Genomic DNA, 144,179 nt, shown 5'->3' with positions numbered 1-144,179 from the left:
GTTGACTAAGGTGACACATTTTTCACCAATCAAGTCTTCCTACACAACAGCTTCTATAGCTAATGTCTTCATGTGTGACATTGTGAGATTACATGGTATTCCTCAAAAGATCATTTCTGATAGGGATCCTATTTTCACATCTGCATTCTGGACATCGCTACAACACGAGCTTGGAGTGCAATTGAATTTCAGTTCAACATATCACCCAGAGACAAATAGCCAAACAAAGAGGGTGAATCAAGTTTTGGAAGATATGTTAAGGATGTATGTGATGGATAGGTAGACACATTGGGAGGACTATCTCTACCTAGTCAAGTTTGCTTACAACAACGGGTATCATAGTTCTATTGGCATGGCGCTTTTTTAGGCTTTATATGGACATCCTTGTTGTACACGTTTGAGTTGGGATAGTCTGAAGGATCATATCTTGTTGGGTCCTGAGATGCTTGGTGATATGGAGCAACAGGTAGTGCATATCCGCGAGCACTTGACTACAAAACAAGATAGACAGAAAAACTATGCTGATGTTCATAGGTCAGATAAGCAGTTTGTTGTGGGAGATAAGGTTTTCTTGAGAGTGCATTCGTAGAAGAGTCTGATCCGATATGGAAAGGGTTCAAAGCTAGCACCTCGCTTTGTGGGACCATTTGAGATTCTTGAGAGGATTGACCCAATTGCTTACCACCTTGCTCTACTGCCCAGCCTAGCTCGCATTCATGATGTTTTCCATGTTTTAGTACTTAGGCAGTATATTCCTGATGTTGTGCATGTTCTTGATTGGAATGCATTGCAGGTAGAGGACGGGCAGCTGGCTTTGGAGCCGGTTCGTATTCTAGAGCAGCAGGAGTTGACCCTCAGGGGTCGAACCATAGAGCAGGTAAGGGTCCAATGGGACCCTACTAATGATTCTTCAACTACATGGGAGGATGTAGCTAGATTGCGGGATTTATATCCCTACCTGTTTGTAGGCTTCCAGGAGTAAGCCTAATCTAAAGGGGGGTGGATGTAGTGCCTGCCCTCGTTCACATCTTTTTGGACATGTTATTATTGTCGGACTATCTTAGACTAGTTTTATGTTGATGGTTAGTAGCATTGTTTTGAGATGATCAGATATTATGCTATGGATTCAGTTAATGTATGATGAGATTATTTAGACTCTACATTTCATGTATGCATGATGATTATTATATTATTTTCAGTTATTGATGATGATTAGTTAGATGGTTTATTATCTCATGTGTTTTATTATGGATACTTACCCCATATTTGCATGTGTATGGTGTGCGTGTTTGTTCTTATGTATGGCATTTCTAATGTGGTTAAGGAAGGGAGTCGTAGTCACCTACTAGTCGGGATCTACACGATGCACCACTTCCTGCCATTTTCTGTTTAGTTAGCATATATATATATATATTGTATGTACATGCATGGTTTTTATGCAGGTTGCAGGTACCGGGTATCGACTTCCCTGAATTGCCAGGATGAGCATACCCCATTACACTATCTCAATGACAAGAGAAGGGAGACAAATTCTCAAGTCCAAATCCCAAACCCTTAAACCATTTGTCCTAAAGAGATAGGACAAGTATCTAGATATTTTACTTTCTGAATGTGTCGGATGACATAATTCATGATTTTTAACCCTTTAGACTGATTTTGTATGGATTGTTCTATGATGGGTTTTCATGTTTTATCTTGGAGGTCTATGGTGAATTATCTATTAATTAAGTCTTAAATAAATAGATTTAATTAATAAAATTAATTATTTGGGAAAAATTAATATAATATCATGACCTTTAGATATTTTGATTTTAATTAATTAAATGGGAATTAATTAAGAAAAAGAATTAAATAAAAGAAATTAGAAAGTAAAAATAATAATAAAGTAATAAATAAATAATAATAATAAAAGTTATAAGAGAATTAAAATAAAAGTTATAAGTTTGCCTAGGAGTAAACGCACCTCTTGATTGCACATATGTCAACAACACAAGAGTTAGTGCACCAATTAAGCACATGGTGTCTACAACCTTATGACTCATCTAGAAGGTTGGAAAAGACTCATGCTTAGTTGTCAACACCTTCTAGTTGTTTCTAGAGACATTCTAGGTGCTTCCTGAGAGTTTTTTATATTCAGGCACTCCTAAAAGCTTAGGAGGAGCGTTTTGGAGGACTCGAGAACGTGGGAGAAGGAAGGAACTTGCTCTGCAGTTTCTGAGGAGAAGTGAATTAGCATCAGAATCTGGGTAGACTCTTGTGATTTTACTTATGTTATTTTCGCTTCTTGTACTTCCTGTCTTCTTCGTGTCTTCTGAATACTTTCTGAGGATTCTATCTATGAATGTTCCAATTATTTTAATCTTGTCTTGGATATTTAATTCTTATGTGAGAAAACTCCTCATGCGTAGATCCAAAAAAATTATGGGGCTAGGGTTAAAATTTATAATCAAACCTATTAGAAAAAATTATTGAGTAAATTTAGAGAACAATTATTTCAAAGGAAAATTCTTATGGTTTAGAAAGCCCTTTTTATTTTAAAAATTATTTATTTGTTCTCTTTTAAAAATTATGCAATTCTGTGTGTGTGTGTGTGTGTGTGTGTGTGTGTGTGTGTGTGTGTGTGTGTGTGTGTGTGTGTGTGTGTGTGTGTGTGTGTGTGTGTGTGTGTGTGTGTGTGTGTGAAAGAAAATCGTTGTTAAATCACAGTTGAAAAAAAAAATTAATTCGATTTCGCAAATCAAAATTTGTTTTGAAAGAATGATTTTAATATATATATATATGTAGAAGTGGGGGGGGGACAAAACCTGCGCCCCCATACCCATTGTCATAGTAGTGTACCCGCCACCGCAAGTATTGCGACGACAGGGGTACTCGGTACCCATTGACGTCGCAGGCCCTGGGTCCTTACGTATCGCGGGAGTATATATATACAGTGTTTGCTTTAAAATATGTGGGTTGCAGAAATCAGTTTTTATATTTCATTTTTTTTAATAATGTTTTAAAATGTTATTATTATGTTTATAATTATATACATATATATATAAGTATATATGTATATATGTTATTAATAATAAATAATTATTATATTGATAAATGATTTGTATTATTAGATCATTTCTTTTAATAACAAATTATTTTATAATATTATAGTTGAACAATATAGGTTCAATTTAATTATTTTAATTGACTTGTATTATAAGGAAAAGAGGATAATGAAAAGAACTGGTAAATTTTCATTTACTATTTAAATTTGATGGGGGTCATATAAACAAAATGTCATTTGAATATTTGGAAAATCGATTCTAGAGTTATGGAAAATTTTAATCAACATATGGGTTAGGAAAAATGTACAAAATATTTCTCCATTCAATATCTAAATTTGAAAACGAAAACTAACACCCCCACACATTTTATTCAACTATGAAATTTTAGCAAACCAAAACATGTGCTTGTATTGTGTCTTCTCTATGCTTCTTGCTTTGGGTTTTTGGGTTGACTAGTGTTGACTAGTTGTAGGACATCTACTAGAGGCTCGGGGGTTATGATTGTGATGTCATGATGAGGTCTTTTGATTCTGATCTTTATAAACCCAACCATGGTTATGTGATGGTATGCTCTATGAAATGTTGTATTTACTGATTGTTATTGCTTTCTAGTCTTCTTGTGTGAAGTTGAGATTCATATGTATGAGACATTTGACTTAACCATTTTGAGTCATCGATCAATTATACTTAGGTTTACTTTCCAGTCATTTGATGGAATTGAAATTGTTATCTTATCTTGATGATGTCATGTTGTGACATGTTTTGACTCAACCATTTTGGAGTCTTTGATCAGTATTATTTTGAGATACTTTTGGTTGCTTATTAAGAACAAATGATTATTGTGATTATCAAGGATACCTTCAGTTGCCAATAGAGAACTGTTGTGGTCGTGATTATCTATGGATGCCTTTTAGTTGCTCATGGAGATTTGATGTTTATATTGTAAGTTGTCTTAATAAGTGAAAACATTCACACTTAATACTAACTTAATGAACCCTAAAAGATAATTGTTTTGTTCTCGCTGATGCCTCGAGTGCTTGTACAGACTAGGATGGGAGTAGAGAGAACACTTGGTTGTGACCTTGCATTCCGTAGTATGCCTCGTCTGTATGAGAGGATATTAGTGGCCACACAGGGATCACTAGGGGGCCGGGGTCTATTGGGAGTCTACCAGGGTAACTCTAGTGTGAGTTGTGCGATGACACTTTCCCGCTTGCATAGGAGGTTTCCTACATGTGTTTGTGTGCCTCTGGGATTAGATGTCGGTTTGTGATTGGAACCCTTGAGTTAGTATACTTTTAGGATTCCTGGTCTTAGAGAGTATTTATGCTATGTGATTTTGATAACCTGTTTGGGACTTGAGATTATCTCTTCAGCGCGGTGGGAGTGGACCATTTAGGTTCCACGCAGTTAGGTGGTAGTGCTTTATCACTCTTATCATATGATATCCATTAAAGACACCGTGGCTGATGCATTATTTGATTATGATGGTGGACACGTATCCTTACATTGATGATTTGCACATTTTAGATGATGTTATCTTATGCTTTACTTTGCATGTTAGATTACTTTCTGCATATGATGTAGTATGTTTATAGGAGTGGCATTCCTACTATCTTAAAACCGATGATCTTTTCGATGATTTGGGATGTTACGCACGGAGGGATGGCTAGGACCCACAATGGTCTAATGATGCTATTTATGGTTGGAAGGAACTGTGCACTTAGATATTTATCTTTGATGATTTATGGTTATCTCTTATGATGATGTATCATGTATGATGTATGGTTTCATTTATGTTATTGCATCATGGATTAGATTTAGAATAATGATATACTTTATTTCACACATGTATATTCTTTTAAGCCTATCATATCCTGTGACATGTACAGTGGAGGATTGGGCATTCAAAAATGTAATTAATGAACATTGGACTTTTCATTATTATTTCATGTGGATGTTGTATTAGATGGATTCATTAATAGTTAATTTAGATGTGATTCAATGTTAAGGGATCCTTAAAGAATGTAACCTGTTATGTATGTTATGTTTACTTTCATTTAGATTGATGCTATTGATTTCGTTACTATGTAAATGGTTTTTACTTTCATGATTAAAAAAAAATGATCGCCAAAGTTAGTAAAACTTTAGGTTAATTCTTTGGATCCCTTGGCAAGGCATTACAGATGATGCCACAAATAGTTATTGCTCACAGCCTGCTTTAGTGCTAAAAACATTGGTGGACATCTATTCCCAACATAAGAACTGATAGGAAAAACATGTAGCCAATTTCTAAATCATCGACTCTTTATCCTCCCAATGCCAATTTAATTTCCACCATTACAAATATGTGGTACCAAACTGAAGAGTGATTTGATTTCTCCTCCCATTTATTATCGTTTTCTACCTTTTGATGACATAAGAAATGTGAGAATCCCATATTCCCTATGGTGAGGCAAGAAATGTGGCACATATTTGCTTGGCTTATTAGGAGTGAATCATATGAGATTTCAAAATAATATTCAACCCATAAAAATGGGAATAGTTAGAAAAGGAGGAAAAACTACCTTTTCACATGACCAACAATAGTTCAAACAATATTAACCAAAGGCTGGAGTAGAACAAGAGCAACAAGAGTAAGTTCCGTAAGGCCAACATACGTCACAACAATAGCAAGAGACGAAGAAGAATGCACATTTCCTGAGGAAGCCAAACCAACAACAAAAGGCTCAACATCATCTTGGGAATAAAAATCATCATTAGTTTGTGAAAAGCATTAGAAGAATTAGAAGCCTAAACAGTTCAAGTAATTACTAGTAGCATCCTTCCACCAAGTAATAATGCCTTTATGATGAGAGAGAAATACAAAGCTAAATTATCAATATTGAAACATCTACAACACTTAAAGGTAAGGCCCTCATAATTCAACTAAGTTTATAAAACCATGTCCTCAAGGAGAGGTGTAGATATGTTAACGTCAATTAAAATTTGAGGAATTGTAGAATAGCCCATGGAGGAAATAGTATCATCACCCTTAAAGATGTCGACAGTAGAGTTGCCAATGGTCTCATAACAAAACTTACCCTAAAATGAAGGGAATGATTGGGAAGACAAACCCATATAGAATATGCATTGATCAACACTAAGTCATAATTATCAAAAGAGGCAAATGAAGCAAAAAAAAAACCCTTAGTAGAAGGCCAAAGCTCTATGGTGCGAACAACCAAGGGCTTCTAAGAATCCAACAACCAGTGGTGCAAATCTAAGAGAGAATGCCAATGACCAAGAAATCTATACACCAGTGGGTTGTATTTGTAAAAAGCCACATTTTATACATCTTGGACATAGTATCATCACCCTTAAAGATGTTGATAGTAGAGTTGCCAATGGTCTCATAACAAAACTTACCCTAAAATGAAGGGAATGATTGGGAAGACAAACCCATACAAAATACGCATTGATCAACACTAAGTCATAATCATCAAAAGAGGCAAATGAAGCAATAAAAAAACCCTTAGTAGAAGGCCAAAACTCTATGGTGCCAACAACCAAGGGCTTCTAAGAATCCAACAACCAGTGGTGCAAATCTAAGAGAGAATGCTAATGACCAAGAAATATGTACACCAGCGAGTTGTATTTGTAAAAAGCCGCATTTTCTACATCTTGCCCCGAAACCACAAGGGAGTTCTTTGCACAAGAAAAACCATGAGATTTCTTCAATGAAGTTCTATAAAGAATGAGTAGCAACACAAACAAATCTCCCTCAACTGCTAGTAGGAGGGATCCCAAAATCCCCAACACTTGCCACAGGAGGGACAACAACACCCACGACAAGAGTAGAAAAGTCAATAGTTTTGGAAGCACCACTAGCATCCACCAATTCAACCAATCAAATAGGTAGCATTAAGGGTACAAAAACATCATGATCCACCAAGTTGAAAGAAGGTGCAAGAAATTTTAGTCAATTGGATGGGAGAGACTTTTTACGTGAAACCAATAACTTTATGTAAGGTAAACCTACCAATATAAAACGTTCACCATAATTTCTAATAAAATAATGGTACGTTGTTGTCAATTTAGTGAAACCATAGATGCTTATTATTTCCAATAAAATGTTGGTGATTTCAAGGCTAATACATCTTACAATTTTGCGGCTTCTTGTGAGTAACTCACATCAATCAAGAGCAACTCAACACAAATAAGCAGTTGCCATTAATTTTCTTTTTTATTGTTTCATATATATGCAACTAAACTATGGACAGTGGTAAAAGGAAAGAAATCTAAGTACTCAGTCCCTCCTCTAGATAAGAATTTGCGGTCCTACAAGGGAGGTTCTAAATCTAAATCTAAATCTTAAGCTCCCTTGTTTAGGATTGATGTCCGTTGTGGTGGGAATTTCTTGGTTATTCTCTATCTGTGTTTAGTGACTCACATTGTTGTATTTATGCCTTATATTGTTATATCTTTTGATTTGATGTACAAGGTTTCGGGTCCTTTCAAAACCTGTTTTTACGTAATTAGAACTATGATTGTATTCTTTAGAAGAAACAATACTCCAGCATTTGCCTCATTTTACTGAAGCAATGTAAAATCTCTTGGTCTTTTTCTTCAACAAAGGTCAAGGAAGAAATAGTGCCGAAACATATAGCATCTCGTCTGAGTTCAATTTTATAGTTGGGGCTTAAATGAAATATATGATGCACATTTACCCAAATTCATGCTCAAAGATAAGTTGGGAAGAATTGGGATCAAAGACCTTTAACATTAAAATACAAGAGAAAGATTGAAATATTATTTTTGTTTTATGATATTTTCTTTTGGGCAAAGAAATGTTTTGGTTTTATGCCATTTTTTTTGGACAAAGAAAGGAAATATGGGATGATGCTTTATTTTTTTTCACAACCCAAGTTATCCAGTTTTAGAGGATGCCTTGGTAGTGTATACTAAGTTGAACAGAAAGACTCCAAGGGTCTAATTTTGGGGCCTAGGGGCTGAACTATGACACATATCTGTGGGTGTGTTATAGACTAAAGTTCGCACACTATCAATGATTCAATGTCCACATGTCATTTGCATGAGAAAGATATGATATTCATCACAGCTTATGTATCCTCTATTTTTAGTGTCTTAAAATTTGGGGATTTAGATAATTGTATGTTTTGGGAGTTAAATATGTAAAATTTGGTTGACATCCATAAATGAAATCTACAATAAGGTAATGAGTATAGTGTTATGATCCATGTGTATTACACTTTAAAAAGAGCTAGGACCATTTCCTACAAAAAATACTATGTAAGAGGGAGAGAAATAGACTGAAGCAACATCTTGTGTAGGAAGATTGTAAAGTTAGGGAGAACAATGTATTACAGTGACTTGAGTTAAATGATATATGGTAGCACCGAGAGACTTCAAGTCCATGGATGAATATACAATTGTGGAATAGATATATCATGCACAAATTTCCTTAAGATAATAATTATACCTGGACAATGAGTAGATGAATGCATCAAAACAGAGTCCACTCGAATAAACAAGTGCGGTGATAACACCAATATCATTCCTTGTGTTACAAAGAATAAATACATAGCATCGAGCAAATACTTCAGAAGTACTTAGTTATCACCAGTTCCTATTTGGGATGAAAGAAAAGTATTAAGGAGTCTATTGTTCACACAAATTAGTCATAAACTTCTTATTTACTTTTTTCTGGCTTACTTTAATACAAAACTCTTGTTTTAAATAATATTCATTTATTGAACTATAATACTTTAAATAATCTATTAATTTATTATATAATCTATGGTATGATAACAATACTTATTTATATTTTGATAATACCTAGAATATCAAAATAAAGATATTCATGTAGATCTATAAACAAATGTATTGTTTACTAACATTCTACGGGACTATTTGATCATATTATTAAAGAATTGATTAATAAAGACAGTCAAATGTATATCCAAAATGCCAAAAAGAAGTTATCCAAAAGAAGACAACTTTTAAGACTAATTGACAAAGAGAATGATCAATGAATCTTGAATTTACTATACAATAGAAATAACATATTGATTAAATGAAATTCAAAATTATCTGATAAATAGATAGAACACAAACTTCAGACATACTACATAACAACAATAACATTAGCAACTGTTAGCAACATATAACAACTATTTCAAAAACAAAATGGCGAGCCAATAAACTTATATTAAATAAAGAAAATAGAAAAGAAGTTATCCAGGACTGGTATCGAAGCATATAATGCCTGTGGAAAATATAACACCTAAATATGAAATCCTGCCTGTCAAAAAATGTATCCATTGGATTAGAGTTCAGTATCTTAAATTGCAATTGAAGATGACAGTTTATTGGGTAAACTTACCTTAATTTGGCAATGTGAGAAATGGGGAATCTGCCTTGTTCAACATAGACTTTGGGATCCAACTCATGGAGCTCACTTGGACACATGGAGTCCAACCATAACCACAACCACCATATCCACTGCAATCCGACCGAATAGATTCCCTTTCTGAATTTTGCGCCTGTAAAATAGAGTCCCCACCAGAAATATCAAACTGATATGATCACTCCAGCTGTAGGGATTGCATATCCCACAGAAAACCTCACATTTTCTTGAATATATATGAGAAATGTCTGTGCAAAAGTGTTCCCAGAAAGGCACTGAACATCCACCAATTTAAGGAAGGAGACATTCTGAGCCCTTTCTTTTGGATCAAATTCATTCAGTTGATCTGTTCCAATGGTGGATATATTGGACTTTGTACCCCCAGTACCCAGGGATAGCATGCACAATGCAAAATAAAAATTTCCAACTTGGAAAGTGGATTCTTTCTCGCAATAGTCTGAATTCTTTGGGCATTCTAGTGATCTCATAAATGGCTATGAGACTGTCAATGTCAAGATACAAAAAAAGTTTATGACAATAGTCTGAATTCTTTGGGCATTCTTGTGATCTCATAAATGGCTATGAGACTGTCAATGTCAAGATACAATAAAAGTTTATGGCACTCCCTTAAATTAACCTTATACCATTACAAGAAATGCAAAAGTTATTGTCCTAAACAAGTTTCAGACACTTGCAGAATCAAAAGATACAAATTATTGTGTATGCACCGTACTAATCTACACATGCTCATATGAGAGCAGAGTAGTTGAGAGCCTTGATAAGGATCGAGACATATCTGCCTCAGTTTGAATGTAATTGTGATTGATTTCCTTCACTGAACAACATCCTGATAAAGACATTGTAAGTTTGAACTCGTCTTGTAGCATTTCCAAAACTTTTGTCACTCCTGCCTCTCCCTTGGCCGCCAAAGCATAAACTATAGGCCTGACAATCAAATGTATATCCAAAATGCCAAATAGAAGTTATCCAAAAACATACAACTTTTAAGACTTATTGACAAAGAGAATGATCAACGAATCTTGAATATACTATACAATAGCAATAACATATTGATTAAATGAAATTCAAAATTATCTCATAAATAGATAGAACACAAACTTCAAACATACTACATAATAGCAATAACATTAGCAATTGTTAGAAACATATAACAACTATTTCAAAAACAAAATGGCGAGCCAATAAACTTATACTAAGTAAAGAAAATAAAAAGAAGTTATCTAGGACTGGTATTGAAGCATATAATGCCTGTGGAAAATATAACACCTAAATCTGAAATCCTGCAGGTCAAAAAATGTATCCATTGGATTAGAGTTCAGTATCTTAAATTGCAATTGAAGATGACAATTTATTGGGTAAACTTACCTCAACTTGGCAGTGTGAGAAATGGGGAATCTGCCTTGTTCAACATACACTTTGAGATCCAACTCTTGGAGCTCACTTGGACCTGCAGCCACCATAACCAGTGCAATCCAATTGAATAGATTCCCTTTCTGAATTTTGTGCCTGTAAAATGGAGTCCCCACCAGAAATATCAAACTGATATGATCACTCCAGCTGTGGGGATTGCGCATATCCCACAGAAAACCCCACATTTTCTTGAATATATGAAAAATGTCCGTGCAAAAAGTGTTCCCCAAAAGGCACTGAACATCCGCCAATTTAAGGAAGGAGACATTCCGAGCCCTCTCTTTTCGGTCAAATTCATTCAATTGATCTGCTCCAATGGTAGATATATTAGGCTTTGTATCCCCAGTACCCAGAGACAGCACGTACAATGTAAAATAAAAATTTATAACTTGGAATGTGGATGCTTTCTTGCAATAGTCCGAATTCTTTGGGCATTCTGGTGATCTCAGAAATGACAATGACTGTCAATGTCAAGATAGAAATAAGTTTAGGACACTTTCTCCCTTAAAGTAACCTTATACCATTACAAGAAATTAAAAAATTATTGTCCTAACCAAGTTTCGGACACTTGCAGAATCAAAAGATACAGATTATTGCTTTTGCACTGCATTAATCTACGCATGCTTATATGAGAGCAGAGTAGTTGAGAGCGTTGATAAGGATCGAAACATATCTGCCTCAATTTGAATGCAATTGCAATTAATTTCCTTCACTGAACAACATCCTGATAAAGCTATTGTAAGTTTGAACTCCTCTTGTAGCATTTCCAAAACTTTTTTCACTCCTGCTTCTCCCTTAGCTGCAAAAGCATAAACTATAGGCCTGCCAATCTGCATCCCTAATACAAGAATATGTTATTAAATTCCTGATTCAAATAACATGAGACAAACCCCTCTTAGCACAAGACAAAGTCATACTAATGCAAAATATATCTCAATTTTTCTAGAGTGATAAAATGAGATCAGTTTGGTGTCAAGGTAATGGGCACACTCATAAGTGTGTTACAGGTTGAACTCTACTTTTCCATTAACTGCAGGCCATTACTTAAGAAAACATGTGGTGAAGCTATGACATATAAAACCTAGGCTATTATTTCAACATAAACCAACTTTATAAAGATGCATTCCAGCATGACCAAGTTAAATTGTGGGCACATTTTAGAATTTGGTTTAAGATCTAAGATCCAGATGTCATGGGAATGGAAAACTTGGAGGTTAAGTGTAATAGAATATTGGCATAATCTAAGAGTGAAGGTCATAAACAAACAGTAATCAAAGATAAAAAGAAATGGCAGAGGCAACAAGAACCAAGTCCTCATCAAAGTAGTGAGAAAAAGTTACAAACAAAAATACCAGAAGCTCCAAGGGCCAGTGCCTTGAATACATTTGTTCCTCGTCAAACTCCTCCATATGGAAACACAGGGAGTTGACCTTGTGCAGCTTTTACAACCTGCATTCAGCCTGAAAATCAGATCATAGTCTTGGCTACTCAAAGACTCTGGAATTTCTTCTCCATTTATGATATAAATTAGTTAAACAGGTGTTGAACCACTCACCTCTTCCAAACAGATTATTGTTGCTAAAACATAATCAAGTTGTCTGGCTCCATGGTTTGACACAATTATACCTGCTGCAACTACTTGGATGGCCAGCCTAGTTGCATAATATATAATAACAGATAATCACAATTATCAACTTGATTTACTAATGTCCTCCCTTTCAGCAGAACTCCTGCAGAGCCCTCCATGACTTCTCAGACAAAACCCTGAAACAAACAGTTGCAACAATGAATTGAATCCGTCAAATTAGACTAAAAACTGAATAAAGAGATATGTGGGCTGCAAAAATCATCTAGGAGAAAAATCAACAATAATATGAATAGATGGAATTATGACTTTTTTATAATGGCTTTGTTTAATTGTAGTTGAGACAGGTAGACCATCATACAAGTAATAATTAAATCATAAATGCCAAGTTTGTTGAGAATCTCGATAACATCTACCGATAACAGTCTCCAAGATTTTCATTTTTGGGCCTTTCATTGGGCTTTTTATTTTTAATTTAAGGCTCCAATTTTTGCCCCTTCCTTTATATTCGTGTATTCTCTTCCATAGAAAGCTGCAAAGCCGTTGATTTGGCCAATGAAAATCTGCTGCCAACCATATTGCTCAAGAAGCTGTTAAAGTTTGATCAACTCCAGCAAACAAATATTACAAAAAATTGTAACGATAAAAATGAGAGCAATATTATTGGTCGTAGAGGAAAAGTTTAATCACTGTTTAATTACTAGCCTTGGCAATAGTTCTCTGCCATGCAATGGCAGGAACTAATAAAGGTTTGCGATTACATCCAAAGCTTAGATAAACTTTGAAGTTATATCTTTTTCCTGTATAATTTGTTAGGACAATATTATAGAAATTTTGGATTTTTTTCTCAATCAACACCTTTAATATTTGATAAGTTTCGAATTCATTATTTTATGAAATATTAGTGCTGGAAGGGCCTTCCATGCTAAATCTAATAGGCTTCTAGGGTCCGTTTGTTTGCTGGAATTAAACTGGAATTGGTAGGAAGAAATTCTTTAAAAAATTAGTACTCAGTTTGGATGCATTGAACTGGAATTGGAATATGAGTTTTGAATTCGTATTTTGGTCCGAAATGAGGATTTGTCAATTCCACATCAAGAAGTGGAATCACCAATTGTAATTTGAATTGGAATTAATCGAATTTGAATTGCAGTTTTTCCACTCAACAAAACCAGCATCTGACAAATTCTGAATTAATAGATCCAACATCTGACATTCTGGATATAAGACAAATGAAGCATTTGCTAATGCCAGCAGCCAAACAGGTCTCTAAAGATTCACATGAAGCACTAGCAGAATAAAGTGTAACAAAGATGCAGAGGAGACTAGCAGACCATCAGCCAAACAGGTCCCTAAAGATTCACATGCAGCACTATCAGGATAAATTGTAACTATTACTCAATTTTCACACATGTTCAAACGGAGGAAAACATACATGCTTATCACTTTCAAGTAATACTCAGAAATGCATTAAAGGAAAACATTTTATTCATATTGAAATAAAATACAATGTTTGTATGATGGAAAGAAGATGCTGAAAGTAAATTTCTCCCACACATTTGACTGTGAGAGTAGTCCCTATGTGCTGATATACATCCGTACTCTACTGAAATCAGTAACATGAAAGAGGATTAAAAGGAGAAAAAGGTCATGGGCAACAGTCATTGCTTATAATGACTGGTGGAGTGGCATCCATCCGCATCCATCTTTTTGTTGTTCTGGATCTCGCCCTTTCCATGCTTCCAATTCTTGCATCCACAAAAGAGAATAGGTTAGATCCAATGGATCTAAGCAATACTGATAACTCACTTCATCTCACATTCATCATCCTACACGCTATTCATCTCAGAAAAATACAGACATACATCAGCAGATAGAGAAGCCAATCACGAAAAATAAAAGTATTAAAGGGACAATTCATTTTGATTTGAAACCTTTTACTTGTAATAACTGGTGAAAACAGGATAAGCGTAGCAACTGTGATTGTCATGCATACCAAGATCAGGAAAATGAAACATCAAAGGGACGAACTTTAAAGTTTGGAAACCTTTTGTTTCACATATGCAAAAATAATGAACGCTACAGTGGAAGTATGGCAAAATAATGCAGTGTGAGAAGACAAATTCAGCTATACTTATCAGGAAAAAGGTCAAATAGAACTTTTAGAGCAATAGGTTGCTTCTATGTTAAAGCATCAAAACTAAGTATGAGTACGCTATATACAAAATGAAGGAAATAATCATATCTATTTGTTTATTCTTTTCAAAGATGAACAACACTGGAAGATTGAAATATCAAATCTTGATTTCATTACAGCATGGAAATAACAGCAAATGAAACATTAAAGGGACGAAATTTTAAGTTTTGAAACCTTTTGTTTTGTAAATGCAAGAAGAATGAAAGCTACAGGAAGAAGTTATTTATCACAAAAAAATAACAATTTTCAGGCAGTGATAAAAATGCATCATAAAGGTAGCAGATGCAAGCCATAGCAATGACAGAAGCAAGATAATACTCATCAATATCAATAACAAAAATGAAATACAGCATTATACAAAGCTTTATGATTGAAATCTGAGTGTACAAAGATGGAGCAGCAAGTTCGAGATAGCAAAAGGATATTAAATACCAGTAAGATCACAACAGATATGAAGCTGAATATAAGGAAATCTGCAGAGCCTCTACCAAAAGTAGTTTTCTTTCAATTTACTTAGAAGGAAACTAAGAAAGACAAGTGAAATAGCTGTTTAGAATACTGTAATATTAGATGTACCCCAATGTTGAGGTGTTAAATCTACTGAAGAGATCTTTTCTCATGATTTTCCTTACCTCTACTGCAATTTTTAATCTGATATTTGCAATTTGTAAATATGTGATGCTTCTAGTGCCATCTTGGAACAAAGACTTCATTAAACAGCAAAACCCAATTTCTGAGATAGGGAGATGAGAATGCACAATATAAGGTAAATTTTCGAAAAGTGGGGTTCACCTCTACTAAATATTGAGGATTGAGATCTACTTTGGGCAATGGAAGTGGTAGTGTTAAGAAAGCTAGACGAGATCAGGAGAATTGAAGAGCAGAGGGGACAATCCACAGCCAACATTCAGAAGACAAATGAAGATAGAAAGGAGGGTTTCCAATAAAAGATTGAAGGAAAAACTAAAAGTGAAGCTACTCTATCCAAGCTACAGATCTGGCTTGGAGAGTATTATTAAAAGCATTGATAGCTTACCTGTTGAATTGATCTAGTCACTAATAATGGCAAGTTTAAAACACAGTCATATTTATGAGAGATGTTGCTCGGATGCTAAGCTTCACTTAAAGAGTAACACAAGCAAAGCCCAGCAAAGAGCCAAAAACTCACTTACAGCAAAAACCCTCATGATAAAATATGGCAGAGATGAATTTTTAGGCATCTGAACAAGCAGAGAATTGAAAAGAATAAGGTATAACGCCCAGAATATGACCACTTCCAAAGCAAAAAAATCACAATCTACAAACGTCCAAACAGGCAGAACCTAGCATGGAAGAAATACGGCATCTACATTATAACAGCAATTTATGTTAAAAAAACAGTACTTATTGTAGTATATATTTCATGCCACGATCTAGAGTGTCAGGCGTCCAAATATAGCAAAGGTGGGATTTAAATAGCATGAACCTATAACAAATGAAGAGATTTAAACATGGTGCCCATCATGTGACGTTTTCAGCAACGCAAATCAAGAAAATCCAGGCGTCTAAAAACCCCAGCATACTGTTAGAAATCCACAGCCAAAGAAAGAAGAAGAAATGGTGTTCATGGCTTGCAAAACCCAACAGAGGAAAAAGAACCCACGAAAATAGCAGATTTTGGCTTCAAACAGCAAAGAATAACCAGTCGGCACCCTTGGACGTTCTCCATTCTATCAGATATGCCATTTTCAAAGAGAGATGGATTTATATTTGGATCTTCATATACCCTTCTCAGCTGGGAGTGAACTTTGTTTCATTTTCAAACCCTGGATGGGTTTTGTTCTTCATTCTGTTGATTGCATTTCTCTTGCGAACAGTTTTCTATTTGAGTTTCGATTTACTTGAAATAAAAAGCCACCCTTTTTATGGTTTGTTCTAAGGAATTTTTTTTTGTTTGGTTATTCTATTTGATCCTCTTTAGCTCCTTGGCCTATTACTTGATAGATGATTGCCACTTGAGCACTGTAGCATCTAATATTTCTATAGAGTTGCTCTTGTTTATGAATCTTTGTTATGGATAAGCACTCTTGCTCTTAAGATATTCTTGTAGAAAGCTTTCATGTTATATTACAAAACAAAAGGTTTCAAGCTAAAAGAACTTGTCCCTTTAATGTCTTTATTATGACACAAAACTTGTTGTAGCTTTCTTCTGTTGCAAGAGTAAAAGGTTTTGTAGATGAACATATCCCTTTAATTATTCTTATTGTACTTTTGATCAGCTTCAATGATCCTATCTCTTATACGAACACTGGGCCCAACAACCCTCATGGGAGCCTACGGTTATATCCGCATACCTATAAGAGATAGGATGTTGCACAAGAAACAAAAATGTTAGAAAATAAATCAAGATCTTGGGATTATGGATGTAACTGCATATGTCGGGGATAGGATAGTGAGATTATTGGTCATTGCTTAGATCATTTTGATCTAACTCTCTTCTTTGCATTTGCAGGATTTGGAGCGGGAGCATGGAAAGGTGGACAGCGGGATCAAAGATGTGGACATCCAGCATTCCAGGCAATGGCTAGTACCCATGACCCATTTTACTTTCTTGTTGTTTACTTTTCCCATTTGAAGTTAGATACATAGATCAGAATTTTGGTTTATTTATATTGGTTAGTTTCACGGCCTATGTGAAACTTGATGAGCACTTAATGAATAAAGTTACATTTTGAAAAAATATTTTGGCATATATTTGCTCTTATGTGATGCCCTTTTACTTTTTGTCATAAAATGTAGTTTATATGCATGAGATATCAAGTGTTTATCATAACCAGATGCATGATCATAAGCATTCCATTTAGCAGTCAAACTAGCAATCATGGCTCTATCAATTTTGAGCCAATAGGTGAAAAATGACCAACAATTTTGGTGACATCTACTGTATATCTGCCTGCTAGACATCATAAAAGTAGTAGCTCTAATAATTCATTGGGCTAGGAATCAAATAGATATGCAAGAATAGGTGCTAGGTATCTTCAACTCAATTTTATTAGCATTGCTTGTGATGATGAGCTCTCACTCATCATGATGGGTAGTGTGTATGAAATTGGGGTGAAGGAATAAATTGCGTATTCTTGGATATCTAATACACATCAACATTGTAGGTGAGCAAAATGGAATGATGTTGAATGTGTCTATGTACCTTGGTTAGGTGACTATGCTGGTATGTATGCTTCATGAGAAAATTATTACTCTAAAAAAATGCAATCTTGTGAGCATAAGTACGAGCACGAGCAGGTAATCAAGGTATGTGCATATGTGAAGCAATTTTGTATTTTGCTCATCTTCTGAAAACAACTTTGAAATTGTTATTGAAAACAAGGAAAACACTAAGAAAACCTAGGAAAATTGTCCATAGAAGAAAAATTGTCCATAGAAGCACTTAAGGAAAGAAAAACTTCAAAAAAATAGTGTAACAACACTTTATTTGCAACCTATTTGTATATGTACAAAGAACTTTGTAGATTTTACCTCAAAACAATGTTTAAGGTAATTACCATTAATTGGTATAGGCAACACATCTCCCTCCATAGTTGACAATTAATACACATTGTCCTCCTTGCAATCTGAAATTACGAATGGACCTCCCCAAAAGGAATCAAACTTGGTATGCTTGTTTGGCCTACCTTTAAGTTCATCCCACTTGAGAACAACATCACCTACATCAAAACTTCTTACCCTCACTTTCCTATCAAAGATCCTCTCTACTTGCATTTGCTGATACTCCATCTCTTGCATTGACTTTGATCCCTTTTCCTCCAATTCCATTAGCTGGGCATAACGTACTTGCATAGGATACCCTTCTTCAAACAAAACCAGTTGACTAGTAAGGTCTAAGGTTGGCAGCTCTATTGAAATAGACAACTTAGCCTCTTTACCGTGGACTATAATATAAGGTGAATTTTTAATGATCTTCTTAGGAGTTATCCTATCAACCCATAGAGAAGCCTTCAACTTTGAGTGCCAATCACATTGATTTTCTTGCAAAATCCTCTTTAGTATTTGTTGTCAATTAGGATTGCACCAATAGCAAGATGCAAAATCTAGCTATGCTACTGAAACATGGAAACTCTCTGGGGTGGTGGGTTGTCCTAAAACGAGAGATGAATCTGCAAGAGCTAGGCCAGTTCCTCCATAGTGATCACCTAAAACTTTAATTGTATGCGGGAAAAGGAATGAGAAGTGACTGAAAAATTATGAATACTAAACCTAAATGAGGTCATATACAAATGATTTGTATGCAACTTCAATTTAATTAACACCAATTACCCAAGATACAAATGATTCACAATACCCAAACAAGCATGCAACTACAAAAGTGATTCTATGCAAGGCCCCAATATCTTTTGCTTTAAAAGGAAACCTAAGCTTTACCAATTTTCTACAAAAAGATAAGAACACAAACAAAAACCTGCAATTACAAGTATCGAGATACTAACATGCAATAAAGAATATAACTTGAACGAAGGACGAACACAACATAAAAGCAAAGAACCCGCAATATTGCAAACAAGAATCAGTGAGAAGGAATGGCTGAATCTATATAATCAATGCTGAAAAATCTCAGCTACAAAGTGCTCCTACAATCAACTCAAAAATTTTGTAATGTGCAAAATAATCTGAGTGAGAAAGAAGAGACCTCTTAATGAGGTGAATGTAGAATAAATAGAGCTCAAAGCCCTAACTCGGATATCAAAAATATGCATGGCAAAAATGCCTCAAAACTGCTCCAATCTGTGAAGAAACCCATCAAATATGCCCTCAAACACCTGCCCAATTGATAGCCAACTAAAAAGCTGCCTCTATCTCCCCAAAAGCATGCACAAAATCCTAGGTCGGATCTCAAAACCAACTAAAAAATATAGCTTGTCAAATTACTCAAAAATATGCAAAATATACATAAAAGAGGCTCCCAAAGTGAATTGCATGTAAAAATGGCCTGAACTGCCTCATAATTGGCCCAGAAGCTCATAATAATCCCTCTAGTAGTCCACTGTATCTGAAATAAAAATAAAATCCCCTCTCAATAGTTTGCATGCACGCATGAGAAACGAAATAGCCTCTATAGCACTATGAAATGAACTCCAATCTCCAATAAAAATCAAGCTCTCATTAAGCTCATGCAAAAGGCTCCATCTTCTTAGAATAAGACTCTATGTGCATCATGTAAAAGGACTCTCCCAAATAAACAAGAACTCAATGTTGAACTCCTAGCTTGCCTTATTTGGATATAAAGAAAATAACTATTATATAAGTGTTTTATATAATGATAACATTTTATCGATGTTATTTACAATAAATTTCATGCAAATTTTATATATAAGAGATCTCATTTTATTTATTTATTTATTATTATCATTTTAATTTAATATATATAAAATAACAAACAACATTATTTAATATATATTAAATTATATAACAAAATGTAATGATATTATATATAATTTTATTAATTAATCTTATATTTATCTATTATATGTTTTCCCTGTGGTAACTTCATAATAAATATAAGATCAATTAATAAAATTGTTAGTAAGAATGGGCCAAAAATATCACCAACAGAGGATGGGGTAAAAACCCTAAAACATTTTTCACTTTTCATTCTTTTCTAGAGGCTGCTCTAGTTTGTGAGGCAGCAGCAGGGTTTTGTGAATGGAACTTCCTTTAAGAAGTTTGTATGTTGTTCAAATGCTGACTGTGAGGAAATTTAGAATCTCAATTTGATTGGATTCTTTGCACAATCTGGGTAACTCTATTTATTATAGATTACAATATTCCTGTGTGGTGCCTTGGAAAGACTTTCAAGGCATAATTTTGCTTTGAATTGAATATTGTTGCTTATGCATAATTTTCTTGTATAAAATTACCTCTTTTCTAAAAGATGTTCAGATCAAGTGGAAACAATGAAACACCATTCTTACATTTTTCATATTTGCATTGTTATAGCAAAATATTTTATACAGGTTACTTGATTTATGTGGGTTCCATATTGAGGTTCTTTTGATTTTTCATGGTCTTTTTTAAAAAGTAATGACTTTATCCATTGGGCTGGTAGCTATTCTGCAGTTTTTCATCATTTATTTGCTTTAGAAACAAGAAAACTTCTCTTCCTTCTAATGAAAATATTTCATTCAGTCTTGAATGTCTTCTTTGATCATTAAATCTACATGTCTTCTAAGCACATTTTTGGCATTGTTCCCACGTGAAAGCAAGTTCACATCATTCTGCGCAAAACTCATATTTTGGATTTTCATGATTCTACTTTGTCTGTGCTAAAATGGCAACACAAGATGACCATCCATTTTTCTTTAGATACCTTATCAGCTTCGTTTTAATTGGGATTTGATAATGCTGTTATCAAATATGATCATTGTGATATTGTCCATTGGGAAGAAATCTGTAAATATATGAAATTATAAATATTTTGTTTTTATTTGTCTTTAAAAAGTTGTATTCCACATCTTTCCTTTCCCATGTGACCTTTGATATATACACTTTGAATACTGGAAATTGACTGTGATCATACATTCAAACCAGAAGCTATCCAAAGCAATAAAAAATTTGATTCTTTGAAACCTTAAAAAAACAAAAAAAAAACTTCTCCCATACTACTATCATTGGACCTTGTTGTGTGTTGAAACCGCTGGCTTGCTCTTTGTATAGATTTGGATATTCTCCTAGATTACTGGGGTAGATTATGCATGAACTTTGACTCTACCTTAAAAGCTGTGACTTTTCTCAGTCTTTCATCACATGGAATCTCTATTTAGAAGATAAGAATTTGAAAAGATTTCAAAACAAAAAATTGATATCAAATGCTCATGAAGGCTTGACATCCACACCACTATACATTTAAACCTTTTAAACCCTTTAAAAAAAATAGAATTCAAGGGCTATCTACAGATTTTCCACAGCTATCAGCTATTACTCATTATATACTTTTCTTTTTTTCTTTCTCAAAGTATATAAAGTCCATGTTTAATGTAGCTTTGAAATCCCATGGGAGCATTTTTGTATTTTTAGTCAACATTCAGAAAATGATTTTAGTTTTGATATTTGTTGCTTGAATAATGTCACTCCATTCCTTTCTATAAAAGATCTTTGTTTCTTTTTTATGCCTTGCTATATATATTGTAAAGTGTTCAAAAACCTCAGCTCTAGCTACTTTTGCATTTGTTAGATAAACTGAACCAACCACCTTTGAAACCTACATATAGTCTTCGCCTTTACTCCTTATGTTGTTTATGTGGGTACTATCTATTCACAAAATATTTGTCCATCTTTTGTGATAACAAATATTCCCTTAAAGTGAATGATACATGATTCATATCACTTGTTCTGAATAAAAATGATATGGCTACCATAATTTAGTTCTATTTAGTTTTTTCCCAAGAAAAATGACTATTACCATAAACACTGAATTCATGTAGCATCTTCGTAGGTACACTTCATTTGGCAAGTTGAATATTGCAATAATCACATTCTTTTACCTCTCTTGAAATGTTGAATAACCTTATCCTTCATTGATCAAACAAGTCTCCTTCAAACATATCCATTCTTCTTTTAATAACATTATTTATAGGTTTTCTTTTAATGTAACTTCGTGGGCATTGAATCCTTCATGTCTTGGGCTAAAAATCTTCCCGTGACTCGTTCATTTTACTAAAACTGATGAATGTTGGATGTGATGGAAGGTTTCATAAAACTGATGATATGCCCCTTCAACAACTATAGTTTAGTCTTCAAACAACTACATGATGAGGTCTAAAGGTTTCATACTTATCATGAGCATGTCCCTTCAAAGGCCCCTATCTTCAACCGGGTATATAGTTTAGCCAGAAGGTCCCTTAGTCTTCGCCTCTACATGAATTAGTCGAAAGGCTTCATGCACATATCTTATGCATGATCCTTCAACAACCTCAAACTTCATACCTATATCTGCACATGAAACAAACTTATTAGCATAAAAATTGTTGTTTTTTTTCCTTCTCACACTTTTCTCGCCTTTGCATCTTTTGATGCATTTATCTAAATAGTCATGTTGTAAGAACACTAAGTAGTGCAGAGATATTTGGAATGGTTTCCATTACTCAGTTCATATAAATTGATCCCCCTTTTACATTTTGTAGGTCTACTCAAAGATGAGGATGCGGGCTCAAATCTTCTTCAAAATTCAAATGAACGACCCTTCCATTCAGGCAATGGAGGCTTTTCTCCTTATCTCTCCAGTACTTTTCTATTTATGCAATTTGTTTATTCAAATAGTGTATTAGGAGCTGCCACAACTTGTGTGGTATTTGAATGCATTGTATCAAATACTATCTAAAATTTGAACATTTTGTACTTTATAAAAGAGTTCTGAAACATATTTCAATAGAAATGTATGGTTTTGGTACTTGTATGTAGTTTGAATAAAAATGATCAATTTCTCTTGTTTATTGATTTTTGTACTTCGCATTCTGTAATATGTATGACTAACAACTTAAAACACAATGCAGTATATAAGCACGTTTAACATAGCAATTTAAGAGGCAGGCTAAATTGATAACAGTATTCTAACCAAATTTTTGTTTGTGGATTCTACTAATCCATTGCCTTGCAGGTAATAGTTGGAACTATTGCTGAGATAAATGCCATGCTCAAGTGCCCATTCAATCACTCTCAATCCAATGAAAGCAAGTACATTATCAGAGATTACAGAATCAAGGTTTCCAAATCTATGGATGATATCATTATAAAAATTTAGAACAACAATTTCATTAGCATTCTTTAGTGCTACTTCTTCTATCCAGCAGGTGAAATAATCAGTTGTTGTGATTAGCCACTTACGTCCGCCACTAGAAGGAGGGTTGATAGGACCTGAAGTCAACTCCCCATTTTATGAATGGATGTTTTGTTTTAGTAGGTTGCAGAGGTAAAGCTGTGAGCCTTTATTTTCCTGAAAACAAAGTGCACTTAATACACTTTCTTGCATATGCATGGCTATCATTAAAAATCAGGCCGATAGTAACCAACCTTGAATGCAGTAATTCTAGGAGAGAAATGACCTCCCAAATGCCCATCATGAAACTCGTGCAATACTTCTCCAATTCAATTTGAATCAATACACCTGAGAAGTACACCACTATGATATTTGCGATACAAAATATTATTAATCAATACATATGGAATGGAATGGAATGATCTTTGCCTTATCCAAACCTAGTGGGCATTGACTTGTCTCGAGGAACTAGATCATATCCTTCAACCAACTTGTTGCTCTCTGTAAAATGTAGTACTAGGGTTGTTTCAATTTGCTTTACCCCTGAAATTTCTTCATCACTCAATTGTTCACAGAGCCCTTTACCCCTAACTAGCTTGGTAACTTTAATGCTCACATCATACTCCATGATTTAGTTATCCAACATGGTTTTTTCTCATTCAAATCCATGCTAAGAAGAAATTCTTTGACACTTGGATGGGCTACTCTAAAATGAATTTTATTATAGGACAACAAATGTCTTTTTCAAACCTTTAACAATAGAAAGGACATTCTTTTCAACAAAGTTGTTCCTTTGTTCATAATCCTCCTAGCCTTTGCTAAAGAAAGCAATTGGCTATTCCAATCCTTTTGAACTTTTTTGGACCGACACAACATATATAATTTCACTTCCCCCATAGGCATACAAGATAAAGTCTTTGTTGAAATATGGATTCATTAGAGTGGGAGTTGCTGCTAAAGCTTCCTTGATAGCTTGAAAGTTATTCTTTGCTTCTTTAATCCAACTAAAAACAACGTTTTTTATTAACATGGTTGTTAGTGGCTTTGATAAATCTACAATATCAGGCAGAAAATGCCTCACAAAATTAATCCTTCCAATGAAAGACTATAATCCCTTCTTGTGGTATGGTAAAGACAGCTCTATAATGGCAAATGGCTACTACTCTCTCAGGATCCACTGTGACATTAGAAGCAACTTACCCCAATAATTTACCTTCATGCACAACAAACACACACTTTTTAGCATTGAGAGATATTCCAAACTCCTTGCAGCGTTCAAAAATCTGCCTCAAAAGACTTAGATGATTTGTTGCCTTCTTTGAATAAACTGTGATGTCATCCAAATACACTAAGACAAACTGATACATAAGGTTGTTGAGTGCCATTTCTATTGCCTTTTGGAAGTCTACACCTGCATTAGAAAGACCAAAAGATATCTTTCAGTAGGCCATGGTTCCCCACTTAATTGTAAATGCAATTATGAATTGATCGTCCCCTTTGACAAGAATTTGGTTCTACCTTGAATAATCATCCAACAATCAATATCTCTCTTAACTGAAAACATACTGCACGATCTACTCCATAGAAGGTAATGAGTGATGGTCTTTCAGAGATGCCCTATTAAGATCTCTAAAATCTATACATAATCTCAAATCTCCATTCTTCTTGCTAACTGGGACAAGGTTAAACACCCAACTAGTGTTCTTAATAAGATATATAATACCACTCTCAATCAGCTTCATAACTTCTTTGTGCATAAGAGGCTCTAATTTGGGGTTAATTGGTCTTTTCTTTTATCTGATTGGTTTGGAGTTAGGTTCTAACTCTAGGGTATGATGAGCAAGTTTTAGGTTAAAGCCTTTCAGATCCTCATATTTCCAAGCAAATATATCACTAAACTCTTGAAATAACTCATCAAATGATCGTTTTTCAGAATCTAAAACTACTTTTCCAAACTTTCAAATCTTACTTGGCTCAACCTCCAAATCTGCATAGTGTTCTTGCTGAATCAGCAGGCTAGTTTTATTCTTTCTAGCTTAGTCATCTGTGTAATAGATGGATTCCAATGTAGTGAGTCCTTTGGGCAACTTGTTATTTTTCAGCTGCAGCACTTGATCTCCATATTACTCTTTTAGCCTATCTTGATTTGAGGCTAAAAAAACATCTTCTAGCAGAAATTGCAAAATTTGTTCATCACTCTCAAAAACTTGCCACTTTACATTATTGTCAGGAAATGGTGACCTAAAAATGATTTTAACATGATGTTGATTACATTCTTTTTTAACATTGTCAAGAATATCAAACTGAGGTCCTATATCAACCAATCAATCAGTATGCGGATTTAGTTTTCTAGGAATTGCAACAATATTGAATGCTGAAAAATCTTCAATAATATCCCACACTCTATGTTTACAGGCTTTCAAAGTATCATTTTTAACAGAAACCAATGCCCTCAACTTATTTACCAGTAGTTCACTATTGCCATGAACTTTTCAGAACCTTAATACCTCTCTTTCTGGCCCATTCCAGCCCACTAATTAGACCTTCATACTCTGTTGTATTGTTAGTGCTTGAAGAACCGAACCTAAAGGTTGCATAATACTTTACTCTATTAGGAGACACTAGCATTGTACCTCCACCAACACCATGCTTAGTCCTAGATTCGTCAAAAGACATTCCAAACCTCATTTTGTTGTTCAAAATCAACTGCCACTTTTACCAAATTTGGCATAAACAAACCAACTTCTTGAAACATGTAGTTACCCATTCATGATGAGTCATTTTCAGCATGATGAGTCATTTTCAGCATGATGAGTATAACTTTTAGCCCATTCATCTAAAAGTATATCAAGAATTTCAGTCGTAGATGTATGTGAAATAGGGGCAGCATGTTCATCTTGTTCAAATATGACATAGTTCGCATTCATGGCACTAGGCACATAAGGTTCTATATTATCTTTTGCAAGCAACTCAGATTTTATAGTTACTTTTGTTCCATACCTAGTGCGGAAAATCATTCTGGTATATTTTAGCAACAATGGGATCTGCATCTTTATGAAGCAAATTCTTAGTTGGTTGTGTTGAGGATTTTTGTGGGATATTTTAACCCTTTGTGAGTGACGGTCCAACAGTTGCAAGTTCTTTATCTTTACTGGCTGTTTGGTCTACTTCTAGGGCTCTTTTATTTAGTAGAGCATATATTATAATTGTTAGATCACCATTCACACCTGTAATAACCCCAACCAGTTATAACTTCAACAAACACCAAATTGGTTTATAATTCAGTTATTTGACATTTCGTCAAACACCTTGAAAGCAAGGTTTGATACCACTGTAATGAGCCTTGTTGGCTCTCAAACAATTTGTGATGAAGAATTGATTTCTTTGTTTTTGATGTTTTGCAATTTTTGATACAACAATATAGCAGCAAAAGAAAAGAAATTGCAATAATGATTTGAACTCAAATATTTGGAAATTATGTAGGGAATACATAGCTGAAAACTCCAGATTTTAATATCAATTTAGATATTAAATATTTTCACAAAATATCAACAACCCAGTTGATAAAATATCCCCTATTATTTAAACCAACAATACCCAGAAAAATTAGAAATTACAATCCATGAACTTACATGTAGACATGCCTTGAAGACTAATAGCAACAAAAGAATTCTCCAACAAATAAACGCAACTGCAGATATGTTGCTCCCAAAGTGCATATAGAAAATAATGCCCAACAACAAATATGAATGGTACTCCACCAACTCCAAATTAACCAAAAAACAATTTTATATAACAATTCCAACAAATCCCTTCACAAATTCAAGACCAAACTCTAGTAGCAATAAAAATTAAACTTCTCCTTAGGAACAGTTAATATAGTAGAAATGACAAATTGTATACCTCAGCACAATTTGCTAAAAAATCTCGTAATAATTCTCAAAATTGGATCTACAATACTTCAGCTGTAGATCCCAAACCCTTATACTTCAGCAAGGGCACAGAAAAATCAAAACTTCAGTAATGTCACAAAGACGACAAAGAAAAATAAGATTATCAAGTATGTAATGTCCCCATTTTAGCAGTTGACCAAGTGTGTGTGCGTTAGCCTTGTTCTACATGGTCCCGAGGGCTAACGAAGGGTATAATGGGATTAGGAGAATGCGAGGATACTATCATATCAACAGCCACTTCTGTGTCAATTGAACCATCCAACGAGGAGTTTGGCAGTCAGCATACGGTTGTAGATGTGTGCTTTGATGATAGTACACTTGTTATTGCTAATGAGGTGAGCAATATAGTGACAGAGTCATATTATACTATCGATCAACAAAGTGTTAATGTTCACTCTTGGGATAGTACTATGTTCAACATGGATACAACATTGTCTTATGACAATCTGATGTTTGAGGCTGATGTTGATCATTCACCTGAGCGGAGTTGGGCTCAGTTTTCACCATCTACAAAGATTTAGTTTTGTGTTGCAGTAGTTGGGAGGAAGAGGTTTCATAGATCTTCTATGGAGCCGCCTTCTGGTGACATTCAGACTTATACTTCATCAGCACAAGTTTTGGGAGCTAATTTGCAGGACATGTGGTTGATCTTAATGATGTTCATTTGTAGTTTGTTTAATGTCCATATGGATATCACACATTACTTCAATTGGGATCTAGGTGGAGGTTGAATATGAGAAGAAATTGGTGTGTGAGTTGCAGCTCCGTTCTTGGCATTTTAGGACGTCTATCCTCTCTTGTAACATTCTAGACGTCATTCCCTTGGGGTTTGGCCTTTGGAATTCTTTTTTATTGGCTTCATTATCAGGCAATTTAGTTGCATTTCCAGCTACAGGCAGATTTGGTATTTTGCTCATATCTACTTCACTACTTTTCCGACGCTTATGCCGCTTTGAGGGAATGATATTACGAAGGTAGTGGACTGATTGAAGGACAAAGCACTGTAGCAGCAAGGTCGAAAGCATGGGCTGGAGTATTATGTCAATACTGCTGAAGTAATTAGTGAGTTGATAAATCTGCCATGTATTTGGTTTTATGAATTCTGAAAATAATATTTTATTAGCAGAAGTTCATTTCCACTTTGCATATTATTGTAGTTTCTTTCTTGTTTATGTTGTATGATACCAATTCCATGCACAAAACACAACAAACAAATAAACGTTTGATTTCCGGAGTTATAAGGGGTTTAAAACATTAAACAGAGAAATAAGAGGTTGAATGCAAACTGTTTGACAAAATTCCTTTCAGCAAATTGGTTTAGTTTTTTGGGACATTCAGGGGTGCCCATTACAGTGGTATCAGAGCTATAAGTCCTACCATCCCGTGGAGATCTTCAACATTTATGTTTGAGCATGCGACAAGGGCTTTATAATTTTAGCAATACCAGAGCAAGACAAAGTAGGAGTTCAAACTCGCTTAACGAACGGGATAGTTCATTTGTGTAGAGGGACATACAATCCAATCATACAGACACAGAGGAGACATTCTTTGAACAAGACAACAACATGGGTGAGCAAGATGTGATGTTCAGAAAGTTATTGGGTACATTAGAGAAGGGGCAACGTATGCAACAGGAGTAGAATAGGATGCAACAGGAGCAGAATAGGAAAATGGATGTGATGTTGCAGCTTATGGCTAAACAGATGGGCATCAACATTGACGATTTGTATGTTGCTCCAGAGCAGAAGGTAGTTGATTCTTCAGATGGGATCAAGACACCACCGGGCTATGTTGTTGGTGATAGTCAGGAGTCCACATATGAAGCTTTGTCAGAGGATGGCGATGCAACAATAATGGGATTATTGTATCGGATGATTGTGAATTGCATTTGATAAGAGTTTGGATGTGTGAATCACATATCTTTCTTGGCATTAGAGGACGTTCATCCTCTCTTGTAACATTCTAGACGTCATTCCCTTAGGGTTTGGCCTTTGGAATACATCTCTTTGTACTTGATTGCAACATTTTTAGAATTAATATAATTTCAGCCTTGGTTCAGCTTTTGGGCATTCCTGGGTGTCCATTACAAAATAAATGGAGGCTTTACTCATCAAATGGGCTCATATTTATAATCTCCAAATGGCACAAAGTTTCTGAAATGAACTTCACTTAAGAAGCTTTCCATACACAACATTAAAATAAATAGTCATCAATATAATTTATTAATTGCTTTTGGCTCCAAAAATGACTTTTTCCACCGTAACTTAATATTTTGACATGCAAGGCCACTGTTTCTTATTCCCACGATTTAAAACTTTTCATCCCAATTCCAATGACTTATGATACTGATGTAATGGATACCCTCGAAATAGCTCTGATACCACTGTAATGACCCTCCTCAAATCTGCTCTCAAAAAATGCCGATGAAAGCTCAAAAAATTTCATCATACAATTCACATGCAAGGGACGTATGACTGATATAGTATTTCAGCTGGCTTTAAATGACTCTTTTTCAATTTGCATCAATGAGAATCTTGTGCTAGAAGACTCCAAATGGACTACACAATGGCCTAACATGAGTGTGCTACTAATTTTGACAATATTCAGTGGATATATGATCTAAGCATGAGAAATGAACACCTATAGCCAACTGGCATTTTTACAAACAGTTGGTGTGCAAACTAACTAACTGATAAATAATGATATTGAATTGCTTAAATGACACCAGCAACTATTATCTTCTTAATTTGTAATGAAATTTCTAATACAATGCTCATGAAATATGGCCAAGACTTTTGGCATTTACATGGATTACAAAATGATAATGCTGGTATAATGCACACTTACAGCTAAAACTTATAACACCCTAAAAAAACAATACTAATAAAGGAACCTGGTTGTAGATGGCTGTAATAATTTTCTTCAATGCTGCCCCTTTTGCTTTGCTTTTCCGATTTGCTTTTTCGAACTGCTTTTTCAGACTGCTTTGTCGGCTTGCTTTTTCGGTTCTGCTTTTTCGGACTGCTTTTTCGTATCTGCTTTTTTAGACTACTACCCTATTGTACAGCCTGAGTTGGCCTAGTGGTGGAGAACTTGTACTCTTGAAAGAGAGGTCACAAGTTCAAATCCCACTGGGGGGTAGGGTATGTACGCCTCGTTTGTGGCGCCAAGTGCCTCTCGAAAAAGAGTACGAGATAGTCCCATATCACTGTCACCATATGTAAACCCAAAAACTATAGCATAGTGTCGTGGACTATAAAACCACCTTACCTTTTTTTTTTTTATATCTTTCAATGGCGTCAAGATTTTCAACTTGAAGGGATTTCGTCCTTCAAACTATTGAGACATAATCTCCAAAAAAATTCTCAATTTCTTTGACATTTCCAAGCATACTTAAAAGAAGCTCTTCCATTTCTTTTATAGTGTTCTCACAAGGGCTCCATCCTTCGTTTTCTCAATGTGGAACAAAACATAACTCCCTTTATGTAACTTATGTCTCCAATGTGATATAAAATAAAGGGGACTCTTTTAATTTAAATATTTCCCACAAACTATAGTCTATGCATTAATAAAGTTAAATATTTAAATTTCACTTTATAAAATAGCTTTATCAATGCATAACAAATCTTATCAGTGATAAACAAGTCTTCTTGTCGATTTTAAACAATTGCCATCGACATACCATTGCCACTGGATGTCCGTCCATGCCCAAGATGACTTACCATAAATAGTAAGTATGCCCAAAGTTGCCTCAAAACCCCTCAAAAAGACCTGCAATTGAAACTATCTAGGCCAAATGGCCTCTAAGTCCCTTTAATGTCCTGGTTAGCCTACGAGACTGTGGGGAAATAGGCTAACGACGACATCATGCTATGAATGCTAAAAAAGGGACATTACAACTGAGGTGACCAACCAACAACACCAACAAAATAGCAACCTCGGTGTTTTTAGATGAATAATAATAATTCACCCATCTTGCAATAACAATGAATGAACTTGACAGGTGACTTACTATAAATAGACGCTCCCTCCAAGATTCTTGAAGCCCAAACTAGAAGCCTGAAAGAAAAACTAAGAACATCACACGTCTGCTCTAACTCAACTGAGCTCATCGGGACCAACAGTTTGACTTACTATAAATTGTAAGTGCCTCAAAATGGAGCCAAAACACACCATAAGCTACTGAAAAGCCTATAATCCCACAACTAAGACTCTCAAATCCCACTGTTAGCTCATGAGGGTCGCGATATGGTGCACTGACCAAGCCAATTGTAGGACCCTGCTAAAAATGGGGACATTGCAACACCACTTAACTCTTCACCTTCTCAATTCACAAATGTCATCTCATTGGAATGGACATCTTATTGGTGTTCACGTAGGTAGCAAATGTGTCTTGTTGTGAATTTGCAGCATTTTGGACATTGAGCTCTTGATTTATCACCCCATTTAAACAAGTTGCTTGATTATGTGCTTGATTGCACAAATAGTATTGTTCATAATCTGCTCCAAGATTATTTTGAGCTGGAACAATGTCTTTAATCAGGTTTGCTATCTTCAAAGTGCAGAGCACACGAATATACTAAGGGGGGGTGGGGGTGTAAATCAATATATAAATAAATTTTACCTTCTTAAACTTCTGTTCAAACAATTAACTTCAAATGCTAAAATGAACAATTATGCACATGAACACAATAACACAAAGATTTATGTGGAAACCCAATGGGGGAGAAAACCACGGCAAATAAATGCTTTTATATAAACTTGATCTTTAACAATATTTTGTAGGCTCCAACCTACAACAGGCTACGACCTCTATGTTTATGAGCACTAACTCACTAGAAGCTCTGACTCCCACACTTTGTAGGCTTCGACCTACAATAAGCTCCAACTTAATCTACTATCTTCATGAGCACAAACCCACTACATACAAACCTATATTCCACCTTGACAAGGTTGCTTACACAACTGGATGATGGATGCAATCTATTCTTCTATCTGAAGTTAGTCTTTCATTTATAAATGCATATATAACATGTAGCCCACTTCTTTATATATATCACTTTCTTTCTTTAATTCTGATATAATATATTCATCAAATATATTATCTAATTTTTATATCATGAATGTCTTTACTACTCTTCCTTATTGTTTGCCACTTACTTCACGCACATGTAATTCTTCATATTACTCTTCTCAATCTGCCTTTTTATATTCTGCTCTCTTACACCATTCGTATATTCTTTTCACGTCTTCTTTATTCAACTATGCCCTTCATCCTTGCATTAATAAATCTTTTATTTTGGAAAGATGCGACTTTTCAATAACAAAACCCATGACCCTTCAAAAAATAATTACACTTAACATAATCATAATTGCACCAGATTCTCCCTATTTGATCTTGCAATAGTCTATGTTATAAAAGAGTTCTATAATATCATACTTCAGTCTTTCAAATCTGAAAATTCAAACTTCTATACGCTGAGTGAGCTCTTCTATTCACAACAGCATAAGCCATCAAATCCTTTCTCTATACCAAACACTGATTTTGGTTTCTATTGTGTTACTCAAAACTCCTGTTTCTATAATCATGCTAGTCTGAAATTTGCAGCAACTTTGTGCGATAACTGAACTAATTGTCATCTGTAGAACTCCAACATCAATTCATTGCTCACAAGATATCAATGACGCCTATGATGTTCAATATATATTCAATGTGTTGAATCGGACATATATCTGATTTTGCTATAAAACTTCATCTAGTTTCAATGTTGCTGCATATATTGTCCTTTTTTTATTTTATGGAATTCTCTCCGTCCCATTTCCTTATCGTTTCTTCCTCATAATGGAGTGGTGTTCTTCAAAACTGATGATGCATTAACCTGTGGTGTTTTATCATCTTCCTATCGGGATTCTACAACAAACTTTATTCAAAATGAATATTCACCGAACCCCTTTATGTTTTACTTCTTACTGATTGCTTGTCGCCTGTGAATGATGTGGCAGAGTTTTTCATTCTCTACAATACATATCATCTGCCCCAAACTTCGTTAAGTGCATTGTCGTCATCACATATGGATTTTCCATAGAAACTTCAACATATCTTCTCTCTTCCATTGCCAGGCATGCATGTTTGATCTTATATATATACCAAATTCGCAGCTTTGGTGTGTTCTGAATTTCGACAGTCAATAGGTAATCACGTAGCTACATGAATGATCTTTGTATGTTTCCTCGTAAATTTTTAGATATTTTTCGTGCTTCACATATGCCAGTATCTATACTCATTGGAGTGGAAATCCATTCGTTGTTTTTATTGCGAAGTAGATATGTTTTAAATGATAGTCACTCCACTATTATTTCTCCTATTTACATAGTGAAGCATATGCATATATGATTTCCGCTTACATATGGTTTGATATGCTTTATATATCTCTGTATACATATTCTTTAATTTTTCTTTACAAACCTTCTTTTCTTCCACATTCTTTTTATTACACAATATTATATAAATTATGATTCTAATGTATATACTATATACATTAGATTAATAGATCTTATTATATGCATATATGATTTCTGCTTACACATGGTTTGATATGCCTTATATATCTCTATATAAATATTCTTTCGTTTTTCTTTACAAACTTCCTTTTCTTCCACATATATCCTTTAATTTTCCTTTACAAACTTTTTTTCCTTCCACATATTCTTTTCATTACACAACACTATATAAATTATGATTCTTATGTATATACATTAGATTAATAGATCTTGTTATATACTTTCTTATCTTGAGTTGGAGATTGTTCCTAATAACCTCATCATAGGAAAAGGATTTGTACTAAATTTGGAACAGAGTCATTTGTAGTGTTTGAGATACCTAAGTCTTTTAGTTGCAACATTTTGCTCACACTTATTGCTCTAAGTTCTTAGAAAATTCTCAAGGTGAGGTTGGAATTAGTGAAAATTATAAACCTACTTCAAGGTGAGGTTGGAATTAATGAAAATAATACACCTACTTCAAGGTGAGGTTGGAATTAGTGAAAATATCAAGGTGAGGTTGTGTTGCTTATAGGCAAAAATGGGATTTGAAAAGGGAAAGAGAAAGTCGTATTGAAAAAATTAGAAGGGAGAAAAAAAACAAGGCACTTTGGCTTTGGGTGTGCGAATAAATCTACTATTGCTATAAAAATAATCACTAAAGGTAGACCAATGTTCGTGGTGAAATCACAACAATAACCTTGTCAAGGCTATGAACGCCTGGCTGGCAGCGAGGCTCTATCCACGTTGCTTTTTGAGTATGGTTATAAAAATAGCCAAGTCCAATGGACCTAAGATTTTTTCAACGTTCTTGTTGAACGAGGAATGAATGTACTAGCACACACGTAGGTAACTAAAGATTAAGGTGCCTAGCTCACTTTGTGGTCTTATGTCCATTTTGAGTGCATTTCCTAGTCATTTGATAGGTGAAAAAGAAATTAATTGAAGATTCTTGACTCCAAACAAATTATATTCTTGAAATGTTCAGGAAGATTTCTTTGGGTGGGTGCTAGATGTTGTGAGGTTTTCATACCATCACCTCATTGCAAAGCAAATGGGGAAACCCTCTTTTTGCTCATAGTTGTTAGGCTAGTTAGGTTTTAGCAGTGAGTTTGGCAATTTAGAGCTTTAAAACAGAGGGGTAATGCAGAAAACCAAATTCCCATGTTGTGATTTTAAAATGGGAACATTAAAATTGAAGTTTGTTGGGATCATGTAATAATGGGTTAAACATAAAATCCTGTGTTTAAATTTTGGCTAGTCAATTAGTCCAAAATTTAATATAAAGGCATATTTCATGCACAAGGACCTTAAAATCCTTATATAAATTGATTTTCCACACTTAAAATGACTCAAATCCTAAAGAAAATCAATTTTTCTTTAAAATAACACACAAAATCCGGACTATACATGAATTTCCCTCCATACATGAAAATCATGACTTCTCTTGTCATGACAATAAGTTTTGTCCTGGGTCAAATGCATTCATGCTCCTATGAGAACTCACATGCATTGATTGGATTATGTTGAGATTAATGTCCAAGCCCATCTAACACTAATTTTCAGACTTGACCATGGATTGGCTTCAGGAAAATCAGAACTTTGCTGAGGTCTGATTGTATTATTCTAAGTGATGGATTATTATTCTAACTGATGGATAAGCAAAAACTCGGGTTCCAACCTTAATTTCTATTATTTGTGCATGGTTTGGATCAGTTACAAGTCATTTTCAGACTTGTCCTCAGAAAAATTTTGGTTGGTTTTGGATCATGAACTTGATTTTAATGCTTGGTCTTTTTGTCCAATCTTCACTAATGACTCCATGATTACTCCATGATTAGAGAATTTTCTTAATTTGGAATGCTGGGATCATCATAAGAGGAATTAAAATAAAATTGCAGACTTGTCTTCAGAATTTTGACGCATTCCAAATAACTAGTTCGTTGTCATTATTGGATTGTTGTTCGTTTCCAAGGTTTTGTATGCATCTTAGGTCATGATTTGGAGTTAATTCGAGAAGTTAGGAAACTGATTTGAAATCAGAATTCATAAGTTTGTCCAAGTATTACAGATCTTTGCTCTTTTGGTATTCTTGCTTGCATTTTGATTGTTGCTTCCCTTGGATTAATTGATTAAAAATGTGTGAAATTAATTGTTTCATCCATGGATACATTCAAGTAGTTTGATGATATAGACTGAATATTTTCATAAGTCTGTATTCCTTACTAACTTTGAGCTTTGTACTAGGAATCATGTTCATGCCAAGAGCAGGGATAGTCACAAAGAAGTGAAAAAAAGATGTTGGAAGACAAATTCAAGCTCAAGCCTAGGATAGCGATGGAAACTAGTCTCAAAGCAATTGAGTTCGAAGGACAACACTTCAAGATAATGCACTTTGTAATGTCCCCATTTTTGGCCAATCTGTGTAATTGATTGAGTTAGCTCATCATAGCGATCCTCGTGAGCTAACAGGGTGTTTTGGGGGTCTTTGTTAATTACTTACTATTTTTAGTAAGTCTATTATGGGCAGTTGTTATTTTTAGTAGAGCAGTGGATGGCTTGGCAGTTGGTTATCACCTACAGTTGATAAAGTTTAAAATTACATGAACTCTTATTTAAAATTACATTAACTACACTCGGTTTCCTACATTACCGTGGATAGTCAAAAATCACTCATTGTGCCCAGTCAATGTTCACGTGAGCAGACCAAGCACGACATTTAGATTAAATGGGACCAGTCACGTGTCTGCAACAACTCCTTGCACATTAACTACACTCTATTTCCTAGATTACCAAAGATAGTCAAAGATCACTCATGATGCCCAATCAATGTTCACATGAGCAGACCAAGCACGACATTTAGATTAAAAGGGACCTGCAGTTTGTTGAGGTGTTACGAGATGAAGGATGTAGATCAGTTTCTAGTTCAGATCATTTGCACTTAATTATTAGAGCCCTTGGCATGAATGTGGAGCTGATGGAAGCCAAATTCCATTCCAAAATCTTACTCCAGCATTGTGCAATTCTGAGAATTATGACCAAGTTCTTTAATTTTCTCTTCTGATTATGTAAGCACAATTAATAAATAAGTGGTAATTCAATTACTTTGGGTGGTAAATGCTGGTCATTTCTTTACAATTTCTTGCATCCAAAATTCAAACAAAAGAACTATAAGACAATATTTATATTCCACCTCTCATTATTACTACTGCAATTTGTGGGTTGTGAAGAATAAAAGACATAAGTCTAGCTGGAATTATAAACCATTTCCAATATTGGATATAATAAGTATAGAGTTGATTTGCGTTAGTTACATTAGGACTAGTTGCATACATGCCAAGGCTTAGTAAAATGTCAAACCATCCAAATGATATAAGAAATTGGTGAATTAGGAAATTGTTCATGTTATAGCCAAGTTCGGGTTTTTACACACTTCAAAACTAGAACAAAGGAAAGAAACTTCAGGGATCAAGCTAGAGGAAGTATCAAAACTTCAAACTATAAGAATTTGGTATAGCTCTGATACCATGTAAGAATTTGCTATAGCTATGATACCAAATCAGAATTTGTCTTAGGGCAAAATCACCCAAGATCAAGGAACTCAAGCACAAGCACAACAGTAGACCAACAAGGTATGATCAAAATAGCAATATCCACAATTGATTTATTGCTATTCAATTCTCTGTTCAATGTGAAAGTACACTAGGAGTGTCTATATATAAAGGCCTTTGGAATGCTTCTAGAATGCCTAGAAGTTAGCAACATGATAAGTCATACAACTGGGCACATGCCCACCAGGTGTGGGTTATCCTCCATTAAGCACAAGAGTAAGTGTGATGATGAGAGGATAAGTCTACAAAGGTGTAGCATGCAAATTTATGTTGTAGACACCATGTGCTAAAGTAGGAATGCGAATAACTGTGTTGTCTACATGACGATTCAATTATGCAAACTCCAGTGTTGTAGACACCGTGTGCTGAATTAGAGTTGCTTATTTCTATGTTGTCAACATAAGAACTCATAAAAGTACGGAAACTCCTAAGTGTCTCACCAAATAAATAATAAAATAACACATTAACCTAAGTAAACTTAAGTAAAGCGTAAATAGTAAATACATATTTACACCAACAGCCCCCTTAAGTGCAACTTAAGGGAATGCACTTAAGCTTACGAAAGCTAGGATGAAATATAGGATGGGTCCCGACTACTAGACCATGTTAGGTACCCATGTACATAATGCAATGCAATCTCTCATAAAGAGGAGAAAGAGGGAAAACCTCATGGGAGAAACCCACCCCCAAAAAGAGAGATGAAAAGGCAAGATGCATGGATGGATGGAGTAATCAAGACCCCGCCATTACGACATACATCAAGTATATACAAAAGAGAAATATGAGAAGGAAAAAACCCCATAAGAGGAAAAGGTCCCCCCCATAAAAGAGAAGGAGACAAGGTAGTTCCCCCCACAAATGTAGTGTGTCAATCAGTGAGAGCTGCTCCAATGTAGAAGTTGATCCATGACCGTTGGATGATGTTCCTCCCCTTTGGAAGAAACAATGGTAGAGGGACAAGTGAGATGCTTTCCCTATGTGTAGAAAGAATCCCAATGATGAACGGTGTCTCTGAAACCTGCTTAATTATTTCTATGTCAATGCTGATGGTCGCCCCTTACAACCCTGCTGAAAAGAATCAGTGCAGATCTGGCAAAGATGCATGTAGAACCTGTCCCAAAGAACTATCTGTCTCCTCTAATTAGAAAGAGACCTCCTACAACTACTGTCCATAAGAATCCACAATCACATCAACCTGTGACTATTGATCATGTAGATAATGGACATGAGGGTCAAAGTGAACCCTCACAACAATTGGAGAAGGATCTGCCTCGTCAAAGAGAAGTTGTAGATCATCAAAGAAGTCTCCCAAGTCTGCTATGTGTCACTCCACAAACAAACTTGAAATGTCTACCAAGAAGTCATCAACTGATGCTAGAGCTGGAAGACAAAGTGTACTCTGTTGTGCTAGATCAATCACTGTGGCTATGGCTGAAGCATTCGTCTCAACAAGAAGAAGACAAATATCACCAATTATGTCTCCCACATCTTCAATGTGAGACTCCACAAACAAACCTGCAATGTCTGGTAGGAAGACATGAAGGTTCCTACTGCACTGAATCTGAAGCATCTGTGGCTAAAATTGGACCAGTAGGAGCAACAGGAGCATCAGGAGGTATGATCTCATTTGGAGAGGATGCAGCTGCAACTGGAGGAAAAAGATCTTTTGGGAGTGGAGAAATGTGTGGATCTCCATAAAACGCCCAAAGATGAATCCAAAAATCATATGGATCGGTTGACTTTATGTCTTCAAGTGAATCCATAACCCTCCATATCCATAAATAGAAAGAGTGTACGACAAATGAGGGAAAATGTGTTACCACGTAGGAAAGTCCTTTCGCATATGGCAGTGCATTGTGCTAACTAAGATATGTAATAACCAATTGACTCCATTGCTGATAGTTTTTTGGTGTCAAGGTAATTAAATCTTCCTCTTCCATGATGAACTAATCAATGTACCCCCAAAATGCAAAAAAAAATCAAAGAAACCCCCCCTAATGTATGATTCAGGCACTTTATAGGTAGTGCACGTACAATAGCCAATTTAGGGCCTATTTCTGAAAGTAGTATTTCTGTCCATAGAAGCCTATAATCTGATTGCAGATTTGGAAAGTAGACAAAAAAATGCACTTTCAAAAAAAATAGAACCTGATTATGTGTCCAGATGAGCCCATACTAAGCATTTGAAGTGGCAAAAATTGGAATTTGCAAGTTGCAGAAAAATTCAGGAACAAAGATCTCAAACCACCTGCACCAATGTGTAGATCATGAAATTCTACTCCAAAACAAAAACAAATTGCTCACAAAAAGGAGTTCGTATGAGGGAGATATCACTGTTTGAAAATCGCTGCTATAATTATTTTTCCTGAATTGCCGCCGTCGCGCCTCCAAAAATCAAATGGCTCTAGATTTTGCCTCAAATGTCCGATTTGGATGAAACAAAATCTGATTTGTGGTTTTTTTGACCTTCTGAATGTGATGCAAATATCTGATTTGCACCAGCAAACTTCAATCTTCACCTGCAAAAAATCTCTCTTACAAGTTTGATGGCCAATTTTTCTAGAAAAATAATGCAGATCTGAAATGATCATACCAATATCGCAAATCGGGCCTTTGGGTTGCCAGTTTCCCTCAAAAAATGGTTCGCTTTGGCTCTAGACGCTCCCAATGACTGTGATGCTCTGGATCTGGGTCAAGGTGCTGAAGCAAGAATGGTCTCGAACAGTTATGTGAAGAGAAATTCCCCAAGCTCTGATACCATGTAAGAATTTGGTATAGCTATGATACCAAATAAGAATTTGCCTTAGGGCAAAATCATCTTAGATCAAGGAACTCAATCACAAGCACAACAGTAGACCAACAAGGTATGATCAGAATAAAAATATCCACAATTAATTTATTGCTATTCAATTCTCTGTTCAATGTGAAAGTACACTAAGAGTGCATATATAAAGGCCTCTAAAATGCTTCTAGAATGCCTAGAAGTTAGCAACATGATAAGTCATACAACTAGGCACATGTCCACCAGGTGTGGGTTATCCTCCATAAAGCACAAGAGTAAGTGCGATGATGAGAGGATAAGCCTACAAATGTGTAGGACGCAAATTTATGTTGTAGACACCATGTGCTAAAATAGGAGTGTGAATAACTGTGTTGTCTACATGACAACTTAGTTAATTATGAAAACTCTAGTGTTGTAGACACCATGTGCTGAATTAGAGTTGCTTAAATCTGTGTTGTCAACATGACAACTCATAAAAGTACGCAAACTCCTAAGTGTCTAACCAAATAAATAATAAAATAATGCATTAACCTAAGTAAAGCATAAATAGTAAATACATATTTACACCAACACAAACAATTATCAAGGACATAAGGAAAAATCTTAGGTTGAGAGCAAGAAGGAATTCAAGGACAAGAGACTCATCAAGGGAGTGATCTTGATGATGATCGAGCCATACAAGGAAATGGACTTAATATGCCAATGAAGACATTAATGTGATCAAAGGATTACTCCAAAGATTAAAGCCGAAGATGAAGACAAAAGAATTCCAAACAATGAAGGTGAAAATACCAAGACTTCAAACATTGTAAAGCCCATCCATTCAAGAGAAAGAAGGTCCACGAATGATGAAGAGTCCCTAGAGTAAGGTGGTGGAACTAAGAAAAAGATCACATTAAGAATTTAAGGGGTCATGGAGTTATACCATGGATACATTCCTAGTAGTGACATGGAGGAACTTAGTGAAATTTTACTTAAGTTCATTGATTGTACTAAAAGGGAGGAGGAGAAAAGAAGTCTACATCTTGGGTGATAACTTGTATGATGACTTGGCGACTTCCCTATTTCTTATTGATACCCAAGCCTTTGAATTTTTCCATTGGCTCATAAGGTGGTACTTCATTTCTATTGGCTACTTTCGGTTGCCCTAATTTGCATTTATAATAGATTAATCTGGGCCCTTGATTTTAAATCAATCTTGGTCATTCACTATAATTGGGGCTCCTATAAAAACCCCACCCCTCTCATTTGCAAAGGGGGCCTTGTTGGAGAATTGTTGCCATTATAATGCCAAATTTGCTCTAGTTTTCATTGTTGTGTCTTGCATGGTGAATTTTTGTGATCATGTTTACATTATTGCATGGTGATCCATATTTCCTCACTTAACTTAGGATTTCATTTCATGTTGTTTAGAAGTAGTTTAGTTGGATGAAAGAATTGTGGATGTTTATTTGTTTGACTTGAATATAGATTAGGCCACTAGCCCCTTGCCGATGGTAGAAGTGCCTTGTCTGGTGAGCTAGTGAAAGTACTTCAATTGATATCCAATTTTTAGTTTGCATCCATTGAGGAGATTGAAGAGGGTAGATATTGATTTGAAAGCCACTTGAGCATATCCTTAGAAGCTTGCACTAGGTGGGAGGAGTCGCTGACTAAGCTACATCTAGTAGAGTTCAGGTCCGTCCACATTTCCTTGCATTCATAGTTCCTGTCTTACTTCAGTATGATTTTACCATCAATGCAATAGGTGGTCATATGGTGGGTGGGAGACTTCTTTATATGTTATATAGTGCAACGTGTGGAACCTTCTCAAGATGTCTGTACAACCCTCTCGATGTCTGTACGATGCAGGAATGGAAGCCATATGGCTAGAAAGGAAAGGTCGTATGGTATAATGGGAGGGTCATACAGCTAGGGAGGATGGTTTTATGGTGCAATTGGAAGACCACATGGTTGGGTAGGATGGTCGTACAGTGCAGGATGAAACCATATAGAGTGCAATCAGGGGGGATGTACGATGGAATCAATAATGGTGAACAAAACATGTACAAATGTTTGTGGAGATGTTAATAGCCTTCGATTTGCCAAGTAAGATGCTCGATAAGATTAAATACGTACAAACCATCAATTTGAACCCAAGACTTTAATATAGTTGCAAATAATGATAGTGCTCCAATTTGCCATATCTGAGCCAAACAATATAGATAGAATAGGGTGAGGGTTAAATCCCACCGAAACCGAAGAAAACCAAGTAGGGAAGATCATTCACTTCTACAATGGCGAACAATATTGAACTCCAATAGGAATTTGCAATAGAAAGAAATAATCCAAATTGCATACCAACTACTACCTATATGGCATACTTCAATACCCTTTGAAGAAACTTTTCGAGGTTTTACAAAGATAGCCGACAGGCACACCTATGGAAACAATTAAATAAAAATAGGTCTGAGATATATACTAAATCAATCAACCCATTAACAAAGGTTTGATTAATTATTTATTTTATGATGGGAACATTACAATCTTCCCATCCCAAAATTTTCTTGTCCTCAAGAAAATACAATGCTGGATGCTGCAGAATGTGTTCACCTTCCCAAGTCACGTCATACGACGACAAGTGTTTTCAGCATACCAAGTATTCCCTAAAGGCATGGTTCCGCAAAGTCTTCTCACGTACATCAATGATGTCATTCATTTCAAATACGAGCTTCCCTTCTTCACTGAGTGGCAGAAGATCTGTATTTACTACAATGTTCTGTCCCATGGCATTCTTCAAGCAGGAGACATGAAAGATGTTATGGATGCAGCTTCCTTCTGGAAGTTCCAATTTGTAGGCAACTTCACCAATGTAGCGAGCTACACGATAAGGACCATCAAAATGCGGCTTCAATTTTTCTTTTCCTTTTGCCTTCAATGAGGATTGCCTATATGGCTGGAGTCTGAGATAGACCAAGTCTCCCACTTTGAAACTTCTCTCAATCCGATGTCTGTTGACGTACACTTTTGTTGATTTTGCGCCCTTTGTAAGTTCTCCTTCAAGAATATCAAGACGTATTGCCCTTCCTAAAAAGTCAATCCCTCACCCTTGGTGCATGCCAATACCATGTCGATAAATGAAATGGGTTCATACCCGTATAGTGCTTTGAAGGGTGCCATCCTAATGTTCTATCCCATGGCATTCTTCAAGCAGGAGATATGAAAGATGTATGGATGCAACTTCCTTCTGGAAGTTCCAATTCGTAGGCAACTTCACCAGTGTAGCGAGCTACATGATAAGGATCATAAAAATGTAGCTTCAATTTTTTTTTCCCTTTTGCCTTAAATGAGGATTGCCTATATGGCTGGAGTCTAAGATAGACCAAGTCTCCCACTTTGAAACTTCTCTCGATCCGATGTCTGTCAACATACATCTTTTGTCGATTTTGCGCCCTTTGTAAGTTCTCCTTCAAGAATCTCAAGATGTATTGCCCTTCCTGAAGCCAATCCCTCGCCCTTGGTGCATGCCACTACCATGTCGATAAATGAAATGGGTTCATACCCATATAGTACTTTGAAGGGTGCCATCGCAATCAACATGTGATAAGTGGTATTGTAACATTATTTCCCTAGATGCATTTATTTGACCCATGCCCGTTGTTGTGCCAAAACATACTTCTGAAGGTAGCCTTCTAGCCACTTGTTCAAAATCTCCGCCTGTCCCTCTGTCTGAGGGTGGTAGCTAGTACTTGGCAACAATTCTGTCAAGAAAATACTAATAAACCCACCATCCCTGTCACTAATAATGTTTCGAGGTAACTCGTGCAGACGAAAAACTTCTCTTAAAAATAAGTTTGCTACGTGTGTGGCCTAGAAATCTGAGGAGATGACGAAAAGTGTGCATACTTCGTCAATCTGTCAACCACCACAAAGATACAATCCTTCTAATTTACCTTGGGAAGTCCGGTGATCAAATCCATTCAGATACTTTCGCACTTCTATTCTGGTGTAGGCAAGGGTTGTGTCTTTCAACCACCACAAAGATACAATCCTTCCCATTTACCTTAGGAAGTCTAGTGATGAAGTCCATAGAAATTGTTTTCCACTTCTGCTCTAGTATAGGCAAGGGTTGCAGTAATCCGACAAGTAAAATGTTTGGATTTGTTTTGTTGAGGTACTGCACATTCCCATACGTACTGCAACACATCTCTTTTAAGTCCTTTCCCCGAAAACCTCTCCGACTTGTCTATAGGTTTCAAGAAAACTCGGGTGTCTGGCCTACGGTGAGGCATGTATTTCCTTTAGGACTTTTTGCTTCAATTTGGATTTAGGTACTAAGTATATCTAATCCTTACAGTAAATGATGTCATCCACCACCTTGTATCAGTCATCCTGAGTGTCATCATCCATTAGCTTAAATGCAAATGTGTTTTTGGAATATTCTACCAATAAGTGTGCCTTCCAATCAACCAAAATCTAAGATAGCAAACAGATGGCAGGGTTTCTTGATAGTCCCTTCACATATTCAATGTCAAAATTAAAAGCCTGAATATTACTTACTCACTTTTGTTGCCTCTCATTCATATCTTGTTGCTCTAGAAAATATCTCAAACGATTATGATAGGTACAAGCAACAAACTTGGCACCTACTAGATACTGCCGAAACTTGGTCAGTGCATGTATAATGGCCAACATCTCTTTGTTGTAAATGCAATATAGATGCCCCGCTTGTGTAAGCTTCAGACTCTCATAGGCATAGTATATCGGTCATCTTGAGTGTCATCATCCATTAGCTTACATGCAAATGTGTTTTTGGAAAATTCCACCAATAAGTGTGCCTACAGTTAGCTAAAATTTGAGATAGAGAATAGATGGCAGGTTTTCTTGACAAGGCATCTACAACCACATTATTCTTTCCCTTCACATATTCAATGTCAAAATCAAATGCTTGAATCTTACTTACCCATTTTTGTTGCCTCTCATTCAAATCTCATTGCTCCAAAAAATATCTCAAACTATTATGATCGATACGAACAACAAACTTGGCACCTACTAGATACTGTCAGAACTTGGTTAGTGCATACATGATGGCCAACATCTCTTTGTCATAAATGGAATATAAATGCTATACTTGTGTAAGCTTTCGACTCTCATAAGCTATAGGGTGTCTATCTTGCATTAATATCATGCTAATGGCCTCTCCCGATGCATCACACTCTAGAGTGAATGGTTGAGTGAAATTAGGTAAGGCTAGAACTAGGCAAATGCTCATAGCTTCTTTTAACTTATTGAAAGTGTGTTGTGCTTTTTCATTCCATTGGAAGGAGCCTTTCTTAGTCAGATTTGTTAATGGTGCATTGAGCTGAGAGAAATCATTTATAAACCTCTAGTAATAACTACACAATCCCAAGGACCCTTGTAACTCAGAGAGCAATTTTGGTGAGGACCAATCCAGGATACTTGAATCTTCTCTTGGTGGACCTGCACTCCAAATTTACTGACAATGTGCCCTAGGTATAATATTTCTATCATTCTGAATTCACACTTGGATTGCTTTACAAACAAGGACTAAGCCTTCATGATCCCTAGGACTTCATTCAAGTGTTTCAAGTGTTCTACCCAAATTTTGCTATAAACAAGAATATCATCAAAGAATACCAACAAGTAGTTACGCAATTGTTTGTCAAAGATGTAGTTCATGCAAGACTGAAAAGTAACTAGAACGAAGATCTATTTTAGAAAAATAAACCACACCATGCAGCTCATCCAATAATTCATCGATCCTCGGAATAGGTTATATATTTTTTACGGTCTTCTTATTCAACGCACGGTAGTCTACACACATGCACATCACCCTGTCCTACATTTTTACCAATACGGTTGATGATGCAAAAGGGTTAGACCTGCGATAGATCCATCCTTTATTGAGCAACTCCTTAATCATCTTATTTATCTCATCTTTGAATTTTTGGGGGTGATGGTATGGTGTTGTGATAACTGGCTTGGCGCCAGCTTCCAACTCAATGGTATGCTCGAACCCACGATGGGGGGGTATGCGAGGAGGAATATCTATAAAAATCTTATCATGGGTATTCAATATATTTTGAAGATCATCATCCTAGTGGGGTGTTTGTTGTCCTTTTATTGGTTTTGTTGCTATGAAACAATGTGCAGCGCATGCAATGTCATCATGTTGAAAAATGGCCTCCATCTGTTGTGTCGAAACTGCCTACGGTCCCACGGAGAACAACCTTCTACGGTCCTACGGTCCATCATTGGCCATCCCACGGAGAACAACCTTCTACCCATCACAAACAAAAGTGAAGTCCATTCATTTAAAACTTTGTGGATATTCATCAAGTGTCTCTATTGTCTCTCAAAAGTTGCACCTTGTGCCAAGTTACAGAACTTGACCTTATAGAGAAACATGGGATCTTTCCGGGTCTGTGGGTTACCCAATTAGAAAGAACCCCTGGATTCTAGGCCAGTTCTTATAGGATACATTCACCTAAAGCTCAAAACTTAAATTTTCTAAGGGAAAGGGATAGAAGGATAGCATAAAATGAAACCTGCTAACTTCTAAAAGGTGTTGCACCAAGTAAAGCTTGGCTAAAATTGCATTACAAAACCTTACACAACTTGATCTACAATTCAACTCTCATATACACAACTCAGTATTACATATGTCCTTGCATCAACAATTTGCAAGAACATCATGAAATGATCATAATTTTAACAGGAGGAAATTATGTTCTCTCACCTCAAAATTGCTTTCCACATTAATACAACTTGTAACCTACAAGTAAATATTTATTTTTGCATAGATGTATTGCTTGGTAAAGTGCAAGATCAAGGAAATGAAAAGATAACTTCACAAGAAACTGCACTATGACACTTAGCACACAAAATAACAGAAAATGAGAACGAAAACAAAAAATCATATTGATCACCAAGCTGCCAAAATTCTGCCATACACTTTAGCACATGAGTTACAATAACTCCATTAATTGTTGTCAAAAACTTAAAGAAATTACTATTAACTCCAGAAATGAGCTGACTGGAGTCTAATTCCTCCTATATTGCTGCAGCAACTTGCCTTGCAAGCTTCTCCTTAATGTGTCTCTGTCTCTCCCTCTCTTCTTCTTCTTTTTGGAGATAGACCTGGTATTCTGTCTCCTCCTATTGTCTGTTATACTCCTGTTCCCTATCAATACTCTTCATCTCCTCTTGAAAGCTTAACAAATAGTCATCTAGGCTTATGTTATCAACATGCTGAGGTTGATTTAGAAAATCATAATGATAATTGGAAATAAAATGACCCTCATAGGGTTGTTGATGCATATTGGCAGGCTGCAATAAGGCTTGAGCAGGCATGGGTTGGTGGTAAGTATATGGAGCTTGATAGGTATTTTCTGTTACAGGATTTTTTATATTTCGTTGGGCATATCCAGCAGTGGATATGTCTTGATATGGTTGAAAAAATGGGTCATGAGGAGAATTTTTCATGAGAATGAGGTTGGTAAGGCATATTTGCATGAAAAAAAACATGTTGTAACATTCATACAAGCTAGAAAATCACTAAAATAAACAAAAACCAGAAAAAACGGGTAGATATTCTTCTAGAGTCGTCAAATGTGTCTTTTTGCTACCTCCAAAGGCAAAAAACTACTCTTGTACACATCTAACAGCAGAATATAAAGCTTAAAAAGAACTGAAAAATCAGCTGAGTCTCAAAAGTTGCACCCTTGTGCCAAGTTATAGAACTTGACCTTCTAGAGAAATGGGATCTATCCAGGTCCGTGGGTTACCCAATTGGAAAGAACCTCATGATTCCAGGCTGGTTCGTATAGGATGCATTCACCTAAAGATCAAAACTTAAATTGTCTAAGGGAAAGGGATAGAAGGATAACATAAAATGAAACCTACTAACTTCTAAAAGGTAATGCGCCAAGTAAAGCTTGGCTAAAATTGTATAACAGAACATTACACAACTTGATCCACAACTCAACTCTCGTATACACAACTCAGTATTACATATGTCCTTGCATCAACAATTACCAAGAAGATCATTGAATGATCACAATTTTAACAGGAGGAAATTCTGTCCTCTCACCTCAAAACAGCTTTCCACATTAATACAACTTGTAATCTGCAAGTAAATATATATTTCTACATAGAGGTACTATTTGGTAAAGTTCAAGATCAAGGAAATGAAAAGATAACTTCACAAAAAACTGCACTATGAGACTTAGCACACAGAATAATAGAAAATGAGAAGGAAAACAAAAATTGTATTGATCACCAAGCTGCCAAAATTCTGCCATACACTTTAGCACATGAGTTACAATAACTCCATTAATTGTTGTCAAGAACTTAAAGAAATTACTGTTAACTCGTGAAATTTGCACCCTATCTCTGCATCAAAATAATAAAGATTTCTAAATAACATTGGATCAGTCCAAAGGTGTGGGTGACATAAAACAGGACTGAACCCCCGAATTCTAGGCCAATTCCTATCATTTTTTTTTTCAAAATGGTATATCACTTGTAAACAGATGACTAGAAAAGAAACTTGTGAGCAAAAGGGGCGTGAAGAGACTGATTTAAAACAAATTTCTAGGTAAAATGGTGATACACCAAAAAATTATGATCAAAACTGCATTTTCTTGAACACAGGATAAATACTTTTAACAATGGATATATACTGATACAATTTTTGACAAATTGATCCGCATATAAGTATTTTAAAAGAAGACCAAATACTTGAAAGTATTAAAACGAGATTGATCACATTTAACACCTACAATAACTGGTACGATTTTTGACCTGCATAGAACAATAATAGTCACCTAAAGATGCTTAATGGGACAAATCTTAAAGGTTTCAGGATAACACAATCTGCATACAAGAAATGACACCAAAAATAGATCTCCAATGCTCAATATATTCCTTCGAGGTTTTGAAAATACAATTCCAATGTGAGACAATATTGAAGACACAGTGAAAATAACCAAAGGCCTCTACTCAATACTGAATGCCTTTTACAAGTACAAATGATAGAATATATCAAAAACCTCCTTTCAACTACCAATAAATGACCCTCAAAATTAGGAACCACCTTGGGTCAAAATCATGGAAAAAGACTCCAAAAAAGGAGTCAATCCTCATCAAAAATAATGACTCACTGCTTGATAACTGCACTAGGTCATAATAAAACCCATGACCCATGTCAAACTGTCCCAAAAATGCTTCAACAGATCATAAAGACCCTCAGGAAGGATAGTCAAAGTTCAAATCTGACCTTATACTTAGCTCCTACAATCCTTCCTCATAATCTCAACTGAATCATAATAACTCCCAAGACCAAGTTTCATGGCACATAATAAATACATTAATACTTGAGAAAATATTCAACATTCCTTTATTTTGCATTTAAAACAAAATATTAAATACCATTTAACATGTTTGACTCATAATGCAAATAACTTAACTCTTGAAACCTAACACCTAAAAACCCTTTAACTCTTCTTTCCCCTCAAAACACATTATTATTACATAATGTTTTAAGAAATAATTAAATAAAAACTTTATTACACACCCTCAAATTTCAAAACTTATGCAATGTTATTGAGGGCATAATATCTCTTTGCAATGCTAAAGTTATTAATTTTAGCATACACATTTGTTTGAAGAGCTGTGAAAAGGAATGCAACTAGGGTTTTCCCTTGACTTGCAGCCGCCATTACTGGTTTCTGGCATTCTTGGCGACTTCTAGGGCCATTTTCCTTTGACTGGAGTGTATGGCTTTTCTACATTTCTTATTAGCCACCATTGTTGTTTGCTCACTATTGTTGTTGATCTGTTGGGCACATCTTCAAGACCATCACTTGTATATAGGTATTGTTGGTTCCCAAAATCGCAGATTGGAATCATACGAGCCTTGCCTACTCGATGCTGGGATATCCAACCAGTTAAGGCCAACTTGACAGGATTGATCAATGCAATCCAAATCCCCTGCGCTTCTGGCTCTGCAAAACGAAGGCGGGTGTACCTGATCTGGACAAAACACAAATCCAAGACACTTATAGCAGATCAATTTGAATGTGAATGTGATGAAAGCTTTCAAAATGGAAAAAATTATAGAAAGCTTTAAGATTGCAAATTACGAATTAAGAATAAAAGTAAATAATTGTATGAATGTTTTTAAAATAAGAATAAGTATAGATTATGCAACAAATGAATATATTAATTCTTCAAAGGAAAGATATGAAATAATTGCCAGCATATAAATTATGAATCAAGAGTAAAAGACCAATGCTTAATAAATGGGCAGTCAGAGTCAATATTATTAGTTGAAATGTACAACTTTATAAAATTCAATATATTTAAACTATAAATAATTTTAACAATTCAGACGTAATGGATCAATTATATGAACTCAATTCTAAACTAGTCTAGGATGTACTTTGACTCTTGCGGAGACAAACTAGACATAAATACAGAAACAATAAAATATTTCACAATATCTATGTTTATCAAGTTTAAAATGCAATAATGACCTAGTCCACTCATCCGAATTTTAAAATATTTCTAGAAAATAAATAATTTTTTTTATAAAGGACACAACTTAATAATAATTTAAAACTCTAAAATATAAAATAAATAATTATGCTAGAAATAAATCACAATAAAGACACTCCTTACAGATGATCAATCTATTACGAATGTCAATTCTGGAATCACATATAAATTTGCTCAATAATCCAAAATCCAGGAGCTTTGTGCAATTGCTCATTCCTTTACCAATCAAAAAATATAATACATCATAAGTGCATCATAATATATAAAAATTTTAAAATAAAATATGAATTGTGTCTCCCCCCTTTGGTTTTTTACATCTATATTTATAATCGATGGAAAGGTATTTACCCAACCATTACACCTTTTCAATACAAAACTAATTGGTTATACTTTACAAAATATTATTAAATTCCTTTCACCACTAATAATAAATCAAAGTATGCCTAAAAAGCCAGTGACTGTGGAGATATTCTTTGAATGTACATTGATCCATCACCTAAGGGCAATGAAACACATTAAAATAAAAACGTTTTGCACCCACACTTGGCATCTCCACCGGCTCGCATCCATGTCTTCAAAAATTCATCTTCACTTTGAACCAACACATTCTCTCAATGTGTTTATTTCATACCTGCAAGAGAAATGAAGTATCGTTAGATTAGTAATATCTAACACATAACTTCCTATAAACTGGAGTCGCATATGAATCGATTGCCTTCCATACTTCTGCGTCGTTTTATATATCGAGCACCGTTCTCTTACATGATATTCCATAACTGGTAATCCATGATTACTTAGTAGGCACCCAGTATTCTTTATATTGCGCAAACTAAATCTTCATTGCATGAAATAGGTAACACAGGGGATATAAATTCGTCGCTCCGAAGAAAATCAAGTTGGGGTACACATCATCCAATCTCCTAGTGTGCATAGGCTCTTCCAACCATTTTTACTTCTTTTTCTCTCCCGCATATTCCTCAGACCTACAATAGATACGAGATATCATCAGAAATAAATCATTGAAGAGTTGTTACCAATGATTCGTAAATATGGCTCATGGCATTCATGGACAAAGGGTACTCTTTGACAGTTTCTGGAATCATCAGAATTTATCTTCTCTAACCACTGTTGCTGACCTGATAATCTAATGGTAATCTTTCGAACAAGAAAGTGCAATATCTATTACCTTGTGATGCATAACCATACTCATCTTTGGATATAAAATATTTAAAAGCAATGATTGTATGATGACAATATACATCTAATCACTCAGACATGACTTAGTTATAATATCTAATCTTCATGACTTGTACAGGCACTTCTTGTACAGCTTAACTTATAGATATTTTCAGACTTTGCTGGCTATCTCTTGTATGCTCTCAAAATCTGAATATTCATTCTTTCTATAGGAGCTTCTCCATTATGATTCCTTCATGGGTGTATTTGCTCTTTATAATATGTAATCGTAGGCATTTGCTTTTGCAATGATACGTTTGGCTCCATACTACTTCACTTCCGATAATTGCTCGAATTGTACAGGTGGCGGAACCAGATATTGTTGGTTGCTTTGACAATACTTCCTGTCTCCAACTCTTAAATCTATGATTACATTTAGAGCATTCATAACAGTAACCCAAATTGAGTAACAGGGCTCTACCACCATGGCTCAACCAAGTAAAAGAAAACATTTACTCTCTGAAATATTCATGGCAATCCTCAGAAAATTCTTCAGTTAAATCTATATTCATGTCTGCAATTGCAGTCTCAACTTCTGAAAATACAATACAAGTTTGAACCCTGAAAACCTAATGTGCTATTTTAGTTGCAACATACAATGAGTCAACTATAGATCATCTGCAACAGTTCTACTATCCATGATAGTAACACTGGTAGCATCCTCCAGCGATGTGTGTATATAGATAGTAGCAGATCTTGCCCTGTTTCAATTTTTACACTCCTTGCTTTATAATAGATTCTACAAAACAATAAAGCAATCAAAATGCTTCCATGATTGCTTACTGCATCTTGTATGTGGTGATTGAAATTAAGTTGAGTGGACAATTACACAATAACTAGATATGTTTCTTTGCATAATGAAGAATGGAGACCCAAATTCTGGGCTCCATCAGGTATCTCAGTATTCACGTTTTTGTATTTTGGCCACTAAATCGGGAGTTATTTTGAATTAAAGCCGCCATGAATAAGGATTTTGCTGTTATTTTCTACATTCTTGAGAGAATACATGATTCTCCTACATCATTTGTCAACTATGACAGGAATAACTAGGTTTTTAAGCCGTCATTTTGAAGATATATCCTGCACTCTCATACATGAGTTTCTCCTCTTCTCTGCATTTCTTCATTTTGCAAATCCTTTGAGGAAGTGTGATTTCAACTTACGCTGCCATATCTCACATTTTGTTGTGTCTGCCATGCCTGGAGATTAAAGCTACCATATACCTAGGCTTTTCATTTATATTTCTAACCCTATTGTTTGCAATATGGGTTTTGGTTATTTATTCATCATATGCCATAATGGAAATTCATTTTGTTGTTGCTGTTACCATATTTCTTGTGTGAGCTCTTCAATTTTTGGACAGATCTGAGCGAGGCCTGCATAATTGGAAACAATTTTTGTTGAACTTGAGACCTTCGTGTTGATTGATGGCCTTGGACATTGTAATGTTCCTGAGTTCCTTTGGTAAACAAACAATCAATAATGTTGTATCTTCCCTATAGGAGAGGTCGTACGAATGGTGTACGGTGCAGTAATAGTTGCTCAAATGTCCATACGGAAAGCCACAGTGGTCGTACGGTGAGAGGTTGCTAGGCAGTACGATGGAGATCACTAGGCTGTACGGTGGAAGAGGAGTAGTCGTACAATGAGGTTAGATGTCGTACGGTGGACTATGGAGAAAGAACAATGGTGTATACAAGCCGTACAAAGAAATAGGAGGTCATAAGGTGATGTTTGAAGGCTGTACGGCTGAACTATAAGGCCGTACGGTAGATAGAAACTCAGTCGTAGAATGATAGAGGGATATTATGGATGGATGGATGGATGAAGGGGCCGTATAGTCAAGGAGTGAGCAGTACGGGGAATAATAAGAGGTCACACGGTTAGGTATTCGAGCTCCATATGGAATACAATTTAGTTCATACACAAACACAATAGATCTCGATAGAATCCACACAATAATAGAGTCTTGGATGCGAATACTAATTGCAAAAGAGAATTCTCCTATTTGCCAGATCCGAACAAAGAATTACAGGCAACAATGGAATAGGATGAGGATTGAATCCCACCGAAACCGCACGAGCCAAATAGGGAAGATCTTTCACTTCCGAAATGGCGAACACTCCCAAACTCCAACAGGAATTCGCAGTACAGAGAAATATATTCCAAAGCATACCTATAGAGTACCTACAAGCCGTGCTTAAATACCCATCAAGGAACTTTCTGAGGGTGTACAAAAATAGCCAACGGCAACACAAACTATGGAAACAAAATATAAATGGGTCTGAGATACATTAAATCAATTGGCCCGTTACAAAAATTTGATTTATTATTTATTTCATAACGGGAACATTACAGTCCTCCCATCCCAAAATTTGCTTGTCCTCAAGCAAATGCAAACATGGTTCTAAGAAACATTCCATCATCAGTTCCTTCAGTTTCGAGTCAAGCACTAAGTAGATCTTCCCGTTGAAGTAAATGATGTCATCAATAACCTTGTATTTCTCATCGTGTACATAACCATCCATCAACTCACATGCAAAAGTGTTCTTGCAATACTCGGCCAATAGATGAGCCCACCACTTATCCAAGGAATGCGATGAGGTGTTGACTATCTTGTTTTTATCTGCAGCTCCTGGGACCAACTCCTGTTTTAAAATTGCCTCTATTTTCTTGATTGTGACTTTCGTCAATCCTTTATTTGTCATTCCTCTTAGCAACACCTTCTTGCCATCCATCTTGAATGAAAAGTCCATCCTTTTGAAACTTTGAGTGTACTGGTCAAGAGTTTCCAACCATTGGATGCCCAAAATGATATCAGTATGAACCAAATCTATGGCAAAGAAATCCTCTACCGGGGTATAGTTTCCCATGGAAATTTGTAGCCGTGGGATCACATGAGTGCAAGGTAACAAGGTTCCTGCTGCAACCTTAACCTCAAATCCTTTATGCTCAACTGCATGCAGGCCTTTGCTAGTGACCAAAAATGAATTAATGAAATTGAGTGTGGCACTGCTATCAATCATGATTGAGACTCGTTTTTTGTGAAGTGTGCCACGAACTCTGAAGATACCACCTCTAGTCAGTGTAGTGAGGGTAGCAATGGAACCCCCTTTCTGTATCAGGGCATTTATTCTCTTCTACTGGGTAATTTCTTCGTCAGTCGCTGCAGGTATTTGTTCTTCATCATCATCAGGCATCACCTCAATGTAATGAATCTTTCCCTTCCCAAGGCAGTGATGACCAGGACCCCATTGTTCTTTGCACGTGAAACAAAGCTTTTTCCTCTGGAGTTCTTGCCGAGATTCTTCATCTAATTGAGGTTTTTTCTAAATTGGCTCCTTGTCTTTATCTTCTTGTGGGGATGGTGTTGGTGTAACTACGTGAGTTTTGGAGGAAGATGCACCATGTCACGCACCTTCTTAATAGCTTCGTTGAGTGTACCCAAGTTGAACCCTTTGATCAAGCCTCTCAAAGGCTCTCTCAGCCCATCCATGAATAACACAATTCGACATTTTTCAGAGATGTCTGTGACTAATACAGACAGCCTTTGGAACTCAGTGACAGTTGTCTACCATGCCCGTTTGCTTTAACTAAGCCAAATCTTTGAAGTTTAGCTCAGGACCCTTCCCATCGAAATGATCAATGAGTCTCTCAGTAAACTCAACATAAGAGGTCACTTGGTCGTGACCGAGAGTGACCAGTCCATGATGCCACCACTCATGCGCTACTCCTTCCAAATGAAGTGTTGCAAACTTGATTGCTTTCTCTTCGAGCATTGGATTGAGTTGGAAATAGGTATCTGCCTTTAGGACCCATGACTGTGCGACAATGACTCCAGATCCATCAAATGGTGATAAGTTCACCTTCCCAATCTTTCTTCTGAGATCATCATTAAAATAACTGTGATTTCCTCTGCTAGAATATCTCATTCTTAGATCAACATAGTCTCTGTAAGATATATATCCTTCCATATTTACATTTCGCCAATCTTCCCGAAGCTTTTCTTGCATTTCCTCAAAAGTGGCCTCTCTTCCTTTGTGTGGTTCTTCTATCCTTGGAAGGAAGATGGGTATCGAGGGTCGAGAGCGAGAGGGTTGAAAGTTTGTCCTTCCAGAAACAAAATTGTCGCTATGCCCATTTTGTTCTTCTGTTGTCTTTCTCTCTGCCAATTTTTGTAGAGTTTCCTGCATAAACCTTTGGGTTTCGTTGATTTGCATTTAATTTCTATTCAGCGCTCTTAAAAGATTCATGAGGTCTGTCATAGGATCCTGATGATCTGTCATTCTATCAATAGGGTTATTTTGTAATGTTCCCGTTATAAAATAAATAATAAATTAAGCTTTGTAACAGGTCAATTGATTTAATTTATCTCGGACCCTTTTTTATTTTTGTTTTCGTAGTTTGCGTCACTGTTGGCTATCTTTGTACACCCGCGAAAAGTTTCTCGACGAGTATTTAAGCACGGCTTGTAGGTAGTCTGTAGGCATGCTTTGGATTATATTTCTCTATACTACGTATTCCTGTTGGAGTTCGGATTGTATGCCATTTCGGAAGTGAAAGACCTTCCCTATTTGGCTCATGCGATTTCGGTGGGATTCAACCCTCACTCTATTTTGTGTTGCATTGTGCTTCTTTGCTTGGATTTGGCAAGTCGGAGCATCTTCTTTGGCAATTATCATTCGCATCTAAATATCCATTATTATGTGGTGTTCATCTGGATCTATTGTGCTTGTATGGTGTATCTCTGTTTTGGTTTCCGATACCAATCTGTGTGGCTTTCTCGTTTCTGTTCTGCTCATTCAAATCCTTACAACCCCTCTTTCCTTTCACTGAACGGCTTACTGCCATACAGACTCCAGCTCTCCTGTACGATCTTCTAATATTACCGTACGGCTGCTTCCTCCACCATACGAACGACATAACCCCTTTGACGTCATTGCTATGCCATTTATGTCACTTGCATGACATCCTCTAGAAGACTGAATAGTCTTACCGTACATCATAGCTAGTTGACCCTGTACGACCAATAAGGCACCATACGTCCTTTTTCGTTCCTGTTCTGCTCATTCAAATCCTTACAACCCCTCCTTCCTTTCACTGAACGGCTTACTGCTGTACAGACTCCAGCTCTGCTGTATGGTCTTCTAATATTACCGTACGACTGCGTCCTCCACCGTACGAACGACATAACCCCTTTGACATCATTGCTATGCCATTTATGTCACTTGCACGACATCCTCTAGAAGACTGAATAGTATTACCATACAGCATAGCTAGTTGACCCTATACGACCAATAAGGCACCATACGTCCTTTTTCATCCTACACATTGACACCGTACAGCACACAACATGAGGCACTGGAAAGACTTCCCAAGGCACGGAAGAGAACATCTTGAGGCACCAAAAAGACTACCCAAGGCACAAAGGAGAACATCCTAAGGCACTGGAAAGACTACCCAAGGCACGGAGGAAGAACTACCTGAAGCATTTTTCTACCAGGAGCATACGACGAGGCTACCTAAGTAATTGCCTACGGATCGAGATCACCTACAGGCTGAGTTCACCTTAGGAACATTACAGTGGTATCACAACCTTTGATCTTGCCTGCCTATGGAAGTGAATGCAAGTTTATACTCGGAGGAGAAGACGAAATAACCCTATTGATAGAATGGCAGATCATAAGGATCCAACAACAAAACTCATGAATCTTTTAAGAGAGCTGAACAGAAATCAAAGGCAAATCAACGAAACCCAAAGGCTCATGCAGGAAACTTTACAAAAATTGGCCGAGGGAAAGACAACAAGAGAACAAAATGGGCATAGCAACGATTCTGTTTCGGGAAGGACAAACTTTCAACCCACTCACTCTCGACCCTCAATACCCATCTTCCTTCCAAGGATGAAGGCACCACACAAAGGCACCACACGAAGGCAAGAAAAACTTTGGGAAGATTGGCAAAATGCAAATATGGAAGGTGATATATCTTACAGAGACTATGTTGATCTAAGAATGAGATATTTTGGCGAAGGAAATCGCGATTATTTTAATGATGATCTCAGGAGAAAGATCGGAAAGGTTAACTTATTGCCATTTGATGGATCTGGAGTCATTACCGCACAATCATGGGTCCTAAAGGCATATACCTATTTCCAACTCAATCCAATGCCCGAAGGGGAAGCACTCAAGTTCGCAGCACTTCATCTGGAAGGAGTGGTACATGAGTGGTGGCATCATGGATTGGTCACTCTCGGTCACAACCAAGTGACCTCTTATGTTGAGTTTACTGAGAGACTCCTTGACCGTTTCGATGGGAAGGATCCTGACCTAAACTTCAAAGATCTAGCTCAGCTAAAGCAAATGGGCACGGTAGACAACTATGTCACTGAGTTCCAAAGGTTGTCCGTATTAGTCACAGACATCTCTGAAAGACGTCAAATTGTGTTATTCATGGATGGGTTGAGAGAGCCTTTGAGAGGCTGGATCAAAGGTTTCAACCCAGGTACACTCAACGAAGCTATTTTAGAAGGTGCATGACATGGCTGCATCTTCCTCCAAAACTCACGCAGCTACACCAACACCATCCCCACAAGAAGACAAAGGCAAGGAGCCAATTCAGAAAAACCTCAGTTTCAACTCCGAAGGAAAAAGCTTTGTTTCACGTGCAAAGAACCATAGGGTCCTGGTCATTGCTACCTCGGGAAGGGAAAGATTCATTACATTGAGGTGATGCCTGATGATGATGAAGAACAAATACCTGTAGCGACTGACGAAGAAATTACCCAGCAGGAGAGAATAAATGCCTTAATGCAAAAAGGGGGTTCCATTGCTACACTCACTAAACCGACTGGAGGTGGTATCTTCAGAGTTCGCGACACACTTCACGGAAAATGAATCTAAATCATGATTAATAGCGGTGCCACATTCAATTTCGTTAATTCATCTTTGGTCACCAGTAAAGGCCTACGCGCAGTTGAGCATGGAGGAATTGAGGTTAAGGTTGCAGGAGGAACCTTTTTACCTTGCACTCATGTGATCCCACAACTACAGATTTCAATGGGGAACTATACCCTGGCAGATGATTTCTTTGTCATAAATTTGGTTGATACTGATATCATTTTGGGCATTCAATGGCTGGAAACTCTTGACCAGTACAATCAAAGTTTCAAAAGGATGAACTTTTCATTTGAGACGGATGGCAAGGTGGTGTTGCTAAGAGGAATGTCAAATAAAGGATCGAGGGAAGTCACAATCAAGAAGATTGAGGCAATTTTTAAAGAGGATTTGGCCCAAACGCTGCAAGTAAAAACAAGATAGTCAACACCGCTCCGCATACCTTGGATAATTGGCAATTCCATCTGTTGGCCAAGTATTCCAAGAACACTTTTGCATGTGAGCTGATGGATGGTTACGTACGCGATAAAAGATACAAAGTTTATTGATGACATCATTTACTTCGATGGGAAGATCTACTTAGTGCCTGACTCGGAACTGAAGGAGCTAATTACTGAAGGTTTAGAACCGGGTTTACATTTGCTTGAGGACAAGCAAATTTTGGGATGGGAGGACTGTAATGTTCCCACTATAAAATAAATAATAAATTAAGCTTTGTAACGGGCCGATTGATTTAATTTATCTCGGACCCATTTTTATTTTTGTTTTCGTAGTTTGCGTCATCATCAGCTATCTTTCTAAACCCTCAAAAAGTTTCCCGACGGGTATTTAACCACGGCTTGTAGGTAATCTGTAGGCATGCTTTGGATTATATTTCTCTATACTACGGATTCCTGTTGGAGTTCGAATTGTTAACCATTTCGGAAGTGAAAGACTTTCCCTATTTGGCTCGTGTGGTTTCGGTGGGATTCAACCCTCACTCTATTCTGTGTTGCATTGTGCTTCTTTGCTTGGATTTGGCAAGTCGGAGCATCTTCTTTGGCAATTACCATTCGCATCTAAATATCCATTATTGTGTGGTGTTCATCTGGATCTATTGTGCTTGTATGGTGCATCTCTGTTTTGGTTTCCAATACCAATCTGTGTGGCTTTCTCATTTCTGTTCTACTCATTCAAATCCTTACAAACCCTCCTTCCTGTCACTGTACGACTTACTGTTGTATGGACTCCAACTCTCCCGTACGACTTGCTGCTGTATGGACATCATTGCTATGCTGTTTATGTCACTTGCACTGGAAGACTAAATAGTCTTACCGTACGGCATAGCTATGGCCCGTACGACCAACAAGGCACCATATGGCCTTTTTCATCCTGCACATTGACACTGTATGACACACAACCTAAGGCACTGGAAAGACTTCCCGAGGCATGGAGGAGAACATCCCGAGGCACTGGAAAGACTACCAGAGGCACGGAGGACAACATCCTGAGGCACTGGAAAGACTACTCGAGGGACAGAGGAATAACTACCTGAAGCATTTTGCTACCGGGAGCATACGAAAAGGCTACCTAAGTAATTGCCTATGGATCGAGATCGCCTACAAGCCGAGTTCACCTTAGGAACATTACATATTTCGTTTTCTCCTCCGAGTATAAACTTGCATTCACTTCCATAGGCAGGCAAGATCAAAAGCTCTGATACCACTATAATGTTCCTAACTTCCTCTAATAAACAAACAATCAATAATGGTGTATCTTCCCTACAGGAGAGGTCGTAAAGATGGTGTACGGTGCAAGAATAGTTGCTTAGATGTCTGTACGAAAAGCCACAGTGGCTGTATGGTGAGAGGTTGCTAGGCAGTACGGTGGAGATTACCAGGTCATACGGTGGAAGAGGAGCAGTCGTACAGTGAGTTTAGATGCCATAAGATGGACAATGGAGACAGAACAATGGTGTATGCAAGTCGTACAAGGAAATAGGAGGTTGTATGGTGATTTTTGAAGGCCATACGACTCACCTATAAGGTCGTACGGTAGACAAAAACTCAATCGTACAATGACAGAGCGATATTATGGATGGACAAATGGATGAAGGGGCCATACAGTCAAGAAGTGAGCAATACGGGGAAAAATAAGAGGTCACACGGTTAGGTATCCAAGCTCCATACAGAATACAATCTAGTTCATACACAAACACAATAGATCTTGATAGAATCCACACAATAATAGAGTCTTAAATAAGAATAATAATTGAAGAAGAGAATGCTTCAATTTGCCAAATCCAAACAAAGAATGACACGCAACAACGGAATAGAGTGAGGGTTGAATCCCACCGAAATCGAACGAGCCAAATAGGGAAGATCTTTCACTTCCAAAATGGCGAAAACTCCCAAACTCCAACAGGAATTCGTAGTACAGAGAAATATATTATGAAGCATACCTACAAACTACCTACAATACTACCTACAATACTACCTACAGACTACCTACAAAATCAGTCCTCTTGATATCTTCACTAATGAGTGTCGGGCTGCTATCAAAAGTTGATATCATTGTTAAGGCTAAAATTTTGCACCTTTTTAAACTTAAACAAGTTTAAGAATCTTGCCTAACATCGGATTCATTTCTGCATGTGGAAAATGGTAACTAGAAATGAAACCTCTGGATCCTAGGCCAGTTCCTATCAGATAATCATTGATAACTCAAAAAAACTAAGATGCGATTGTGAGGGAAAGGGATAGAAGTTACTAAAATAAACTTAAAATTTTAAACCCTAAACTAGAGAATCAGGTGATGCACCAAAATGATATGAAAGTTCAAATACTAATGACTAGGAGGGATCACTAGCATATCTGAATGAATACAAAAACACTTCCTTTCTGTATAGGCTTGCATAAATATTTTGTAATAAAGTCTGAAAATGAACCAGTAAAAGAAAGAAAACAGATATTTCTCTTATTAGCTTCACCTTTCAAAACATGAACTACAACCTGCAAACAAACATACTTTTCTGCAACTAGGTGTTTGGGTGAGACAAAACAACACGAAAAAAATGATGATTCGCTAATTGTCTTAATCAAATCACTTGAACATACACAAAATTACAGAAAGAAGAGAAGGCTTTAAAATAGATTCAGATAATTGTTAGCCGACTGGATGGTTCCGGCGATATTTTGTAGCCGACGGTCCGGCGGTGTTTCTGTAGCCGACAGTCTGGCGGTAAATAGTTTGTAGCGAATAAAATAATTGTGGCTGACGGATTCCTTCGGGAAGGTTCGGCGGTAGTATTTATATCCCGCCTGGGATCATTGTAATTCATCATTAATCTACTATTGCGAATATTATTCTGCTGTTCATGTTCTATTGTCTGTATGCGTTGATTTACTTTACCTGTACGGTAAACACCTCGAAGCTTGTGCCATTTGAGATATTCACATATTATGAGCATTTGTATCAACAACATTAGAAGTCAGACTCAATTAAAAAGCAAGCCAATGCTGCCCAACACACTCAGAGCAGAAAGAATGTATCTACCATGCCTTTATGGCCAGCATACCTACAGTTCATGTGAAATCTTCTACTTGGTATGTAGATTCCAGTTCCTCCCGACATTTCACTCACAGGTGTGATTGGTTTGTTGAATTCACTCCCTATTCTAACTCAGTAATCTTTGGAGGCGGCGAAGAATACAATATTGTCAACGAGGGCAATGTTTAGATTTAGTCCGGAGGAATAAGACTCATTTTCCTCAATGTATGATATGTTCTTGGCATGAAACGTAATCTTCTGTTTGTTAGTCAAATTATGAAGCACTCCCCTGAGTTAGATGTCGTTTTCAGTTGAAATAAGTATTTGATTATTGATCATGCTTCTCGCACTACACTTGTTGTCGGTCTTGAGGATCATGGTATTTATAGGCTTGTAGATTTAGGCGATTCCCTTGAGCGTGCCTTCATTGCCAAATCATCTTCTCTCAGCAGCCTCTAGCATCAACCTTCATCACCAAATCATTTTCTCTTAGCAGCCTCTAACATCAACAGTACAGTTACCTGAACATTCAACATCTAGAACAACTTGCTTAAAATAATTTAGTCCATGGCCTACCTGATATCCAGACCCAGAACCATCACATTTGCGGAGCTTGCCAAGTAGGGAAGCAACATAGGACACCATTTAAAGATGATGAATCATGGCGGGCATCTAAAGTATTCCAGCTGGTCCACACTGATGTATGTGGTCCTATGAATACTCCTTCTGTTACTGGGAACATGTACTTCTTACTCTTTGTGGATGATTTCAGTCGCAAAATGTGGGTATATTTTCTTAAGCAAAAATCAGATGCTTTTCCTATATTTCAGCAGTTTAAAGCCCTAGTAGAAAAAGAGTCTGGTTCCCCCATCCATACCCTTAGGATAGATAATGGGGGGGAATTCTGTTCTTCTGCTTTCTTTTCTTTTTGTACTACTCATGGCATTAGATGTCAGTTGACCACACCTCACACCCCTCAGGAAAATGGTGTTGTAGAGCATCAAAACCACACCATCACAGAAAGGGCTAGGGCTATGCTAGAACATAGAAATGTTCCCAGAAAATATTGGGCAGAAGCAGTATACACAGCTGTCTACCTTCTTAACAGGTCACCCACCCTTGCAGTTAACCATAAGACACTCCTGAGGAAGCCTGGTCTGGTCACAAACTTAGGATCAACCATTTGAATTTTTTTGTCTCTATAGCATATGTATGGATTCCTGATGCCAAACACACTAAGTTGGATTCCAAGAGCAAGAGACTCATGTTTGCAAGATATAATCACACACATAAGGCCTACAGATTGATTGATGTAAACACTGATCATTTAATCTTCAGTCGTGATGTTTTGTTTGATGAGGAACTCAGACCATTTGAGCTCTCCGTCTCCCTGCCGCATTCTGAGATTCAATCTTTAGCAATCTCTGACTTGGGTCTTTCTATTTTATATGAGTCATCTGATGCTACTGATACACCACCTCAGCCACCTCCAGATAATACAGCTCCTGCTCCTACTCCTCATCCAGCGATTCTAACAGCATCTGATATTGGCTCCTCTACTCTTCGGCCAAAATGGTGGGCTCAAACGATTAGTGATTTTTGTCCTAATGAACTCATTGAGGGTAGAACCTCCAGAAATAAGAGCATTCAGCACAACACAGTTAATGTTTCTCTTATGACCAACATCCACAGTATCCCTGAGCCCCAGACATATGCAGAGGCCAAAGGAATTCCAAAATGGGAATAGGCAATGGATACTAAGCTTCAGAGTCTTCAAAAGAATCACACCTGGGTTCTTTCAGATCTCCCTCCTGGGAAGAAACCCATTAGCTATAAATAGGTCTATAAGGTCAAGTACCATGTAGATGGTACCTTGGACAAATACAAAGCCAGACTTGTTGCTCGAGGATTCACCTAGTGTGAAGGGATTGACTATGAGGAGACCTTTGCCCCGACAGCCAAGATGAGCACTATTTGCCTTTTTCTTGCCATTGCAGCTCAGTATGGTTGGAAAGTTCATCAGATGGATGTGAAGAGTGCTTTTCTCAATGGTGAATTACAGGAAGAAGTCTACATGATGCAGCCCCAAGGTTTCAAGGTTGCTAGTTCAGAACCAAAAGTATGCAGACTCTAGAAGGCCCTCTATGGTCTTAGACAGGCCCCTCGAGCTTGGTACATAAAGATTGATCAGTACTTGGTTGCTCAAGGATTTTAGTGTAGCCTGTCAGACGGTAATCTGTATATTAAACACTCTAGTAATGATATTCGTTTTCTTGTTGTCTATGTGGATGATTTGATCGAAACTAGGAGTTCAGAACATTTGATTTCAGAAATCAAACAGGATCTATGCAAAACTTTTGATATGACAAATCTCGGATTGCTTCATTATTGTTTAGGTATTGAGGTCTGGCAGATCGACAATAGTATTTTTGTCTCAGTCCAAGTATGCCAGAAATTTGCTTGATAGGTTTTGAATGCAGGATTGCAAACCTGCCTCCACTCCTATGGAGACTAGTCTGAAATTGTCTGCACAATCTGATTCTCCTCCTGTAGATGAAACACTCTTCAGGCAACTAGTAGGTAGTCTCATCTACCTTACTACTACTAGACTTGGTCTCAGTTTTGCAGTTAGCTACATCTCACGGTTCATGACGAACCCCAAGACTGATCATTGGATAGCAATGAAATGTGTGTTGCGCTATGTACATGGTACTTCAGATTATGGTCTTCTTTACTCAAGGAGTGCTACTCCTCAGCTCAATGGATTCATAGATTTTGATTGGGCCAGCTCAGCTGATGACAAGAAATCTACTTCTAGCTATGTGTTTAGTATTGGATCTACAACAGTTACCTAGACTAGTAAGAAGCAATAGGTGCGGGCACTCTCCTCTATAGAAGCAAAATATGGAGGAGCTCTCAAGGCAGCTTGTGAAGTAGTTTTGGCTCCATTAGATGCTTGCAGATATGCATATTCGTCAAGCAAGTCCGACTTCTTTGTTTTTAGACAATCAGGGAGTACTCAAACTTGCCAAGAACCCAATGTTTCATAAACAAACCAAGCACATAGAGCTTCATTGCCATTACATCCGACAATTAGTAGAAGATGGATCTATTCAGTTACTCTATGTCCCTACCTTAGAGCAACCAGTAGATATTTTCACAGAACTAGCAGAAGAAGTCTACATGATGTAGCCGCTAGTTTTCAAGGTTGCCAGTTTAGAACCAAAAGTATGTAGACTCTAGAAGGCCCTCTATGGTCTTAAACAGGCCCCTCGGGCTTGGTACATAAAGATTGATTAGTACTTGGTTGCTCAGGGATTTCAGTTTAGCCCGTCAGACAATAATCTGTATATTAAACACTTCGGTAATGATATTCTTTTTCTTGTTGTCTATGTGGATGATTTGATCATTACTAGGAGTTCAGAACATTTGATTTGAGAAATCAAACAAGATCTATGCAAAACTTTTGATATGACAAATCTCAGATTGCTTCATTATTGTTTGGGTATTGAGGTTTGGCAGACTGACAACAGTATTTTTGTCTCAGTCCAAGTATGCTAGAAATTTGCTTGATAGGTTTCGAATGCAGGATTGCAAACTTGCCTCCACTCCTATGGAGACTGGTCTGAAATTGTCTGCACAATCTGATTCTCCTCCTATAGATGAAACACTCTTCAGGCAACTAGTAGGTAGTCTCATCTACCTTACTACTACAAGACTTGGTCTCAGTTTTGCAGTTAGCTACATCTCACGATTCATGACGAACCCCAAGACTAATCATTGGATAGCAACGAAATGTGTGTTGCACTATGTACATGGTACTTCAGATTATGGTCTTCTTTACTCAAGGAGTACTACTCCTTAGCTCAGTGGATTCACAGATTCCGATTGGGCTAGCTCAACTGATGACAGGAAATCTACTTCTGGCTATGTGTTTAGTATCGGATCTGCAACAGGTACCTAGACCAGTAAGAAGCAACAGGCATAGATATGCATATTTGGCTCCGTTAGATGCTTGCAGATATGCATATTCGTCAAGCAAGTCCAACTTCTTTGTTTTTAGACAATTAGGGAGTACTCAAACTTGCCAAGAACCCAGTGTTTCATGAACGAACCAAGCACATAGAGCTTCATTGCCATTACATCTGACAGTTAGTAGAAGATGGATCTATTCAGTTACTCTATATCCCTACCTTAGAGCAACCAGCAAATATTTTCACAAAACCCATTGGTCCTGACAAGTTTGTTAAATTCAGGGGATCTATTGGTGTAGTAAATAGATTGAGCATTAAGGGGGGTTATTAAATTAATCTTTATGTTTCTTTTTAATGCTCACTATTATATCTTATTGTATCTCTATAAATATTAGAATGTTTCTAATATTTAGATGTGGTCTAGAATAGAATGTTTCTATTCTATTCGATTCTCCTCTTTGTATATATAGATCATTTGATCTCTGATTAATAAGTCAAGTATTTTGCCATTTACATTTGTAACAGATACAAGGATTGGAATGGGCTAGGAGGAGACATATTAAATGTTTACAAGTTTTTGGTGACAGTGAACTAATTGTCAACCAAGTGAGAGGTATGAATGCTGCAAGGAATGATGTTTTAAAGTCATATAGACATAGAGTTTGGGATCTTATTGAAGAATTTGATTCTTTCAACCTGCTCACCATGCCAAGGAGTAAAAGTCAGCAAGCTGATCAGTTAGCAGCCATAGGAGCTCAATATGATATTCCAAACAGCATAAAGGAAAACCGCGATCAGCGACACATTGAGATCATTATCAGACCCTTAGTGCATGATAATAATATTGATTGGCAAGTTCTCGAAAATGATGAACAAATTTTACATTTCATGCTTGAAGAAGATGTTTTTGCTATATCAAATCAGGAAAAATATGAAGAGCAATAGGGATTATCAAGTGTTGCAATTAAAAAATAATAAGCTGCCCAAGGGATTACTTACTTTGGAGAGTGTTTTTAATTCAAATGATCAAGTCAAAACTGGTAAAGCCATCTTGCTGGTCCAAGAAAACAAGTATGAAGATTTTGAGATTGCACCCCAAAAGAATCTCAAAGTTGGGAAAATAAATTTTGTTGATGAAAAACAATCATTTCTTCATTTATTCCAAGATTTTATTGACATATTTGCATGGGAATATGGAGATCTGAAAGGTTTTGATCCACTGCTTGCACAACATACCATAGAGTTGGAGCCAACAGCCAAGCTCGTAAGGTAGAAACAAAGGCCAATTAATCCCAGATTAGAAGCATTAATGTAGAAAGAAGTTTTTAGGCTTATAGAGAGTGGAATCATATTTCCTAACAAGCATACTAGCTCAGTTGCAAACTTGGTCCTTGTGAGAAAGAAGAATGAAGAACATTGTAATGTCCCCTAGTTTAACCCCTCTTTTTGTTTGAACTTATGTATTAAACTTTCAATGGTAAGAAACTTCTTCATCTTGAAATATTTACAATTGCAGGACTAATATATGTATCATGAAGTCCCATACACCAGATAATGACGATCTTTCTATTTAAATCTTTATACAAAATGGAAGAAGTATAACTAGATTAATATAGATCAATCCTCAACAATGTTCTAGATATATATCAACTATCTTCTTTGATATGAGTGCGATATTGGCACTTGTATATGACCCGACAAAACTTCTTTGTTCTCTATGAGTTTGATATCTTTGATTATATTAATGGTTATGAGTTCTTCTAATACTTGTATCCAAGTCTAACACCTACTTGGTTGTTTTCCTATGTGATGACAAGATTGATCCTAATGTAATTCTGTGTGTCCCTGAAGTTAGACTTATGTAATTTGTAGTGTCTTCTGCCTTACCTAATTATCCATTGGATACCCAAGATTACTCTCCTTCACTATTGCTCCCAGCTGCGAGGTCTTCTCTTATTCATTCACACATTACCGCTCTCGGAATGGAAGATTCCAACTTTATCGAACCAAGACGACTTCTCCTTCCTTCGATGCTCTACTTTCCTCCTAAACGTTGATCACTTTGACCAGCGATTTCCTATCTACTTTCGTGTAGCGATGGATTTGTTTTTAAAATAGATAATCGTGTGTATCCTTTCCATATAGATGTTTCCTTCTGATATCTTATATATCGTATCCTGTGAAGAGTTGGCAACCTTTGGATATCTACGAGGCACAACCATTCCCAATCATTCCTAATGAATGAATCGTATCTTTCATGGTCAATGATTGCATTGAATTTCACCAGATAATCATTTGTGAATCAAGTAATTATATTTTAGAGCATTGGCATCGTATATCAATTCTGAAGGAAAGATTTGTTTGTGTATACCATGATAATGATACATAGGAATGTATCATTGATTTCCCAAGTTACATGATGTTCAAACACTTGATATGGATATATACTTGGCTAACTATATAAATTCTTTCATGCTTATCTTGCAGAGACGTTCAGTTTGTTTTCTCCCAACACATTTGCAGAGGTTGTTACGGTTAAGATACAATCGGGTATTAGTGGCAACAACTATCCTTTTCTATCAATACCTTGTATCGGATAGAATATAACGTATGAAAACTAGGTTCTTTGTTTGCTTATTGTATTTGCCTTATCAGTTGTCCATTGACCTCTGATGACATAAGTCATATATTTAATGTTAAGGGTAATTAGGAGGGCATGCTTCATATATATATATATATCCCAAAACTAATTATTTAGGCTATATCTAATAATTGATTTGTTGCCTATAATATTTTTATAGTCATAAACATTAGTTTATTTTGTAATCACTATTAATTCATATTTAGTTCGATCATTATATAAATCATATTTATATTTTATTATTTATTATTTATTTAGTTTGTGTTTCAATATCATTTAATTATTTGATTATTTATTCATTATTAAAATATATTTGTGATGTGGCGATACCACAAACTTAGGCTGTGTGTGGATTTCAGAGATTTAAAAGAGCTTCATTAAAGGATAGACATCCACTCCCTTCTATGGAACAGATTCTGCAATATGTTTCAGGGGCTTAACGCTTTTCACTATTAGATAGATATTACAATCAAATCTTGGTAAAAGAGGAAGATCAATGCAAAACCACGTTCACTACGAAGTGGGGTGCAATGGCATATAAAAGAACGCCATTTGGTTTGTCCAATGCTAGAGAAACTTTTCAAAAGGCTATGGACATGGCCTTTGGTAATCTTATGTATGAATTCGTTCTAGTAAACGTTGATGATATCACTGCCTATTCCGAGAAGGCAGCAGATCATATTGGCCACTTAAGGCAGATTTTTTAGCATTGTCAGGAGCTTGGAATTTCATTTAATCCAAATAAATGCATCTTCTCTCTTTATGAGGGTAAGTTACTTGGTTATGTTGTATCTAAAGAAGGTGTTACTGTTGATCCTAAAAGGGTTACAGCCATCTTAGAGCTTCCCTTACCTCATCATAAGAAAGGGTTGCAAAGTTTCATACATGATATAGCTACTCTTTTAAAGCCATTAACAATAATGTTGGAGAAAAATGTAGTTTTCAGCTAGACTAACAAAGGAAGGAGCAATTTTCAAGCAATCAAAGAGGCCTTAGTAGCAGCCCCAATGCTCGTAAATCCTGATTTTAAGAAAGATTTTATATTATATGCTTATGGCAGCCATGATGTTATTTCTGCAATTTTAGTATGACAGAATTCAGAAGGTTTTGATGTAATGTCTCCTTTTTCGTGAGCAATGGAGTTCAAAGGAATTAGCCTATTCCTGATCCTTGTAGGCTAATGGGACTTGATAAGGGCATCGTGAGGCAGTTACCCAATTGCTTGGTTGGCTCATTTCTTGGTCATATGAAGGTTTTTCCTATTATCACCATGGATATTTCTAATTTTGGAAACCTTATTTTATGTTATAATGTTATATTGCACTTTAGGAGTTGGGTTATATTTTATAATTATAAAGTGCAATATTAAAATAATAAAATAATATTATAATATTCCTTCTAGAAGGTGACTTGAGAAAGTTCTAGAAGGAGGCCGACCTATTGAGGAAAAAGAATAAATAGGCATTGAGGGCTCATTGTCTATCATGGAGGATTTTTGTTGATGTTGTTGTTTGTTGTTGATGTGCATTGTGGAACCTAGGGTTTCTGCAATAGTCATAATTGGCCATTGAGAACGAAAACTCTCAATTGGTACGCAATTTTGAGGGTGTGAAATATCACTTGAATTATTGCCAAGTTGAGTAAGTTGCTTCAGACTTTCTACTTGTACTTTAAAGCAAATTTTATGGCCTTTGGCCAAATTTTTGGTGGTATTGATTTGAAAAGATAAATTGGTGCATTGCTAGAGTCATTTTGGTGTATTGAGACTTCATCAAAATAGTTATTCAAGGTTCAATCTGCATCTTTGTCAATTCTGGAATAGATTACAGTCATATATATCAGCTTGAGGGAGCCACGATTTAGCTTATTGCAGCCATAACATCCATTGGTCTTGGTCTTGATTAGTAGTGCTTGACTTCTAAAGAGACGGAGATCATTATTGGAGCTGGAGGAGATCTTTAGAGGCTGATTTATATTTATTTTCTGAGGTCTGCTAGAACAGGGGCGAATTTGGCTGGGAAGCACAAATAAATTCATTAAAATTCATACTCTTGTTTTTTGCTTATGGATATTGGAGAAATCAATTTCTAGAGGGTGGACAATGATGTTTGGTGATTAAAATTAGAGGTTGCAGCTGCTATTATTTTATTTTTGAAGTCTGAAATATCCAGCAGGGGCGGCTAGGGCTGAGACATCTTTGATCACTCATAAGGTGCACTCTCCTTTGTTCTTGTTTGCTACTTCATCCCCAATCCAAGGCAACTTCATTCCTGGTTTCTTTGCATTGTTTTGAGCTCATTTACATGTCATATTTGTATATGTTTGAAGTCTGATTTTGTACTCAGAAATTAGCAAACTTCAGAAAAGTTGTAAATTGCCAAGAGTCTTGGCAATGTTTTGCATTTTGGTCTATAAAACAAGTGCTGGAGTTTAGTTTGGATTAGTAACATTATTCATAGTCTTCTAGATTCTAGATGGATGCATTCCAAGTGTTTGATAAAAAGTCACTTGGCTGTAGGTGGATATTTCACATGTAGAAATCATTTAATGAGCATTGTATTGAGTCTTTGTATTGCAAATTGAAGATATAGGTTGTTTTTTGTTGATAAATTGTCAATAAGCATTTCCATATTATTATTCACACTCAAATTTAGTATGCATACCAACTGTTTGTGAATATACCAGTTGGCTGTAGGCATTCATTTCTCATGCTTAGATCATACATATATGCATTGGATATTGTCAAATTATGTTGGACATTCGTGCTAGGATGTTGTTTAGTCAATTTAGAGTCATTTGTAAGCATTCTTATTGATGCTAATTGAAGAAAAGAGTCATTGTAGCAAACTGACATGTTATATCAGTCATTTGAACCTTGCACGTGAGTTGTTTGATGAAATTCCTTGAGCCTCTCCAATCAGCATTTTGAGGTCAGATTTGAGCAGGGTCATTACAGTGGTATCAGAGCGGTCTCCTGCCATCCTATTGGGTGAAGAATGAAGACATTATTGCTATTCCTAGGATGTAGTTAATTGCCATGATGGGAGAATTGGAGAAGCTTATACAAAGTCAAAGAAAGATGGCCGAATTGCTCTCACCTGTAACCATAGACAAAATTGCAAGGTATATGACTTCCATTTCTAAGAAGTCCACAACACAAAATAAAAAGAAGGAAGAACAAGAGGTCTCTACAAGTGAGGTATCTAGAAACCTCTACAATGAGTTTGCTGTAGTTGATGACTAGCATATAGCTGATCACATGGAGAATAAAAATCATATCAGCATAGAGGAAGATGGGCACATGACACTTCCGGATGACTTCAAAGATGAAGAAGAGCAAGAGGTGTTTGAAGACAAATCAGTTGCTTTGGAGCAGCCACTTGAGGATATGGTTTCTTGTGATGCTTCAATAGGTAAGTTTAACATTGCTTCTTCCTATCATAATAAAGAATTAGATTGTAGTCCAATGAATGTTGTTCATTCATAAGGAAGTCTATTGGAGACACAAGATATTAAGGAGGATGTGGAGTTTGATCCTCTACTTAGTGGAGCAACCACTAGTGTTTTTACTTCACGTGATGAAGAAGGCATTCTACAATGGCATGATGTCATCACAGATTTGTTTGAGGACAGCAACATTCTTATGAAGAAGAAGCTTGTGATCATGAACAAGCAAGTGATATGATTGTTACTTAATTTTAACACATGTTAAAATTCAGTTCTGAAAATTCAAATTTTATTTGCTGAAAACACTTTTCATTTGTTATTTGAAAGAATATAAATGTCCTTGTATCATTCATTTCATGAATATACAATTGATATTTTACACAATAATGAAATACTGAAGGCAAAGTATCTCACACAAATCGAGAATACAAATGCTATCTTTCATACGTGCTAAAGAACAAGAAAAATAAAATATATGGGAGAAAGTCAGAGATAACCAGTCATTGCCTTTCAGACTTTGACTAGTTAGATGTTCTCTATCGTTGCATTGTCACCCATGGTTCAGTTTTGATCCGGTAAGCTTCTGGTTCTTCGTTCTCCTGCAAGAGAAAAGAGGTGGGGTTAGATCTTTATGATCTAAGCAAAGACTAGTTATCTATAACCACGTACTCGCACATATCATATTCTTCTTATTTTTGAATACGTACAAAAAATAGCAATGTGGCATTCTAAGTATTCAGATGCAAATCACAGAGAGGTAGTTTGTGAGTGTCACGAGCCCGTGCTCGAACATCATAAAATATTCTATTTGTTATGATTGCATCTATTTCATCAAAATGAAGTTTATGCATATGCTGTAAGTGAATAGAAGCAACTCTTTAAGTAATACAATGCAAGGGAATGCAGGGAGCAACAGTTGTAGAGGAAATTCTAACGTGTCTATGAAACAGATACAGGAAACTATATTGCAGACAATGATCTTCCAGAAAATCCAATACAACAGTTACCAACAGTCACAGATAAACAATAGAAGAATCTGAATATACTGAGGTATTCTAAACTAAAAAAGGAGTAACAAGCACGAAGATATGCACACATACTTTGTCACTGTTACTACTGAATGTTCTAAAGCTCATATCAGACAAAAGAAATCAAATGATTACAGCATGTTGAATCAATGTGGAAATAAATGATTTCTATCTGGAAAGAGAAAATCTCACTCATAACTACAAGATTAGTATGATGATAATCACGAAGCATGTTAAAAGACGAGCATTCAGTCAAATACATACAGAAATCAGACCAGCAAATACCTGTTTTCTTTCATGAAAAGGCGACTTTAAGATAAAAAATGCCCTGATTTTTGTTACAACAGTATTGGTGAACACATGATTTCCAAATTAATGACAAAACTCTTGTCAGACAGCAGTAAGAGGTAAACCCATTGCATAAAAAGTAATAATCTGGAAAGGAAAATGATGAAATTAAAACACCAAATCGTGCCAGCAGTTAACAAAAATTTGTTTATCAAGCCATACAAAGATTTGCTGCTCAAATCTTCCATGTTATGCATGAATAAAGATAACTACAGCTCGATGGTTGCATATATCAGTTTGAAATTGAGGATCCAAAAGAAGTGGTTAGATTGGAACACAACACAGAACCCTTTAGCACATAAGGGCGAAATGTAAGCACAACAAAACCCTATCTGTCAAGTGGGTTTAGAACACAATGCTACAGCCAGAAATAAGGTCAAAGAAAAACCCTGCAAAAGAACGTGCTCCCAGCACTAGTTCTTAAAATGGAGACAATTTTGTTAAAAGGAAAAATCGTGCTTCCAGCACTAAAGTGAAAACACATTTTGTCATAACGTTTCCAAATATACCATCAAATGTAACAGAGTCGTGCTTCCAGCACAACAGCAAAATGTTTATTAAGAATGGAAAAATGTTACCTCTAGCCGTAAGAGACCATGGTGACTCTAGAATAACAGTAGAAGAGAAAAAATCGTGCTTCCAGCACTGAGACACGTCAGAGAATGAGCAGAACAAGGTGATTCAAACACTACAGCAAGTTGGTGACGGCAAACAATGGAGTTTTCTCAGCAAACCCTAGCCGACTATCTCTCTTTTCCTCCATGCGATGTGAAGCACGAATGAGCAACTTTTAGGGTTGCTAATATGACTTAAGTCTCTCACGCCTTTCCTGCATTGAATAAACTTTAAAATCCGTGGGAGACTATTAAGTCGGTTTGCTTTTCTTACTTTCTTTTCACTATGTGTATGTGCCATGTGTTAGAAGTATTTTTAAACACTTAATTGTTTTTTGCAAATTCAGTTGAAAACAAAAATATTTAATAGTGACCTTATAAACTATTCTATATTTTTGTTTTTAATGGCAAATCATTACAAACATGTTTCCCTTGTTTTCTATCTTTAGCATTGAGGACAAGTGGATAAGTATGACCTATTTTTAAGAGAGGAGAAAGATTCATTGAAGACTTAGTATTTCAAATCCTTTGGATTATAAAGAGAGATTGTAAAGATTTCTATTTTGGTCGAATTTATACTTTGACCAAGCTTTTTGGAGATCTTTATGGTCAGTTAGAACTTTTTTTAGGAATTTTTAACATGAGTCATAGGTTCTGTTATGACTTAGTGCAGTTGTTAGGAAGTGAGTCATCTTCTTGATAAGTTTTGACTCCCTTTTTGTAGCTTGTTTTCCTGAATTCGACCCAAGTGTTGGGATTGTATTTAGGAAGTTTTTTGAACTCATTGAGGGGGTCCTGATTATGCAAAAAAGAAGGCTTATGTGACAATTTTTTGTCCTTAATAATTTGGTGCAGAAATTTGTAACCCGATTTTTGGAAAGATTAAATGCAAGTGACAGTGGCTAAGTTTATGATTATTGTTTACCGTACAGGTAAAGTAAATCAACGCATACAGACAATAAAACATGAACAGCAGAATAATATTCGCAATAGTAGATTAATGATGAATTACAATGATCCCAGTCGGGATATAAATACTACCGCCGAACCTTCCAAAAGGAATCCGTCGGCCACAATTATTTTATCCGCTACAAACTATTTACCACCGGACCATCGGCTACAGAAACACCGTCGGACCGTCGGCTACAAAATACCGCCGGAACCATCCAGTCGGCTAACACGAGGTGAGAAAATGAAAGACAAATCGAAGAAATACCTAGAAGAGAGCTCGAATAACCCAGAAATAATATGTTGTCGGAATTCAAATCTGTTAGCTCAAAAATTGAGGCACAAAAATCAAGGCACCCAGAAAAATCTGACCAACCCCCCTTTGAGATCTCGAAAAACCCACCAAGAATATGTATTCAAAATAGTTTTACGACTGATTTTGAGGGATCAAAAATCTAGCCGATTGCTTCAAAAACCCTAGGTGGCCATTGGAGAGGCTGAAAATGATCAGAATCACCAAAAACGACCACAAACAGCAAGGGAAATCCAGAAAAGCATCGGTGCCCACAATGAGAGGAAAAAATGCAGCCAAGGTGAAACAAAGAACAGGTAACTTGCAGCCTTTTGCAAAAGAAAAACGAGGGCAAAACAAACAAGAAAAATGACACCCATGAACCAATCCGCAATTTGGTAGAATGAGGACTAAAAAAAATTTGCCCAAGAAAACAATACATAGGATCGCGATCTTCACTAATCTAAGGGAGAGAAAATTCGAAAAAAGCACAGATTTTTCAAAAATACTTGGAAAAAAAATTCAATATGAATTTTTCTTTTGAAAAATTTCTCGAATTTCAAAGAGGCTCTGATACCATGTTACAAATGTAAATAGCAAAATACTTGACTTATTGATTAGAGATCAAATGATCTATATATACAAAGAGGAGAGTCGAATAAAATAGAAACATTCTATTCTAGACTACACCTAAATATTAGAAACATTCTAATATTTACAGAGATGCAATAAGATAGAATAATGAGCATTAAAAAGAAACATAAAGATTATTCTAATAGTATCAAACCTTCATATTCAACAGTTTTGTTAGAACAAGAAAATGCAAAATCGAATGCAACATAATAATTCTCCCCTTGTGGGTAAACAAGAATTGCACCTTCCCTTACTCCAATTTTGTTTTTGGATCCATCAAAAAACATTTTCTAGATCTGATTTTGTTGTTCAGAGAACGGATTTGGTTTTTAACAAGATTGGGCATCATAGAATTAGGTTCAAAAATCATATAATTGCCAAAACCAATATCCTCAGCCTTCCTTCTTTGACTGTCATGAGCGCTTTCTACTGCCCATTCATCCAATAGGTTGTCTAGAAATTCCTCAGCTTAAGTATTTGGAAATATAAGATCAGTGTATTCTTCTTGGTAAAAAACTACACAATTTGTGTTAATTAGATTGGGATTATAGGGTTCGATGTGGTTTATAGCAAGTATTTCAGACCTAATTATTACTTTGGTTCCATACCTAGTCCAAAATAATATGCGTGACCAAGTTGTGGAAAAATAACCTTCTATTTTGGCTGTAATTTCTCTTGACAGACAAAGGGTAAAATATGGAGGTCAATCTATTATAAAGATATCTTGAGGAATAGAAATGTTGGGATGTGCATGGAGTGTTAAACTTGCATTTTTCATGAGACACACTATGTTAACACATGAACCATCCAGCTGAACTACACCTTTCTCTAAAGGTTCATACTTCAATTATAGCCAGTCTGCTATCTTTTTGGGCATAGGAAAGCTTGTGGCTCCACTATCTACCATGCAATTATAAACCAGCTTATTTCCTATCATCAATGAAACATAAAACGGTGGAGGCTTCACGTCCTTACCTTGGATCTTATTTTCCTTCTTGTTGTTGTCTTGGGAAACAACTTCTTGGTTTGTGAATATAGCTTTGTGAGGTTCATCAGAAACTTGATTTGGAATACTATTGCTAAGGCCTCCTTCAACAAGTTAGTTTAAACTGGAATAGCTAATGAATCCCACATAGACATCGTGATGCTCATTCTTTTCATGTTTTTCACAATATTGAATGGTACAATAGCATGCACTTTTGATTAGACTTTAGGAACGGGTTGATCTTGAGTAACAACAGGAGGATTTCTTTGTTGTTCTTTCTTCCCTTGAGGTACGGATGGCCTCTCAGATGATACATCAATACTTGTTGCTATTTCGTTCTCTAGTGCTCTCTTTTTTGCTCTAGTATAAACAACACTTGAGACATCATCTCTATTTACAGCACAATGTTCTTCTTCTTGCCAGTTTATGAAAGTAGCATTTATAGGAAGAACTTCTTGTTGTTTCTCAACTTCAACTTCAAATGTAGGTTGTGTACTAGAAGCAACCTAAACCATTAATGCTTGATTAATGACTCCATGAGAGCACATAGATTAATTGTGTTGCTGATGGCAAGGGTAACACCGATCATAGTCTGCTACTAAGTTATTTTGAGTAGAGACAATATCTCTAGTAGCATTTAAAGGAGGAGTAGTATTTAAAGGGGCAAGAGCATAAGGTCTAAAAGGTCTTTGTTTGAAATTTTGTCTATCAGCAAAGTTATCTTGATAAGTTTGCCTATTTGTTTGATATTGACCTTGATTTTGCTGCTGGAAAAGTTGATTTGCAGCCTAATTTAGAACTTGGTATAGCTGCCTAGCATGATTTTGTTGTTTTTTAATATTTACCAGCTCATTGCTGAAAGTTTTCTATCTTAAGCTGACCATTTCTTATTTCTCGTAGCTCTTATTAAGGGCTTTCAACTATAACTTCTTGGCTTGTAAAATGTGGCAAAGGATTGAAAGATGGTACAACCAAAGGTATATTGGGATAATTATTTGGATCAGTGTAACGAGACTCTGCGAGTCCGAGGCAGAGTCCCACTTTCCGAGGCAATTGGCCTTTGGACTCGAACTCGGCCAAGTCCTGGCACCGAGTCTAAGGACTCGCCAAACTCTCCGAGTCCCAAGCCTAGGACTCTCGCTGGCGAAAAACACATAAAGTGCAAAAAAACATTAAAAAGCATTGACTAATTGCATTTTTCCAATTGTTATAACATCTAATTGACCTAAAAAGGTCATTCCACCATTTTCTTATCCTTGTGATGATAGAGAGGAAAGAGTTGGAGAAGAATATTGGAGTTTTGAGAGAGAAATCAGCAAACTAGTTGGCTATCCCATATTGATTGTTGATGGTTTGTGCAACTTTGTAGCTTACACTTAAGCATTGAGAGGAGCTTAAGGAAGCATTTGGAGGAGGCTTCAACAAACTTCCCTAAATTACCATTGTTTGACTTTGTGCAAATTTGAAAAAGTGAGCAATAAATTGCATTTCTTTGTGTTGTTTTGTAATATGTTTTACATTCACATTTTTTACTTCTCATTTTGTTTATATTTGTTTAGTCTCTACTTCTACTATCTACTATTCAGAATCTAGATTTATTCTAATCTATGTTGATAACAAAGTAAGAAGGCCCTAATATTTAAAAATCTAATTCGATGTTAACTTTTTTCTATTTATAATATATTCATATTGTAGTAGCCTAGCAGCAAATACATTTAAATTTGACATAATGCCTCAGGGTGAGGGAAGTGGAACTAGGCCTACATTTAACCCTGATATAGACCCAAGTACAATAGCAAGGGATAGGGATTAAATACATGCCATCCCGGGGCACAAAAAGGGAGTTGTTACATGTTGGGGTTGCAGTGTAGTATATAAGGGGGGAGGAATAAATAGATTGAAGTATCACCTAACACATATAACTAGGCGTGATGCTAAAAACTGCAAAGATGTACCCCAAGATATTATGCGAGACATGAAAACTCTTCTAGAGGAAAAAATGGAGAAAAAAATTTGAAAAAGAAGCAACAAGAAAAAATGGCACAACTAGCCCAATAGCGATCTTCTAGTTTTCAATCTCCATTATACCCTACTCCACCTACGGATGCCGCTGCTTCTATGAGTGTAGCCATTGGGCCTCGCATTCGCAAGCATTAAAGATCGACACTTGATTCCATGTTTGTTCCACGCACGGCTCCAGGTGCACAACCATCGCTTGAGAGCATGGGTTGAAACAAGGAGAAGCATAATTACGCAAAATTGGCACTTGGAGACTTCTTCATCTACAACAACGTTTCATTCAATGCAGCAAGGTACTTATTTATTTAAATTTAAATTTATGTCTTACTTCTCTTGCTTTCAAATTTCAACTTTCAACTTTCAAGAGACAATAATATGCTTATTTTGTTTATTTTAATTTGTTTTTCGTTTTCAAATTTATTAATTTGTTTAACTTCAAATTTTATTCAATTTGTTTTAGGTCCCCTTATTGGCAAATTACAATCAATACTATTATTGTTTGTGGTCCGGGGTTCAAAGCCCCTAATGCTAATGAGCTAGGAGGCCCAATTTTGACCCAAAAGGTGGCTGATATAGAAGTTGCAATCAAGAAGCAGTGTGAGGTGTGAGGTGTGGAAGTTGCAATCATGATTGATGGTTGGACGGACAGAAGAATTAGAACACTCAACTTTAGTGTCTCCTCATTAGGTAATTGTACTTAGTCTTAGACATTAAAAATTTAGAAGTAAAACTTGTACTTAAGTGATTAAGTTTATAAACTATGAATTTATAAATTATGATTCATCATTAATCATTATACTAACTAATTTGTTTCTTTTTCTTTAGGTGCCACGGTTTTTTTGAAATCAATTGATGCTTCAGGAAAAACAAAAAATGTTGAATATCTTTGTGAGACAATGGATGAAGTGATAAAGGACGTAGGTGAGGAGAATGTGGTGCAGATAGTTACAGATAATGCAGCAAATTATGTTGCTACAGAAAAGTTTATTATGAAGAGAGACCCTCACATATTTTGGACCCCTTGTGTTGCTCACTGCATTGACCTCATATTAGAGGATCTTGGTGAACTCTCTTATTAGATAAAAACAATTATAGAGCAAGAAAGGAGTGTATGAAAATTCATATATAATCATACATAGATCGTTAACCTCATGAAGAAACACAATGAGCAAAAGGAGTTGTCTCGTCCAGGGGTCACTAGATTTGCAACCAACTTTCTCGCATTGAAATCTTTGCTTGATTCAAAGGGAGGTTTGAGACGTATGTTTGTTAGTGAGGAGTGGATTGCATCATTATATGCAAAGACCACTGCAAAGATTGATGCAGCTGATTACGTTTTTTATGAGGCTTCCCTTTGGACACCAAATGCTGATATTGTGACAGTAATTTTCCTTTTGTCCTCATTTCAACTTTATTTTGTTTATGAAATTATGTTATAAATTATTGTTCATTTTTTAAAGAAAAACTTAAAGCTGATTATTTCTCTTCCAACTTTCATAATGATGGCAGTTTGTAAAGCCGCTTGTTGTTCTCCTACGAACTGCTAATGGAGAGAAGCCCTCAGACGGCTACATTTACGAGGACATGGATAGGGTGAAGAAGGTCATTCGCTCTTTTTTTGCTGGGAATCGAGATAGGTATGGGCCTATATGGGATGTCATTGATAGACGTTGGCAGAATCTACTTCGTAAGCCTATACATGCAGCAGCCTACTTCCTTAGTCCAGCATACCAATTCAGCTCACATTTCAAGGTTGATGATAAGGTATGGAGCGACCTCTACGATGTTGTAGAGAGAATGTCACCTAATTTGAGAGTTGGAACAATAGTAGTCGATGAGATTGAGTTGTTTAAAAAAGCTTAAAGGGACTTATTTGCATGGGAGTTGTGAAAGAAAATAAGACAGAATTGATGCCTGGTAAAAAATTTTGATTCTACATCGTAATTTTTAATTCTATTGTCATTTTAATTTGATAAAATTAAAGTTATTGATATGATTTAAATTTTTCTTGTTTCAAATGCATGGTGGGAGATGTTTGGCACAAAGGTGCCAAATTTACATAGGATTGCGATTCGCATCTTGAGTGAGTCATTCAGTGCATCAGGATGCGAACGTAATTAGAATGTATTTGCAAACATAATTGGAGTCTATTTGAGCACATACACTTGAAGAAGCACAATAGGTTGGCAGTGAAAAAATTGAATGATCTTGTCTTCGTTCACTACAACCTTTACCTCCACCATAGACAAATCCTAGGCACTGATACATCACCGATTGTATTAGAGAATGTTGATCCACATGTAGAGTGGAACACAGAGATTGTTGATCCTGTCTTTAGTGATGAAGATGTGGAGTGGGTAGATTAGGTGGATCAGGAGGCTGAGGTAGTAGCAATGGCAGTCAAGACGACTATAGCGCAAAGAGAGTCGGGAGATAGAGTGCAAGACCCTGAGGCAAGGAGTGATGGACCTGAGTCTGATGATAAGGATTATGTATGTGAGGATGAGGATGATGATGAGGATAAGGATGAGGATGAGGATGAGTTTCAGCCTCAGACACAGGGAGAGAGGATGGCTCTACAGTCTTCCATGACTTATCTTAAGTGTACTCATAGGACATAGATTACTATGAGCCTTAGTAGTATGTTCGCTTTTATACTTATGTGATCTATGCAAAATTGTGTATGTGTATTAAGTAGCTTCTATTTATCTCAATTATTGTGTATTTGATGTTAATTGACTAAAAGATGCATGAAACAATCTTAAAATCCTTAAAAATTTTGACTAAAAAATGAATAACACAATATAAAGTTATAAATTATAAAGTTATAAAAGTAATAAACATAGTGTCACTCCAGTGTCAAAGACTCAAATGTCTACAATATTCATGAATTACAAAATTCATGGTATCAAAACTTCAAAACATATATCAAAATAACAACTAGAAGACTAAAGCTCATAGTAGTATGTCCTCCTATGAGTGCGCCTAAGATAAGTCATAGAAGACTATAGAGTCATCCTCTTTCCCTATGTCTGAAGCTGAGTCTTATCCTTATCCTCATCATCATCCTCATCCTCACCCACATAATCCTCACCATCAGACTCGGATCCATCACTCCTAGCCTCAGGGTCCTGCACTTTGTCTCCTCGCGCTCTAGCCTCCTCGACTGCCATCACTACTGCCTCAGCCTTCCGATCCACCTGATGTACCCACTCCACATCTTCATCACTAAAGAGAGGATCAATAATCTTTGTGTTTCACTCTGCATGTGGATCAACATTCTCTAATACAATCGTGATGTATCGGTGCCAAAGATTTGTCTATGGTGAAGGCAAAGGTTGTAGTAAACAAAGACAAGATCATTCAATTTTTTCACTGCCAACCTATTGCACTTTTCCGAGTGTATGTGCTCAAATAGACTCCAATGACGTTCACATCCTGATGAACTAGATGGATGGCTCAAGATGCGAATCACAATCCTCTATAAATTTGGCACCTTTGTGCCAAACATCTCCCACCATGCATCTGAAACAAGAAAATTTTAAATCATATCAATTACTTTGACTTTATCAAATTAAAATGGTAATAGAATTAGAAATTAGGGTGTAAAATCAAAGATTTTTACGAAGCATCAATTCTGTCCTATTTTTCTTGTACAGTTCCTGTGCAAATAAGTCCCCTTGAGCTTTCTTAAACAACTCAATCTCACGGATGACAATTGTTCCAACTCTTGAATTAGGTGACATTCTCTCTACAACATCATGGAGGCCGCTCCACACCTCATCATCAGCTTTGAAATGTGGGCTAAATTGGTATGCTGGATTAAAGAAGTAGGTTGTTGCATGTATAGGCCTATAAAGTAGATTGTGCCAACGTCTATCAATGACATCCTATATAAGCCCATACCTATCTCGATTCTCTGCAAAAAAAGAGCAAATGACCTCCTTCACTCTATCCATGCCCTCATAAATGTAGCCCTATAAGGGCTTCTTTACATCAGCAGATCATAGAAGAACAAGAAGCGGCTTTACAAACTGCAATCATTATGAAAGTTGGAAAAGAAATAATCATCTTTAAATTTTTCTTTAAAAAATGAACAATAATTTATAACATAATTTCGTAAACAAAATAAAGTTGAAATTAAGACAAAAAGAAAATTATCGTCAAAATATCAGCAATCGATGTCCAAAAAGAAGCCTCACAAAAAACGTGATCAACTGCATCAATCTCTGCAGTGGTCTTTGCATATGATGAAGCAATCCACTCTTCCCTAACAAACATGCATCTCAAACCTCCCTTTCAATCAAGCAAAGATTTCAATGTGAGAAAGTTGGTTGCAAATCTAGTGACCCCTGAATGAGACAGCTCCTTTTGCTCATTGTGCTTCCTTATGAGGTTAAAGACCCATGTTTGATTATATATGCATTTACATACACTCCTTCCATGCTCTATAATTGTTTTTATCCAAGAGAGTTTACCAAGATCCTCTAACATGAGGTCAATGTAGTGAGCAACACAAGGGGTCCAAAATATTCGAGGGTGTCTCTCTATAAATAGCTTTCCTGCAGCAACATAATTTGTTGCATTTTCTATAACTATCTGCACCACATTCTCCTCACCCACGTCCTTTATCATTTCATCCATTACCTCACAGAGATATTCAACATTCTTTGTTTTTCCTGGGGCATCAATTGATTTCAAAAAAATGGCAGCACCTGAAGAAAAAGAAACAAATTAGTATCATGATTAATGATGAATCATGATTCATAATTTATTAATTCATTATTTATAAAGTTATAAACTTAATCACTTAAGCACAAGTTCTACTTCTAAATTTTTAATTTCTAAGACTGTAAGTACAATTACCTGATGAGGAGACAAGAAAATTGAGTATTCTACTCCTATCAGTCCAACCATTAGTCATGATGGTGCAACCCTTCATCTTCCACACCTCACGCTACTTCTTCATTGCACCTTCTACATCAACCACCCTTTGGATCAAAATAGGGCCTCCTAGCTTGTTAGCACTAGGGGTTTTGAACCTTAGACCACAAACAGTAACAATATCGATTGCAATTTGCCAAAAAGGGGACCTAAAACAAATTAAATAAAATTTAATGTTAAAAAAATTAGTATATTATAAATAAATTTGAAACCAAAATACAAATTAAAATAAACAAAATAAGCATATTATTGTCTCTTGAAAGTTGAAAGTGAAACTTGAAACTTGAAAGCAAGAGAACACTGTTAAGACTAAAATTTTGCACCCTGTTAAACTAAACAAGTTTAACAATCTTGCCTAACATGGGATTCATTTCTACATATGGAAAATACGTAACTAGAAATGAAACCTCCGAATTCTAGGCCGGTTCCTATTGGATAATCACTGATAACTCCAAAAAACTAAGATGAAATTGTGAGAGAAAGGGATATAAGTTACTGAAATAAACTTAAAATCTTAAACCCTAAACTAGAGAATTAGGTGATGCACCAAAATGATATGAAAGTTCAAATACTAATAACTAGGAGGGATCACTGGCATATCTGAATGAATACAAAAACACTTCCTTTCTATATAGGCTTGCATAAATATTTTGTAATAAAGTCTGAAAATGAACCAGTATAGGGAAGAAAATGGATAATTCTCTTATCAGCTTCACCTTTCAAAACATGAACTACAACTTGCAAACAAACATACTTTTCTGCAACTAGGTGTTTGGGTGAGACAAAACAACATGGAAAAATGATGATTCACTAGTTGTCTTTATCGAATCACTTGAACATACACAGAATTACAGAAAGAAGGGAAGGCTCCAAAATGGATTCAAAAAATCATAGACTCAGCCACTATCACTTGTATTTGATCTTTCCAAAAACGGGTTACAAATTTCTGCACAAAAATATTAAGGACAAAAAGTTGTCACATAAACCTTCTTTGCATAATTCCCACCCCCCAAAATGAAATCAAAAAACTCCCTAAATAAAATCCCAGCCATTTGGTTCGAATGCAGAAATCTAGGCTACAAAAAGGGAGTCAACACTTATCAAGAAGCATGACTCACTTCCTAACAACTGCACTAAGTCATAACAAAACCTATGACTCGTTAAAAATCCCTAAAAATGTTCTGACTGACCATAAAGATCTCCAAAAAGCTTGGTCAAAGTATGAATTCGACCAAAATAGAAATCTCTATAATCTCTCTTCATAATCCAAAGGATTTGAAATACTAAGTCTTTAACTAATCTTTCTCCATTTTCTCTTTCTTTAAACACGTCACACTTATAATGATATAAGGGACACATGTTGATAAAGATTTGCCATTTTAAAAAAATATATAGAATAGTTTATAAGGTCACTATTAAATATTTTCATTTTCAAATGAGTTTGCAAAAACAATTAAGTGTTTATAAACACTTCTAACCCATGGCACATACAAACATTGTGGAAAAATTAAAAATGAGAAACAAATCCTCTTAAGTCCCCACGGACTTCAAAACTCATAAAATGGAGAAAAGGAGGTATGTCGGTTTGAATACCCTAAAAACGACTTTATTTTGCATTTTCTTTCATTGCATGAATTTTGAAGAAGTCGGCTAGGGTTTGCTGGCTAGGGTTTGCTAGAGAAGATTTTATTGTTTTGCCATGATTCTTTCTTGCTGTAGCATTCAAATCACATTGTTGTTGCTGCCTCTGTGACGTGACTGAGTGCTGGAAGCACGTTTTAGTTGCTCTCATCATTTTGTAACTGGCAGTCATCATTTTGGAGTTGCCATTATGTGTTCTTCATTTCTCTTGTTCTACCATGAATTGGAAATGCGTTTTTTGACATAGCCGCCATATGTGAAGGTTATATTGGCGACCTCTTGCTATTTGATTATTTGAAGCTACCAGAGGTAATACATCTGATTTTTTTGCATCCTCTACTCAAAATTTCCATCATTCTTAACAAATAATGCTGAAAGCACGTTTTCTGGGCAATTTTTATTTATTTATGCCATCATTTAGGAAGGAAATTTTGTTGTTTGCTAATCTGATTTTCTCTTTATCTGATAATGTTGACGGCTCTTTGCATTTGATATGTCGTTTTCATTTGCATGATTGATATCCTGTTCTAAAACATGCATGAATATTGCAATAGATGGGTTCTTAGGTCGCAGAGTAGATGAATTGAGACTCTCTCCTATTTCTCCATTGAGAGCTACCACTGATGCATCTCTTGCCGCCATTTAGGAATTAATGTTGTTGGACCGTGAAGCATGCAGTTTTCAACTGTAGAGCACATATACTTGGAGAAGATCCAGAGAAGTAACATTTATGTGATAATACATTACATGATTTTGTATCAATAACTGAAACCAAGCCTTCTTAGCAACCAGCAACAACATGTGTAGAAGACCTGTCAATAGAGATGCAGCAAATCTTAAACTTATGAACTTTAAGTACCCCAATTTTTGAAACCCTGTAGCAGTGTCTAAGGAAGCTCCCTGATGACTTGAACTCTTGTTCAAATGGTTGTCAACTTTCTGATGCTCAGGGATAATCTTGTAAATTTGAACCATTCCATGTTGATCACCAATAACAAGTAAACAGGAGACAGGACAGAAATCTATGGCTGTAACTGTACAACCATTTACAGTAGCTTCTACATCACTCCGAGTTTTAATGGAAAGCAGTAAAAATATGAGAGGAGATGATGCAACCCACACATCGACCATTCCATTACTATGTCCAGTTTCAATGAGTTCAAGAATATTGAAGCTCAAAATTATTTGGGTCAAGAAATTATTTCCTTTTGTATTGTACTCTGCTCATTAGAATCTCTCTTCAGAACAATGACATCTTCGATCTTTTCCTGTTATGATTAAGATCTATGTATTTTCTTTTCCACTTTTTACTAGTGTATTGGCTGAGTTATCATGGCGTTGCTTGCTTTTACTGTTTATGCTTCAGTATTCCAGACAATATGTTTTCTGAAAATGCATGTAATATGATGCTGTTTACAGCTGTTTGGAAAAGGTTTCAATTTTTTATAAACACATTTCTGTCCTTTCTGTACTTTTAAAACTTTATACTCACTGTATTGTTTTGAAAAGATATCTTTCTGCATCTGTATATTGCTTTTTGCTACTGCATCATACTTTTAAATACTTCCATGTTTTCTGACTGATCTGTTGTACTGTTAACAATTTTTTAATTTGTTCTCATCTCTGCTTGTTCCTTGTCACAATGCTCTATTTTCCAGCAACTCACTCTTTTCAATTTTTTGATAATTGAAATGGTCTTTTATGAGGTTCGAGCACGGGCTCGTGACACTCACAAACTAGCTCTCTGTGATTTGCATCTAAATGCTTAGAATACACTTGCTATTTTTTGTATGTATTCAAAAATAAGAAGAATATGATATGTGCGAGTACGTGGTTATAGATAACTAGTCTTTGCTTAGATCATAAAGATCTAACCCCACCTCTTTTCTCTTGCAGGGGAATGAAAAACCTGGAGCTTACCTGATCAAAAACTGAACCATGAGCGACAATGCAGTGGCAGAGAACATCTAACCAGTCAAAGTCTGAAAGGCAATTACTAGTTATCTCTAACTTTCTCCCATATGTTTTATTTTCCTTGTTCTTAGTACGTATGAAAGATAGCAATTGTATTCTCGATTTGTGTGAGATACTTTGCCTTAAGTATTTCATTATTGTGTAAAATATCAATTGTATATTCATGAAATGAATGATACAAGGACATTTATATTCTTTCAAATAACAAATGAAAAGTGTTTTCAGCAAATAAAATTTGAATTTTCAGAACTGAATTTTAACATGTGTTAAAATTAAGTAACAAAGACATAAATTTAAATTTAAATAAATAAGTACCTTGCTGCATTGAATGAAATATTGTTGTAGATGAAGTCTCCAAGTGCCAATTTTGCATAATCATGCTTCTCCTTGTTCCAACCCATGCTCTCAAGCAATGGTTGTGCACCTGGAGCCATGCGTGGAACAAACATGTAATCAAGTGTCGATCTTTGCTTACGAATGTGAGGCCCAATGGTCAAGCTCGTAGAAGCAGTGGCTTCCATAGGTGGAGTAGGGGATAATGGAGAGTGAAAACTAAAAGATCCCTATTGGGCTAGTTGTGTCATTTATTCTTGTTGCTTCTTGCTTCTTTTTCAATTCTTTTTTCTCCATTGTTTCCTCTGAAAGAGTTAGCATGTCTCGCATAACATCTTGGGGTGCATCTTTGCATTTTTAAGCATCACACTTTGGTATATGTGTTAGATGATATTCCTTCCCCATTATTTACTTGGCATGTTTCCCTTTTTGTAACAAGTCCCTTTTTGTGCCCCAGGATGGCATGTTTCCAAGCCCTATCCCTTGCTATTGTACTTGGGTCTACATCAGGGTTAAATTCAGACCTAGTTCCTCTTTCCTCACCTTGAGGCATTATGTCAAATTTCAATGTGTTTACTGCTAGCCTTCTGCAATATGAATATATTATAAATAGAAAAAAGATAACATTAAATCAGATTTTTAAACTTTAGGGCCTTTTTACTTTGCCATCAACATAAATTAGAATAAATCTAGATTCTAAATAGTAGATAGTAGAAGTAGAGACTAAACAAATGCAAACAAAATGGGAAGTAAAAAATGTGAATGTAAAACATATTACAAAACAACACAAAGAAATGCAATTTGTTGCTCACCTCTTCAAATTTGCACAAAGTCAAACAATGGAAATGCAAGTTTGTAGAAGCCTCCTCTAAATGCTTCTTTAAGCTCCTCTCAATGCTTAAGTGCAAGCTACAAAGTTGCACAAACCATCAGTAATGGATACAGGAGAGCCAACCAGTTTGCTGATTTCTCTCTCAAAACACCAATATTCTTCTCTAACTCTTTCCCCTCTCTTCTGAGCATAAGCAAATGGTGGAATGACCTTTTTAGGTCAATTAGATGTTATAAGAAGAAAAATCCAACTTAAGTCAATGTTTTTTATGTTTTTGTGCACTTTAAGTGTTTGCCGCCTATGAGAGTCTTGGGCTCGGGACTTGGTGAGTCTAGCGAGTCCCTGGACTCAGCAAGTTCACATGGACTCTACCAAGACTCGGCCGAGTCTGAATCAAGAGGCCAATTGCCTCGAAAAGTGAGACTCTGCCTCAGACTTGCAGAGTCCTATTACATTGGTTTGCAGAGCCCAAATTCCAACTTCATTTTTAGATATACACCATTTTCAGACTTGGAATGTGAATTCAGACACAAATTCACTGGTCGGCTTTCAACAGGTTTAATAAGTTCAGTGATTCCATGATGTAGCTTCATGTTGTAAGTTCCTTGGTTTGTGTCCAATATTCAAAATGTAGATTTCAAGAATATTATGATTCAAACTCCAGATCCAAAATTGAAGTTCAAGTTTGAAGGTTCATGTGATTCAAGAGATTCAGCAATTCAAAGATTAAATTTTAACAACTATAACAACTTTTCTAAAAACTGAAAATTGGGTCTCAGTATGGGGATCATAACTTTCAAACCCACCGTTGGATCATGCTTGCTACGGATATGTGTGAGTAAACATAATTTTCTAAATTCAAACAAGACTAATTTTCAAAACGTGTCTCGATTTGTGAAATACATATGACTATTCATGTAATGTCCCTGTTATAAAATAAATAACAATTTAATCTTTGTAATAGACCCATTGATTTATTTTATCTGACCCATTTTTATTTTCTTTTTGTAGTTTGTGTCGCTGTCAGCTAATTTTTGTACACCCTTGGAAAGCTTTTCCCGACGGGTATTTAAGCACGACTCGTGGGTAGCCTGTAGGTATGCTTTGGATTATATCTCTTTGTACTGCGAATTCCTGTTGGAGTTTGGCATTATTCACCATTTCGAAAGTGAAAGACCTTTCCTATTTGGCTTGCACGGTTTCAGTGGGATTCAACCCTCACCCTATTCCGTCGGTGTTTGATTTCAGTGTGTATCTGGCAAATTGGAGTGCTCTCATTATTTTGCTAATACTTAACAACTAGTGTATGTTCTTCCATACTTGTGTAGATATTATTTGGTGTTCTGAATCTATGGTAATTTTGATATAATATTCTATATAGTCTATTTGTGCCTCATTGTGTGTCCAACTTTGTAACACCGTACGACTTCTCTGGGCCACTGTACGTCTTCCTTGCTACACCCTAACCTCCATACGGACTTGCTAGGCAACATCATTGGCGTACGGCATCACTCAGCCTATGTACAGCCACCTCCATTTATAGCACCCATACGACCATCTAACATAACTGTACGGCTTCATATGGTAACTGTACAGCCATATTTTCACACCATATGGCTCACTACATTGAAGTACGGCATTTCTCCAATCACCGTACAGCCTGCCTAATCACTGACTGAGCGTACAGACACTTACAAGGCAGAATATTGCAGGAAATTAAACTGTATGGCTTCCTGTTCTTGCTTCCCACCACCATACATCCTCTGCAAACCTAGTACCATCACCGTATGGCTATTCCAATGGCCAAAATCCTCCCCGTGCTGACTTCATTCAAGGGTAAGGTTGCAGTCATTCATTGTAACTCCAGTCCGCTAATTGAACCATTGCATCCCAAGAACATTACAATGGTATCAGAGCTCTTCAATCTTGCCAGCCTGTGGACGGTGAATGAGAGTTTATAGCTGGAAAAGGACACATTCTGTTGATCGAATGGCTGACGAACGAGAACCGACAGGCACCGAACTTGTGGCACTTCTAAGGGAACTTGTCCAAAATCAGGCACAAATCACTAATACGCAGCGACTTATGGAAGAAACTCTCAAGAAGTTGGCGGAGAACAAAATATCTCGGGAACAAAATGGACACAGCGCAGACTCAGTATCGAGTAAGCCCCACCCTCAGCGAGCACACTCTCGACTTTCCATGCCAACTTTCCCACCACAGATGGAAGCACATCACGGAGAGAGACTACCAACTTTCGAAGAGATAAGAGAGGATTGGAGGAATGCAAACCTTGAAGAGGACATTTCCTACAAAGATTACGTAGATCTGAGGATGAGATACTTGGGAAGCAAAAACAGAGGAGGATACTTTAACATGATCTCAGAAGAAAATTGAGTAAAGGAAATCTGTCTCCATTTGACGGATCGGGTTCCATTTCAGCATAGGCGTGGGTGATGAAAGCCGATACCTACTTTCAGCTAAATCTTATGCCTAAAGAAGAAGCTATCAAATTTGCCACGTTGCACTTGGAAGGAGTTGAGCACGAATGGTGGCACCATGGCACCATCACATTAGGGCATGATCAAATAAAGACCTATGTGGAATTTATGGAGAGATTAATAGAACGATTTGATGGGAAGGACCCCAAGCTCAATTTCAAAGATCTGAAGCAACTGAGACAAACTGGATCCGTAGATCAGTTAATTGCGGAATTTCAAAGACTTTCTGAGTTGGTCATGGACATCTCCAAAAGAATGCGAGTCGTGCTCTTTATAGATGGGCTGGCAGAACCACTGAAGGGTTTGGTGAAGGGATTCAATCTGTCTACCCTATCGAAAGCAATCAGTAACGCACGAAGTATGGCATCGTCGTCAGCATTGACCTCATCCTCTCGAAGTCACTCACATCCGAAACCACCGACGTTTCCGAGAGACAAACCTCCACCCAAGAAGTCGTCATTGGATGAAGCTACCCGATAGGAACTTCGAAGGAAGAAATTGTGTTTCAATTGCAAGGGCCCTTGGGAGCCTGGCCACCGGTGCCTCGGGAAGGGAAAGATCCATTACGTCGAGGTGGTGTCCGATGATGAGGACGAACACGAAGAAATGTCGGTTGAAGATGACCAGCCTAACACTGACGCCAACATGGCCAATTTAAACCGTACGGAGAGGATTGCCGACTTGGTACAGCGCAAGGAATCCATTGCATTGGCTGGCAGTCCAAGGTGCACAGTTTTTCGTGTGCGAGGTACCCTTCAAGGACAAAGGGTTACGGTGATGTTGGGCAATGGAGCTACTTTGAATTTCATAAACTCATCCTTGGTAAAGTGAAGAAGTCTCTCTACGGAAGCACACGCAGGCTTTCAGGTCAAGGTAGCCGGAGGGACTTTTCAGCCCTGCACACACCTTGTTCCTCAACTAAGCATCACAATGGCGAACCCCACAGTGATGGAGGACTTTTTCATAGTGGACCTCGCTGACATAGAAGTCATTCTGGGCATTCAGTGGATGGAGACACTTGATGAGTACACTTAGAGTTTCAAGCGGATGGACTTCACTTTTGTAGTTGACAAGAAGAAGGTGGTCCTTCAAGGGATTGCAAATGAAGGTTCGAAGGAAGTTTTCGCACATCAGATGGAGGCAATCTTGCGGCACGATGACGTTGCGTGGACTAGGCATTGTTTTATCTCAGCAGAACCTATAAAGGGGCACCGAACACCTCCACAGGATAAAGAACTTCAGGATATTTTGAGTAGGCATGAAAAGGTTTTCATGGATATTCCTCCTAGTATACCACCGCATTGGGGGTTTGAACACACAATAGAGTTGGAATCAAGGGCAAAACTAGTCATAACCACACCATACCGCCACCCCAAGAAATTCAAAGATGAGATTGAATGGACGATTCAGGAATTCCTTGAGAAAGGATGGATCCATCCCCATTCTAGCCCATTTGCATCATCCGTAGTGTTGGTCAAAAAGGACGAAACGATGCGCATGTGTGTGGACTATCGTGCGCTAAACAAAGAACAATAAAGAACAGGTACCCCATCCCAAGGATAGATGAGCTGCTGGATGAACTATATGGCGCGGTCTATTTTTCAAAAATAGATCTCCGATCCTGATACCATCAGATTCGAATGAGGGAAGATGTGGAGAAAACGGCTTTCTGCTACCACTACGGACACTATGAGTTCTTGATCATGCCATTCAGCTTGACTAACACACCTGCTATATTTCAGTCATGCATGAACCGCATCTTCAACAAATAGTTACGTAAGTATATATTGGTATTCTTTGATGAGAGGAGCACCTGAATGAAGTTCTGAGTATCATGGAGGAACAGTCCTTGTTCGCCAAGCAGTCCAAATGTGAGTTTGGTATAACAAAGATATTGTACTTGGGTCATGTTGTCAGTAAATACGGGGTTCAAGAGCATCAGGAGAAGATTCAGGCAATCCTCGACTAGCCTCCCCCAAAATCACTCACGAATCTATGAGGGTTCTTTGGATTGTGCAATTACTACAGGAGATTTGTCAAAGGTTTTTCTCAGCTTAGCGCACCTTTAACGAATCTAACGAAGAAATGGGCTTTCCAGTGGAACAAAAAAGCACAACTCACCTTTGATAAGCTAAAAGAGGGCATGAGCCACTTGCCCGATTCTTGCACTGCCTGACTTCACCCGACCATTCATTTTGGAATGCGACGCATCCAGAGAGAGCATTGGAGCAGTTCTGATGTAGGACAGACACCCCATCGCCTATGAGAGCAGGAAGCTTACACCAGCAGAACGCCTGTATTCCATTTACTACAAAGAAATGTTGGCCATCATACATGCACTAACCAAGTTCTAGCAGTATGTGGTTAGTGCCAAGTTTGCCATCCATACGGATCACAACAGTTTGAGATATTTCCTAGAGCAGGGAGACTTGAACGAATGACAACAAAAATGGGTAAGCAAAGTTCAGTCTTTTGATTTCGACATTGAATACGTAAAAGGGAAAAACAATGTTGTTGCAGATGCCTTGTCTAGAAAACCCACCATCTGCTCGCTAGACCAGATCTCAACTGACTGAAAGGCACAACTGCTGGTAGAATATTCCAAGAATACATTTACATGTGAGATAATGGATGGTCACATCCACGATGATTGGTACAGGGTGGTGGATGATATTATCTATTATAAAGATCGGATATACCTAGTGCCAGAATCCAAACTAAAGTAGAAGATCCTGAAGGAAGTGCATGACTCCCCTCTGGCTGGACATCCCGGCTTTCTTAAAACTTACAGAAGTATTCGAGAGTGATTTTCATGGAAGGGATTGAAAGGGGACGTGTTCCAACATGTGAGAGAATGTACGGTTTGCTAACAAAGCAAATCTAAACACACTCTTCCAGCCGGATTGTTACAGCCTTTGCCAATTCCCGAACATAAGTGGGAAAGTATATCAATGGACTTCATAACAAGTCTTCCCAAGGTGAATAGAAAGGACTGTATCTACATGGTGGTTGACAGATTAACAAAATATGCTCACTTCTTCACCATCCCCTCGAACCTTCAAGTTGCCTGCACGGGTTACCCCGAAACATCATCAGTGATCGGGATGGACGATTCGTCAATATTTTCAAGACAAAATTATCTCGGATGGCAGGGACAGAGTTATCACTGAGCACGAATTACCACCCGTAGACAGACGGCCAAACTGAGATTGTGAACAAATGGCTCGAAGGCTACCTTCGGAACTACATCTCGGCACAACGACGTGCGTGGGTCAAATGGATCCATCTCGGGGAATATTGCTACAATATCACATATCACATGTCAATCAGAATGGCGCCATTCAAAGCTCTATATGGGCACGAACCCCTCTCCTCCATTGACACAGTTCTAGGTGATAGTCGCGCTCCAAGGGCGAAGGATTGGCTATAGGAGGGACAAGACATACTGAGGAGCTTGAAGGAGAACCTGCAGCAAGCACAAAATCGACAGAAGGTGTACACCGACAGACATCGAATAGAAATGAGTTTTCAAGTAGGGGATCTGGTCTATCTCCGGCTTCAGCCATATCGACAGTCTTCATTAAAGGGAACAGGGAAGGAGAAATTGAAGCCACGTTTTTATGGTCCCTATCGTGTGATCTGTCGCATTGGTGAGGTAGCGTACGAACTGGAGCTTCTGGAGGGTAGCCGCATTCACAATGTCTTCCATGTTTCCTGTCTGAAGAAGGCTATAGGGCAAAAAGTCACTGTCACTACCGACCTTCCGCCACTCAATAAGGGAAGCTCATTTTGGAACCTGCTGAGATTCTCGAAGTGCATGAAAAGGCCCTACGGAACAACACTCTGAGGAAATACTTGGTACGCTGGCAACACCTACCGTTGGACGATGCAACGTGGGAAGGCGAGCACATCCTCCAGCACCGAGCATTGCACTTGCTTGAGGACAAGCAAATTTTGGGACAGGAGGGCTGTAATGTCCCCATTATAAAATAAATAATAAATTAATCTTTGTAACGGGCCGATTGATTTATTTTATCTCAGACCCATTTTTATTTTGTTTTCGTAGTTTGTGTCGCCATCAACTAATTTTTGTACACCCTCGAAAAGCTTTTCCCAACGAGTATTTAAGCACAGCTCATGGGTAGCTTGTAGGTATGCTTTGGATTATATCTCTTTGTACTGCGGATTCCTATTGGAGTTCGGCATTGTTCGCCATTTCGGAAGTGAAAGACCTTCCCTATTTGGCTTGTGCAGTTTCGGTGGGTTCAACCCTCACCCTATTCCGTCAGTGTTCGATTTCGGTGTGTATTTGGCCAAATTGGAGTGCTCTCATTATTTTGCTAATACTTAACAACTGGTGTATGTTCTTCCATACTTGTGCAGGTATTATTTGGTGTTCTGAATCTACAGTAATTTTGATATAATATTCTATATAGTCTGTTTGTGCCTCATTGTGTGTCCAACTGTGTAACATCGTACGGCTTCTCTGGGCCACCATACGGCTTCCCTACTGCACCTTAACCTCTGTACAAACCAACTAGGCAACATCATCAGTGTACAGCATCACTTAGCCTACATACGGCCACCTTAGCACCCATACGGCCATCTAACATAACCGTATGGCTTCATATGGTAACCATATGGTCATATTTTCACACCGTATGGCTCACTACATTGAAGTACAACATTTCTCCAATCACCATACAGCCTTCCTAATCACTGACTGAGCATACAGACACTTACAAGGCAAAATATTGCAGGAAATTAAATTGTACAACTTCTTGTTCTTGCTTCCCACCACCGTACATCCTCTGCAAACCCAGTACCATCACCGTATGGCTATTCCAGTGGCCAAAATCCTACCCGTACGGACTTCATTCAAGGGAAATGTTGCAATCATTCATTGTAACTCCAATCTGCTAATCGAACCATTGCGTCCCAGGAACATTACAGTTCACAACACTATTGAATCAGCACTAACAATCACATAATGCAAATTATAGAATATCAGTCACATTTTGGGGGCTATGTTTCTCAATCTGACCATTCGATATTTCCAAATATGTCTTGCCAAACCTAATTCTCTGAATCCTCTCCAAACGGTTTTGTCAGATCTATTACAGATCAAAAGTTATGATCATTTCCGTGAACTATCAAAACTGTCATGACAATTATGAAAAGATTACAGCATTTCATCACCAATAAATACCACATGTCAAAGTCTTCTTATAAACATTATAAAATGGTATCCATAAAGCCTTAATTAAAATGTTTATAAAGACTTTATGTTATGAAAGGAAATGGACAAAGGAAAATGACTGTGAACCATTAATCAAAGGAAAGGAGTTTTAATTTATGATAATTTCCAAGAATCAGTTGCCCGAACTGAATTGAAACTGACAAGGGAAAAGATAAATATGCCAGTTGAAGATAGAATTGGGGTAATGACTTTCAAATCCTTTCTTTTCCAAGACTTGGTGCTAGAGAAGAGAGAGCCATTTTTATGATTTTTATGATTTGTTGTGTTCTAGGGTTCCACTGTTTGGGCAGACTGCGTGCTGCGTGAGAGGAGGAATTTTGATTGTATGAAGGGAGAAGTTTTCTATTGTAATTAGAGATGCCTACTTTTATTTTAGTTTTCTTTTCTAGTTTTATGAAAATAATTTGATCAGCAGTAGTATTTAGAAGTAGTATTGTTTTTGAGTTGAATGATGATTTCATCAGTTTGAAGACTATGTGCTTCAGATTGTTCTCATTCTTGGTTTATGTGTGAATCGAGACTGAATAATGGAATCGAGTTCTACTATATTCATTTATTGCAAGGGCTATTTATTGTTTGTTTAGTCTTTACTTTTCTTTCTAAGTGCATATATGGATGAGAAGATTGTATGCTTCCATTGTTGTATGATGAGTCCTTTATTTCTATTTTAGTTGTAATAATTTGCCCCCTATCCAAGAATAGTGCGGGTAAGCCTTCACTTTCAGGTTAAAAGCTTTCTTAAATCTTATTCATTGTAAATCTAATCGGGGAGTTGTACCCTGTAAAATTCAAAGTGCGCTTGCATAATTCAATGTCAAAGCGACCCAATTGTTGGTATCTTTTTGCATCTTCATTTTTGGACAAATAAGAGTTATTTTGATGGTTTATTGTGTGAAGACAAATTTTTTTACCAACAAGATGTAAGTACCTACACTCAACAATTTCATATCTTTTATCTTAGGTCCAAATTATATGAGAATGAAAAACAAAAACTTGCAAGGTGCATTAATGGGTTTAAGTATCACATTCAAGATTAGTTAACTTTGGTGTCAATGGAATCAATCCATAAAGTTTACCAACTTACCCTCAAGATTGAGGAAAAGCAAAAGAGGAAAGGTGATCAAAATAATAGAGGAGAAAGAGGAAATAGGTTTAGAGGAAGAAGTAGATTCTTTGGAAGAGGAAACTATCCTAGGCAACAAGGAGAGAATCTAGTAGCAGTCAAGGGGCAGAGAATGACAATAGTAGTATGTAATAACCCTTTCTGGATATTTTACTAAAAACTCGTGATATTAACTTGCAGATTTAAATCTAAACAATAAACCAATATATGATACAAATTCTAGAACCTTAACCAATTTGTAAACCAAAGATTTGCATACAAGGAAGCTCAAAAAACTTTGTTTTATTTCTCCAATATTCAAAAATTACATATATAAACCAGGAATTAACACAAATAACCACCAAATGTGTTACTACATTATACAACAGCAATATAATAACATGCAACTATCCAAAAGATCCAATCTTATAAACAATAAAAACAATGAGATTAGCAATATAGATAAAACCTGTAAGAACGCTAGGTTTGCGTCTAACCTCCAAAGCTTTTTCAAGTGTTTGCGTCCTTGAAGAGATAACTAGTAACTGTTTCTAGCTCCCAGATTAATATTTGTTTTAAATATTATAATCTTCATAACTTCCCATGTGGAGCTTGTTGTACCTTTATTACTTTTCCCAATGTGTTGCACACTCTTTTAAGCAATGTGAGATAAAGAAGCTTTTTTGTCCTTTAAGTGAACATAGTAGCTTTTTTAAAAATAAAGTGACAAGTTAAATAAACTTTAATAGTCACTTAGTCAATAAACCATATAATCATCAGGCATTAAAATAACTGATCAAACGAACTCGGATAAGCATGTGCAATAGCTCATTGGAAAGCTCTCGGCGAGACGCTTCCAAACCAACACTAGAATATCAAGAATACTGAGCTCTGTTTACTTACTAAAAATAGTAAGTATCTGAACAACCTACCAAAACTGCTCTAATGGGTCTTAAATTGGAAATGTCTATGGCAAACCTCAAACTGAACCTCGTAAAGAACCTTTTCGTCCCCGAAAACTAGGCGAAGTGAGTTGGCAACACAGAATTATAATGTCCCAGAAAAAAGGGACATTACAAAGCCTCCCTTCTCAAAGATTGCTTGCTCTCAAGTAATCTACTCATACCTGCAGAAATCAAATGCTAGGATCCCATACTCGCCTTGAGAACGAGATTCTACTCCTCAGCCGATGTAACCCGGCATGCATCTTCCCAAATCCAGAATGGTGAAATAGTACAATAGGAATCGACATGCCAAATAACTGAATGCCAAGATTCCAAGGCTCATCATTAAGGGACACCAACTGCCATGTGTTGCTGCCTAGTGTACCAATACCCTTAGTCAAAATGAATGCCTCACTCCATGAGTGACCCTGTGAGTCTCTACTATCAAGTGATGATGGGAGCTCGGCAATATACCAATATCCACCCCAAGATGATAACGACCAAGCTCTCCTCCTAGCTCCCCGATAAAAGGCAATGTATAGGGATGCTCACCCTGGATCCCAAGTGAGAACTCGTGTGCTGTGTGCGATACCACTGACCAGCTCCTGTAATATCTATACCACTGTACCACTCCTACAATAACTGTACCAATGCAAATGACAGATCCGGCCAATCTGACTCCACCACTATATCACCCAGGCGAAAACGAAGTAATCCTAATCTCTGGAACTCTGATGTGTCAAAAGGCTGAAACATACAAATCATAATCATATGACCGTGTAACAACACAGCATAATCCTACATTAGCACACCTCCTAAACCTTCTCCTGATGCATATGTTATAACTACAAATTCCTTTTGTTAGTCAGGTACTTTTAGTATGAGAGTTGTGGTTAGCTTTTCTTTCAAGTATTCAAAGGTTGTTTGACATTTTTCTATCCATACAAATTTCTTTCCCTTCTCTGAAGTGATGTAATCGGGTAAGCTATCTTGGAGAAGTTCCTCACAAATTTCCTATAAAACCCTGCCAACCCCATAAAACTTCTAACTTCTGTCACATTTTTAGGTATGGGTCATTCCTTAATTATTTTGATTTTTGACGGATCTATGAGTATACCCTAAGCTGATATAATGTTCCCCAAATACTGAATTTCCTTTTGATAGAAAGTGCATTTAAACAGTTTTCCATATAATTTATGTTCTCTTAACCTTTGCAAAACTTTTTCCAGATGTTTTTGGTGTTCTTTCTCGTTCTTTGAATGGATTAGAATATCATCTATAAAGACCAGCACAAACTTATCCAGGCAATCTTGAAATATGCTATTCATTAAGTTCATAAAAGTTGTTGGGGCATTGGTTAACCCGAACGGCAACACTGTAAATTCATAATGTCCATACCTAATTCTAAATACAGTTTTGTGAATATCTTCGTCCTTAATACGAAGCTGGTGATATCTTGACCTCAAATTAATTTTTGAAAACACAGTTGCGCCATTCATTTTATCAAAAAGATCATCTATACTAGGAAGTGGATACTGGTTCTTGATGGTAACCTTAGTGAGCATTCTGTAATCTATGCATAATCTCATGGTCCAATCCTTCTTCCTAACAAACAACACTGGGGCTCCCCATGGTGAAACACTGGGCCGGTTCAATTTCTTGTTTAACATATCTTGTAGTTGTATATGCAACTCCATTAATTCTGTGCTAGTCATTCAATATGGTGCCCGAGAAATGGGTTTTGCTCTTGGTATCAAATCTATGGTAAAATGAAAGGCTCAAGAAGGTGGTAGACTAGGGAGTTCTTCAGGAAACACATCTTGATAATTCTTTGGATAGGGATATTTTTCTTTGAAAGATTCCTTTAACTTTTCTCTGATTTTCCCATCTTCAAAAATGTAGTCATCTCCATATGTGGTGTTTTTAGGTTCTCTATGTCCTCAACTCTAACTACAAAGATCTCACAGCCTTTTCTTCCATATTCTTAAGTTGCATGGGAGATATTTGTTTTGATTTAATTTCATGTTTAATCCCTATAATGCTAGTGGGTCTACCTTGATCATCCAAACAATTTACAGTTTTGGCAAAACAATCCACCTTGGCCTTGCTCACTGAGCCAATTAATGCCTATGATAATGTCGTAAGACCCGAGAGGTGCTACATAAAAGTTCAATTCCGTTAAAAAATTTGGAAAATCAACGTAAGCCTCAAACAGACATTGCTCTGCCTTAGCCCTTGACTGGTTTGCATATTCAACTATCCATGGTCTTGCCATAAAACTAGATTTTTTGGAAATCTAATTAATAGTTTAGGTGATATAAAATATTGAAAAGTCCCAGTATCAATTAAAATGGAGACAGGGTTCCCGTAGATCTTACCCGGAGTTTCAATCGGGCCTATTTGTTGTTCTTCTTGTCTATTGTCCAGGGCTACATGGATCCTTTGTTGATAAACTTGTTGTTGTTGTGGAAGAGGTGGTCATTGCAGCTGATTGGTGTTGGGTTTGACGGGGCATTTATTAGCATAATGATCTCCACAAGTGAAACATCCTAAAGGTGGCCCCTTCCTTTCATTACCCTTATTATTCTTACTTGTACTAAAATTACTTTTAACATCCTTGACTCTGTTTCCTTTTGATTCTGGCTTGCTATACTTGAAATCTTTAAATTGTTTTTTCTGAGATCTAGTATCAGCACCTTCTATATTCCAGTTTGTTTTCCTTTTATTATCCCGGATGGAGTCATCCTTCTTGATTTTTTGTGTTTTTGCCGAACAGCATTCTCTAGAGCTTCCTCCATAGTTCGAGGAGTGAGAACATCAACTGCTCCTCCTATTCTGTTATTCAGACCCATAATGAATTTTCTCACCTTCAGATTGCTGATAGGGTGGTACATACTTCAATAGTCGAGTGAATTTACAATCATATTTCCCTTGCTTCAAGTTTTGAAAGTCCAGAAGTTTTTGGTCATAAAAGGTTTGGGGTAGCCAGCAATTTCTAAAAAATGGTTACAAGCTTCTCCCAAGTAATTGTTGTTCATTTTTTACAAATGTTCAAATGAAGGAAATATATGCTTATTACTTTCAAAGTAATTCTCAGAAAATACATCAAAGAAAAGTATTTTATTCATTTTGAAATAATGTTCAATATTTGCATGATGGAGTAAATCATTACAGAAATTAAATGCTGAAAGTAAATTTCTCCCACACATCTGACTGTGAGAATATTCTCTACATGCTGATATACATCTATACCTTACTGAAATCAATAACTGAATAGAAGGGAAAAAAGAGAAAGGATCATGGGCACCAGTCATTGCCTGTAATGACTGGTGATGTGGCATCCAACTGCGTCCATCCTCTTGTTGCTCCAGACATGGCCCGTTCCGTGCTTCCAATTCCTGTATTCACAAAGAAGAGAACGGGTTAGATCCAATGGATCTAAACAACGCTGATGACTCTCTCAAATCTCTCATTTACCATCCCACATGTTATTCATCTCAGTAAGATACAGATATACACCAGCAAGTAGAGAGGCCGATCATGAAATACAAAAGTATTAAAGGAACAATTCATTTTGTTTTGAAACCTTTTACTGATAAAAACTGGTGAAAATGGGAGAAGTATAGCAGCAATAATGAAAGACACGGTGACAAGATTCAGATACAGCAAAAGATAACCATTTCAACCAAGTGAAAAGAATGTGTCATACAGGTCAAAATGCAAACTGAAGCAAGATAATAGTCATAGACTTACAACAGGTTACCAACAGAAAAGCACAACATTCAGAATAGAGATAAATGTGGCAAAATGTAACTATTTTTCAGCATTCAGCAACTCTCATGAAATCACAGGTTTGAATAATATAAAAGGATGCTATGTAAATACCAGAAGGAAAAAGGGGGAAATACGTTACAGCAATATACTATTGATGCAATGTGATGCTCAGAAATTTCTACTAAAATCTTTCCTGACATGAAAAGTCATACACAGCCAAAAGAGAGCAAAGTGTAACTAAAATGACATTCTCAGATAGCAGTGAACAATCAAAAAAGCATATGAAATCAGGTCATGAATTGAACGTAACCAGCATAAATGAATAACTGTCAGTATTTCACGAACATAATACAGGGGCTGAAAGTATGCGACATTTCAAAGGGAAAAAATTACTGGTCTAAAACTGAGAGAGGTGTTCAGTTTTTAGCAAATTACTAGCAAACAGGTTACCAACAGATCTGATACATTTTCTAAGAAAGAAATAAGCAATTTTACCTTCAGCAAAGCATGATAGAACATAATAGAAATGGATCTACAGGTTTTATACCAACAGATATGACCATGAGATAACTCTAAGACACCTTCATGCAAAAGATAGTCACTTCAAAGGATGGAGGAAATGGTAAGTGGGTTCCTTGTAGACAAAAAAACCCTCATATAAAATGACAGATCTGGGGTTAATGTTACGGGTATTCTTCCAGTTTTGAAGCCCGTGTAAGGAGAAATAAATAAACAGTGGCAGCTCTCTTATTACATCACAAGCCCTTATGTCATTTTCAAAGGAAAGGGCAAAATCACGCTACCATGGTTAGAGCTTTGGAGAAATAACCAGCTGTAGTAAGGGTCAGCAGGTTAATTCTGTTTTACTCTTTAAAAATCTGCAGTAAACTCATATATGGAGGCCTCAATACATCCAAGGCATAAACCCGTTAAGAGCAAGTAACAGAGATCAAGTCATGAAGAACTTTCAACAAGGAAACATTACTTCTGAGAGTCATTTTCTGCTAAAACATTTTTGATGAAAATTTCATATACAACAAAAGAAAATCTATGGAAAGTGGACATCTGAAGGAAAACCTCTATATTGCATACCGTAAGCTCTGAATCTCCAGCAGCATCAAATATGGAAGTTTGCTTCTAGAAGAACCCAGCGGAAATAAGAAAAGATCCCACGAAAATAGTAATTTTCGTTCATAACAGCAAAGTAAGATAAATGGTGCGCGGAACTCAGTAAATCAATAAGAAACCCACAAAAAATGAAACAGTTTTCGGCTGCTATGACACCATAATTCCAGTCAGCGTCCTCATAACTCTTCCAACTCACGCTGCAAATCATGGCGTCTAAACAGAAAAAATCGGATGACCATTTGCGTCCTTCTTCAGGAGAAAATCGCAAGATTTGCAGGTGCCTAGGGTTGAAAGAAACCCTTAGTTTTCTTACGCAAAGTGCAAGTCTCTAAGATGAGATTAAAAACCAAGCAATTGCCTTTCCTTTACAAAACTCGCCCTTTATCAAAGTTGATAAATTTTCGGGTCCGCCCATAGATCAGGGGAGTTCGATATTTATTTTTTTTGCACAGCTTTGATAATGCGATTTGCATTACAAATTATGTCTTTGCAAAATTGATAAATTTATTATGCTGAAAGGGTTGGTTTATAATCAACTTAAAATATAATATTTTAAGGTTAATGCAAGAAAAAATGAGATAGACTCCTAATAAAGACTTCTTTTGATTATTATTTTAATTGCATAGATATTTTGATTGTAATTATTATTTTAAATAATTGATAGCCTTATAAGTCAATTATTAAAAAAAATAATAAACATTCATGCAATTAAAAATAATAATAATTAAATATAGAGTCAAGACAAGAAAATGGAGAAATCGGTATTTTTTTTTTTTTTTATAAAAAAAAAAATGCCAAATTTTAAGGGGCAATCTCAGTTGATATTTTTAGAGGCCCAGTTCAGACTGAAGAGTTCAGAGTGTATAAAGGAGTGATTTGTGGCAGTTTGGGGGACATTCTTTAGACTTTTCTTATGCATGGATGGTAGAAGCTCAGTTTGAGATATTTGGGGCATATTTTTGGAGTTTTTAGAGGTCATTAATAATGAGTTAACTCATTATTTCGACCCAGCTTTTCTGCTTGGCGGCAGTTGTATTGTTTATATATACTCCTCTTATTTTATGAGGAAGGGGTTCAGATTTGGAGAAGAAGGGCTTATGTGATTCCCATCCTTAGCATTTCTTTTTTTTGGTTTTTCTGATCCATATGCAGATGTACTGTTTTTTTTAGGCCTTTGATGGAAATAAAGTTTTCATTGGAACCAGTTTTGGAGCTGACAGATTTAGCTGTGTGCGTTAAGGTGATTGATGTTATTCAAATTGTGTTTTAAAAATAGGCCTTTCTGAATGATGTCTTATCTTGTACCTTCTTTATCCAAATAGCTGTTCATAGGTTTTTGAGTTGTGTTTTTTCTTCAAGTTCATAAACCTTCTCTTGAATTATTAATATGAATTAGCGGATTTTCAAATAAGGTTTCTTGTGAATGTCTTGTCAAATCTTTCATTGTGTCTCAAGTATAGCAGTAACCTGTGTTATCAATTTTGGTGTATCACCTTACTTCTTTAAGTTTTCCGTGTTTTAGGTTATCTTTTTACCCTTTTCCATCTGAAAGTTTCAATTCTCCATTAGTATAAGTAAGGTATAAGATATATCATACAGGAACCGGCCTAGAATCCGGAGGTTCAGCCAAGTTTTAAGTTACCCACAACTTTTGGCTGATCCCATGTTTCTCAAAAATCGCCGCGAGTTTTAAGACTTAAGGCAAATTTTTAGGGTGCAGATTTTGGAGATAACAGTAATCTCAGTGGTTTTGATGTTTTGGTCAACTTTGGTGTTTCCCCACCAGGTTGCAGCTTCTCCAGTAAAGTGGTATATCCCCCAAACTGCTTTTGAGGGTTCTAATAAGTTCCTGATTTCAAAATATTGTTCCATTTAAATTAACTAAGCTTTTGCATCCTCTTCGGACTTAGAACCAACAAATTTGGGTGGTTTTATTTTCTTAATATCTACTGACAAATCAGCCACTATTTCTTGTTTCTTTTGTTTTTCAGTTTGAATGGGTGAAGAGGTTTTCTTATTATATCTAGAGACTTTTGTCTCTGTTCTAAGAGGAGGTGATGATTGTGTTTTCTCATAGTTATGCCCCATCTAGGCTGCCATCTCATTGATTCTCCTTTCCATGTTATCCAACTTCAGTTGCATTTCTTGCAAAATCTAAAGTAACAAATCAGTGGACGATTGAGTGTTTTCACGAACCATGTCATGATCTGCAATGTTCTCATTGCTGTTCATTTTGTTTGTTTACTGGTTTAAGCTATGAATTTGCAAAATTTTATTGAATCTATATTTTTTTTTTAAATGTACCTACAACCCAAAGAGCTTTGCAAATACATAAAACACATAAATTAACCCAATTTATTTATTTAGGCTGCTACATTCATGGCAGCCTTATTTACAAAAATTTCCTCTATTGAGGATGTTTACATCATAAAATCTAATCTTGGTTCTCAGTATTTAGTCAAAAATTTCCTCTATTGAGGATGTTTACATCATAAAATCTAATCTTGGTTCTCAGTATTTAGTTCTGACTCAAATCTATACATATCCCGCACCATCCTGTATTCAGTTATGACTCGAATTTTACACCCCTTCACCATTTCATTTTTATATTTATATGTACGTATATATATAGATATATTAATATTATAACAATATGATGAAAGATCAATTAAAATCCCTTGAGGTATACTTTTGTATTTTAATTAGATTATTTTATGCTTTCTTAGATTATTTTCTTAATAGCTCATGCGGGTCCCACAAATGTATCATGTGTTCAAGTCGTTGTGTCCTTTCCAAAGAAGTTTAAGATCATACCTGTTGATCCTGATGACTAAACTAAGTGAGCATCCCAATCCGATGATCTCATTTAGCAATGCTTCCCCCCTCTTCATCTTCTCCTGAAATCACCCAAGAAAACACTTTCGCCATAATAACAATTCTATAATAATTTCATATAAACATTTTAAAAGACCTTAAATTATTAATCATAATTTCAAATCAAGCAATTGCTAACCATCTTCATTAACAATTAATACAACGTATATAAATAACTTCCTATTTCACATGATCATGAAAGAATAATCCGTTAAATCCAACGGTTATGAACAAATTTAAATTAGATCAAAATTTTGGGATGTAACAGCGTGCGACTGTCCAAGGACAGTCCACCGCTGCCAAGGCAACATACGCTGCCCTTGGGCAGCGTGGCTTGACCGCACCCCATTTTGGGGACAACGATAATTAAATCACTTTATAAAATTTCATTGATTTTTATTAAATTATATTATTAATACTATTTTTAAGGATTTTAATATTATTATTATTAATAATTGTTGTTGTTATTTTATTTAATAATTGTTATTTTATTTTATTTAATAATTATTAATATTAATAAATTAATATAATTAAAAATATATTATTTTATTGATATTTGGATAATTGTTATTATTGATGATTTAATAATGATTAAAAAAAATTAATAATAATAGTTAATTATAAAGTTATTATTTACTTTGGGAAATTGATTTGTATTAGTAGGTATGCCAATTTGAGTTTTAAAATGTAAATTTTGGTTGTAAATCAAATTTATTTGTGCTTTCAAAATCAAACAAGATTGATGAAATTACTCTATCAGTTGTATGTTTTTCTTTTGATGATTCGAGAATCAAAGTAGTTTTGATACTTTGGTAATGAAAACTAGAACCTTCTTTGTACATTGAACATTTTTGTGTTTTGAAAACCCTATCAAAATATAATACTTTGAAAAGACAAAGACTGTAATGTGTATTGAACCTTGTGTTTTGATAACGAATTGAACTATGAAACAATGGTTTAAACAACGTTATATAGTGAATCCTCTGAGATTTTAGTGAACTCGGAAACCATAGTGAATTTGGCAACTAATGAAATAGAAAACTGAAACCCTGGTTGTTATTTAATCTTTGTGTTTTGAAAACAAAAATGAGAACTTGAAAACCTATAAGTGGAAATTAAACCTTTGTGTTTTCATAACTTATGGTATTGAGAAAGTTATATTGTATGTTTAGTATGCGACGTGTGGTTTACTTATGTTGGGTTTTGTGGTTGACTTAGTTCTTTGAACAGTTATTAGGATGTTTACCAGAGGCTTGGGGGTTTGTTCTGTGATGTCATGATGATGTTTTTGTTATGATCTTTTATACCCAACCATGGTGATGTGTCGTGTGTTTCTATGATGAGTTTGATCTAATGATGATTGTTGCTTTCCAGTATTCTTGTGTGAAATTGAGGTGGATAATGTGTCTTTCTTGATATAACCTTTGAGTCTTCAATCAGTTATCTTTGGTTTACTTTTTAGTTGCTTATATAGGACTGAGATGATTATGTGATTTGTTTTGGTGATGTCATGTTGTGACATGGATTTGGTTTATGTGTACTTGATTTTGGATCATTTCTATTAGGATGATTGTATTGGTGGAATATGTGATTATGATTAGTGATATTTAAGTGTTTTCTAATTACTTGTTTAAGAACTGATGTGTGGCATATGGTCATTTGAGATCTTTTGCTTTTGCTAAGCTTAGGGTAGGTTGTTGGGAAGTGGTTTGCAATGGAAGCCGAAGCCCTAAAGAGGCTACCTGGGTAAACAATTTGTAGGTTGTTTTAATAAGTGATAACATTTCAATAACTGGGTTTAAAATGAATTAATAAGATATGGTACCACATAAAGTCACTAGGGGGCTAGAGTCCTGAGAGACTGCTAGGGTAACCTTAGAGTTGACTCGTCAATATGCCTTGTCTATACGAAAGGATACTAATGCCGCATAGAGACACTAGGGGGCCGGAGTCCAAAGAGGTTGCTAAGTTAACCTTAGAGTTGGCTCATGCAATGACACTTGCCCACTTACATAGTAGATTTCCTACATGTCTTTGTTGCCTCTAGGATTACTTGATACATGTCTCTTGATACCCTTTGAGATACTTTACTTTCCTGTGATTTCGTAAGCCTAGGTGTTGGTTTTGACTTGTGAGTTTGTTATCTTGTTTAGGACTTGAGACTATCTCCTTAGTGCGGTGGGATTGGACCTTTTTGGGTTTCACGAGGTTGGGTGGTAGTGAATTTTCTTATACCATTGAGATCTGACTATTGAATTTCGTTGTTGGATGTGTCTGTGCAGATGTTCCTTTTTATCTGATCTTATATTTCTATTGGATGGTTAATCTTAGTATATTGTATTTGATTTCATAGATCTTACGAGATGATGTAATCTATTTCATGATGTATATTATTTTAGCCTTTCATACACTGTGACCTATACAGTGGATGATTGTGCATTCTGTTTATTGCCAAGTGGCATCCTATAATTGTATATTATTTAAATGAATTTGTACTTGTAGTTATTCTTTAATGTGGATGTGTTATATATTGGTCTTAGTATTAATTAAACTTAAATGTGATTCAATGTCATGGGACCCTTAAGAATTGTAATTTGTTTTATGGTATGTGTTTATGTAAATGTAATTTATGCTTCCGCTATATTATATCTATTGTTGATAAGTTATTATCTTTTAAAAAAAAAGTTTGAGAAACTTAGTGAAACTTTAGTTTAATTTCTTTTGGGTCACATGGCAGGGCGTTACATTTGCCCTCTCAATGATACTTGCTTATTTTCCATAGAGTAGCAATTACCAAAGGATTTTTTCCAAGTTAATCCCAAAGCATCAGCAACCTTAGCAAGCATGATATTGTCAAAGGCCCTAGAATCTAGGACACAATTGCTTAGCTTGAAACCATTGATCAGTAGGGATTAATAGAAAGGTCCAGTCTTACCTAGAACTGAGGATGGAATATTTTTTAATTCAAGGGCAATCAAAGAGATTGAGTGGGCTATGATTCTTTGACAAATTTGCTAAGTCTATCAAACTGATCTGGATATGCTCGTAGGTATTCTATCTCAAGCATCTAGATTTTGGTCTTCTTAGCATGATCTATGATATCAAAATCTTGGAAAATACTAGCCAAGGAAGCATTGAAATAGTATTAGCATTAGGCACGTTGGGCTTCAAAATACCAGATGGAGTAGAATGATAAACACTTGATTTTTTACTAGGTCAATAGGTAGGCTGGCAAAGTTGTTCCCCTCTTTGCAATGGTGACAAGTGTTTGAGGAGTATCCATCTTCTTTAGAAGCTCTTCTTGTTGTTGAGTCAGCTTTGTTTGCAAATGCGCCATGACCGCGTAGGCTTGTACAAAATCATTCTCATGTTCTTCATCACCATATTGGACGTATCCAATAGTAAAGTCATTGAATGCTTGATTACCTTCATGATAGAGAGCAGTATTATCCTCGAGAAGATAATCATCTTGATTGTCATTAGTAAGATCAGCTTCATAATAACCAAGGGCTGAGTTACTTGGTGGTGCTTCAAGTGCAAGCCTCTTCGGAGGAGGAGGGAACTTATTCTGGTTCTTGGCAACATAGTTATTTGTAGAATTAGGATATGGCCATCTTGGAATATCCTTATACAAAGCAGCAAATGACCCTTGAGAAATTTGCTTCTTAAGAGCAAGAAGTTCATTTGACAATTTCTAATCTAGTGGATCAATTCAGCATGATGAAGAAGATTTTGTATCAGAATTATTTTTGAACCGATTGGAATCCATAGGGATCTTTCCAGCATGTATCAAGTCACTTCAATTTTTGTCGCCAGAGTTTGTGCATGAGTCAAGGTAATAGAAGAAGCCCTTCTCGGCAAGAAACTGACTTCTAGAAGTTGAGTGTTAATGAAAAAATACTTCAAATTCGTTGCAATAGGTTGAGAAGTAATGGGAATCCGGTTAGCCAGTTTGCTAAACTTTACATTAAACTCCCGTATTCCATCATTGGAGTCCTTCATTTGTGTGAGTTGTGCTAAGAGAGCGTGTTCATCTTTTGCAGGCTTGAATCTTTCAAGAAACTTGGTCTAAAAGGATGCCCATCCCGTGATGGAATTGGGTTCCAAGTTGTAGAACCAATCAGCTGCTATACCTTGTAAGGTCTCAATAAAGAGCCTTATAGAGATATCTTCATGTTTGACACCAAAAATTCCTACTACATAGAAAGCCTTAATGTGTTCATCAGGGTGTTGTTTACCGTTCTTGTAGAATTTGGAAAAATTCTTATAGGAACCTTGGGGTAATGTTGTTGCAAGATTCAGTGGGCCAAAAGTTGCTCCCCATGATCCAGTGACCATTTTGGTATTAGAAATACAAGTATGGTTGATATGAATAGTAGGAATAAAACTGGGAATCTTCACTAGGTATAGTAGTCTTCTTTTTGGAAGGTGGGTAACTTGTAGTTCGGGAAAGAGAAGGGATTTTAGTAAGCAAATCAAAATGAGCTTGTTGAGCCCGGAATGATCAAGTAGAACTTGAGGAACTATCAACCTTCTTTCTCCTTGAATACATGTGCTCGAACCTTGCCAGTTTGACATCCAATAGTGCCAATTAGAAAAAAAAATTGAAACTTCAAGCAAAAGCAAGAGGCCTCTGAATGCGTTCGTAGTCCCGACGGAGTCACCAAAAAACTATTGGGTGGATATTTTGCAACCAATAGTTTTGGATAATATCCAATCATAAAATAGGTAGACTAGCCACAGCATATGAGACAGTCTCTCATACCCTTGGAAGGCTCCCCCTTCTCATCATTCCTTCGATCAACTCAAGGTAAGCAAGAAGTTGAGAGATTTTTAAAGGGTATTACCAATATTCTTTCCTCATAACTTTCAGAAAAGAATCTACTTGCCTGCAGAGCGAGTAATGGGCAAGATAAAAACTCTAACTACACTTTTATATAAAGTTGGAAACGGTGATACCAATAAACCAACACTAACTAAAAAGCTAGCTGAAAGTGTACCAGTTTGGCTCTAAGTTTGATCTTAAACTATGCTATAAGAATAACCTTTACTATTGGGGCACAAAGAGTTCTAAAAGTAAAGGATTATAACTACATTTGAGAATTAAGAAAGAGATACAAGCTATAGTCAAAGCTCCTAGTCTATGTATCTCCACAACCGCTCTATGTCAAAGCTTCAACTCTGATTGCCTCCTAACTCTTTATACTCAATTATCAAGAACACAAAAATAAATGAATTAAAGATATCAAATGCTAATCACAGTCAAAGCTTCTAACTTGCACTAGTCACAATTCTACTCAATCAATCCCTGTCAAAGCTTCAACTCCAATTGCCTCCTAACTCTTTATACTCAATTATCAAGAACACAAAAACAAATGAATCAAAGATTACAAATGCAAATCATAATCAATGCTTCTAACTTGCACTAGTCACAATTCTACTCAATCAAAGTTCACCTTCAATTGCCTCTTTGTATTTGCTTTTCTTTCAAAATAGCATTACACCATCAAAGTTATGCTAGCACAATTTTTTCAGAGCTCTCTTGTATACAATAAAAGATGGGGCACTCCTTTATATAGACAAAGGAGTTGAAAAAAAGGAGGTAAAAGTGGGAGCAACTCAACCGATGTTGACCTGATCTAACTAACAAGAGAAATTATTTGCTTACATGTCATAAGGACATGCAAATCATATTACATGTAATTACACAATTTCATGCAATACATCTTCTTCAATCTACAAACTTGAAAAAGAAAAGAAATAAGACAGAAAAAAGAGAAACGATCCTAAGGATTGTTCTTAAGTGCCTTAAACTTAATAATGACATCACACACTATAGGAACATCTCATATTTCCATTGTCTTTGATATGGATTCTATTCTGACTGCGTCAACATATATTGGTTTTACAACTTTACAATTTGCCACGAGAGAATTGTGTAGATGCTTTGCTAAAGTTTTGTACAAAGCAAACCTATTCATTGTGTGAGAACCAAAACCTTCAGAATCTAGATCAGCATTAACTCTGATTGTATATTTCGAAGTCACCTCATCTATTGCAATCAAGTTTTCGTGCTCAGTAAGAACTTGACATCCCATTTGGTCCAGGTCACACATTACCTCAATTTCAATTGACTGACAATTTTCTAAGGCTGCCTAGAACTTTGTTAAAAGTTTCGTTAACGTCTTTTCCTTGTAACCCATGAGTCCATGAGACCTAATAGAACATTTGTAAGATGGGACAACGTCACATGCAACCAGGGCATCCAAATCAGAATTGGTGATTTCATCCCAATCACATAGAATTTCCTTGAAGGTGTTAGCTTCCTGACTCAAAGATGCAATCAAATCATGTGCATCTCTTCAACATTTCTAATAAATTCAAGGATTTTGAACGCATCTGTAATGGCTTGAACTCCTTCAGAGACAACCTTTCCAAACCAAGTTTTATCAAAATTAACCACGATCCTTGAAGTAATCTTAATTTTCAAAGATCTAGACTTGGTTTACTTAATAAGAAGATTATCTGGGGGCAGCACAACCTTCTCTTCATAGTGAAGTTGCCCAACCAAGCAAGCAAACTAAAAACTCACCTGATGAATCACAGACAGCAGTAACCATCGACATTGATCCTGATTGTATTTTCATAGTGACTAAGCATGGTTTAATTTGTAGAGCTACACCTAGAGGTACCTGATGAGAAAATTCCGGAGAATTTATACATCCATTGCCCAAAATCACTGGAATCTTTGAGACTGCGTAGTGATATTTGCTACGTGACAAGCTGACTTGATCATAGTCGTTATAGGAACTTGTAACTGATCCCCTTTATTAGAAAGACCTGAGAAAGATCTCATGGTTGTAGTTATGTAACCAAGTAAGAGTTAATGTAGAATGGCATTGAGGTTCCCACATTAAGAAACTACTCACAAATAGCAGTACTTATAAGTTCTCCCAAGAAGATAGGTCTTCATTGTCAAAGATCTATAGAATGAATTTATACATCCATGGCCCAAAATCACTGGAATCTTTGAGACTGCATATCCTGCTAAGAAGAGTAATCAAGTCTTCACATTCTGGATTGAAGTTTGACCTATGAAGGGTTTTAGGCCATATTGAAAAATTGTTTCTTTTGGCCTTTAACCAATATTCAATTATATATTTTTGATAATTCGCCCTCTTTTCATTCCATAACTCCAAAGACATATACTTTGACAAGTCTACACACTCTGCATTTTGAGGAACTTTAAAGATTTGTTCAATAACCTTTAGGTCAAGGCTAATGATGACCTATGAATCTGCATTTTTTATTCTCTTGGTCTTTGGGCCGAAATTTCGTGCACATGCCAAGACTAATTTTGGTTCCAAAGCAACCATTGGGAAAGTAGATACCAAATAAATATTCTTCTTCTTGATATGTTTCATTTCATGAGTCAAAGGAGATTCAACCCTTTGTATGAAATCAGCCATGTCAACGTGCTCAATCTCTATGTCAAAAACATTATCAAGAGATGGTGAAACTTAGGATGCAGTCACATGAGCTAACTCTTTATCATATCAGTACTTCATCTTTTCTTTGGATTTCGAAGATGAGGGCATATCTTGTGCTACAACATGAAAATTCTAAAATGTAAATACATCATCAGAGGATATTGGTTCCATAAAGATGTCAATTCTGGATCAGCAACAAAGGATCTATGAGGGGCAAAATGCTTGGAGTATGGATCAAATACTCAAAGATCTTGTGTAATGACCATGAATAAAATGGTAGACATGTATAAATTCTGAAATGTGATTCTGGGATATGAAATACATATGGGTGAAGGATGAGTCCTTATGTAAGTTCTTTGAGGCATAAAGGTTCGGCACATGGGAATGCATGCAAATGATGACTTTTGACTTTTAAAGAGTTACCTTTAGTTAAAATTGAGTTCTCTAGATGCAATTGCATGTAAACTAATTTACATGTAATCATGACTTGATGCAATCATTCAATGAGGTTTGAAGAATGAGATTATATGTAAACACATATGGAGAGTGAGATTACATGTAAATATGGATGGAGGATGTTATTACATGTAATTTCTATTGGATTGCAATGATGGATGTGGAGTAAAAAGATGCACTTGCATAGAAAGGTGAAAAAATGGAAAGAACTCACAATTTCTTCAACAAGAAGAAAAACGAAAAATAAAGTGAACAACCAACGAAAACAAGCACAAAATAAACACATACCAAGGTTGCATGGGTACTCGTACCCACACCCCTGGTACTCGTACCCACGTACCCAAGTACCGGGTACACGTATCCCACGTACCAGGTACTTGGTGGAGAGCATCATAGCTAAGGACCTTGATTAAGATTCTGATTTTTTTTTTTTGGTTTTTTGTTTTTGTATTAGCTTGTTGTTTATCAAACTTAATTCAATACCAAATCAGTTTGAAACTTTGATACTCATTAACAATAAACTTTATCACTGTTCAAGTCAAAAGTTTATCAATTGCAATATGTCATTGTCATATGGTTTAGGATCTTCTTGTTCATGTTTAAAGTCTGCCTTCTTTGTTATGCATCTAAGCATTTATCATGTATTATTATTTCAAACATATAGCAAATCTGAAACTGAAAACAGTACATTACATTTGCAAACTTTATCACTATTCTTGTTTTGAAAAACCATTGTCATGACTCATAAAATCAGATTTTTTATAAATATAAAAGTGTAATTTTTAAATAAGTTTGACATACCCAAGTACCTCCGTCCCCTATTATGAAAAATACTTTAAACATTCAGCAATAGCATATATATATATATATATATATTTGACTTATGGCTTATATTTTCAGATTTATTGTTTTGAATGCTCAATGTCATGACTCATGACAGATATTTTGATTTTTATATTTTCTATAAAATATTAATTATATAGAAAAAATTAGGCACACACACGTACCCCCGTCCCCTATTTTGAAAAATATGCGTACTCGTACCCGCTCCCGTACCCGTTCCCCTACCCGTTCCCGTTCCCGTACCCACATACCCATGCAACCTTGACACATACCATTGGTCTTAGATTCAAACACATTAACAAGCAAGTTGCGCTCAAGTGCAAATTCAAATTTGGAGTTTGGGAAAAATCCAAACATGTGTTCTTAAGATGCCATGACATGAGTCGTTTTTGTCATTTCAGGGCAAAAACATGATCTTAGAAACCAATAACAGGGATTAAAAGGCCCAAACGATTCATCCTATAGCCAAAACGTGCTCAATAACTACCAAGAAATGGATTTTTTGCAAAAAGTTGGTCTCTAGAGACTATGAAATTCAAAGTTTTTTGCATGAGATACAATGCCAAGGGCATGAGAATGCCAAAAGACGCAAAAACAACCTTGATCTCTATTAACCCTCACTAGGTGATAAATTAATTAAACATCAATTTTTCTTCACAAGATTAATGGTTTCACATTTCGTCAAACACTTTGCATGAAATCTCTATCTCGTTGTCTTTTGTCTTCATATTACTTCCACTTGATTGTAATGGCTAAAATTTAGTTTAGATGCATGCAAATGGTCATTAGATGTCCAAACAAAGAAGCTTAAGTACAAATGCAATCTTTTTTTACCATTCAAATATATACATATGATTTCAGCATGTGAAATGTGCATCTACAGCCAATAGACATTTCTACAAACACTTGGCATGCAATCTAATGACTGAAACACATAACTACAACTTGGCATTTTAACAAACAATTGTTGTGCAACCTTATATAACTCCTTATTTCAATACCAAACTGTTTACAGTAGACCACAAATAATAATGCCAATATGAAACTATTGATTTGCAATTACAAACTTTCAAATTATTACTACAACTCTCATGAAATTTGCAATTAAATGAAAAACCTATAGGTGGTTGTTGTAGATGTAAAATTGCATCAGATTTGTATGAGGAAGCATGTACATCAATATGCTCCCTCCAACTTAAGGAAGATTGTAGTTAGCATGTAATAGACGTTGCGCCAATAAAGAAAACATCAAACTCCTGCAATATTCACGGATTTCTAACCCTTGGATAGCATAATTATAAATGACTACAACAACAAATGTAAAGGGCATTCAAAACTGTAACCCAGATCACTAAATTTCTTCAGGGCCAAAATATCTTCCTAGCCTCAGTTGAATAGTAATGGAAGATGCAAATAAATTCTCTTCTCAGCCACAATAGATACAATAGAGAAGCAATGGAAATTTTGCTATACATGGCAGCCAAATAATCCAGAAGACAAGGAGAATGCAGTTCGTTAAACCCATAAAAAATAGCGAAGCTCTAAACAGCAAATAAGAGACAAATTAAGTCTAAAGAGCACAGAGTAGTTAGAAAAGACATTCTAATAATTAAATTAAAAATATCCCTAAAAATTGCATAGAAATCAGTACATACACAGCAAGTAAATAAGTATTGTAAGCTTTCACAAAGCAAATAGAGATTCCAGTATTCATTCCTACAACTAGAGGCAGAGACATTACATAGACCTTGACATATTCTTCAATACTTTGTCAGATGCAATATTATTTTCAATTCATATTACATATCAAAAATATAGAAATACGGATCATTCTTACATAATTCAAAACGATATAATAAACATAGTAGTGAACTTATTCTGGGGATAATAATAGTATCAATTTCATATTGATTATTACACCATTTACATTCATAACACATAATCTAAAAGATAAATAAATAGATTTCATATAATTTGGGATTAGTAGACAATTGTCCCCTAATATCAAATATAGCCCAGGAAGTGGACATTACATGGTGCACCTAGTGCTAGTAAAACTGCCTTGGGTTCTAATGAGGATTTTTTTTTTAATAATCCCTATGATGATTAATCAACATTGAATCATGTTTCATGAACTACATTTTCTTTTTGTAATTTAGTAATTCAATGGAATGATTTTCTATAATGTCCCCATCATAAAATAAATAAGATATTAAAACTTTGTTTATGGAACCGATTGATTTAGTATACCTCAAATCCAACTCTTTTTCTTATTATTTTGTAGATTTTTGTTGTGTCTTATATCAACACTTAGTTTTTGCCTTGATGGGGTATTTATGTCTGTCGGGTTGTTTTGTTTTAGCATGCAATTTGATTTGTTATTTTGTATTGCAAACCATTTGGGTTCTACTCGTGTGTCATTTCATAAGTGAAAGACCTTCCTTACTTGGCTTGTTGCAATTCTAATGTGTGTCATCCCTGCCCTTCTCTACTTGGTTTACTTTGCTCACATCTAGCGAGTCTGAGTGTCATCATTGTTTGCAATTATAGTTACTACTCGATGATGACTAGTTAATTTGGATCAATCTTGGCCATAATTATGTTATTAAAATCACATTGGACTTAGACATTCAATCCATTAATTATCTGTGTCTAAAGTAGGTGTTGGCGAATTCGTTGATGTTAAGGAACATAACAGACATTCAATCCACTAATTATCTGTGTCTAAAGTGGGTGTTGGTGAATTCGTTGATGTAAAGGAACATAGCTCGTCACAACCAATTCTGTGTATAGCATACTAACTATACCATACAACCTACCGCAACATATGGCCTCCTATTGCACTATATCGTACCTACTCTCATTGTACACCAAAGACATAGCATTCATACCATTAAGATTCCCCAATTTCATTGTACACATTGTCTACCCATCATATGGTCATCGTTTCCATTTGTATTGACTGTCATTCCATTGCCACCACATACCATACAACTAACACACAGACATCGGATGACTACGGGCTGTCTCACTTGGCACTTTGATTGTGTATGGTCCCATCTACATGCCTTTGTTGTATGGCAAACAAAGTTGGCCATATGAACATTTGAAATTTTCAACTCCAAATCTAACATCCGACTCCTAGGTAGATCTAGGACTTTACATTTTTATTGTTTATCTTTGGCATTTGACATTGAACAATGAAATGATCTAGTGTTACAATTGTCTATATTTCTCTTAATTTTTCGTATATATATATATAGAAACCCCTACGAACATTCGAGCACCCAAAAACTAGGTTCTTGTACCTGGTCTAGAAAAACTTATCAATTTGCCCAAAACAATTGCAAACCAGTGTGAGTTGTTGCCAAATTATACAAAGAATTGATAAAACCTTTGGAACCATCCTAGTTTATTTATGCATTGATGAAAAATCAAGGAGCTTCAGTTTACAAATGAATGCTAAATCAGTTTTTATTTAGATGATTTGAAGCTTATCTGTATGATTGGAGGGTAACCACATCTTGTCTGCCGTATAATCATTCCAACTCCAAACAAAAGGCAACTGCATCCCTTCAGCATCTTGTAAATCCCATTTTAGTAGAGCTGTTTGAGCAGAAATACATAAAACATCAGTTGTGGGTGAGTATTGAAGATAAACAAATAAAGTGAAAATATCTAGAAAAATGTGCTCATCAGAGTGCAAGATGAAGGGTAAAGAGGAGAGTACCTATATGCACTATATATTGTTTCATTCTCATATTCCCTTTACAAACCTTATGACCAACTTTGGTTGTTTAACAAGAAGAAATATTATCCTCTGTCTAGCACACAGCCTTGTGCACACAACATTCGTTATTGTTCAAGTTCAGAACAGAGAAGAAACTATGAAAAATAAGAAGATTTGAATCAGAGCCAGATCTTGAAACTAGTGAGCTAATCATTTTTCATTATAACAGATTCTCCATCTAAAATTTAAACTAAAAGGAAAACAAACTCCTATTTGTGAGCTTATCTGTGTTTGAATTAAAGAAAACAATGTCAGTAGTATAAAGAATCGTATCCCCTTAAAGTGAATCTAATGTGTAGAAGGCTGTCATATGAGGAGTTATACACCAAATCCAAAAGAATTAGCTGTGCAGGAGAAAGATTAACTCATTGCCTGAGAACACAGAATTCAAACACTGGGTTTTCTTCTCCGGTACTTGTGATAAGAAGTTTCCCATCTCTTTCTTCTCTGAATCGGTTATGTGATCTCTCACTGGAATTACAATAAAGCATTGAGCTATCTCCAAGACAAAAGATTTGAACACTTGCTCGGTTCTGTTTTACATGCCTGCATTGGAATCTCACTTCATTATTTTCCAAAGGGGCAGAAGCACCTAATGAATATTAGGTGAAAGTATTATAATTACATTTAAATGTCAAATTATCATCAAACATGTCACTTGTAATGCAAGTAAAAGCAATAATACTATTTGATACCCAGGACAACAAAACTAAGAAGATCAAAAAACACCATTTGATGCCATTGCATATATATTCATTCTGAGATAGATAGCGTGGAAAATAACCACCAGATGCATTAATATATATAGCCAAGAATAGTATTTTTTTTACACTTCTATTTTATACTTAAAATGTATACAAGTATATGGGGGCTTTGTTCCAATATTTTAGAAAATTTTAAATAACTACCAGATAGATTTAAATATATAGCTAAGAATGGTATCCATAATTCACTCTGTTATTTTATGTGAAAAATATGAGCATGTCTAGAGGGGCTTCGTTTAAATTTCATTGGAAAATGTAACTTAACATTGAGATTATAGCTCTGCATATTATCATTATATAGTTCTGTTTGAAATTAAGTTGCTGGTAAGTTATATTTTTCATAAGCATTATTCACGCATGGTTCTCTTAAATAGATGACATTACTTGCTGTTATTTAAACGATTTTTCTCTACATTTAAGAATAGGCAAGAAAGGGCATGTTCACATAGGCTCTGCACAATGATATACCAACACGGAGATGAAATCCTCAATTCTTATTGCTACCAAGGCTGTTTAGTAGAAATAACATTATTGCTTCCATATGTAATTGGCGGCAAGATGGGTGTTCCAGTATCTAGAGCGTTGGAAAGAGGCAGAAGACCATTAATGCTTTTATTAACTTTATTTACCTCATTTAAACCTTGTTTGCTCTTTCAGCGAAAGAGAGAAGGAGGCTGAACACGGTCAGAGTTTCATTGTTAGCTCAGTGGATGGGGACGGTAGATATTAAAAAAGGCACAGCCTATTCTCTACATTTAAGAATAGGCCAGAAAGGGCATGTTCACATAGGCTATGCACAGTCATATACCAACACGGAGATGAAATCCTCAATTCTTATTGCTACCAAGGCTGTTTAGTAGAAATGACATTAATGTGGCCAAGGCTTCCATATGTAATTGGCGGCAAGATGGGTGTTCTCTTTCTGCTTTTTTTACAAAAGGCACACCCAAGACCAGTATCTAGAATGGTGGAAAGAGGCAGAAGACCATAAATGCTTTTATTCAATTTATTTACCTCATTTAAACCTTGTTTCTTCTTTCAGCAAAAGAGAGAAGGGGGCTGAACACGGTCAGAGGTTCATTGTTAACTCAGTGGATGGGGACGATAGATATGTTGACACAACCACGCCCTACTACAATACCCTTCTCAGTTTGGCCGATGCTATTAAAAGCAAATATACAATGCCTTAAAATAAGCAAAGTAAGAGAAGAGGAACAGAAGAATGTTGATAGACAGTCCGACCCAAATATGCACTGAAATAAGTGAAGTAAAAGAAGGAACCAATTGGCAGCTAATTAAATTCTACATACCTGTCTTTACAGCAGAAGAATTTGGGTATTAAATTCCACATACCTGGAAGAAATGGCCCTGGGTTGCTCCGCCTCTTCCTCTGTTCCTCTGTTCTTACAACAGCCACAGCCCTGAGCCCGGAGCTTACTATTGTATCCAGTATTTGCCCCCAATTCCTCCGAACTTGCTCAAATCTGCCACAACCCTGAGCCCGGTGAATCTGTGTGATCATAATTAGAGAAGTCATGACTTTACAACGGAAGAATTGGGATATTAAATTCTACATACCTGGAAGAAGAAATTGCTCTGTTCTGTCTCTTCCTCTGCTCAACCACAAAAATCAACACTAAAACAGAAAGACAAATGAAAAAGAAATGAACAAACAAAACTTGGACAGAAAAGCCAGCGTGCACGCTGTAAACAATCAAACAGATCAAACACTTCAAAAAATTGGACAGACAGAGAACAAAAAAATTGAAAGCAATGGACGACTATCAAGAAACGAGGAAAGAACAGAGCACGGAAAATTGAGAGCGCACGGAGAGAAATGAATGCAATGAAAGGATTTATGTAACCAAAATTTTAAAAGCGTAGTCCGCTCCTCTCAACGGCTATTTAAAAAACACAAAATTATTTTAAATAAAATTTAAATTATTAAATTATTATTCAGAATTTATTTAATCAGATTTGAAATGCTTATTCCGGTCCTTTCAACGGTTAATTAAAAAATTATAAATCTCTTAAATAATATATAGATGATTAAATTAATATTTTTTAGTGACAATTTTTATTTTAAGTGAATGGCAATAGTGATTTTGATAATTTTTATTACAAATCAATGGTAATAGTGATAGAAAGATTGAAAATATTTTAAGTAAATTCTTATTAAGTTATAGAAGAAGTATATCAATATAATGTTATATTTAATTTTATATACCTCTTCATTCTAAATTATATTAAATTTTAATCTTTTTTATCTTTGTATGATTTAGGAAAAGTTCAGCATAAGATGCTTCTACATTCTCTAATAGAATAAGAAATTTAGAGCTTAGGCTATGTGTCAACAATGTTGAATTGAGCGAGGTGAATATGTAGAACCTATATTAAGACGATAAGAAAGTGCATCATCATCATATTGGTCATTATTCAGCATTAATGAAATGCCCTATACCACAAGTGATAAAGGATTTTGACATGTTATAACTACCATCCCCACCATGTAATTTATTCTTCCACCCTCTTCATTTGTTATGCTCAATGGTCAAACCATTATCAACCTAGTCGAACTCCTTATATGGATGCATCACGGTAAATATTTAGATTTCCTATTCCACAATTGTGTAATGTAGTACACAATGTTTTTTTTTTTTTTTTAGGAAATGAAATTTTAGGCCTTGTTATACTTATCTATATCATTTACAACTTTCAAAATGTTATCTTATTTTCCTACTCTTACCTACATTTGGGTTCTCGATTTTCCTACTCATCAATGCCTCACATTTTCAACATGTCCCAATGTGTATATAAATGTCTATATTGTTAGTTAATGGTATCCACATGTATACATATGTAATGTTCCTGTTATAAAATAAATAATAAATTAAACATTTGTAACGGGCCGATTGATTTAATGTATCTCAAACCCATTTTATTTTTTGTCTTCATAGTTTGTGTTGCTGTCAGCTATCTTTGTACACCCTTGGAAGGGTTTACCGTGGCTTGTAGGAAGTCTGTAGGTATGTAATCTAGATTTTTTTTGGTATTGTGAACTCCTGTTTAGGGTTCTCTGTAGTTTTCCATTTCGGAAGTGAAAGATCTTCCCTATTTGGCTTATGCAGTTTCGGTGGGATTTAACCCTCACCTTATTCCATTGGTGCATGTAATATTTTGCTCGAATCAGGCAAATTGGAGCATCATCTTTCAACATATATTATTCATATTATGTTTTTTGATACTATCTGATATTGTCTGATATTGTCATTATTTAGTGCGTATCTAGTTTCCTACTCATATTACACTATCAAACCCCTCTACATTTCCTTGCCATACACCCTATATCCTGTCATAGTACGGACACTTGCCCTCACTATATGAACGAACGCCCCCTCACCCCCACCATACAACATTTTCTAAACACCGTACGAGCCTCTTTAATATCGTACGACCTTCCATATATTCCGTACGGCCACCTCTTCTCAACTACCCCCAACAATCCATACAGTCCCCACTATCTACCGTAGAGCCTCCCTAGCACACTGTACGAACTCTTAGTCTTACTGTAGGGTCACCCCTCCAAATCACTATATAGCCTGCTAGAACCTCTCCCACCGTATGCCACTCTTGCCTACATCATACGACCTTCAGCTTGGTCCATACATCCTCTTCTAACTTTTCGTATAGGCATTCTAGTGACAACATATCTGTTTGAAGGTATTGGTAGGTCCAAAATACTATAGTGGTATCAAAGTGCTTCAATCTTGCCAACCTGTGGATAGTGAATGAGAGTTTATAGCTGGAAGAGAAGGACACATTCCATTGATCGAATGGATAACAAATAGGAACCGACCACTGCCGAACTTGTGGCACTACTGAGGGAACTTGCCAAGAATCATGCACAAATCACTGATACGTAGTGACTCATGAAAGAAACTCTTAAGAAGTTGGCGAAGAACAAAATATGTGGAGAACAAAATGATCGTAGTGTAGACTCGGTGTCAGGTAAATCAAACCCTCAGCCAACACGCTCTCGACCTTCCATGCTAACTTTTTCAACATGGACAAAGGCACAACACAAAGGGAGACAACAAACCTTTGAAGAGATGAGAGAAGACTGGAAGAATGCAAACCTTTAAGAAGATGTATCCTACAAAGATTACACAGATCTAAGAATGAGATATTCGGGAGGCAAAAACAAAGGATACTTTAACAATGATCTTAGAAGAAAGTTGAGTAAGGTAAATCTATCTCCATTTGATGGATTAGGTTCCATATTAACACAAGCGTGGGTAATGAAATTCGATGCCTACTTCTAGTTGAATCCTATGCTAGAAGAAGAAGCAATCAAATTTGTCGTGTTGCACTTGGAGGGAGTTGCGCATGAATGGTGGCACCACGACACCATCACATTAGGGCATGATCAAATAAATACTTATGCAAAATTCACGGAGAGATTGATAGAATGATTTGATGGTAAAGATTTGGAGCTCAATTTCAAATATTTGGCACAACTAAGACAAACTGGATCGGTCAATCAGTTCATTGCAGAATTTCAGAGACTCTCTATTTTGGTTGCAGATATTTCTGAAAGAAGATTCATGGATAGATTGACAAAACCTCTAAAGGTTTGGGTAAAGGGGTTCAATCCTGTCACCCTGTCAAAAGAAATCAATAAAACACAGAGTATGACATTGTCATCGGTGTCGTCCTCTTAAAGTTACTCACATCCTAAACCGCCGATGTTTCCGAGGGACAAACCTCCACCCAAGAAGCTGTCGTTGGATGAAGCTACCAAATAGGAACTTCAAAGGAAGAAATTGTGTTTCAATTGGAAGGGACCTTGGGAGCCTAGTCATCGATGCCTCAGAAAGGGGAAGATCCATTACATTAAGGTCATGTCCGATGATGAGGACAAACAAGAAGAAATGTCGACCAAAGATAACCAACCCCACAATGACACCAACATTAGTTTGAAACATACAGAGAGAATTGCCACTTTGGTACAACACAGAGGTGCCATTGCATTGGATGGTAGCCCAAGGTGCACAGTTTTTCATGTATGGGGTATCCTTCAAGGACAAAAGATTACGGTGATGTTGGATAATGGAGCTACTCTAAATTTCATAAACTCATCCTTGGTAAAACGAAGAAGTCTCCCTACAGAGGTGCATGCAAGCTTTCAGGTCAAGGTAGCCAAAGGGACTTTCCTGCCCTACACGCACCTTGTTCCTTAGCTGAGTATCACAATGGCGAATCTCACAGCGACTAAGGACTTCTTCATAGTGGACCTGGCTGACATGGAAGTTATTCTTGGCATATAATGGATGGAGACCCTTGATGAATACACTCAGAGTTTCAAACGGATGGACTTCACTTTAGCGGTTGACAGAAAGAAAGTTGTCCTCCAAGGAATTGCAAATGAAGGTTTGAAGGAAGGTTCTACGCATCAGATGGGGGCAATCTTTCGGCACAATGACATTGTGTGGGTTGCACATTGTTTTATCTCGGTACAACCTGTACAGAGGCATCAAACACCACCACAAGATAATGAACTTCAGGATATTTTAAGTAGGCATGACAAAGTTTCCATAGATATTCCTCCTAGCATACCACCTTATCGGGGGTTTGAACACACTATCGAGTTGGAATTAGAAGCAAAGCTAGTCATAACCACACCGTACTACCACCCCAAGAAATTCAAAGATGAGATCAAAAGGATGATTCAGGAATTGCTAGAGAAAGGATGGATCCATCCTAGTTCTAGCCCATTTGCATAATCTGTGGTGTTGGTCAAAAAGAAGGATGGGACGATGCGCATGTGTGGACTACCACGCATTGAACAAAATAATAATAAAGAATAGATATCCCATTCCAAGGATAGATGAGCTATTGGATGAATTGTATGACACAGTCTATTTTTCAAAAATAGATCTCTATTCTAGATACCGTCAGATCCGCATGAGGAAACAAGATGTGGAGAAAACAAATTTTTGTTGTCACTAGGGATATTATGAGTTTCTAATCATGCCATTCAGATTGACCAATGCACCTGCTACATTTCAATCATGCATGAACCGCATCTTCAACAAGCAATTGCATAAGTATTTATTGGTATTCTTTGATGATCTTATTTATAGTAGGACATGGGAGGAGCACCTGAAGCATTTGAATGAAGTTATAAGTATAATGGTGGAACAGTCCTTGTTTGCCAAGTAGTCCAAATGTGAATTTGGTATGACAGAAATATTGTACTTGGGGCATGTTGTTAGTAAATATAGAGTTCAAGTGCATCAAGAGAAGATTCAAGCTATCCTCGACTGGCCTCCCCCAAAATCACTCATGGATTTGCAAGGATTCTTTGGATTGTGCAGTTACTACAGGTGTTTCGTCAAAGGGTTCTCTTAACTCAATGCAACTTTAATGGATCTAACAAAGAAGAGGTCATTCTAGTGGAACAAAAAGGCACAACTCACCTTTGATAAGCAAAAAGAGACCATGAGCACTTGTCTTGTACTTGCACTACCTGATTTCAGTCGACCATTCATTTTGGAGTGCAATGCCTCCAAGGAAGGCATTGGAGTAGTACTAATGCAAGATAGACACCCCATCACTTATGAGAGTAGGAAGTTTACACTAGTAGAACACCAATATTCCATTTACGACAAAAACATGTTGGCCATCATACATGCACTAACCAAGTTTTAGTAGTATTTGGTAGGTGCCAAGTTTGTCGTCCGTATAGATCACAATAGTCTGAGATATTTTTTGGAGCAATGGGACTTGAACAAATGACAAAAAAAATGGACAATCAAAGTTCAACCTTTTGATTTTGACATTGAATATGTAAAAGGGAAGAACAATGTGGTTGCAGATGCCTTATCTGAGAAACCCACCATCTGCTCACTAAACCAGATTTCAATAGACTAGAAGGCACATCTATTAGTGGAATATTTCAAAAACACATTTTCTTATGAAATAATGGATGGCCACACTCACGATGATCGGTACAGAGTGGTAGATGACATCATCTACTATAAAGATCAGATACACTTGATGCTAGAATCCAAATTAAAGCAAAAAATCTTGAAGGAAGTACACAACTCACCTCTAGCTAGACACTTGAGTTTCCTTAAAACTTACAAAAGTCTTCAGGAGAGGTTTTCATGGAAAGGACTTAAAGGGGATGTGTTGCAGTATGTAAGACTGTGTACAGTCTGCCAATAGAACAAGTCTGAATATACTCTTCCTGTCGAGCTACTATAACCTCTACCAATTCCTGAACATAAGTAGGAAAGTATATCAATGGTTTTCATAACAGGGCTTCCCAAGGTAAATAGAAAGGATTGTATTTTCGTGGTGGTTGACAGATTGACAAAGTATGCACATTTCTTCGCCATCCCCTTCGACCTTCAGGGCATACAAGTTGTCGATCTATTCTTTAGAGAAGTTTTTTGTCTGCACAAGTTACCCTAAAACATCATTAGTGAGTGTGATAGAGAATTCGTCAGTATCTTCTAGACAAAACTATTTCAGATGGCAGGGACAAAACTATCACCAAGTACAAGTTACCACCCACAGACAAATGAACAAACAGAGATTGTGAACAAATGGCTTGAAGGCTACCTTCAGAACTATGTTTCGGCACAACAACGAGTGTGGGTAAAATGGATTCATCTAGGAGAATATTTCTACAATACCACGTATCACATGTCTATCGGGATGGCACCATTCAAAGCTTTGTATGGGTATGAACCCCTCTCCTTCATCGACACAGTTCTGGGTGACAATTGCACTCCAAGGGTGAGGGACTGGCTTTAGGAGGGACAAGACATATGGAGGTGCTTGAAAGAAAACCTACAATGGGCACAAAATCAATAGAAGATGTACGCTAACAAACATAGGATAGAGAGGAGTTTCAAAGTGTGGGATCTTGTCTATCTCTGGCTCCAGCCATACCAACAATCTTCATTAAAGGGAACAGGAAAGAAAAAATTGAAGCCACGATTTTATGGCCCCTATCACATGGTCTGTCACATTGGTGAAGTCAGGTACGAACTAAAACTTCCAGAGGGGAGCTGCATTCATAATGTCTTCCATGTTTCTTGTTTGAAGAAAGTCATAGGGAAAAATGTCATAGTTGCTATCGACCTTCTACCACTCACTGAAGAAGGAAAAATCATTTTGGAACTTGCCAAGATCCTCAAAGTATGTGAAAAGACCCTATAAAACTGCACTGTGAAGGAATACTTGGTACGATGGCGACACCTACCATTAGACGACACAATGTGGGAAGGTGAGCACATTCTCTAGCACCCTGCATTACATTTTCTTGAGGACAAGAAAACTTTGGGACGAGAGGACTGTAATGTTCCTATTATAAAATAAATAATATATTAAACATTTGTAATAGGCTGATTGATTTAGTGTATCTCGGACCAATTTTTATTTTTTTGTCTTCATAGTTTGTGTCATCATCGGCTATCTTTGTACACCCTCGAAAGGGTTTCCCAATGGGTATTTAAGCACAACTTATTGGAAGTTTTTAGGTGTGCAATCTAGATTATTTCTTTGTACTACAAACTCCTGTCTAGGGTTCTTTGTAGTTCACCATTTTGGAAGTGAAAGATCTTCCCTATTTGGCTTATGTAGTTTTGGTGGGATTAAATGCTCACCCTATTCCATTGGTGCATGTAATATTTCACTCAGATTTGGCAAATCAGAGCATCATCTTTTGGCATATATTATTCATATTATGTTTTCTAATACTATCTGATAGTGTCTAATATTGTCATTATTTAGTGCAAGTGTGTCTAGTTTCCTGCTCATATTACACTATCAAACCCCTCTACAGTTCCTTGTTGTACACCCTCTATCCTGTCATCGTACATACACTTACCCTCACTATACACATGGATTCCCCCTCTCCCCCACTGTAAAACATTTTTTGAAACTGTATAGGCCTCTTTAATACTGTACGACCTTCCATATATTCCATATAGCTACCTCTTCTCAACTGCTCCCAACAATCCATACAGTCCCCACTATCTATTGTATGGCCTCCCTAGGCACACCGTACGAATCTTAGTCTTACTATAGGGTCACCCCTCCAAATTATTGTACGGCCTACTAGAACCTCTCCCACCATACGCCACTCTTGCCTGCATCATATGACCTTTAGCTTGGTCTGTACATCCTCTTCTGACTTTTTGTATGGGCATTCTAGTGACAACATATCTATTTGAAGGTACTGGTAGGTCCGAAACACTACAACATAGAATTTCCACCTTGGAGTTCATCATTGATTGTAATATCTTTAGAAAATTCAATTATTAGGAGTCAATACTAGTTGTTAGATTCATGATTGAGGCCTAACTAGATTGATAAGAGAATTTTTTTTTTTTTTGAGTAGATAATGGTGAGGGTATGAGTTTGGTTCAACCATGAGTAGTAGTTTACATTAGAGCCCTATTTTGGTAAGGATAGATATTAACATCCAAATAGATACTTTCTTAATGCACTCATTTAGTGAGGATGTTTGCATTATCCAATTCTTTTTTTTTTAATATTATGATATGCGAGAGTTTTTGAAGCTTATATGCATGTATTTTATCTATTTATTATGGTGCATACAAAAAATAATTTACATACCCTCTTATTTGGTGTGAAAGGTGTCTCATAAATGACATGTTAACTGTAAAATATATTTAGATGTGACACTGCGCTCATAAATTTCTTACAAATATTCAAGTAGCATTAAGTCAATAAAGAAGAATTTTTAAGAGATTATTATAAATAATGTTAATTACTTGGCAATTTGAGATAAGTAATCAAAATTAAACTGTCATATTTGGGTATGTGATATACATGGTTTCTAGATGGAGCATAAATGTCACCTACTGTTCAATAATTAAATCATCAATAGTTGTTATTTCTTCTTTTATAGCTAAAGATTGTTTAATTTTTAAGGTGGTGGGAAATTCATTCTCTCAAACCTGTGTGATAATTTTTGTATTGAAGTATACACTCATAGAATAATATTTGTGATTCTTAATGTAATTATTTATCATGTACCACAAAGTAATATTAATCAAGTACCCTAATATATAACTGCTTCTATTTCATTTCTAGAAGCATCATATTCTAGAAGGAATTCCTTGGTGAAGTTCAGAGTGGAAAGTACTAGAGTTGTACACTAGTAGATTCATTCCAAAGAAAAGAATCCTTCTTCAATAGAGTGGTAAGGGGTGTTTCTATATGACCATAATTCTTCACAAATATTCTATAGTACCCTATCAATCCCAAGAAGCTCCTCATCTTTTTAATGGTTTTTGGAATAGGCCATTCCATGATAGTCTTGATTTTGTTAGGGTGCACCTTTACTCCATGCAAAACTATGTGTCCCAAATACTCCACCTTCCTAAGACCAAAAGCACACTTGAATGACTTAGCATAGAGTTGATGATCTTCAAGTAATTGTAATGTTTGATCTACATGCTACAAATGTTCTTCCCAAGTCTTGTTATAAATCAATATATCATCAAAGAACACTAACATTAACTTTCTCAAGAACTTCTTAAAAATGAAATTCATCAAACTTTGGAATGCAGATGGTGCATTGGTAAGATAAAATGGCATCACCAAAAATTCATAATGACCTTCATTAGTTTGAAATTTTGTCTTACAAATATCTTCCTCCTTAATTTGAATTTGGTGATAACCAAATCTAAGATCTAACTTGGTAAAATACATATCTCCGTTTAATTTATCTAGAAACTTATCCATGACTAGAATAGGAAACTTATCTTTAATGGTGTAGTTGTTAAGCACTCTATAATCTGGATACATGCACCAAGTTTCATCCATCTTACGCACCATCACTACAAGTGAGGAGTAAGCACTTTGGTTATGCCTGACAATTCTTGCCTCTAGAATTTCTTCAACAATTTTTTTAATCTCACTTTTTTGTATGTGTGGGTACCTATAAGGTTTGATGTTTAGTGGTTGACTCCCTAGAACTATTTGTATGGCATGGTCATGATCCCTCTTAAGAGGAATCCCTTTAGGCATATCACCAAGAATCATTGAATGAAGATCAATTATTGCTTGTAAATCTAAATGAGTGAGAGCATTAGATTGAGAGACATCTAATGAACATAGTTGGGCCACAAATCCATTCAGTCCTTTCTTAAGCACTTTTTGCATTTGATGAGAGCTTACCATCTATGGGGATTTTTCCCTCAACCCCCTTAGCTCCACTACCTTTCCTTTTGATTGAAATCTCATGAATAGTTCTTTGAAGTTCATCTCAATTGTTCCCAATGTAGTAAGCCATTTTACTCCCAAAACAATATATGTTGCACCCATGGATATCGATACATTGGAGTATCAAGTTGGTAATCTCCCATGGATAATTTAATGCTATGACACTTCCTCGAACAACTAAATGTACCCCCATTTACAATAAAAACCTAAAACTCTATGGTTGGATATATAAAACAATTTAGAAGAGTTGCCAACTTTTTGTTGATGAAATTATGAGCACTACATGAGGTAGTCAACATTGTTACTTTATGCTTCTTTAAGAAACCCACTATCTTGAGATTTTGTGGTGCACTGAAATTTAAAAGTGCATGACAATAAATGATTGGTTGAGGATCATGTGATTTCTCACTCAATTCCCTATCCTCCACTAATATGGGTTCCTCCTCTTATTCCTCACTTGGCTCTAGAATATAGAACAATTTATTTTTACTATATTTATGTCCTCGACTATATTTTCTATCACAACTGAAACACAACCTTTTTTCTCCTTTCTCCTCAATCTATTTTTGGAATCAAGCTACTAGGTCGAGGAAGATAAGGTGTTGAATATCCTTTATCTCTTGTCAGATTATCATCTTGCTTTCTAGGAATCAAATACTTCTCCTCTACCCTACGTGCCAATGTAAAAAACTCATTTACTAAGCTAGGACTAAACATGTGTACCTAATGTTGAATGTGATCCTTGAGAGCACCCAAGAATAAATCATTCAAGTTCTCCTATGTAATTTTATCCACTCTTAAGGTTACATTTTGCAATTTTTTAATATAATCCTTAATTGATCATTTTTTTGAAGTTTAGCAAATTGGCTAAAGAAGTTGTCTATCACACTATTACTATGTTGTGATTGGAGTTCTTCTATAAAAATTAACCACAACACAGTGAGACCCTTTTTCCTCTAATGAGTAGAAAGCCAATGATACCAAGTGAATCTATCTTGTTCTAGATATAGGGAAGCCATCGTAGCCCTTTGTCCATATGGATTTGATGTACTTAAAAATAATTATCCATTTGGTTTATCCATGTTAGAGGATCCTTACCATCAAACTTGCGCATATCCACCTTTAGAAAAAAAATTCCTAGATCAAATAGGATTTTAAAATTTGTGTAATTATTAGCCGACTTGAAAGTTTCACCTTGGTTCCTTGAGAATTCCTTCCTTGGTTCATTCATATAGGCACTTAACATGCTTCACATATCTTATATATCTCCTTGTAGGTCACACATATCCCTCTTACCCTCTTCCTTAAACTTACTTATTTCCTTGTTGGGATTACTATTCTCTATTGTTTCACAATCTGTATCAAACAATTTCTCTGGTGTGGTAGCATTCTTTTTGCCTTTTGTTGTGGTCCTTGTCATGATGGAAACTAATTTTTTGAAATAAATCATAGAAATGAAATGTAAATTCTCTAAATTTTTAATATAACTTGGTAGGGCCAAGATACAAAAAAAATCCAAAAAATTAGCAAATTTTCTACTTTGAGAGTGAATTTTCCCAATGTTACAATAACTCACTTATTTTTGCTTTAATTTCTCCAAGCTTTGGAATGTAGGCTTCTCTACTATGTATTAAAAAATCCAATACAAGTTATACTCCAATTCGGTAGGATGTGAGAGATATGTAGATCTCAATAAATTGTGTAAAAATCATAATTCTGCAATAATTTTCTCAAATCTACTTGAATTCTCTAAAATCTAGATTGTAGCTTCTTTACTATTGTCTTCAAAAACCCTTTAAAAATCTTTTAAAAACTTGTTAAAATGTAAAAGTTATGCTCTTCCCAAAACTGCCTCCAATGTTGAGAAAAAAAACTTGCCTCTATGGTGCTAAGATCATGCTTTGATACCTCTTGTAATGAAATATATTGCATAATGGAAGAGGATAATATGAAATATTTTGAAAATGCTTGATAATAACTAGGAATAATAGGCCACTTTGAGGGTGAAACCTCCAAATGTCTCTAATAAGAACACATTTTCCAACATGATCCTGAAATAAGACTCACATCCTCCTATATATACCTAATTATGATTAGGATGAAAAGGCACACCCCTATATAACACTTAGGCCAACCTACCTAACTAAAATATAATATAATAATGATAACATGACTTAATTAAGGGTTAAGATAGCCACAAGTTGACTATACATAATCCTATGTACACCAATATTAAGGGTGTACTAGATGTCCTTGCACTTATATTAAGTTGGATTTCATGATGAAAGATGCATGTTTTTTTTTTCTCAAAAAATTGTGGGATTAAGGTATGCTCCCAATACATAAAATCAAAGATAATTAATCTAGCATTCACCCCTTAACCTATGCTCCCACCCTATTGATCTTTTTGTTTCCTCTAGGGACTCCTTCAGAGGACTAAAGACATCTATCTTACATCTCTTTTCTTAACTTTGTTTAGGTGGGGATGCCTTTGGGGCCACTTTCCCTTTTGAGTGATGTTTCATTTAGATTCTTGTTGTTCTAGATTAACTCCTAGTTAGGACCATAGTCCCTTCTTCCACCTCCCTCCTATGTATGGACCATTTTGTGGACCCTTCTTCTCCCTCCTTGATTTCACCTAGAAGGACACAGGGGTCCAAGAAGGTTTATGCCCATAAGCTCTAATTAAGAGAGAAGCTTGTTGGTGCAGTGGCTTTACCTTTGGAGGCTAACTCTACTCTCCTAAGCTTTAAATCTACCTGCAAGATTAGTGGTAATATAGTTAAGGTTCTAAAAGAAATTATTGTAGACATTATTATCTCCTTGGAGTTTTCCTTGGTTGGAAGGTTCTCCTCCTTTAGACCTTCTATTTACCAACTGAGAAAATGGGTAGTTTCTAGCTAGTCCTTTAAAGGAAGTGTCAAGATTGATGTTCTTTCTCATGGGATATTCTTATTTAGTATTCTAAACAAGGACCTTATCTTAAGACTCAATGATGGGAATATCTTGTTCATATCTAAGAGCACTGAGAGGGTGGGGGTGAATGAGTACAATTAGGTAACCTACAAATTCAATCACTAAAGTGACTAACCTTAACAACAGCTTCCAAAACATATACCAATGACTAAAATAATTTAATATAAGTAAATAACAACAAACATCCACAAAATTATCACATATGACACAATGATTTTTGTAAGTGGAAACCCTCAACTAGAGGGATAAAACCACATTGGGGATGACACCCACAAGCCCTTCACAACAATAGTTGGGTTTCCCCTGTTAGCAACTACAATACCCTTTCTAACAATTCATTCAATTAGGAGTGATTTTTATACATTTATGAGTACAATGAGGTCTATTAGGATCTACCTCGCTAGAGGATTTTGGAACTCCTTCTAAGAGTCCACACACTTAAGGGATTTCTCTTGCTGCAACTATTACAGAACAAGAAATTGTATGATCTGGATGTGGCACTCATTGCCTTTCATATCTAATATGTTCTCTATACTCTATCACTACTCTCTACTCAATACTTCGATCACAACCCTAAATAACTAAAATCTCTTGATTGAATTTGTCTAACTTTATAACTCAGCAATACTATGAATAGTTGTATATAAGAACATCACTTTTTCCTCTTAATCCCCATCATTTATCCTTCATACTTATTTCACATATCTTGATGCCATAAAATATTTTTATTGGCCACATCACTCCATGTTAGGATTTACATGAGATTTCTTCAAGAATAGTCAAAACATGTTCTATTGATTCCAAGCATCATTTAGAATCTTTTCCTCAAACTCGTTATGATTTCCAACTATGTCCTCAATATATCCTCATTAACTAATACATGTCACCATAACATCTTATCTCACCTTATCATTTATACCGATCATCAATCATCAATTCATGACTAGTAGCTCAAGAACATGAGTTGTTCATTACTTCTGCTACTTAGATTCTTACTTACTTATCATCATCTAGGGTTGCAATCATAACCATAGTGCCTTCTAGCCATACAGATGTTTTTTATCCTTAACCAATAATGTTGATTACTGTATGTGAAAGAGTCATATCAATTTTTATGTTGTCATTGATCTCAAGCCTTAGTTGGTTAAGATATTATGCCAATTTAGTAGAGTGGCATAACATTTGATTGATGAAGAGGATTTGAACAAAGCATGATGATGAGATTAGAGTGATGAAAAGTATGGTATTTAATGGGAACTTGAATGAGTTAGGCTATGACAGTGTAATGTTGGTTTGATTATTCTACATGAAGTCTATTCAAAGAAATGGAGGCTACAAGTGGTGCTAAGCTAAGTTAAGTTACACTAAGTGAACAATGTAAATGGAGGAATACAATATTGTCCAAGCTACTAGAGGTATAACTAAGTGCATCATGAATGGAGGAATACAATATTTCCCAAGCTACTAGAGTTATAACTGAGTGAATCAAAAAGAGAAGATGGACTTAAGTGTTAACCAAGCACGGTGTTGCTTGAGTGAAGTGGTTATGTTCACTGAGCAAAGAACAAATGGAAAAATGAAATATAAAGCCAAAAAATGATAAAAATTAAGAATGTTCAAGAAGCATAAAAGATAAGGATGAGTTTTTTTATGAGATCAATAGATGGAATAATTCAAAGATGATCGAATGGAGACAATTTTCTATTTTTTAGAGTGAGAACAAACTTTGAGGTGAACTGGTATTAACTAAATGACTAGATACATTAAACCTAAACTAAAATGAAGGCCTATGGATGTAATTAAGTGACAAAATATAGACGATGTTGAAATATTGGAGATTGCTCTTTAAGGAGATGGTCAAGATTATTTATGGTTATTGGTGTTGCTGATATTATTGATGGATATTGTGATTGTGTGAATTTGTTGAAGAAGAAAAAGACAAGGTGAACTGAGAAGGACAGTGGTGAAAGAAAGTGAAGTGTGAGTTTGTGAATCATCCAAAAAGAGATTTGTAAAAATCAAGAAAAGTAGAGGTTTGAACAATCAAGATAGTACTAAACCTAACAGATCATTTTATTTGTTTGATGCAGTTTAAGGAAGGGCTATCCCCAAAGGAAATGTCCTAGCCCCTAGAAAAGCACACAGAAGAAACAAAATAACAATGCAAGATCTGATACCAATTGACAACACTTTATTCATAATATAACTATTTACATGTAATGTGCATGGTTGTAAGACCTTCTAGGTTATGGAAAAATACAATAACACTTACAATAATAGTTTTGCAAGATCCCTCAAGATCCAACCCCAAACCCCTAGCTATTCAAGATCTAAAAACTTGTAAAGATCTCTAAGAAGAATCTAAATTTGTGCCCACAAGCCCACCAAGAAATCTCCTTGTTTCTCAAGGCTCAACTACTAGCTCAAATTTTTCTCTAGCTCTCCATCCTCTTCCCCAAGCTAGATGCTAATATTTAATCTCCTTAAGACTCCACAAGAGACCCCTATTTATATCCAACTAAGTCATAGGTCAGCCTAGAAATTTAAAAATTAAATAAACCCTTACATTAAATGCATACAACCAAATTAAATGTCATGGCTAGCTCAAACTAGAAATTGATCATAGGCAACAAAGTAGAAACCAAGACATGATCGAGCATCAAAAGAATCATTGCCAAGTATCAACATGTGTCAAGTCCTCCATAAAATGAGCCCTTTTATTGACTAATACTTAGTCAACAAAATGACCAAGCATAATTCAGCCATGTAGTATAGCCAAGCTCCTAGTGTATTTCAAGTTTCCATAAGCATCATCAAGTACCTTCAGTGACCGAGTGCCACCATGAAATGATCGAGTAACTCTTCTCCAACTAAGCACCTTGGTTAACATTACAACCATAAACTATGAGGTAATAATTGAGAAACATCCTTTCTATGACCAAGTCCTCAAACTCCAAGGCCAAAACACTCAAACATGTAGGATTGCCAACTACCCTAGGATGATCCTGCGTCAGACACCCCAGGTGCAAAAAAGATGTCCTTAATAGTTGGAAGAACATATTATAGGATTCAACACATAAATCCCATATTGTTTCTTCACATACATGTCCTCCAAGTCTTCAACTTGCACACTCTTTCCCTTGTTCCACTTCTGCTTCTTTGCTTCTTGCTTCGATGTTTCATACCTATTTTTTTTCCATGCCGATCTCTAACCCTCTCATAATCCTTTAGCTCAACTTGACTACCAATACTTAGGTTCATTCTACTAAGCACTTCACTCTACAAGGAATTAGGGAATTCTTCTTACTACCTTTCACAACTATAAATACATTCTTGACACAATCATGCACAACTATGCAATCATACTACCAAGCTCTACCAAGCAATATGTAACAACTATTCATGTCTCTAATATCATACAAAACTTAATCCTTCTACTGTCCAATCTAGAAATCAACATGACACAGCTCTCTCACTTCCAAAGCATGTTCATCTTGTAACCAACCAATCCTATAAGGAGAATGATGTCTTACTCTCTTCAAACCAAGTTTTTGAACCATCTCCTCAGCAACAAGGTTATTTGTACTACCACTATCCATAATTGCATTGTAGACTTTACCACCAGACTTACAATGAGTCCTAAAAAAATTATCTTCTAACAAGGTTCCAATGTCCTCTCACTAAAAATTACTCATCAAGCCACAAAATCTCCCCTTGCTCAGGTTTGATGACAGAGTCTTTAACCTCATTCACCACAACAACTCTCCTATCACCAACCTTCTATGAACATTAATAAGATCTATATCCTTTTTCATCACATCTATAGAAAGTGTCCTTAAATGCACCTCTACCTATCCTTCTCTTCTGATCAACAAGTTTTGGTTCATCTTCCTCACTTGGTTTGTCCTTTGTCAAGCAATCCTACTTCTTCTTCCCTCATGAACTACCTTGATTTTGCCTCTTCAACTTATCTTCTATCTTTAGGGCATGCTAATAAGTATCTTCAACCAATTCAATCTTCAAAATTCCAACCTCCACTTGGATATTGAATCTCAAACCATTAATGTATTGAGATACGTTTTCCTAAGATAATTCTCTATGCCTAGATTGAATAGTCAACTTGTAGAACTTCTTGCTATAATCTTTCATAGACATATCCTTCTACTTCAGATTCTACAACTTCTTAAACAACTCAAGTTCATAATCAACATGAATGAGCTTATCCTTCAATTTAGTTACCATCAATCTCAATTTAGTGATCTTCAACTCACCTTCCTCTTCTTAGTCTCATTGTAGTTCTTTCCACCAAAGAGAAGCGTGCCCTTTCAAGTTAGTTTGTGCCAACCTCACTTTGAGTGGATCTTCAATATCCTCCAACTCAAAGTAGTCTTCTAATTCACCAATCCAATCAATTAGTTCTTAAGAATTCAAAATACCTAAGAAATTAAAAACATCCATGTTATGCTTCAACTTCAACTGAGATCTAGGTCTAGAAAAATGACCAACCCTATCTCCCATATGTCTCTGCACATGATCAGTTCTATCTTCACCACTTGATCTAGAAACCTCAAAGTCTTCAACAACTTCCTCATAACTATCTTCAGTACCCACTTGATGAAGTACATAGACAATAGATCTCATGATCTCATTCTTTATTAATTCTATCTCAGATTTGAAATCCATTTAACCTTCTCTAAGATCCTTGTTTCCACAACATCACATAGGTCTTCAATTTCCCTAAGTTCTAATCTTCTTGGAGGCATCTTCTAAGGTCTAAAAAATCCATCTCCTCAAGATCAATTGTGCTCTGATACTAGCTGATGCAGTGCAAGGAAGGATTACCCCCAAAGGATATGTCCTAGCCCCCAACAAATAACCACACAACCGAGACAAAATAACAATGCAAGATCTAATAGCAATTGACAACTCTTTATTCATAAAAAAATTGTTTACATGCAATGCTCCTAGCTATAAGGCCTTCTTATTTATGGCCAAATACAATAGTAGGGTAAAAGCACAAACTTGTGTCACCTTTTATAAAGGAAAAAGATATCAGAACTTAAATTATTCAACTTTAATGATAGAAAAGAAATATTTGTGTTTAGAATTTAAAGATGATCTAAAGTAATGAAATGTGTAAAATTGGATGAAGTTTATGCCTGCAATTTTTTTTTTCAAATTGAGTGAAACTTTTATCATTTTTTTAATTTTTAAAGTCTATTTTTTAATTTTTTTTAAATTTTGAAAATATAGAGTTTCATTCCCACCAAACAAATATATGCAAATGATCATATTTTGGTCTAATTTTGAACTATGTTATAGTTGATAGGTATACCTACTGGACAATTTTTTTTTTTTTTTGATTTTAGACTTATATCTTTCAAGTTATAAGTGTTCAAAGTTGAACTTATTAGAAATTGACAAAAAAAATAAAAAATTCCTGCTAAACTTTTTCTATCAAATCTACATATTTTTAAAAACAAATTATATATTCTTGAAGATGACTCTCTCCTCTAGAGGTATACATAAAGTTTTTATTTTTGAACATGATTTACACTTTTTTTTTCTTTTTTTGAATAGACATCTTCTTGAATCTTAAAAACCTACTTATAATATTTTATAAATATAACATATTTTAAATAATCAAAATACTACAAAATTAATATGACCATAATCTTGACTCCAAGATCTACAAAAGGGTATTTTTAGTTTTTGAAAAAACTTCATTCTGTATGGAGAAATTAGTATTGAAAGTGAAGAGTTTTAAGAAATTGTATCTTTTGCTTGTGTGGCTACCACTTAGGATGACACATAGACATTTACAACCGAAACCCTTTTGACTGTAATAGTTTCGGCCATAACCCTTGTCAGCCAAAAAAATTTGCTGGCAGTTACATTGGTGGTTTCATATAAAATAATTTGGTTTTAATTTCAATTTATAATAAATGCATAGTAATTTACGAAATTCAAAGGAGCATTTTCAAAAATAAATATTTTTTGAAGCTATGGTTATCAATTATTTTGTGGAGTTTAACAACAATTATAAAGAATTGTCAATGAGGTATTCTTTTTTCACCTAGTTATTTTTATGTACTCTATATTAAAGTATTGAAATATATTTCTAGTGGAATATAAATTAAAATATTTTCCTATAAGTCACAGTATTGAATGGGTACTAAAAAGGCTAGATCAAGGAAATATGATAGAATAAGAGATGAAAAAATGAAAGGTCATACAAAACATAATCAAAACCAACCTAATGAAGTTAACGAAGAAGATGAAATTCATGAAGAGGATGAGATTCAAGAAGATGAACAAATTGGTAGTTCTAATGATAGAAGCATCTTATTAGGTATAGGGAATTTGATGGATTTGAATGAGGATCTATTTTTTAGTCAAATTCCATTTACACAAATGGTAAAAGAGAATGCTATTAAAAAGCATTGCCAAAACATGTGGGATAAATATTTCAAAAACAAAAAGTATATTTGGAAAGGCACAATTATTTGTAAAGTTATTTAGGAGAAAAGATACGAGGCATGTTTTGGAGTTTTTGGGTGTTGATAATAGGAAAAACCATGTGCATAATGTTAATAAAACAATAGTTGAAAATTTGCCAAAAACTTATAACAAAATTGACAACACAACTTGAGGAGGCAATTTCAACACTACATGTAGAGCGTTGATGAGTACTATATCTAGTAGAAAGTTGACACATAGAAAACAAGTACATGCAATTTCTTATTTACTACATATATCTAGAAGAACTATTCAAAGATACATTAGGAGGAGAAATATGTTAGATGAAGACATTAAGAATAATTGGGTGAATATTTGTAGAGTTCCTCAAAAAGATAAAATTTTTGAAGATGTAAAAAGATAGGTTATTGAATTTTGGACCACATCATCTCATGTTTCTTCCAATAGACATGATGCTATACAAATTAAAGATCAAGAGATAGGGGCAAAAATTGAACATCCAAAATATTTTATAACTATAACACAAAGTGAATTATTTCAAACATTCAAGTAAGAATTTTTAAATGTGAAAATATGATAGAGAATGTTTGAGAGTCTGCATCCTTCCTTTGTATGCATAAATAAGATACATGAAACTTGTTGTTGTCAAAACCATGTTGAATTTGGTCTATACTTGTAATCATATAAAAAAGTTATGACAATACTGTTAGTCTCAAAATGGTTTTGACATTTGAGTGCCAACACACTTAACCACTTTCTACATTGAAGCCAAGTACACTATGTATGCCGAGTCAAAATTCTAACAGGTGTCGAATGATCTTCAGGTGCCGAGCAATCTTTAAGTGCTGAGTAAAGATCAAGTGCCGAGTGACTACAAGTGCTGAGTAATATTTAGGTGCCAAGTCATAGATGATGCCGAGCAGGATAGAATCACTACAGGAGTTGAGTGAGCTAGTTTCTTATAAGTGTCGAGCATTAGGATTTAGAAAGTGCCGAGTAACAAAGAATGTGTATATGAGTTTGAAAAGGCACAAACTTAGATGTAAACCATTTTTATGGCTGACATATGATGAATCTTGAAGGATCTAAGTGATAAGATCAAATCTTTTGTATTTCCTATGCAATCTACATGCAGCCAATAAGAAAAATGGAGAAGGCATGCAACCAATAATAAAAGTGCAAGGAATGAGTGGGAAATAAAGATTCAATATGGATCGTAGATCCATACCTAACCCTAAGTCTTTGAAAGCCTTTATAAGGAAGACAAAATCTCATTGTGAAGGATGAGAAAAGAAAAATATGGAAAGCTATAGTGAAATTTAGAGCGAAGACTGAAAAGACTTAGAGGAAAAGAGCAGCAATTAGATATTTAGTTGATTAGAACAAAGCAAGGAATACGAACAGATATCAGATTTCAGAGAATCAAGATCAGAGAGAGAAGATCAAGTACTTGGATTCAGCAATTAAGAATTGTAAGCTATCAAGTTTATTATACCTAATATTCTCTAGGAATTGTATTAGAAAGGAAATCCTATGTTGATAGGTTAGCTTAACAGCTAGGTTGTAGATCCTTTGAAGAAGTGATAAAATCCTTTAACAAGGTGACACTTAATGAAAAGTGTTTGTAAATCCTTTAACCAGGTCACTATTGATACAGTGTAAAGCCTTTAACAGGGCAGGCCTTTCATAGGGCAGACCATCAAAAGTGGTCAAAACAATTATTGCTACAGTGATTTTGTGGGTATCATCCCCACCCCACTTTTACCTTCTTATTCCTGGAGGGTTTCTGGGTTACCAAAATCTAGTGTTATGTGTTTTTGATGCATGTGTTTACTTCATGTTTATTTCATATGTTTACATGCATGTAATATACTTTTAGTTAAATTTTTTAATTGAAATGGTGTAATACTTCTGATTCACCCCCCCTCTCAGAAGCATTCTTCCCATTTGAATATTCTAATAAATACTTAATCCAAATTTGGTCATCCCTAGTAGTGTGTCACAATTTGTGAAGTCTATATTATGTGATAAATTAGAAGATTTAGATGAGTTCAGAGTACAATGCATCATAAATCAATGTCTAGATTATGGAGATTTATCTAAATTTCTATTGCAAATTGAGAATATTAATGAATCAACACTAGTTTCATGGATCAGATATGAATATGAGACATACCAAAATAAGGCAGGAGTTGAATCCAAAAAAATTGTATTGAAGGAGAGTGAATTGTGGTATGATGAGTTTATGACTAAGTTCCATCCATTGATATATCCACATATCCAATATTTTCATGGTGCACGATGGCAAGCTAAACAATTTTGTGATTCAAAAAATTGTCTTCAACCGAGTTGTATTCTTTCAGTTGTAGATTTCTTTGAGAACTATACATTTTCACCTCAAATAGATGTTAGTTTGTGGTGACTGATCAAGAAAGTACTGTACATACTTCATAAATTCTTTGGGGTTTCGGGAAGTCTTTTAAAAATTTTTGGGTCATGGCCGACATGTTATAACCCTAAATGGCATAAAATTACTTGTATAAAAGAGCTTAGGGTTAGGTATTTTCACTAAGGTGTGATGTGGAATTGCTTCTTGCGATGGTATTGAGCTATAAGGGATTACAGATTGTAATCAAGTTGTAATCACTGGATTGTAATAATATCGGACTTGCTATTTGGTGGACGTAGCCCAGGGATTGGGTGAACCATGTTAAATCTTGGTGCCTTGTGTTCTTTTCTGTGTGATCTATTATTTTTTTATTATTGGTTATATTTGCATGTAATTGTTATTTTCTGTTTGTGGTTTAATCCTAGCAATAGAGCTTCAAGGGCAATATTTGTGCAAGTGACTTAGAGATAGCACATTTGAGGTGAATGAGATAGAAAGTTCAGAGGAAAATGAATGCATTATCATCAAGGAGGTTCATTTCTATATTATCGATGATAGAGTTCATGATAGGAGCTATGTCACTTATTGTTTTGCAATGTTCTCTAAAGACCTTAGAAATCGTGGAATAAATATTTCAAAGTAATGGATTTGGTCTAATGGTTGTGCAGGTTAGTGTATGTATGTGTATATTTTTATTTAACTTTAAATTTAAAAATTATATTGATCTGTATACGTATTTCAATTTGATTTATATAATTATTTTTAATCTCATTTCATGAAATCACATGACAATTTAAATCTGCAAAAGTATTTAATTAGTTAGCCATGCAACATGCTAGAAGCAATGTTAGGTTTTTGTTGAACTTCTTTGAAAGTGGACATGGAAAAGGGGAGCATGATGAAGCAGGAGCA

The 144,179-nt window shown here is 36.0% G+C and overlaps 2 protein-coding genes and 2 long non-coding RNA genes across 4 annotated transcripts; all 4 read right to left on the bottom strand.

Moving 5' to 3' along the window:
- Positions 1-9,220: 9,220 nt before the first annotated feature.
- Positions 9,221-11,862, bottom strand: LOC149560809 (uncharacterized). Its single transcript, XM_089823672.1, has 2 exons — positions 10,840-11,862; positions 9,221-10,398 (listed from the first exon to the last, which is right to left on the bottom strand). Exons 1-2 carry the CDS (start codon positions 11,067-11,069, stop codon positions 10,191-10,193), a joined length of 438 nt encoding a protein of 145 aa, XP_089679798.1. The 5' UTR covers positions 11,070-11,862; the 3' UTR covers positions 9,221-10,190.
- Positions 11,863-49,741: 37,879 nt separating this feature from the next.
- On the bottom strand, positions 49,742-107,159 carry LOC149560807 (uncharacterized). The gene is made up of 4 exons (XR_016363383.1): positions 106,752-107,159; positions 102,353-102,433; positions 73,145-73,236; positions 49,742-50,390 (listed from the first exon to the last, which is right to left on the bottom strand). It is a non-coding gene; the product is annotated as an uncharacterized LOC149560807 (long non-coding RNA).
- On the bottom strand, positions 83,761-84,447 carry LOC149560808 (uncharacterized). Its single transcript, XM_089823670.1, has 2 exons — positions 84,371-84,447; positions 83,761-84,219 (listed from the first exon to the last, which is right to left on the bottom strand). The coding sequence occupies exons 1-2, from the start codon at positions 84,444-84,446 to the stop codon at positions 83,804-83,806; spliced, it is 492 nt and encodes a 163-aa protein (XP_089679796.1). The 5' UTR covers position 84,447; the 3' UTR covers positions 83,761-83,803.
- A 12,486-nt stretch (positions 107,160-119,645) lies between the features above and the next one.
- LOC149560806 (uncharacterized) lies at positions 119,646-121,956 on the bottom strand. The gene is made up of 3 exons (XR_016363382.1): positions 121,733-121,956; positions 121,508-121,638; positions 119,646-119,936 (listed from the first exon to the last, which is right to left on the bottom strand). It is a non-coding gene; the product is annotated as an uncharacterized LOC149560806 (long non-coding RNA).
- Positions 121,957-144,179: the final 22,223 nt, after the last annotated feature.

Source organism: Cupressus sempervirens, chromosome 4 (genome assembly GCF_028749045.1).
Source record: "Cupressus sempervirens isolate cs-2001-9-10 chromosome 4, ASM2874904v1, whole genome shotgun sequence".
In the NCBI taxonomy this organism is placed as follows: Eukaryota; Viridiplantae; Streptophyta; class Pinopsida; order Cupressales; family Cupressaceae; genus Cupressus; species Cupressus sempervirens.
The sequence above is the reverse complement of the archived record's forward strand: the minus strand, read 5'-3'. Positions and strand labels throughout refer to the sequence as shown.

Bases quoted from the DNA above. Each gene is read 5' to 3' on its own strand.
- LOC149560809 (XM_089823672.1), bottom strand. From the start codon at position 11,069: ATGTGGGGTTTTCTGTGGGATATGCGCAATCCCCACAGCTGGAGTGAT. The intron at 10,399-10,839 runs GTAAGTTTACCC...TTTGATTGTCAG, and splicing joins TCTCACACTGCCAAGTTGAG to GCCTATAGTTTATGCTTTGG.
- LOC149560808 (XM_089823670.1), bottom strand. From the start codon at position 84,446: ATGAAGGGTTGCACCATCATGACTAATGGTTGGACTGATAGGAGTAGA. The intron at 84,220-84,370 runs GTAATTGTACTT...CTTTTTCTTCAG, and splicing joins TTTTCTTGTCTCCTCATCAG to GTGCTGCCATTTTTTTGAAA.